We start from the raw sequence: 109008 nt of genomic DNA on the forward strand, positions 1-109008 counted from the left end.
CCAAGACTCCGCCCACCACACCGGCCTCCCCCATGGAGAGATTTCAGGTGATGGAAATGCTCACGATGCGGCCGTCCGACCGCCCCCACGGTGTGTCCTCTGCGACACGGTCGGATGCGATGCGGCGTTGGCGGCTCAAACGCCGACGAGCGACGAAGGTCGAGCTGAAAAGTCAAATTGACCTCGCCGCGCTGAGCTTGAAAATGTATCGGCCACCGACGTCTTTCGTGATGCGTTCCTCAATTTCGAAACGATTTCAATTTCTCGGCAGCTGTCGAAACAACGACTGACGCCGCGCAGCTGCGGGCAGCGGCAGCAGCCGACGGCCGATTTCCGACCGCTGTCAAATGTGAGCCAACGTCTGAATTTTGTTACGGGAATCAGTCAAGAGTGACTCCTTTCAGTCTTTGTACTGACGACACATTCCTTGAACAAGTTCACTGAAATGAAACGATCGCCCAACCACCCTGTCGTCCGGTGACTGAGCCCGGAGGCCAAAAGTCTTCTTCCTGTCCGATGTCAACGCATCTTAAGTCACCCATCGTGCCACCCGATACTTTCCACTTCTTACGCGAATCGGTATCACGAGTGCAGAGATGGAGATCCTTAGTATGATACTAACAGCCAGGTTAATGTCACATGGCGTCACCAAGCACCAAATTAAGGGATTTGGTGATACAGTACACTTGTCACATACGGTAAGTCTTGCCGGAACTGCATTATTTGGTTTTTTTTTTCACGGCGGGTAACCAACTTTGAACCACAAATGAATATGTTTCCGGAAACAACCGCGCGCACAAGAGCCCGGATAACCCGGAAAGTGCGTCGCCGCACGCTTGAGGGCGGGGGCGGGGTTAAAAGATAAGCATGAAGTAATATTTTGAAGAAAAAAAACTTTCCTACAAGATAAAATAACACTGTTCAATTTGCAATGTTGCAGTCAGTAGCAACAGTGGATAGAGGAAGCAATTCCCGTACGCCGCATAGATAGCATGCAAGAGAAGACGTGTACATTCCAGAGCACGGAAACCTTCTTCATACATACATTACATTACATTACATTACATTACATACGTTTCATTTCAATCAAACAGTGGACTCCACCTCTGTCGCAACATCGTGTTGCGTTGCAGAAGAATTCGGAACAGCTATCGCGACTCAAAAGGATTTCTGTGAGCCATAATCAGGCTAAAAGAAAGGCATAAAGTCCTTCGTTCCATGCATAACAGTACTTGTCCAAATCTGCCTCCCGACACTGTATGTGGAAAAGTTTTGGGCCGAAGAAAGCCATCAAGCTCGACACTGATGTAGCTGTTAGCGGTGCTCGTATTCAGACGTGCTGATCATCGTCATATCAAAGGTCGCAGGGCACGTGTCAACTTTCATCTCTGCCTCCAAGTGTCGCACTCTGATTGGAATGTGTTCCGTGCGAGCAAGCGCTATGAAATGTAATCTCCATCATGCGTACATTTGCCGGCTCGAGCCACAAACTCATCGAGGGCGCAATTTGGGTGTGAAACGCAAAGACAATGAATGCCGTTGCATATTATTTACATCACAATGCTGCGAGGAGATGGAAAGCCACCAGCGCTGGCAAATTAATCCGGGTCGGGAAACGACGCCAACAGGTGCGGGCGGACAAAAAAATGCAAATGTTGTTTGTGGAATCTTCCTCTCGGAGGCTCTTCTTGTTTGTGAAAATTGGGGGCTCAGGTGCAACAAATCTTGCAAATCTTACGTGGCCGTCGGCGCGGCTTGGGGTCCTCGGGGCCCAGAACCCTCCCGCCCCTGCCGAGCTGGCTTTCGGCTCTGCTGCTGAGGGCTCTCGCCGCCAGACAAAGTTCAAGTCCACTATTACAAATCCCAGTCTCTGATTATTGCACATTTCGCTCTGTGGGGTTAGCTTCGTCCCTCGGGATTTGAGTTTTGCTATGAGAGGCTCATGCTTGGAATCCTACTGCTCGATTGCTCGTCGTCATCCCCCCCCCCCCAACGCACTCAGCTCCACAAACCCCTTTGCGGTCCCATCAGTCTGGCATCTCTTCTTGTCTGTACAGCACAATGAACCCCCAAATTCTAAGGAAGCAACCTCGCAGGCCACCGCCGACAAGCATCTTCCTGACCAAAGCCAGATCCATCAATATGAATATTTTCATCACGGAGACGGCGGCTTCATTCACAAATCCCCAACGCTAGTCGACCGCTCGCCACACCGGCAGGATGGAACCAGCGGGATCGTCGACACCCGCTGCTCTCTCGCAGCCCTTTTTTATGTACCGAGGGAGCTCACCGTAGTCATTGTGATTGCTATTTACATGCTAACGTTAGCATAGCACTCAGCCGTCCGCTCGCGACTGTACACAAACGGCAGCTCACTTCAGCCAAGCGTGCTTAAAGACTGTTCTCCCCAAATTCGTCCAGTATGTGAAGTGTCCCACCAGAGAAGAAAAACCCCCGGATCATATCTACTCCAACATTCAACACGCATTCAGGGTTGCCCCCCCCCCCCCCCCCCCCCCATCTCGTTGGATCCCAACGGTTTGCATGTCCTTCACCCTCCGGAGGAAAAAAAAAAAAAAAAAAACATCTCCCGACTTAGACAAACAAAGCCGATTACAACACAGCCCGAGACATTTGAATCCCGTTCAACCAAAGTACAAATGAAGTCAATTCAAAGGACGTGATTTTCAGCGCATAAACTGCACGTCGTTTACATTCCACACTGTCTAAATGTGAAAACATATTCTGATATTTCTGACAGGAAGCAGCGGATGAGCCGAGGCTAGCGAACCTGCTGTGGAAATAGTCTCATTCTTCTCCTCAGCCGCCGTCGTGGGCGGCGTTCAATCGGAATCAATTGATCCGTTTCTTGTCCTCGTTCCTGTGTTTAACCTTCCTGCCGGAGATCATTGATTGCTTGTTGAACGCGACGACGCATTGTGGGTGCAATAAATTGTCCAAACGAACGCGCTTGTGTTTCGAACAGGTGAACGCGGCTCAATAAAACCGCCGCGGAAAGAAATGATAGCAAATTGGCTCACGGGAGCACTTCGCAGTCGCTCCCGAGTTTAGATTTTTTTTTTTTTTTTATTGTTCCAAGGCCGTCTTGGTCCCTGAGCGCCAATGAAGCGCACAAAAGAAGAATAATTTCCCGGTTTCCCCGCTCCTCCTCGACCTCGGATTATAATGAGCTGGAGGCGAGCCGCCGACAAGGAGCAAAAGCGGCGATGGGGATCGCATCGCCTTCAATGCCAGTCAACACGCTGGCCCGAGAATTCGGAATATTGCTGCAGCGGGTCTCCCGCCTTCACGTGCACGCTTTAAAAAGTCTTTCTTTTCACGCACAGAGGCGCCTTCGACCGGGTTTTCGTCATTTTAAACAGCCACACAAACCTCACTCGTGAATTTGACAGCTCGATCGGGCCTACCCGGGGAATCCATCATGTTAATTGTCTAGAACTAGAAATATGAAGCGTACCGATGAGCTGAAAGTGGAGCCAATGTACGGTCCGCCACAAGCGAGTCGTTCTTCGAACTTCGTGGTTGGCGATTCGCCGAGGAGAGACACACCGCGCAGCGACGGCGGGCGTAGATGAGGCGGCGTCCCCCGTCCTCGCCCGATCTGCGTCCTGCGGAAGATGGCGGGCGACGCGGCGGACTGGAGAAGCCTGGATGGAGGGAGGACAAGAGCTCATTCGGGGCGATCCGATGCGATCACATTTGAGCCAGAAAGAGTCACGCGAATCTTTTTCAATCGCAAACCCAATGATAACTTTTGTGTTTGCCTTTCAAAAATGAAGGAGAAGAATGAGGGAAAAAAACATTTGATATCAGTAGAAAGGAAAACTCTTTATCAGTCGGGATTTTCTTTGAGTCAGTAGAAAAACTGGCTAACATTAAAAGTAGGAATTGTATGTACTCATACAACTCTTGGAGGAAATCCTAAAAGACATTTCGGATTTGCACGTCCCTTTTATTCCAATTCCCCTTCAAGCCGTGCTGGTTGTGTTAAATGTTCAAAGTGCGGCAGGCAGGCAGGCAGGCTTTAGCGTAGCATGCTAGCAGGCTATCAAAGATGCGTTTTAAGCGCCTTTTAACTTGTTAAGTCAAATTACATTTGAAAGTTTCTCTTTTTTTTCGGGGCCATAACTTTAAAAAAAAAAAATCACCTCGCCGCCGTTATCCAACCGATCGTCTAAATTGTTCCTTTTCGAGTGAAGCGATTTAGACAAAAAGGAAATAAAATATCAGCACAAGACAAAAGCACCAACTCCTGCTAATAGCAAATGTTTGTGTGTAATTCCGTTTTTGCATCCTTGGAAAAATAAAATCATCGCATGGGAGAATTGCGTGGATTTGTTCGGCGAAGTTAGCTTGCGGGCATGCGTGAGGCCTTCGGGGACGCATTACAGCACATTACAAAACAGGAGGAGAAAACATCGCTTAATAAAACATTGAGCAAGGGGCCGCGAGAAGCTTTCTATGTTTCTAATGTTATAGCAGCATTGAGCGCAATTAATGACGGAAATAGTTTGTGCTAATCCGAAGATTTCTCTTTAAAACCGCAAGCGGGCAGACACGAAGAAGAGTGTAAGGGAAAGAGAGGACGAACGAACGAACGAACGAAGCCACGCGTGCTGGCGAGAGGGCCTCACTTGCTGAAATATTAATAACGTGACACTCGTCAGGCGGATTCACAGCGGCACGCCAACAAGTGACGACGCCGGGCGATGATGACATTCAGCCTGCCGGAGAAAGAAAGTGGAGGGGGGAGGGGGGGGGGACACACACACTTCCTGTGCACGACGGCCGTCATCTCGAATGAGCGGCCGCTTTCTGTCACGTCAACATTGGCGCTTTTCATTTTCATGGAAATTACCAGCTGCCTGCCGTCACCTCTGGAACGCAGAAACAAAACCGAACTCACGAGGTCCATAGAGTGTGCGTATGTGCCGTCGAGTTTGACGGGGCGAGCGGCGTGACTCCACTTGATGAGACGCATTTGTATGCGCGTCCCCGCGTACGTGGTTCCGTCGGTTTAGCCGCGTTAGCATTCATGAAGAATTGAGCACAATTGAAAGTGTCTCGTAATTTGCATCAAGTCCAACGCGTCTGCATTCACCTTCTGGTGGCTGAAATGAAATCGTGTCATCAAAGTGTAATGGCGGCGGGGCTCCTTCCCTTCGCAGGAGTGCGAATCCTTTTGCTCGCACCTCGATGAGAAATGAACCGGCGGCGGCGCAGCTGCAGAGCGTCGCTCTCACAGTTGTGAGGGCCGGGGTTCAAATCCCGACCCCGCTGGTGTGACGTTTGCATGTTCTCTCCGTGCCTGCGTGGCTTTTCTCCGGGTGGGCACTGCGGTTTCCTCCCACATCCCAAAAACATGCATTGATTGGAAACTCTGTGCGACTGTTGTCCGTCTCCGTCCGTGTGCCCTACGACCGGTTGAGGGTGCAGCCCGCCTTCCTGCCTGGTGACACCTGGGATTGGCTCCGGCACTCCCCCACCCCGCATGGGGATAAGCAGCTCGCGCCGCTGAATTGTCTCTGGCCCCGCCCCTTTTGTTTTGACGGGCAAATGAGATGCGCAGGCGAGCGGAACTCATTACTCACCGTCACGGCGTCAATGACGGGGGTCATTTATAAATAACAGCCGTAAGGAGCTCTCGCTTGACGTCCCATTTGCCGTCTTTTGCCACCGAGCTGCCTTCTCCCGTTCTGCCGCATTATCGCCACCTTTTGGCCTTCTTGGCTAAGAATAGAAGATACTGTACATACAGAGGGGAGCATCTGTCAGGCGCCGGCGTACGTGCTCCTCCCTCTCGGGAGATGCACATTTCCCATTTCTGCAATTTAATGGCTGGCAGCTTCCGCGCGGGTGGAACCGCAGACGGCGTCGTAGTTTGCCTTGGGAGTTGGGCGCTAAAAGCGACACGGTCCACCGAGAAGGGGTCACGTGCAACTGGGCACCGTGCGGGCGGGCATCACCCGGGAATTCCAGAACGCCCTCAGTCTGGTATGTCACCAAGCATTGAATTGAACGACGCCGTCTCTACTTGCGATATTATTCTTGATTTTCAGGAAAATGGATCAAATGTGCTGCTCCTCCGCATTGAGAGGAACCAGATGAAGTGGCTTGGGCATCTGATCGGGATCGCCGTTACTTTTGATTGTTTTCGGCGAGACGGTGCAGCAATTGCTTCACTCGTGAGCTTTGATTTACTTTCTGGATCTAATGAAAAATGGAAAGACAGATGGATAAAAAGATACGTTGGTCATCCCAAATCAACCCAATATTTACAATACGCAATTCTATTAATAATATAGGAACGGGCAACAAAGCAGCTTTTAGAATTAACTCAACTAAATAAACTAAAAGATTTGCTGATCTTTGCTTCGTGTAGTGGTTCCCTAACCCGACCACCAACCCGATTTGTGTCTGATATTGTCACAAAAAAAGATGGTGCCGTGGTACAACCGCCTGACTACGTTCAGTACCCACTCGGTGACTGAGTAAATCCCGAACTCAGTTGGGATTGGCTGCAACTCACCCGCCATTCTGAACGGCGTCAACGACGAGACAAAATGCCTGCAAAGATAGAATGACGGACAGACTTTGTGAAATATAATACACCGACTTGTACAGAATATGAAAAATGCAAGCGTTATATTGCACACTGAAAGTCATATTTCAACAATAAGCGAGTCCGCAAATTGAAAGGCAAAGATACGGACACTCTAACGGTATAAAAACTTTTTTCGAGTGTAAACATGTCAAATGTGTCCATGATTGCACATTGTCCAAAATTTATTTTCTCACAAACCATGAACAATTGTAAAACATAAAAGATGGATTGAGCCCGTAATCAACGCTCAGAAATGATTTTCTCCATTGAGCCGACAGAACCGCAGCCCAACGCGAGAGTGCGAAACGATCGTCGTTCGAACGAGTCCATTAAGGTGAAGCGCGGTCCAAAAACGGGCCGCCCGCCTGGCCGAATCCCGAGAAAAACAAGGAAATGAATGATGGCCGGGCTCCTCTTCAAGCTGGCGTTAATTATCCGCAGGCAGCCACATGGGAGAGAGCGATGGCTTGTTTTTTTTTTTGTTTTGTTTTTTCTCTGCAGGGAGGGGGGCAACCTGAACCTTGCCCTCAACCTCGCGGGCACGCGCGCACACATCGACAAGTGTGCTCGTTCATCATCATGATGTCAGTGCGGAGTCGGCAAAGAGGAGGGGGGAAAAAAATCCCCGCAAATCCCCAGATGGAGTCTTTGTGCGGGTGTGCAAGACGGAGAAACCCCCCCGCCCCCCGCCACTCGTTCGGGTTTAAACTGGTCCCAACAATTAAACTAGCGGCTGACGGGCATCAGCTGGTCAACTGTCGGCGAAGGAAACGCCATATGTCATCCCCCTCAACGAGCTCCTTTCGAATAGGAATTTTGGCGTTTGCGTGCACGGCGACGTCGTGCCGTCCCGCGAGGCCGGTAAAAGCCACGCGCGCCCAACGAGCTTGCGCTTTACCATGAAAAGATTTTGCGTTTCATTAGTGCGCTTTTATTAAACGGGAGGATTGCAGTCGCAATAACAGCCGATTTGGATTTCACCTTAATACGCTTTGGAACGCCGACAACGCTTCAGGTCGTTTGCACAGCCGGGCGAAGCATTTTGCGACATGTGCGCCAATCGACGTTTAAAAAGGACGGAAAAGTCGTGTGGATTAAATTATCGTTTTTGACACGTGGACGAGCGTGACGCATTTTGGACGACAGCAGAAGTCGCGGATCGGCCAACTTCGCCGAGGGCCTCCCGGCCCGTGTCGGGGACCCCCCCCCCCCGCGTACTATTCTGATATTCAAAGTTACTCATTTGAACTTTGGACGTCTCGTTTGGAGTCGGCAGCGAGCGCCAAGCCTTCCGTCTGCTCTCGTGCGTCAACTCATTGCTTCCCAGATTGTCGTCAAAGGCGCCTCCTCCGATCCGCTTTGACGGCAAAGGTGAGCCGACCGGGCCGGCCCGACGTCGCAATCGAGCAAGTCATCTTTGGCGGGTGTAATGAAAGTCTTTCATGTGGCAAAGATGCAGAAGGCCAACGAGGACCGCAGACTTCATTCCCGGACCAGCTTTTTTTTTTTTTTAATGAGTTCCCTTTTCCTTCTTTTTATCCCAACTTAAAAGTCGGCCAGACATGAAAACGCCATTTGCATTTGAATCCAAATCAATTTCACAAATTCAAAGGTGGAAAAGTTGTAGCGGGCGGTCCACGCGTCAAACATCGCTTATGAACATTTGCACGTGCGCCAAGACATTCAATATGCAGTGTAAAATCTTGGTGGGGGGGGGGGGGGGTGTGTGTCACGTGCGGGTCTGTAAACGAACCACAGAAGTCACGACAGGACCACACAAAGCTTTCCCGACGGCGTCTCAATCTCTGACGCACTGGCAAAGGTCAAAGGTCCCGGGCTTAAATCTCAGCTCGGTTGGGCTTTTGTCAAAGTAGCTGCAGACGCTCGTTTGTTATTTTTGGTGTCCTGCAATTGGCTGGCGACCAGTCTGGGGGTGGAGTACTTCATTCTTGACCATTTTGCAAAGCAACTGAGTGAGCTGCTAACGCGCTAACAAGCAGTAACTACAGTACGCTCGCTCCCGTATCATCGTATTCTGACGCAAATACTGCAGTACTTTTCAATCAATCAACCAAAGCAATCGATGCAAATCCACAGAGGCGGGCGGGCCAGGATTTGAACGGCGGTCCTCAGAACTGTCAGGCCGACGGTTCTGATCGGTTGCACACCGGGCCGCCGTTGTTAGCTAGCATGAGCTGCATTTAGCAATCAAATGGTCTCCTTCAGTCCACGTTATCGCGAGATAATTTGATCTTTTGCCAGTACTGATCAGAAATTTCCATTTGCAGCTCATCCATATTGCACGATTTTTTTTTTTTTTTTTAAATCCTTGCAAAATGTATCATCAATAAAAAGTATTCTCTTGTAATGGCACGTATTTTTTTTTAAATAGTTACAGGATATGCATCCGGCATATGTACGCACTGAAAATGACAAATAATTGACATTTTTTTTTCCCCCCTCCGTGTCCCACAGTTGCAATTTGGACGAGGTCCATTTCTAAAGTGTACTAGTTGCGCTTTGTGCAGAACTCGGGAGCACTTTTAAGGACAAACTTGTTGTCCCCCCCCCCCCTGTTGAAAGAAGCCAGTCCGATCTTTCTTTTGGTGTTTTTACGGAGTCGCAGTACACAATCTTGCGTGGGCCTCGAAAAATGAGGGATTCCTGTCGGTCCTGGGGGGTTGCCTGCCAGGGAACGGCTGGCGTGAATTGATCTTAAGCCCCACCCAGAGCGTTCTTTCAACATTGAACAATAAATTGTTCATCTGCAAACGATCGCGCGGCGTTGGATTAACTCCTCTGAGCTTTGGAGGCTCCGCCCGCCTTTGCAAGCGCACCCCTTCGGACCAGTCAACGCCATCTTCCTCCTCCTGCATTTTCGCAGGGCGAATTGCAAACAATACTTTGAACGGGAGAAGCGAGGAATTCCTGTGCGTACTGTCGAGCGGCATCATGAAAATCGAAAGACTCTCGGGCAGACGCTACTGCGTGTTTGCAGAACAAAATCATCCAATAATGTTGTTGACTTCACGATCCGTGTTTAGGGTTCGCCACTGCGTCTTCACGTAACTTTCTGGAAATAAAGATTCATGTCCCGCCACCCTTGTGAGGATGAGCGGCTCAGGAAATGGACGGACGGCTATTTCTGCGCGCGTGACACAGTTAGCAAAGGCGGTTCAGAGGGAAACGTTGACCTAAGTTGAGTTTCGCAAGTGTGCTCGCTCCAGTGGAATCGTTCCGTCGCCGGCCGCTTTGGACAAATCTGTTCTTTCAACAGCGGAAATCTTTATCGCCGCACGCCAGATGTCCTGACGAGCGGGAGCAAACGCGCCTGTTCAAGCACGATTACTAAATGCACTTATCAGACACAACGTTAGGTACAGACGCCCGAGAGATATTGCGGTCCGGATCAAATGGATAGTCATGTCCGCATTTGGCATCAGAGAAGCGTTCATTTCAAAAAATGTCTGCGTTCATTTCGGACTCAACCACAATCCAACCAAAAACGTCCATTTGCACCTTTTCCACCAGAGAGCACGATTAGGCCAAAAGCCGAGTGATTGATCCGATGAGTCCGTCAGTTTGCCACGTCTACCTTGTCCCGATTTCCATCCGAGCAATCTCAAGTCGGCTACGCTAAAACAAACGAGAAGCAATGTTTTAGAAAAACAAATGGCGCCCGGAGAGTTGCAACGGCGCACAACTGGGACATGATTTGACTCTTGTGTATCGAGTCATCCTGTGGACGCGCACCACCGACGGATCGGCGCCGGCCGACGCCAGATCCCGCGAGACCTTTGCCAAAAATAAATGCCATCGATTAAACCAATGCTGACGTCCTCAAAGGCTCGTTTTGATCAATTTACTTGAAACCAAAGTGAATTTTTCCATCTTTTTTCTTCTTCTGCCGTTTTATTTCTAAGGAGTGGGGGGATGAATAACTGGCTAAGTAGACTTCAAAAATAGGTCGACGCAGAATTGGCCAGAAGCAACGTTTCATCGTTACATTGTTGGGCCACTGATAAACTTTGCCAAAAATGACAGATGAGCGTCTCGAAGTGATTTTTGACAGTTCAAATCGATTTGTTATTTGGACCGAGTGAAATTCAGGCAACAGAACAAAAAGAAAAAAAAAAATGGAAGATTCTCAAGATATACAAGAACCGAGGTTCCTCCGTGTATGCAATGATAAGACGAGGCCGAAATGTTACGATTGTGCCAAACGACAAATAATCTCATTGTTCAGCATCCGCATCGATACGGTCCTGTCCTCATAACGGACCTCTGAGGCCCACCATAACCGCAACGCGTCTCTGGCCATGGCCAAAAATGACGATTGGGAACGCTTGCCTCGGTGTCTTGGTACGTGACGGGTTCCGATCCCGACCGCCGGTCCACAAGACCAAGACCGTAGAAGTTCTCGGGATTCCTCGAATTCCAACATCTTCAGCTTCGGAGCCGTCGTCCCGATTTATTCTTTGGCCCGACTCCTCTCGCGCTGCGACATTTGTGTTCTGGTCCTCCTTTTCATTGTTTGGGAAACGTACGTCACGCCATCGCCGATGCGTCCGCTCTCTTCCCGGGCGTATCATCAACTCGCGGCGTTCCTCTCGGGCCGTCTGGACCTGGAAATGGGACACCTACACAGATCCAAATGCAGCACTGCGTTATTCAGTGTTGCGGGGGGCATAACAGTGTTTGCCGTATGGATCAAACGTCATTTCCCAACTGCTCGCGTAAAGGCAACACTTGGGGGGGGGGGGGGCACCGCAGAGTACGATTTCTGAACGTCTGAAATTATGCCGCAAAATTGAGCCGTTGTGGGCTGTGGTCCAAACTAATTGTCAGCAGAATCACAAAGAATTGTCCATCCAGGACATTTAAGCGACTTTGAGTTCAACAAAAAGTCGTGGAAACAAGCACCTGCGATCATGCTCGCATACTTTTGCAGCTCATTTGAATAAAGAGTCCAAAGATCCTGAATGAAGTTTGGCCTCACGTCGGGATTTTCAGTCGTTGGGATCCAACTAAGTCGTTGGCTCTGCTGCTGTGGGCATCGCTTCCGGAACAATCCTTCCCACTTTAGTTGCCTTGTTTTTGGTTTTTTTTTTTTTTTAGATAGCTTTCAAAACGATTCAGGTTTTTTTTCCATTTTCCATGCTGTCCTTGAAGATGAAAAAATGTAACCTGGTCACGGCTGCTTTGCTGAACATTTCTAAGAGGGACATAAAAATAATAAGAGAGAGAGAGAGAGAGAAAAATGAAAGCCTCCCCATACACAGAGTTCGGTTCTCTGCCCGTGACTCGGCAGCACGTTTGGTCGCGTTCGCTAACGGCGTCAGCTCCCGAAAACGGCCACGGACTGAAATTTTCTTCACGCGGGAGGTGGACACTGCTTGTCGTTATTGTTGTTGATGACAAAACAATGAAGGAAAGCTGACCAAATTGGTCAAAAATGGAAAAATGAGATCGACGATGCGGTCGTCCCATTTTCGTGGAGGTTCGTGAAGTCCGTCCGCTTTGTGACAAACCGCAGAGAAAATGAAAGCATTTTCGCATTTTATGGGCTTTCATGTGGCAACCGGAGTTGTTGTTGGCAGGAAGCCGTTTCATTAGCGCGGGATCAGCTTTAATTAGCGCACCCGGTTTGAGGGCTCTCGAAGCTTCCGGAAGTCGACCGAATGAGGAAATTAACAACTTTCTCCGCCGGCTCAATAGAACAGCAGCGGATTGAACGCAACTGTTCGTTCCTCTTTGCCCGTTGAACGCAACCGATGCCTGTCGTCCGTCAGCCTTCAGTCATATTCGTATTCATTCCGCTGCGGTCCGGAACATTAGAAGTGCTTTTTGTTCTGGGTTATTGCTCCGGGCACATCCCGAAAAAGAAAACTCTAAATTGCCCATAGGTGTGATCGGGAGCGCGACTGGTTGTTTGTCTACGATGGGCTCGAGCGCTCCCGTGGCCCTTGTGAGGATAAGCAGCTAAGACGGAAACAAGGAAAACCTTACAGCTACAATAATGGAAAAAAAAAAAAAAGTACTAAATATAGTATACAATGTGATCAAGAAGTGATTGGATATATTTGGGAACGGACCCGACGATCTTGTCATGCTGCTGGTTTCCAATCCACCTGCACCGTGCTGAAGTTGATGACGCCCAGTAGAGACGTAGACGTGGGGGACGACTTGTCCTTCGCTCGATGGTCGTCCTTGATGCCTCGTTCCCGCACTCCCGTTTGCCTGACTTCCGCTCGCCTGTCCACCGACCGCCCTCGTATTACTTCTGCCCGATCTCAGAGACCTTCCTCTGTACTGTCGTGCATTTGGCTCCACCCTCGAGCTCCGTTTGGTGACGCAGCTCTGACCACCCAGGGTACGCGTGTGCCCCCCAACCAGCTTTGTTTACTGCTGCTTAATTCTCTTCGTCTCTTCTCATCTTAATCATGCAGTTTTGCCTTACCTCAACCCAGGTCCCCCCAACCCCCCCTTTTTTTTTTTTAATTTGTGCGGCCGATGATGTGGCCGGAAGCTGCGCCATTAGAATAAATATTTGTCACGGATTAGCCTGCTGACACCCGACAGCCGGCCGGCGAAGTCGCATCTGGCGACGTCACCCCAGGTTGCGAGCGTCCGTTTGCAAAGAAGTAAAACGCTGGCTCATTTTGCACATGTTTACATTAATTGCACGGGTCTAATCTGCTCTGGCCAAACTTTCAAACCGTCGCTAAATTTATCGTGTAAGACATATCAAACTTCAAGGTTTGTCCTCACAGAGTGGCAACTGAGGACATCTCAGTGATTTCTTTTTTTTTGAATTCAAATCTCCCCGCGCCTGCGTAGCTTTTCTCCGGGTACTGTGGATTCCTCCCACATTAAACAAACAAAAAAAAAAAAAACCCACACGAGAGGTGCGTTGAAGACTAAATTGATGCAAATTCAGATGTGAATGGCCGGCGAGCGGTTGAGGGCGTACGCCCCATCTCGCCCCAGAATCGGTCGGGGTGTACGCCCGAGACGCTGCTAAGAAAAAGTAAGCGTGTCGTCGATACGCATGATTGGCTCTCTTTATCGGGGACATCATAGATTGACGTCTTCAGATGAGGAAAGTTATTTATTGCTTTAGATTTAGAAAATCATGTCACTGTGATTTCACATCATTGGTGTAGTGGCGATAAATAAATGTGACCAAATACTCACAGTCGAGCCGCGGAACAAAAATTCATCAGTTTTCCGTAGGGCTTATCCTCAAGCTGGTCGCCTCTTCGAAGGGGGGGGGGGGGGTGGTGAACACCCCGAACTGGTCACCAGCCAATGGCGGGGCACATAGAAACGAGCAATCGAGTTTTCAAAGTTATTTACGAAGAGCAAGCCTCGTCGCTCATCCAGTTCTTCATCTGCTTTAGGGCGCGACGACACCTCAGGTGAACCGTACTCATCTGGAGACACCCCTCGATCCAACTGCGCCTCGGCTGCATAACTACGATCGCCAAAATGAAAGTTCTGATGAATCTGACCCAAGAGTGACTGAACGGGAAGTGAGAATGTTTGCAATATTGCAAGCGAAATGACGTGAAAGCGGATTTGTCCTCATTTTAAGCAAGACTTTCTTTGGAGTCCATTTGGGCAAATAATGCAGTTGGTCGAAATGAAAATTTGCGGCTTTGAGTGATTTTGACTTTTATGGAGGGGGATTTTTGGTCCCCCCTGTAAAACTTTGAAACCAACTGCATGTTTGGAACCATTTGTCAGCGAGAGAGGAAAATGGCGAACACGAGTTGCGATGAGACCAATTAGAGTCAGCGGTAAACTATTCCAGCGTTTAAAGTAGTCCAGATAGTAAGGTACAATTAAGACTAAATGGGTCGGAAACCCTGAGGGGAGATATTAATGCCAAGATATTTTGTATTGCCAGCGCAGATGGGGAGCGAGGGGGCCGTACTTTCGTCTGTCGCCGCTTTAATATTAGTTTTATTCTAAATCGTTAAATAGCTGAAGACTGCAGAGGAGCTTGAATTCGGTTTTCTTCTTCTATGTACATCCGTTGACGTACAAATGGATGGATGGATGGATCCGGGGGGACTCGGATGCACCAGACGTCGAATGGGCAACGATGCCGCCAGCGACGCAGTCGGGAAATTGCTCGGACGTCGGGACCAGGCCCGCTCCCTGGCATGGGACTTCGGGGGAAGTCCCACCCACCTCAGGTCCCGTCCCGGTTGCTCGGTGCGGAACCCTCACATTCCTTTGATGTCATCAAGTCTTCTCGCAAAGCAGGGGAGGAAACGGGACAAGCAGCGGGAAATCGGGTCCAAGAGTACAAGTCTTAAGTCACCACTGAAACATTTCGACAGGGGTTCGATCTCTCATATCCGCGGTTCGGCGTTGCAGTGGACGAGAGAAGGAATAGAAAAAAAGGGGCCTGCTGATTTCTTTCGGGCCGGAACATACGCCGCAACTGAGTCGGCAACCCCCGGGAATATTTTTGGGAGGATCGGGACCTTCAAAGCGCATCTCAAGTCGTGCAAGTTGGCCAAGTCTTGCTGCGGCGTTTCCTCCTAATTGCCGGATTTTGACTCTCGCCGTTGCTTGTGGGACAACATGGCGAGAGGGGCGTGTCAAGCCGGGGGGGGGGTGGAGACAACGCGGCTATCTGATTGGCTATTATCGTACGAGTGATTGACAGGTCGGAAAGGTCCGTTGGCTGAGATGGGGTCACATGAGGACAAGCGTCATAAAAAAATTTGATGTTTTTTTGTTGCTGGAATTCATTTAGAACCAAATGAGCTCACCGTTGTGCAGCAAACTTTTTTTTATTTTTTCGCCAAACCCTGCAAAATCTTCACCTTGCATTGATTTGTCCCCTGAAGAGATTTGCGGCACTTTCATCGCAACGACTTCGTGTGCTCATTCGCTGAAGAGCCAAGAAAGGAACTTAAAGGAGACCTAATGTGCCTCCCCCCCCCCCCCCGCCCTTTCTAACTGCTCCCAGGTGGCTTCATAAAAGAAACATCGATGCGCTTCTCAAAACGGCAGAAATTACAAAAATGCCTAAAAAAAGAAGCCCTGGCTCTCCTTTTCTTTTTATGAATTCCAATAACAGCAACACAAATTGAAAAAGTGAAGCACAAAAGCTTTTAGTAGCCAATTCTGCCGCGTCAAATGTTCAGCGGTTTGTTTCAAGCTGCTGTGATCCCCGCTTATTATAAATTCAACACCGTCAGGGATCATCAACTGTGCCGTTGACTCATTTTAATAACGAGTCGGATTTGCCGCTCAAATGTGGGATTTACCAAAAAAGCGATAATCGGGGGGGGGGGGGGGGGGTGGCGTGAGATCCCAATTAAGCAGCAAATTCATCTTCTGCAGAGATCAAAGATGAATCAGAGGAAGGAAATTGGGGGGGGGGGTGTTAGAAACTGTGAAAAAAGGGGGAAACTATGAATCCTTTCATTTAAAAAAAAAACAACTATACATTCATAAATTCAGCAGCATTGAAGCAAACTGGGGGGCAAATACATACGAGTTGAATTGCAACAGCATGTGTGTGTGTGTGGGGGGGGGGGGAGGGAGGAGAAAAGCTCCCCCAACAATTTAAAAGGCGTTTAAAAACACGCGCCACGAGGTTCCGTCACCTCCGTTTCGTCGCACCAGCTCGCCGAATGTGCGGCAGCACAACTTTTTCTTCTTCTTTGCAAAATGTCCACTGAACTTTTTGGCCATAAAACGCACCCCGAAGACGTCAACGTGCGCATTTCGCATTTCCCCGACAGGCAGCCTTATTTTTTGGTTTGTGTTTTGTTGACCGCGTGAAATTGAAGAGCTCCGAGGATTCGGGAATGTCTTTTATTTCCTTTTCTCTTTGAACAACAGGCCCGAATATTGGGCACGTCGGCCGAGTTTCATATTGATGACTCCTCTTTGAGGGATTGGATTGAAAAATAAATCTGAAGCCTTTCGGCATCTCCCTAAATAAACAGTAGGCGGAAAAAGTCCGCACACCCCTATACAAATGCCGTGAGACCAAGATGAAGCCTTTCAAAACTTTTTGCAGCGCAACTGGGATGAAGTTCTTGCACAAGTATGCACACCCTCTCCTCACTCAGGCTGCGTGGATGTTGAGAATGATTCCGTCTCGTGTCACAAAGGAGCGGATGCAGAACCTCGGAATACGTGAAGTTACCCGACTTGACTTTTTCTTTTGCTTACAAGAAGCCTTGAAGGTTCTGCAAAACACGCCGCTGTCCTCGGCATACTTTGCTTGTAGGCATTAAAGATGTTTTTTGTTTTTTAGACTAAAACCAGTGCATGTATTCACCCTTGAATACTTTTGACACTGAAAATTTCAATTAAAACAATAACCTGGGTGTGAACGGACATCTTTCTTTCTGACATTGACGTATTAAACCATCCGTGTCACGCCTACTACTTATTGTACTGGCCTGGTACGAATACTTGCCGATGAGCGCTGCTGTCGTATTTGCGCCCTGAGTACCTTCAGCGCAGGTTGCCTCAGGCACATGTTGCCACACGCGTTCGCGAGCTTTTGAGTGCGTTTTTGCATCTTGCCCATCGCCCGGCCACAGAACTTGCCCGAAATTCCTTCAGTGGTGTGTCTCATTTGTTGCGCTTCGTGGCAATTTCACTACTGCGTTGCATTTTCTCCACGCGATGACGACGAGCCTCGCTGGTGTTCGATGTCATATTCTTCTATATCCACAAATCCTTTTGCGCTTTTCTCCCGGCTGATATACCTTTTGAACGTCGACATTTTTCTGATCTTCTGTGGGTTGCGCTACGCGGCTACAAAAATGTCGGGAAAAGCCGACTGGAACAACCGAAAGATGATTTGGGATCGATCAGAGGCACTTTACATGCGTTTCGACTCCCACGTCGAATGCGAGTGGGTGTCCAAAACTCCCCCCCCCGGATGATTTGTCAGAGTTTCAGTTTTCAGCCTCTGGGCAAAGCGGAGTACTTTTTATCTGAAGTCGAGCGCAGCTGTGGCTGGGACCAATGAGAGGGCATAAAGTTGCCATTATTAGCTGCCACCGTATCGCTTGGTGTGCTCAGTTCCACCAAAAGCTTTCCAATGCGTTCGAGGTAAGAAGGGTCGTGCCAGCGATTCCCAGAGCAGTGCAGCTCTAAAAGTCTCCTCCTTTTGTTTTATTCCACTTTACTTTGCTGTGCACATGTTCGTAATGGTGCCCCCGGGCCGTTTTACAACACTAAGCATGCACAAATACTGCACGTATTTGACGACGGAGAGGTAAAGTTTGAGTCTTTGCAATTTGGGCCCGGGACCAAATTGCTCGTAAGTGCCGACGCAGATCCAGTGGAGGAGGTCGGCGTGTAAACGCACGCGAGCGCTCGCTTCAATTGAGACATAACAAATTGCACTTTTTGAAGACTTCTGGAAGGTGCTTCTGTGTATAAATCATGTCCAAGTCATCAGTTTGGAACAACGTGAAGAAAAGAGCAGAGGACGTCGCTCCAAAAATTGCAGCACTGAAAAGTGAATCTGACAAGTTGGCCGCGTGAGGGCCAACCCGTCATCATGTCTGCTGTGGACAAGTCTTAAAAATTCAGTTTCCTTCTTTTTTTCCCACGATGAGCTCATATTTTGTGCTACTTCAGGGCAGTCCAGAGGTGGGTTTTAAGACAGCCGCAGACGTTTCCCTGACAGCCTGCAAACGCGTAGCAGTTGGCAATTAGACTCGCGTTAGTGGAAATCGCGGCACCTTTAACCAAGACACTTTTGATACAGCAGAAACATTTTCAGATTTCTGTGCGACAGGTTTCGTCTGGCTTTAAAAACGTGTTTGACAATAAATAATACGCAACAATTGGCTTCACAAACTTTGACAGAATTTCATAATCCCCACTCGTCTTTATAACAAGCTTTCCTGCAGGTTAGGGCCCAAAATTTCAAAAGAAGAAAAATAAATGGAAGAGGAATTATGAAAAGAAGCCCGATTTAGGATGGTCTGAGCTGAGCGCTCCTTGTGATGACTGCGCACGTCTTACGAACGGGGGAACTCTGGGTATGAAGCAGACGCTAACTGGGAAATCCCCCAGTGTCATAATTCCCCTTCTTCTACTTAGAGGGAGCTAACATACACGATATCCTAACCTAACCTTAAAACAAAAGTTGATTAAAAAAAGACATACACGTATACGTCCGTTCGCTGTGTTCGTCTCCGAGTGGCACCTGTTGAAGCATGGATGGGGATGCTTCAGACTGGCTCAAAGTTTACAAAACGTACGCGCATGCACTTTGGTCGCACCGGCGAGGAAGTGACGTCTGCCCACGCTCGGCCACGCTCGGCCCTCCTTACCTTCTTCACCAGCCGCCCGTCACGGAGGTAGCCAGCTCCCGTGTCTGGGGGGATCGGAGCGCTGTAATTTTTCTCCTTCTGTGGCTGACGTTTGCCTGTGTGTGTGAGTTTGGAAACAACAACATGAGCAACAAGCGCCGTGCTGCAAAAAGGGAAAAATCGTCAAATGGCAGCACAATTTGTAGTTGCGGATGGCAAAATCTTCTCAAAAAAGGGACATTTCAAGGAATTACAAATTCCTGAAAGGAGGCCCAACGCTGGTGCTACTAAGAAAGCGCAGCGTTGCCCTCCAGGGTGGTCCGGCCACAAACAGACAAGGCCTGAGATGGTGCCAAAAGTGCCTTTTCGGGGCCATTTCCTCGCAAGTCTAATTATTGCCACATTAGTCTTGAGCAAATAGTCAACACGCGCGGCTCGCTAATCTTGCAATCAACAAAACGGGTGGTACCACGGTCGTATTGTGGGTCCAAAGTCGTCCAACATCCGCGTGCTGGCCAGCTGCAGGTTCCAGTCGCACGTCTCCAGCAGCGTTCGACACTCGGACTTGCTCCGCAGACCCAAACAAAACAACTGCTCCACCTACCATCAAATCGAGCCTTGATGAGAACTCGAGGCGGAAAGCGGAGGTAGGATGCTTTTTTTTATTGCACGATATAATAAAAGTCCCTTTTTTTTTTTTTTGCTCGCTGCAATGACAAGAACTTTTTAAAACCGCTCGCAGTCCAAATACACGGCCATTTCGATTGAAAGCCAAACCTCGGGATGGCCTTTCCCTTTATCTTCTAAACTTTCTGCCGGTTATTATTAGGAAACATTTAAGTGCCCCCCAGAGTCCTGTACTATCCACACACAGCGTTCGTGAAGTGCGCTGTAAGTAAAGCCGAACAGGAGGAGGAATATTTACAGCCCGCTCATCGCGGCGGGAATGGCCTGCGTTTCCCTGAAGGATCAACAAAGCTCGGTCGCAGCCTGAGAGGAAGCCGCTCGGAAAAAAAAGGGGAAACTGCCGAGCTTGGACGACTTCCCCTTTGCAGTTACAGTAGATGCCGCTCGTAAAAATGTTTTACGGCCCGGAAAAGCGCAAGAGTTGACCTGGAATGCACCCAATTGGGTCGCTGCGGAGTGTTTAGCAGCCGAGGAGCGAAGTTGCCTGGCGGTCTCGTATCGTGCGTGCGGCCTACGCGTTGATGGGAGTTGGGGTGGCTGCGACGTACTACTTGGGCTCGTCACAAAATAACCGTTGCCCGGTCGACGGACCGACCGAAGCGGTAAAAATCCAAACATCTCGTCTTTTGATGGATGTCAGATATGGAGAAAGGAAATTCTCAGAACTTTGCGCGGCGACGGGAAAATTCACATTTGTTCTCGTCGTGATTTGGATTATTTTGGGATCAGAGGATTACAAACAAAGTAATTGTCATAAGCAAAGGAAAAATAATTCTTGCCTTGAGGTAATGCACAGCTTTGTGAACATTCCAGTTGTGGTCGCGGAGGGCAGCGCGGCACTCCTCCGTCGTCACGCCGTGAACGGCCGCCTGCACCTGACGGACGCGACAATGACAAATGTACAACTTGACACTTTTTACATGCAGCATTTTGCCTTTGTTCACAATGAGTTACGTCCTCTCTTGCTCCGAGACCGCTGCGGCACCGTCATTTCCGGCCTACGAGCTGCGACTTTTTGGACACGCTTTCAACCCTGCAGTTTATGCAGTGATTCCACGCTAGCATGAGCGGGCCACCACCGTTAGCGAGGCGCTAGCGCACTTAGTGCGGCGCTAGCGTTCAACTTTCTGTGTACCGAGGCTTATAACCAGGCCGGGAATTACGGGAGTATATATTCTAGTTGAGTCAGAAGCATTAGTTCTAAGTCATTTGGCCTCCTCCCTGTCCAAACTAAAAACAAAATGTCATGGAGCATTGAAGAAAATCCCCATGGATGAAGGTATCCGGTTCACGCCGCTTCCTATTTGCCTTTCCTTCCTAACCGGTGTACCGTACACACAAATATTTGGAGTCGAGATTCCTCCAATCCTCAACAGCATTACCAATTTGACTCTGCCAGCCGAGTTCCCGAATCCGCCAGTGCCGGGACAGGAAGCGGCGCTCGCCGCCGCACAAGTAGCAGAGGGACGAAGCCACGTCTGCGGCGCGGGACCGCCGTTGTCGTCGGGGGACAAATTGGCCTTCGCCTCCCCCGGCGGGACGACCTCCTGCCCCTGCGAAGCGCTGAGCAACATGGGTCGAACCGTGGCAGTGTTGGCCTGCCGAAGGTGGCCGCCGGCGCTCTGGCTCTCGGCCTCCCTGAAGAAGCGGTCGTATGTGTCGAGGTAGGGCGGCCTCTCGGGCAGAAGGTAATAGTGCGTGTTGCTGACTTTTCGTCCGTCGCGGACTATGGGGAGGATGCAGGGGCCCTTGTTTGCAAACTCCTTGCCCGGCGCCTGGATCACTTTGGGTGCAGCGTATGTGGGATCAGCGGCAGAGCTGTGCGTCGTGGCCACGAATTGACCAGGAGAGCTGGAGAGGGAGGAGCCAAAGGTGTGCGCCGAGGGGCAGGTGGTAAGGGGGAGGGGCCGCGGGGACCCCGCCTCCGGGCCCTCGGGGCCGGGCCGCGACAAAGGCTCCCTCGGCGGGATCTGCGGGGGCCGGTGCCGCTCCGAGCCCCAAATGTCCTCCGTGACCTCGGGGGACAGCGCGAGGTCGGATGAGTGGTCGCCTCTTTTAGTTGGGCGAGGGGGGATGGGGACGCGAGGTGGGATCTGGGGTTGGAGGCCCGGCCACAGACGCGAGGCTGAACTCTGACCCGTCGCCACGTCGAGCCTCCTCATGCACTCTTGCTGCAGTTCCCGGAATATTTCCGCAGACTGGGAAAATGAGGTGGCGGGGCCCCGGTCGAGGTCGAGGTCGAGGTCGAGGGCCGGCGGCAAGCCCTCCTCCGCCTTGTGCGGGGACGGCAGCTCCTCCTCTGGAAAAGGGACTTCCTTCTGCTCCTCACCGCGCCGCATCTCCATGCCATTGATGGAACTCACCTGTGAGCGCCAAGAAGATGTACAGTATGTCATGAAAACTCATTTTTTATACTTTCGACGCATATTGCAGAGTGACTCCAGTAAACACCGCGTCGACAAATGCATAAAAGAGAGAGAGCATATTCATTGATTGATTTCTCGGGGGCACCTCAGCAGCGCTCAGGCAGCGGAGCGAGATTCCTCGGGCAGCCGAGCCGAGAAGGGCTGAGCTACTGACAATTGCCAAAAGGCCTTTGAATGTGCTGCCCCATTCACTTTTTTATGGGTTGCTGTCCAAACGGACCTGTCAAGGAATACGGCGACGGAACTGGCAAGTGTGGAAAAAGGGAATGGCTGACTGCTGGGATGGCGCTCTCGAGTCCATTATTTTCGACACCGCTCGCTAACAAAAGCGAACGTTCGCTGCTCGCAAAAAGTTCTGGCCGCTGGGCTTTCCAGTGAAACTTCTGCAGGTGAATTAAATTTGATTTTCTCAAAAACCTTTTGCCAAAGGGGCTCAATATTTCAGTAATTGTTTGCGCAATTTGCCAATCTCGCATGACTCAAGCAAGACATCTCCAAGGACGTCCACCTCTCTGCCTTTCTCGGATTACAGTCCGTGCAATTTGAAACTCGGTGGCAAGCGCTGTTGATCAATCGTTAGTTGTCGTCTTGCTCTCAAAACGTGGACAGCATGGCAACGACGGCTGTTGATACGTGAGCAAATTCTGACTGACGTCCGTCGGCTGACGAGTCAAACGCCTGCTGATGCTAATTTTACGCGCGTCGGAAAGTTCCACAAAAAGCACCGAAACATTGAAAATGTGCAGTCAAACGTGGAGAACGTGAAAAATAAAGATTGTCTGTAAAGGTTACAGCCCATCTTAAGATCATCCTGAAATTCCACACGACATACCAAAAATCATTTTTGGGGGAAGTGTGTGTGTGTGTGTGTGTGTGGGGGGGGGGGGGGGCTGACATGACATTTTGCCACCGCACCTCCATGTCGTCTTCGTCTTGGGCGACATCGTCGTACGCCGGGGGTCGGGGTAAGGGTCGCGCATCCCAGTCCACGACGGGCGTGGGGTGAAGGGGGCAGGGCAACGACCTGGAGGGACTCTGACCCGGTGTCCGGTCCAAGAGATTCTCCGCTCCCAAAGCCAGGTTTGCCAGACGGAGGATCGGGATTTCGGCCCCAGGTGACGGGGACGGTGTGGGCGGGGCAAACTCCTCCCCGAAGTCGATGAGGGGCACTTCTCTCCGGGGGTGAGGGTTTGACTCCAAAGTCTTGTCACTCCCCTGTTTTGAAGAAGGGAGCCGGGCCGCGGGTCGAAGTTTGAGGCCTTTGACAGAGCTCGTCTTCCCAAGCGCTGCAGATGTCGAGTCGTCGTCCTGATGCACCGGATCGTAGCGAGGCTCTAAGGAGAAAGGTGAAAAGCTGCTCATTACTTTTGTAGGTCCACGGGAAGGGCAACCGGATGGCTGGCTTCAATGTTGGGAAGAGACAGAAGAAACGACCAGACGAGACGAAGAAGAGGAAAAACATACATGAGGGAGGTGCACCTTGGAGAAGAGGAGCGAGAAGGGAACAGAGAGGGCTGAGAGAAAGCAGACTTACTCCGGATTGCCATCCTTGGTTGAGGAGGCCGACGGGGGGGCTCTTCTGGAAAGAAAATACAGTGCAAAGAAAGGACAGCGAGGGGACCGCAAAAGCTGCTCTCCAAGCAAGTCGCCCGGACGTGAATAGGAATAAACGGACACCGGAGAAGTAGTAGTAGCAGCGTTGAAAGACCCATTCCATCTTTTTGCTACATTTTTCCTTCTGACGGGCCACACGCACCCCGGCCGACTGCAGGGCACGTACAAGCATTCACAATCACACCTACGGACAATTTGGAATCGGCATGCGGAAGGAAAGCCGGCTACCCGGGGAAAAGCCGGCACAACTACGACCACTTATCCTATAGGTTTAGATCATTAGTGCAAAAAAGAAAAATTGTTCTCATTACAATTGTTGTGGTCAGTAAAACGGCATAATTGTTATCAGGAACTGTTGCCCGACTTCCTTTCATGAATTGAACAATGGGGAAAACAAACCCATTCAAAAAAAAGGAACAGAAAGGATCATTCAGAAACGTCGTCATGCGTACGACTATGACAAACTTGCATGACTCACTTTTGGCTCGCCCCTGTAGCCGAGTGGGCCGAGCCGCACCGAGGCCCAAACCGAGAACATCGGGAGGATCCATGGGATTCCCAAGATACAAGCTGAAATGGAAAGAGGGGGCGGGGCCTTAGCAACAAGCTTCCGTTGCAGGCGGCCGCTGCCATCTACTGGTAAAAGTGTCACAATGCGATTCTTATGCATCCATTTCTTGCTGTACAGCAAGCACACACAAGAGTGGCGTTCATCCACTTGCTCAGCAAAAAAGAAAAATGCAATCTTTACTCATCGATCCTGTCCGGGAAGCCCCAGCCGCGACGAGGGTTGGCATCTCCGTGACCCGTGTGGATGAAGCTGTTCTCGAGCGGTCGGCTGATGTCGTGAGCCGAAAGACCCGCCACCGAGGTCACCACGTGCCTGGGAAACGGGCCCACTTTCAGGGTACGCTTGTTTTGACCTCGCCACCAATAGTTCTCGGCTCTGAAGTAAATTGGAACCAAACAGAATAGACATTTGTTTGTTCTTCACAGTCCACAATTTCAAGGTTTCCTCTGTGCGATGACACAAGAACAACATTTGTTCATGACTAAGTGAAAGAAATACATTCGAATCGTACGATAATCGAGGGCACCGCCAGACTTGACCTCGGAAAAAAAATTTGCTCCTCGCACGCAACGCCTACCTGCGCATCGAACGAGATACGATGACTGCCGAGGCTGGTTTGAAACTCTCCAATGTGGCGCCTACCGTGTTTAATTCCACGTATAGAGCAAGTGGAACAACCTGCACGTACGCCAGGCGGCCCTCACCTGCCCTCGACGATCGTGATGACGTCATCGGTCCGGATCAGGAGCTTATCTTGCTCATCGAAGTCCTGAAGGGCGCACGTGTCCGTCGGCATGCTCTGAAACACGCAAGTGCCACAGTCACTCGTCGCCCGTCGCCCAATGGGAGCGTCACGCTGTAAAACACGGGTGGCCAATCCGTGGCTCTCCAGAAAAAAAATTTGATCGGGAAAATCCCGTCAATTCATTCAGAAGCGTCTCTAGATCAAATCTGTAATTTGTCCAGGTTTTTTTTTTTTTTTTTTCTCCCTTTCTTTTTAATATATAAGTGTATGCTGGCATTATTGCGTGTTCACCATTTCATGTGTTGTTGCCTGGAGAAATGTTCTTGGCAGCGGGTTTACGCCGTCTTGTCAATATTTTAAGCGACTTCAGGAAATGCCCACTAGATGTCACTAAATGGATGCAATCAGAGTCATCAAGATCGCAATCGACGTGACTCCTCTCAAGCACGCTTGATTGTATTGATCCGGCGAAGAATGTGAGCCACGTTTCTGCCATTTTACCTCCAGCAAGAACTCCCGTAGGGCAAGAAAAGTCGGCCTGTCATCCCATTTGGCTTCCCAGCACTGCAACATGACATTGTAAATATCCTGCGGGCACTCCTCTGGCTTGGGGAGACGTTCACTTTCGTTATCAATCTTGTGCAGGATCTGGAGGGAAAACAAAAACTCTGTTGAGGAGATACGCAAATGCCCCGCGATACTTCGGTAGTGGGCGCTTTTGATACACACTTGATTCATGGATATGTGGAGAATATATATTGTCATGATACTATTCAGTAGTTCACCCAGCTCGCTTGTCTACCTGGCTCCCGTTGAGGCCCAACCACGGCTCCTGGCCGTGCGTGAACATCTCCCACAGGGTCACCCCGAACATCCACGTGTCCGTCGCGTGAGAGAAGGTTCTGGTCTTCAGACTCTCAGGGGCGCACCTGCAGAACCGACAACAGCGCGGGTAAACGTGGATTCGGGAAAAAAACTCACCTGAAGAAAGTTGAATAAAGATCGGTCCGACTGTCAAACGTCACAAGCTCAGACCGTTGTCGTGCACTCACCACGCAAACGGGACCTTCCGGTGTTCCTGCGTGACGTAATGCTCGCGATTGTTCGGCAGTGCCCTCATCAGGCCAAAGTCGCCAATCTTCACCGTGTGAGCGGATGCCAACAGGATGTTTCTGAAGAGCCAAGTCACATGTTAACCCCACAACTCTGACTTTTAACTCAGGGAAAAAAGGCAAATATAAAGTGCGCCAGGGTTGGGGACTTGCTCAACGGTGCCTGTAACTGACAGCGTTAACGCCTGATCATGAGAACATAGCTATATATATGCTATCATGTACTGGACCAATATGAGCAAAATGATCATTTGTATGCGTAAATTAGTGTAGTGTAAAATGAGGCTGAATTTGGGCAAGACCGCTAAATATGCCGGCCAGAGAGCGACGCATTTAGTTACACAGGAATGGCCCGTAAAAGTCCGGGCGGAGAAAGTCCGCGCCCATAAACTAACCGAACACGTTAAAAAATTTTCCAATTTCATCATTGAATCTTTGCGGCGCCAACCTGGCGGCCAGATCCCGGTGGATGAAGCGCCTCTGCTCCAGATAGGCCATGCCGCAGGCCACCTGCACGGCCCACTGGCACAGAGCCACGATGGGCACGGGCGCCTGGGCACGCGCGCAGCGCAGCCGATCCAGCAGGGAGCCCAGCGGAGCCAGCTCCGTCACCTACGCCGAGAGAGCGAGAGAGAGAGAGCGAGAGAGAGAGAGAGAGAGAGAGGGGCGTGAATGGCCGGAGGGGGACAGGAAGGCCTGAAGCCACGACGTAGCTCGCCAAGTATTTGGCGCTGGGACGTAGCGCCGTGTTGAAAAGCCAGAAATGCACCCCCGAGTACACTTGCTCTCCTCCCTTCCTGCTTTTCTTCATCCTCCCATCACTCCCACGCAAAAGGCCTCGAGATGCCAAAGCTGATTAGAACAGACTGGAAGGTCGTGCGCGTATTCGGGGGGCCGTCTGCCACGTATGAAGTTCACACAAAGTAAACGTGTCGAAAGCGAACGCTGGTCTATTACAAGGGGAACGTTCCAGAAACCGCCCGCAATAAACGACATCCGCTCAGCAGTCGCGAACGATTCATTTCCGGACTGTGATGTAAATGTACAAGTTCCATATTTCCAATTTTATCCCAATATGTGACACTTCAGTATTTTGAGGGATATCCCAATCAAACTTTTTCACTTCCGACCAGAAGAAAGAAAAACTACATTGATTAAATATTTTATGAATTAACAAAATATTTATGTGATGCGTAATATATTGATTCATTATTAAATATTTAAATTGAAACAGAACCACAGCATAATTTAAAAAAATAATCATAACCTACATTTGAATAATCCATGAAAAATAACCTCAAATGATAAAATCTATTTTCCACTGCAAAATAATGAAAGTTCAATTCAGATTTTTTTTTTTTTTTTTTTTTGGGACAGCATTTGGCGGGAACATCATTTGTTTTCTCCACGTGTGGCGATACAATTTTGAATTTCTTGATGCAGACGAGCTTTTAGGTGCTGAAGAGTTTGTGCCTTGTTGTTCCTGCTGTGCACATATCAACCTCTTGGGGGCAGTGTGGTGTTGGAATAAGACACTCGCTGTAACAAAGAAAGAAGAAGAAGCCGCAATTGACTATTCTTGCGATCGTCGTTTTTGAATAATATATGTTAGAAAGTATTGTTATATTGCCAGTTTGTATGCATTTCCACAGAATTCTTGAAAGGATATTTATCATTTTGAGAGATAAGTGCCACAAGTTCAATGCTAATTTTGCTTAGCTTGTCATGTGTGTGTTCGCTTTGGGCTAACAATTTTTGTGAACAGAAATGGAAAAACTTGTGAAAAATTTGGTGATATATTTGAACATTCAAGGAGCGTTACTCTTTTTTCACGCAAGTTTAGTTTGCCAATGAACTTCAACTGGCGTGTCAAGCGACGTCGAGCTAACCGCATTCACTCCTCCTCCTTGCTACTACGTTAGCACCATCGCAACCAGAGCTCCACGAGTTGCTGGATAAGAGTGCTGTAGCAAAACTTGGATTGGACTGTTTGAGGTGAAAGCGGAGATTTTAGAGCCAATCTGATCTGATTTGATTCTCATATTTTTGCTGATAGTGGACATTGCTCATTTAAGGCAGACGTTCTCAGCTCGAGTGAACAGCAGCCGACACGACGGACCTGGCGCAAACGGGCCCATCTCCTGCCTGTTGTTATGGGTGAGTTCTTATCTGTAAATTTATTTCATAAAACGTTGACTGTGGCTTTGCGGTCATGTTTTTTACATCCTCGAGCAATTCGGCGACTTCCTAAATACACGACTGATTAGAATAGGGCCCCAAATGACCTTATGGGGAGTCACTGACGCCACTTTAAAAACCATTGAGCCGATCAAGCTAACTCTATCAGAGAACGACACGACACTGACCCGTACAAAAGATCTACGACGCAAAGAGCGAACGGGATTACTGCACAGGTTTGCCTGCTCTGCCCTTCTTTTTTGGGTGCCATCGTGTGTGCGCACTACCATCTTCATCGGGTGTGTGAGCACCACACCGTAGAGGCGAATGAGGTTCTGGTGATCCAGCGAGTGCATGGCGTTGACCTCACGGATGAAATCCTCCAGAGCGTCGGGCTGGCTGAGCGCATCCGTCTTCAAGCACTTCACGGCTACATTCATCTGCAAAGTACGACGGCAATGTGCAAACGGTACGTCCGTCCGTCCCCCCCCCCCCCCCCCCCCCCGACAAACAGCGAAGAAAGCAAAAAGGCTCCTCACCGGCTTTCCCGCGGGAGTCAGCCACTCTCCTCTCTTCACGACGCCAAAAGATCCGTCCCCGAGCTTCTCGAAGAGAGTCAGGTCCTTCTGTGCGATGAGGCAAGTCAGGGCCTGCTGTTGGCCGTGGAGAGGAACCTCTCCGACGGGCTGCGGGGCCGGGACCCCCTCCGCCAAGCCCGGGGGACGTGTGGGAGACACTTTGCGGAAGGAGGAAGTGGGCTGGCCCTGCGTGGGAAAGTCCAGCCCGTCTGGACGCTTACCGCTAAACACCTACCGTGAAATAAACACACAGAAGCGCCGAGTCAATCTGCTATTCTAAAAACAAAGAAATAAGCATAAGGCGGGGGGGGGGGGGGGGATTACACCATAATCAATCCGGTACATGCAAACGCGGGTTGTCAAAACAGGTTAAAGCGGCCCCAATTTTGGGGGAATGGCAAAGGGGGCTGTGACAGAGCCATGGCAAGTAAAGAATTCTTTCAGGCAGACAAGGTTCCTGACCGGTTAGCACATCTGCCTCACAGTTCTGAGGTTGCGGGTTCTAATCCGGCCTCACCTGTGTGACGTTTGCATGCCCCCCCCCCCAGCTGAGAGTGGGTTTTCTGTGGGTACGGCTTTCCTCGCACATTCCAAAAAACATGCACGGTAGGTTCGTTGTTCACGATTGTGCGAAAGGGGGGTGGATATAAATTTAAATGAACTCAGTTTTAATAATTCTGTTGGACAACAAAAGGATAAGCAATGTCTTGGTTTCACTTGGTAATTTTCCACAAATTATTACGGATGCCACTTTCAAGGGTTTTTTTTGGGGGGTGACAATTGAGGCTTTTTTCTTTCAAACAGTAAATAGTAGTACACGTGCTGAATACTGAATACATAACTGACATGTATCAAATTTAAACTCCCCGGCGCACACTTCAACCCGGAACCGCGTCAGATACGGCACAAACCGACGTCCTGCCCATTCCAAAGACAAATTTGACGGGATAACGACATGGCCAACAAATTTCACTCCACCCAAATGAGATCATTAGAAAGAGTTTGCCAAAGAATCACCGGTGCCTGCTACATGTTTGACTGCCCAAATATAAACAGTGGCCGGCGGTGTACGGTGTCACTTTCACACCGTAGCAGACATGACATAATGCCGGAAGCTTTTTCAAAACAACACGGTGATGATGTGTCATTTCTAACAGGAGGCTCAACGCCGCCGACTACAAGATGGCGATGAGCGAGCAGAACTTGAAAAGTACCAGAGAAAAAAAAAACCGGCAGCTCTTTTGACGTCTGTGTTCAATGTAAAGTCATGCAGGCAAAGTCATGTTGGACTTGGTACGGTCACCCTTTGGCAATTTGAAGATCACCGTCCGCCACATTTTTCTGGGGAATTTCGGTCATTTCCGGCCTAGAAGCCGCGACTTTTTTCACATGTTTTCAACCCTGCAGCTAATGCGGTGATGCGAATACTTTCTGCATTTTTTTTATAACGGCCGCAAGGGGGCACTCAAGCAGAAAAGGTAGGAGCGACACCAGTGGAATATATGTGCAGAGGAAGTGACTTTTACCAGTACGTTCTTTTTTTAACCGGCCCCGTTAGCACTGCGCTACTCCGTTGCTGCTGTGTTAGTGATGTCTCAGTGATTTAGGTATGTTTTTTTTTTTTGTTTGTTTGTTTTTAACCGGCCCTGTTAGTGCTGTCCTACCATGTTGCTGCTGTGTAGCTACCACAGCTGTTTTGTTTTTTTTTTGTTGTTTTTTTTTAAGCCAGCCCAGTTTGTGCTACCGTGATGTTGCTATGCAAAGCTAAACTAAGACATTCAAACTTTGAAAACTCTGTGTACCGTCTTTGTAAATATCTCGTGTTTCAATGCGGGCACTTGCGGCTTTTACAAAGGTGCGGCTTATCTATGTACCAAATGGTATTTCCTTTACAGGCGAGGCTTATAATCAGCTGCGCTCTGTAGGCTGGAAATGACGGTAGCTGAAAGACACCTATTTGTGTCCAGCTGCACGTTTCCCGCAGTTAACGGAGAAGCCACGTCAACAACGAACGGCAGAATGCTGGAAGTTTGCATTCGCGGCATCATGGGCCTGTGGGGCTGAAAGATTTGGGAAAATGGACCCCCCCCCCCCCCTCAACATTGCAAATAGAATCTTTTTGAAGGTGCTCTATGTTCAACAAGCACAAGCACTAAAGGTGAGGTGCGAGCGTGTCCACCTTGCTCATCCAGGACTTGCGCTTGCACATGGCTTTCCTCCTCTTTACAGCCTCCAACAGTCGGCGCTGCCCTTTTGTTTAAAGTAAGAGAATAAAATACATCAGACCAACGCTGAAAGGCAACAGCGAAACACAAAAGTGAACGTTACCAAAAACTGGAGTTAGAGTCGAACAAATGTTGGCAAAAAAAGTGCCAAGAGACTCCTTCAAATTACTTGAACAAGCCTTGAATGCTACCCGGGATTCAAGACTTGTTCAATATCATACCTGCACAAATGTTCCGCAGTTTCTCACCTGGTCGACCCATGCCAATCTTCTCCAGGTCTTCATTCTTGACATAGTCAAAATGGGAGAGGCGCGTGACATTGAGGTCATCTCTGATTCGCAGGAAGTACTGCTGCAACTGCACGTCCACCAGCAGCTCCAGCAGCCATTCTGTGCCTTCCTCACACTGCATATTATTGCACAGTTTCTGCAGGCAAACATAAACCGCACAGGAAAATGTCTGTAACTTTGTCAACGGGACGACGGTTCAAACCAAATGCACGCAGACGACATGGAACCAAACACGTAGTCTGCATCGTCGGAAACTGCTGAGCAGTGCCGGCGCGGACGACTGAAATACTCAACAGTATAACGTGAAGATTTCCTTGGAAGCGATTTGTGTTTTTACCGCTCGCTGATGAGAGAACGTTTTGACTAGACTAGAGAGATTGTCTGATTGATTCGTTAATGCCTTTTTTCTTATGACGTATGTAGAGCGAAAGACAAATTGCCCCAAGGTATGATTGTGAGTGCGACTGTTGTCCGTCTCCGTGTGCCCTGCGATTGGCTGGCGACCGGTTCAGGCTGTACCCCGCCTACTCCCCGATGACAGCTGGGACACTCCCGCCACCCTCGTGAGGATAAGCGGCGCTGATAATGCACGGATGGATAGGAAGAATCAATGTGATCACGTTTTCAAAAAATCTTCATCTGTTATCATGGTTGAAAAATACTTCAGCAGGTTTTGGGATCCAAAGTCAACCGCTGTAGTATGTTAGAAAGGATATTTCATACTAAATGTGGTCTACAACGTCTGCAGCAAACCATGTTCAACGTGCAAAAGCGCTTACAATGCGGTCAGATATTAGAATAGATTATAATTTGAGTTAAGTTAAGTTAAGTTAGATTGTTCTGGATTGAGATGACACGTTGGATACATACTGTATATTGTATCCATTATCTCAGATTTTTGTGAAAAAAAGTTTGTCTCGGGTAAGGATTTCCAAGCTGGTGGTTGTGCAGGCACGCATGAAATATTCCAGTGAAAAACATTGCGCACGAGTGTCCTTGCCGTCCTCCGTGGTCAACGTGAGCGCACGGCGAGGAAGTTGCAACTCTATTTCCTCTTTGGCCTCGTTGCACATCAGTGTCACATCTCAGCTCTTTACCTGGCATAATTCTGGCGATGCACCGAAGGACTTTTCCACCAAAATGAAACGGCCAAAACAAACGTGTTGAACAGTGTCAGCCAGCGGGCAAACGCGTACACATTGGGGGTGGCCATTGAACTATTGGTCCTTGGTCGACAAATTGCAGATATTTACAAATCAATCGATTTTATTATACCAATATTTTCACCAGCATATTTTGATCATAAAACGATGCCATAGAGGAGGAGGAGGACGTCTGGAGCTGGGCTTTCTCATCGTGCCGCCGAGGCGTCAATCCCTCGTTCGGGGACTCGAGGAGCTGAAATCCACCCCAGCTGACTTCTAGCGTAAGGTGGACTCCGCCCTGGAGTGCTTGCCAGTCAGTCGCAGGTCAAATTCAGAGACAGACAACCATTGACCAAACCTACACAGCCTGCGCGGAAGTCCAAAAACTGTACCATGAACTCATAAGTTCATTTATCTGCTCTCAAGCCTTTTACTCCCAGACACATTTAGAGATGTGCAGCAGGGAAAACAAATTTCAGTAACTTCCCAAAGATAACATGTTGAACCACAGCCCGGGATGTCCCAAAAAAATGTACAGAGGTCGCGTATCAAAGGCTCCGACATCCCGCTGCGCTCAATCTCCGGGAGGACAGCCGTGGTCAAGCTGCAACCACACGCAAAATCCTTTCGCATTACCGAAGCCCAGCAAACTTACTCGATAGACGTGAAAGCGGGCCAGGAAGGGAAACGCCGTTCTCAGCTTCTCAAAGCGTCGCATCCTGAATTCTTTCAAACTGAAGAGCGGAGGAGCCTAAAAATGTGCTCCGCGATAGCGGAACCACTCTGCCGCCATCCTGAGCGTCCCGGTGCGTGAAGGAACAGACTGGACCGACACCCTAGATCCAGATCTGGAGCTTTGAAGCCAGGAGGGGGCCCAAACGCCGTCTCAGGAGCCCGTGCGCAAGCCGTCCGCTCTTTAGCTTTGGCTCACCCACACCCTCCGTGTGCGAAAAAGCCGAACAGATAAAAGCGAAAGCGAGCAGTCCTGCCGTGTGTTCTCCCCGCACAGTCATCCAAGCTTTGCAGAACTTGACAAATGAATGACTCCTCCCTCTCCGAGTCTCACTCGCGGTCCGACTGCACGTGGACCCGGAGGTCTGTTTGCCATCCAGCGTGGGGCTAAAAATAGGCCAGACTTTTCCCTCGTTCAAGCGGCCTCAAGGAAGCCAGACGGCACAAACTGGAGATGTGCAGCCCGTCCACGGTCTGGTTTCGTCTTTCTTTCCCTTTCTCTTTTTTTTGTTTTTTTCCCCAGGAGTGCAACCAGATGAGTGACTGGCCAGTTTGAGAGGCAGCACGCCCTCGTTCCTGTGATGCAATAGGCCTGCTCATATTTGGCCCTTCTCACGTAGCTCCGGACATGTTCCACCAACATAGCACAACAACTCTCGTTCTCCAACCTCCTCCATATCCTAAAATAGAACGTGGAGCAGATTTCTTTGAGCGCAGACTGGATTGGACTTTATGCTTCTTTTGGACACTTGTTTTGTCTGTCTGGGACAAACATAGTCACCCCAAGACCGGAACTTTTCCTTTCACATGGATCATTTTGGCATTTAGTTAAATTCCATGGAGACCGGTTTTCCTACGCCTTGTCCTATCTCCCCCCCCCCCCCCGTCTCCTGCTCAGTAACGTTGACCCAACATGAGGCTGTTCTTGTTCTTTGAACAACCGGACTACTTCCACAAGGAGAATCAGCTTTATTGGTCAAGTATGTAACTGACGGGCGAACAGTTCAGGGTGTAGTTCGCCTTTTGCCCGAAGCTAGCTCTCCCGAGACCCTTATGAGGATAAACGGCATGGATAATGGATGGATGGATGGACGTAAACAACACACGAGCCACGGAGGATTGCGTTCTGACCCACCAAGGTCAATGAAGAATGGGAGGTGGTACGGACCGACTCACTCGCGAAAGATTCTATCCTGTGGTGCCTTTTCTCTCTTAAATGGACTCTTGAAGCTATGGCGTGCAGTCTTCTTATGCGAGCTTCTTGTATGATGCCTTGAGCCACCTCTTGCTTCAAAGACCTCTCAGAACCCGTCCCACAGTTGTTCCGCCCGCCCTCCTCCTATGCAGACTGTCAGCCGGTTTAGCGCTAAGCAGTGCGCGGTGCACAAGACAGAGCCCCAGAGGAACATTTGATCCAGGGCCAAAGGGTCACATTCAACTGCAGGATGGAGAGCTTATTTCCTGTAATACGTCGAACCACCCCCCACCCGCCACCCCCCTCTCGTCTTCCTCACACTTTCCTGAAAATTAAACATGGTGCAGATTCCATTGCGTTCAAACATACACTGGATTTTAGGGCGAGTGAGAACTACAATTACTATTATACGTGAACAGAAGAGACTTCAATCTACTGCATTCCAAAACAAATCATTTCAAATCTATAGGCAAGCGAAAGTACGAAAGAGCAGATATCTAACCTTTCAAAGTGGTAAACAACTGTGTTACATCAGCTTTTAACGACGCTCAATAAGTAAAGATACTAATTGTTGAAGCTTTATAGGTGGAATTTTTTTCCCCATTCAGAAATGTAAGTTTCTTTCGGCTCGTCCCTTTCGGGGTGTCATCTCAGATGAACGCACATATACGTTTGGCACAATTTTTATACTTGATGTAAAGCATGGAGTTGCTCAACAGTCCGGGGTCTACATTGTGGGATGTTGTGATTCATAAATTGCCTGAAGACATTTTCCATGGGAGACAGGTCTGGACTGCTGCCAGGCCAGTCGAATACTTGCACTCTTTCACTCCCAAGCCACACTGTGCAGAACCTGGTTTGGAAATGTCTTGCTCAATCAATATTGCTACATCTCTGAAATAAGGCCTTGCTTGGATGGCAGCACATGTTGGGCATGAATGGGGCCTTTACCATCGTCATGAGCAGTAACACACAACCATTTCTAGTCTCCAGTAACTCAGTACTTGAGTAGATTTTTCATGACGTACTAACTCCAGTGATTGTTTGAAGAGCTACTTTTGACATTTACTTGAGTCGTATCATTGTAAGGGAAAGTACAGTTTTTGGTTCTTGATCACTTTTTCACTCTACTCGAGTTCACTTATGTCAACGGGGTCTGACCGAGCTTCTTTATTTGGTGCCGCCTTTTATTTCCCCTCACTAATCCTCCAAATGTGTGTGTTCTCTCTCTCTCTCTCTCTCTCTCTGTTGCTCTTTCCCTTCCTCTCTCTTTCTCTCTCTCTCTCTCTCTCTCTCTCTCTCTCTCTCTGTTGCTCTTTCCCCCCCCACCTCGGCCAACCAAAAACAAACCCTGATTCCCTGCTTTTTGGACAGCAGCAAAACGTCTTTAAATATGCTTTTCAAAAGGCATTTTCTCACACGGTAACTTCACAGCGTATTCTCTCCGGTCGTCACGTTTCTCAGCGCCTCGTTGGATTTTACATCAGGTTCATTTTATTTTGTCTTTCTGCTCTCATTCCCTATTCCAGTTTTTATGGCGTCTATTTTCGGTGTAGTAGAGGAAGAATGAGAGGGAGTACAAAAAGAGGAAGATGAACGAGGAAACAACAGCAAAATGGGGGTTGTAAACAGTCATCATCAGGAACATCATCGAAGGTCATTACCCCACCACACATATTTCGGAGCCACATTGCTTTTGCTGCCTTAATGTACGCTTAACTCGGTTGCTTATTTTTGCTACAATATCATAATGTATTTGCTGGCAATCATTAAAAAAAAAAAAAAACATTGGCAGGTCACATAGTTGCTCATTAACCGATTACAACTTGTCAATTACATAGGATGTCACAGCACAAGAAGAAAATGGCTAAAACCTACGGCTTCATTTCTGTATGCTACCGTCACGTCTTCGTGTGAGCTGCTTCATTTAGTCGGCTTATTGGAGTGGAATGTATCACCGTCTAGCAAACTTCATGGCTATGACAAATAGGAAGACGTTTTGGACGGAGCGCAGTCAATGTCGAGATTGTGTGAGTGACCAAGTCTACGTATCAACAGGTTCATATCTGACAATATCAGAATCAGTTTTATTGGCCAACTCGGTTACAAGACACACAAGGAATTTGTACAACAACAAACAGCCACTATGAATGAGGACGTATACATTTCGGAGGTCTTTAAAAAAAACAAAAAACCGAGTGTGGGGAGTCATTGAGCAACGACAGTGCTGTCACTGTTAGTGGGGTGAGGACATAACAGACACCGTGCAAACAACGTCGAGTCCTCAAGCCATTTGCGACGATGAAAAGTGGCTAAAAGTAGAATGATCTTGTCCACAGCGGGTTGGAGCAACGCAAATAGCGCCGCATGATTAACAGTGACAATACGATGTAGAAGTGTCCCGACAGTTTGTATCTAGGCTGATGGTACTTTTCTGTTGCCATTCAAATGTAGTTCACCCATCAATGATGACGTCAATAATCATTAACTTGCTTGGGAGAGAAAGAGATGAGATCCCAAATGTTGCTAAAAGCTGTACTGTATGTTATGTTATGTTGTAATATTTGCATTCAAAAAGCCAAAGAAAAAAAACATTTTCAGATCTATTCTGTATAAAAGAAAAATGATATGCACTGTTGTTGTAGTGCTGAGGGGAAAACAAAACAAACAAAAAAAAAAAAAGAGTACGTACACTATATAAGGATCATAAATCTAATTTCCATTCACGAGCGCCATCTCGCACATCAGAACAAGGAATGCGTCACAGTGGTGTCGGCGGCCTCGCCGCCAAGGCGATCCGACCAATGGGATCGCTGCTAACGGTCAGTATGTCAACCTGCTGCTGCACACTAGCGGCACTAGGTGGCACCAAATCTAATGGGACCAGGGCGGGGGGCGGGGGGCGAGGGGCTCGCGGCTGGCTTGAATTTGTGCTGACAAAAACGGTCAAGAAGAGTTGAGCTGCCCCAAGATCCACGGCTGCGTTCTCATCACTTCAGCCCAGATTCTTTGCTTTTAATTCTTTCCTCACAAATGAGTGAAAGCGCAAAAGGCGAGGGGGGGGCTGGCCACGTACTTTGATCAGCCCTATTGCGCACTAGCTACAAATACATACTGGAGCTTCTTCCCGCCCGATTTCCTGAATCTTCCTTACGTTCCTCATTTTTCTCATCGCAGCCTGGCTCGAACAGAAATGGCTGAACGGCGTGGATCCCTGCCAGGGGCCGCTACTGCGCCTACGGCTAAAAATTGCAGGCGTCGGTCGGGCACATCCTCATTTGACGTCACTACCGACGGCGGAGCAATCATTTCCATCAGGAAGCAATCGAGGGCAGCCTGAGGGTTGGTCTTGCCTAATTCTCCAACCCTCAAAAGATTTTTTTTTTTTTTTAAACAAATGCAACAACCATTCACACACACACACACACACACACACATTTGGACACCTCAGAGGACTCAACCAACATAATATGCACGTTTTTTGATTGTGTGAGGAATTTGAAGCACCCTGAGAACATCCAAAGTCAAGAGATTCAAACCGTGAACCTTGAAAATCTGAGGCACAGGTGCTAACCGCTTGGTCCTTGTGCTTCCTGGTAAAAAAATAACGGCACGAAATGTCATGTATGTGCTGCCATAATTAATCAAATCGTTCATCCATCTTATAGTTACTATAAACATTTGCATGTTCGTCTTATCAAGAGCGAACACTATTTTTAACGTTCCTGACATTTCTTCAAATATTTCAACGATGGCACTTCATTGGCACCCGAGTCCGAGTCTTTGTGTGTGTCATGCACACTTTGCGCATCTTTCAAATCATTTGTTTGATCTAAAGTGAGGCTATTTCTGTTCCCCGTGGCAACATCTTTACCTTTTGACAATTGTGTCCCTGAATACGTCCCAAAACTTTTTCACCCAATCTTGGTCATCTGAAGATCCCGTGATCGACTCCGTGCTTTCCGATTACGCGATCGGTCGGATGGGGACAGCCCTGATTCGAAGCATGCAGTTTAAATGAGAAACAACAGGCGTACCTCTTCATCCTCACTGCTTCCGCAGCGGTAGTCAGACTCTGAAGCGTCCTGCAGCCTCTGATATTCTGCCGTCTCCCCCATTTGACAATATTGGCAGCTTACGTCAAGTCACCAGTCGAGGTTTATGTTGTTCTTAGACGGACCGTTCGAGCCTGCACAGCTTTTGCACAGCTTGGCGTTCATTTAAATCCCGAATTGCGACACCCCCACACTGATTGTGTCCTCATTTTGGCTGAATCCGCTTCGACAAAGAGTTCAGGGTTCAGCGGCGACGGCCGCGCTCGCTGCCCAGGTGCCGCCGGTCGATGGAACATTCCGGCGAGCTCTGGGAAACGTCACGTCGCCCAAGCCGCAGCACATCTGAAGGCTAACGGAAGGAAATCTCCCAGACACACGTACGAAATTCCCGGAGGCTTCGAAGCCGATCGTTCATCTGGCGGTCGTCGTCGTCGTCGTCAGGCCGGACGCGGAAATCACTTAGTTGGAACGAGGAGGCAACACGCGGCCCTGAAACTTACGCACCTACTAACGGCTCTGCTTCCATTGTCCGTTGTGACAAAAGCGAACGCGCCTCGTCTCCGCAATCGCCGTCCTTTGCGCCGCTTCGGTGCTCCACTTTCAAATCCAGCTAAGCCGGGCTCGGGCTCCCCGTTTCCATCTCCTCTCGCTGAACTTATCATCTGCGAACGGGGAGAGGGATTGAAGTTGTTTTCGTAGTTGATCCTCCTCCTTTTTCAGGAACAGATGTCCGGCATACCAGAAGGCCACAAAAATACTTTTAGGCAGTATTTAATGCCGCTTTGACTTAAAGCGACTTCCTGATTGCTCGGCTGATGCCTAATCTCAGGTTGTTGTTGTTGTTGTCGGCCCCTCCCCTCTCTGGTCTGAATGTGAACCCCTTTAGCCTGCTTTCAACACCCGCCCACCCCCGCCAGCTCGATCCCAGCACGGGATTCCATTACCGTGGCAACATCTGCCCACCCCTCCTTCTTGTTCATCCTCTGCGGGGATCCTGTTTACGGTGGTCCCAACAGAAGCAACTAATGGGGGCAAAGCAAGTCGGGCGTGAGGGAGAAGGGGGCGGGACGAGGATGAGAGGCGGGGGGGGGGGCGAGCTCGGAAGAATTAAATCAATCTGTGAGGGATGCCAAAAATATAGATCTTTTGAAGGAAAAACAAAAAAACAGCTTTGACGCTTTTGCTTGCGCACGTCCGTCAAAAGCGCCTCTCCCACTCCTGGGAAGGCATCCGGGCCATCCGGGTCCACGTGAGCGGACATCTGGACGCACGGAAAGGAAGAATGTGTGCGCGTTCATGGGGACGGTCCTGCCTCCGGGGCATTAAATGTCGTTCCAAGCCAAAGAAGGAAACTTGCAAAACACAAATGTCAACGGGAGCAGCTGAATGGACACAAAGTTGGGGGCAAAAGTCCTCAACACTGCAAGACGGTCTGGTTTGGTCACCTTCTGCTCCCTCACTCGTCTTAAAAAGGCTTGCAGGAATTGGGCCACAGAGACGAGTCCTCTTCAAATCCTCAGACAGCAACCTCGTGAATAAATCCAGGATGATTGTTACTGTTTGGAAACGAGCCAAACTGGTGTGTGCTCCCGCAAGTCGCGTGGCAGCCGCCGGACCACGACCGGACCAAACGCGTTGACACGGTGGGAAGTGCGCGCTTGAAAGAAATGCCGTTCACCTGGTTTAAGAGGAGGTGTCGGCATCGCGCGTCCCTCGAGGCCAAACAGGTGAGATTCAAGAGCGGCGTTAAAGCCCGCTTACTCGTGCAGGATTACGTGGGGGGCCCCCGCCGGTGCCTCAACAGTGTCGCAGCTTTGCGGGTCATCCGGAGATAAAGCTCGCGGCATTTCACCGCCATCTGCGCGCCCGGTCAACCGTGTCACGCATGATATCGCAATTATTGCTTTCAGCCATCAAATCACATTAGCAGACTTCCGTAACCAATTTGTCATGTGACGCGATTACATTTTATAACACGCGTATCTTTTGTCTAAAACCCATTCCGATGATTTCCAAGTATTAAATGTACCGATGCCACGATGGTAACCACTCACAATGCTAACAATGAAATATCGTTACTTGAAACGTGCACCAAATCCTCTTTTCAACGCTTCCAAATCGAGCGTTTCCACTTCGAGGCCAAATTCCACAAGACGTCTTGTGTGTCACTTGTGGAGGAGAATAAAGCAGCGCGCCGTGAGACCTCGTCGGGAAATTATCCGATTTCTCTTCATGGGTTTGAAAATGATTTATTTCTACCAAATGGTCTGCAGTGAGCGAGCATCGAGAAGAAAACACGGACAACACGTCGCGCTTGATTGTGCGCTCGTCGCTGAGCGTAGAGGAGTCAATTCATCATTTAAGAAGAGGAATAATTCATTACTTTCTCCTCACGGGGACGGGTGACTTTCAATAGTTCCCCCCCCCCCCCCCAGTAACTGAAATACCATATAAAGACCATTTGAAAATGACCTGCCTTTTATTTGTCTGATAATCCTAAACAAAGTGGGGGGGGGGGGGGGGGAGAACGACGACCTTATATGAGAAGTTGAGAAGGGAGCCAATACCGTACTGAATGCTCAGCGCTCAAATAACAACGTTGTCCTGCCTCTTTCGTTCCCACACACTTGGACTCCCGGAGGCGTCCTTTCCTTCTCGGTTTACGCTGTCACTTTGAGCCCCCCCCCCCCCCCGAGACCCTCAGAGCATTCACAGACCCTCTCCCCGAAAAGCTCACCGAGTGCAGCCGCTATTTTCGGAACTTTCTAACCGTCCTTGCATCCTCCTCTTTGTGTCTGTCCAGCCTTCTTTACTGCATAACATTTGTCACCTTAGTGATGACAAAGGAGGATTTTTAACAATTTATACACAAGATTGTGTTGAAGATTATTTTTACAATCGCTGTTGCTGGAACGCCAACATATTTCTATTACCTCAAAAAAAAAAAAAGTCAACGTCAAACATCAAAAATGTGGAAAGGTGCTCAATTCACATTTGTACTAGCAATGTTTCCCGTACATTCTTAACAACTATGCAAGTCCATCCATCCATTTCCTTAACTGCTTATCCTCACGAAGATCGCGGGAGTGCTGGAGCCAATCCCAGCTGTGAACAGGCAGGAGCCAGGGTCCACCCTGAACTGGTCGCCAGCCAATCGCAGGGCACATGGAGACAAACAGCCCCACTCGCAATCACACCTTGGGACAATTTAGAGGGTCCAATTAATATTGCACGTTTTTGGGAGAAAAGCCACGCAGGCACGGGGAGAACATGCAAACTCCACACAGGCGGGGCCGGGATCGAACACGGGTCCTCAGAATTGCGTTGCCCAATGCGTTACGGCGGTTTCGCCGTGCTACAAGTGTGTAAAAAATTTTTTAAAAACTTCAAAAATTGGTAGCATATTTCCTTTTTTTTTTTTTTGTTTGTTTTTACTAGAATTTCTGTTAGAACGTTACCAGTACAGTATCCTAAAATGTATTTGATTGAAAGAATATTAAATGTCACAAGAAAGTGTACTCGCGCTTATTACGCCACAACTTTTGGAGACGAGCACACGCGTGCTGCCAACTTAATAGTCGGTCGGCAGGCAGCAGCGTGGCGCCGTTTGTATGTCAAATCAGACTCACTCGTTTGCGCGTCCAACTATGATTATGATCGTAAACTCTCAACCTTCCTCTTTGAAGCGAGGCGTCCAAGCGTCTGGCCTGCCAACCGTCTCGTTCAAGCCGCAGGCCACGACTCATATTTCCTTCAGTAAATACGGCCGCCAATTTTATAGAAAGCACTGTGAACACGCGCGAGTCACAGACAACGTGCGAACAACCAAAAGGCCCCACATACGCGTCCGTTTCAACAGAAAAAGCACACAAATGCGACGTTCTCGTCGCACTCGTTCAGAAAACGTGATGAACTCGCGATTCCTACTCGTCGTTGGAGTGAAGGCCCAAGCGATGAGGTTCTGGACCGCCGGTGCCGTTGTCAGGACGGGAGGTCCTCGTTCCAGTCGTCGCGTGGTGACCTCCTTGCCGTTCACTGGGTCGAATTCATCCGTGTGCATTTCCTCAAAATAAAAACAACACTGAAAGAGTCGGAAAAATACAGAACTAGACCCCGAGTATCACGTTACTTTTATGATTGACATTTCCACATCCCGCTAAATTGATGAAACCAAGACAGTTGACAACCGCACACGCTGCTGGGGTCATGGACCCCCCCCACAAACCCACTTTCAGGTTCACCAGGAGCACTCAAGGACCAACGACAAAAGTGGACAGCCGAAAAAAAACACCATCGATAAATTCAACTTAAACAGATCACCGAGATAACAATAGATGAAGCCAAAGTAATACAAAAACAGCACGTTGGTCACTTAGTGGAGGACTAATTTCCCTCGAAATTTCCAAAAGGATACACCCAAATGTATGAAAGGCTTCCTTTTATGCCATAACCCCCAAGAGGTTAGTTCTATGCACAAAAATCCATCCTATTTCAAATGTGTTATCATGAAACATTTTTGCAGATCTTACGGTGCACTACGACGGGCGACAATCAAACGTTCAAGAGAATTTGCCTTTCAGAGAGACGTTAAAAATGATTCGCAAAATAAAGTGCAATTACTGTGCTCACAGAACCTTTTTGAAATGAATGTAGCATTTCTATGGAAAAAAAAAAAAAAGCATTTTCATCTGTGGTATGCCAGCCATGTTTGTGGCACCCGAGTTTTATTTTCAGTCCACACATGCAAAATGTTTGCTTCATGCAAGGAAGGATGCGCAACTCTTTTGCGGTCCACAACACTTTTGTCACTTCCTTCATGACAAAAACATTTTGCTTCGAGCATTTCCCTCCAAAAAAAAAAAAAAAAAAAAAAAATCCACACACCGAACAGGCACGGAGGGCAAGTGTGTCACTATTTTCTCGGCCAAAATCAAATCTGGCATTCAACACTGAAAATTGTGGCTCAATGGAATCAAATGTTTTAGCTCAGTAAAATGCATCCCTACTTTTGGCACACCGTGTCAAAACACGGGTGTAGACTTGACTGTTTCATCATCAAAGACTAATTGAGCTTTATTCTTCTTCATCCCTGCCAAAAATGTGCAACAAAATGTCGGCGCCATCCTGCGACGAGCAATTGAATGCGGACGCTGCGGGTCCCTAATCGAATCAACCCTCGGGGAGGAAATTGAGCCACTTTGAGCCAGCGATTGTGTTCAATGACGTCGACGTCCCGTGACGCTCGCTCAGCCTGCTCTCAGTCGAGAACTGGAACTGGAACGCAAAAAAAGCCGCGAACTGACCTCCGCAGATTGAGCGTCTGCCGGAGAGGGTCAGGCTTTGAAGATAAGCATGCGGTGATGCAATGTTCCGGAACCCTGCCAGAGGAGTCAGGAAATTGGTCCCATTTCGTTGTCGCTTGTCTTAATCCGTAATACGCGGAAGCGTAAGAACGCTGAAACCCGCACAAACTTGATCTGGAAGAACTCTAAGTCGTAGAGCGAAAGAGAAGCGGATTCTCAGAGCAGCGTCAGACATTTTCACGCTGATTGCGGCGTCAACAAAACCTCAATTAGTGGCAAGTGGAACGTGACTGGCTGCAGGTCGTGACCAAAAATGTCACACCGCGTTCCAACTAAGTCCGAGTTTGGGCCACGCTGTGGGGGGGGGGGGGGGGGCCTCTTCCACGTACGGCGTGGATGAAATAACGCCGACTAAGTAGGACACACGCAAGCATGATGACACCGGTGGTCGGTTTTCTCTGTCCTGTGCCAGTCTGCCTCATGACCTTTCTCTCTTGTGGCGCAATCTAACACTTCATCATTACTGATTCCCATTATTAATAAAGGATTTGTTGAAAAGGTTCAACACTTTTGAGCACAAAGAGCAGAACTTTTAAATTGGGACTTGTGTCATAATTTTGGACAATTATTTGTTTACATTTTTTTTTTTTTTTTTTTGGGGGGGGGGGGGGCTCTCTCAGATTGACAAAGACCCCAATCTATCCCCTCCACTTTTGCCATGTCAACAAAAAAATTAAAACTGAAGACTACTGATCAACTTACATTGGGGCAGGATTGTGTCATTTTATTGACAAAAGTACATGATTCTTTTTTCCTATTAAATGTGATGTTTTATTATTGTATGGTAAAATGAATGAAGCTAACGCAGTCACGGAGGGGGACACTATGGACCCGATACACTCATTTATTGTGCTAATATTATGTTTGAATATATAACAATATAAGTAGGCTATCATATCCAACGCGTGTAGTGTAGCTACTTTCACGATAATAAAATATTGGCACTAAAAAAAATGACGCAGAGAAATAATGGATGGCATTTGTGTAAAATGTGTAAATATAATTGTACAACTGCGTTTGAAAATTTGAATTTCATAAGCATTCATTTTTCCTGATGTAAATTAAGTTTTGTTTACCTTTATTGGGCCAAATTAGACGAAGCTCACGGCAAAAGAAGAAAGGATGGAAATTGATTTTTTTTTTTTTTTTAAATCTTCCTTCGATGTACATTTGCAAACTAACTGAATGCGTGTGCATTTGAAATGAACGAAAACAATTTGGATTTTATTATTGTGCTGTAAGAACGGCAGAAGGCGGCTCCACGGGTTTATCGCACCATTTCGCTCGTGAGCTCATTAATCAAAGACATATTTGTAATTTAAAAAAAAAAATGGAATTTTCTCATTTCCTCAGGCACACGTGAAAATGTCTGAATGATTTGATAAACTCGGTCCAAATGCCACCATTGCCACTGGTCACCACATGATGTAAACATGTGATGCAAGAAATAACATTTGAATACAATTTATGACCATATTTGTGTAGGGAACAAATATTTCCGTTGCATTTCCGACGGAGGTGCCGAGCGCGAAATCCAACCACCTGTCGCCTCCTTCCGGCCTTTAAGTCTCGCATAGGTGGGCTACAACCCCCCCCCCATAAAAAAGGGGTCAATGACACAAATTCATTGACCCTTGACCCCCCCCCATCATCATACAGCGCCTTTCTGGACTTCCCGACGGAACCTTCGGAAGACGTTTAGCGGACGTCGATTTTTTTTTTTTTTTTTTTTTTGCTTACGTACCTTCGGGTTGGGGCTCGTATCGCCCCTCGCGTTCAGCGCCGGTCCCGGACGGCGTGGCCGCCAGGGAGCCCGGTACCGGCACCGGCACCGGAACCGGCACCAGAAGCGTTTTACGTCAGCGGCAGCCAGAACGTCGTCTGGGCTCAAAATGTCGAATTGCGAGCCGCCAGTGGAGCTTCTGTGTCGCGCTCCAAGATCGTCTCTCCGGACACGAAGACGCGCCACTCCGTCACGGAGCACGATGTCCACATTTCAACACTTTTACGACTTTAAATGTGCCGTAACGACTGCAACGCACACCACTTTGGGTTTTCACTTTGGAATTGTTTCATTTATCGGCAAACAGCTTATCCTGTCTAAGGCGATCTTTGCAATCCGGACGACGTGGGACATCAATTTGATATCCATCCTCTTTAATGCGTATTTACATGTTGGTCCCACTCTTAAAGGGACATGCCACTTTTCCTGTACGGAATTGAACTCCACGTGCAGCAGATTTCTCGCGTTGAACATTTCCTTTTAAACTTTTGCTCACCTCTTTGAAATTGAGACTGCTTCTTGGGTGCTAATTCATGTGCTTGTCGACTCATAACAAGAGTTACTGGACGTAAAGCATAAATAAAATGTCAATTACAGCTTATTCACAAATTCAAATGACCACTGACATAAGAGATTCAATTAAATGTTATTATTTCCCAGCAGTTGCTTATGATTCAATATGTTTCTGGTTTTGCTCCGTAAAGGGAAATGTTGAGCATGAGTTTTGGTAAAAAACAAAATTTATTTTGTTCAAATACAAAAGATCGTAATTGAAGATGACGGGAAATATTTACTCATGTCAGGCTGAGGTCAGAGGAGCTAGGGATAGAAAGATGAATAATAACATTAGTTAGCTTTTTTTTTTTTTTTCATCGGGACAATAAAGGCATTTATTTGATTCTCTTCTATACGCGCACTGTGGAGGGGAAAAACTCAGACGGTGGATTATCTTTGCAGCTTTAGTCAACAATTTGAAAAGAAAGAAAATCACAACATTGGTGCTCAAAACAATGAATACATTCAAAAGGGATGAAGTCATCAAAACGTTTGTCGTCCCACAAGTGCTGCCATTGTTCGTGCCAACAAAGGTCTTGGCCTTCACTTTCATTGCTGTCATTTGTGTTCATCAAGTTAAGTTTCTGCGCGGCTCTCAGAGGACACACAGAGGAAATAATTCATCGGCACATCAACGAGGGGAAAAGGCAACAAACGCTTTTGGATGGCCTGCGCTCGACTCGAGCCGTCGGTTGTTGAGCCGGATGCCCTCGTTTTGTCAGAACCGACCTCAGCACGATGACGTCCCGAGAGCAGGAAGTCGCCGTCGCCGCTTTGTCCGTGACCACGACAACCTCGCGTCGGCTGGGTTTCCGTCGGCAACCCGACGTCTGCGTGATGCCTCGCTCGGTCGCCCGCTCAATGTTCGTCATCCATCTCGTACGCGATGTGGAAAGAGTCGGCGGGGTCTCTCGAACAAACAACGGGGCGCCGTGGCCAACAGCGAATGTACACTTTCTGGAGCACGCTTGGCGATGTATTACTAGAAGAGTGAAGTATTTTTTTAAAGGGGTGGATAAAAAGCTACAGCACTGTTGGAGAGGTACAGTTAGTGTCAAGTGGCAATGAGGCTGCATACACGTCGTGGTTCAAGTCACCTCCAAGTCTTGGTCACCTTGGTCCAAAGGGAAGTCTGTGTCCAGGTAGTTCGACCTCTTTGTCGGACTTCGCAGCGAACTGGCTGCGTGGAGACGATCCCGTTCCCGTCGGACGATCTGCCGCGGAGCTTTCGGCACGCCACGTTCCTCCGAACTCGTTCCGAGCGACGCCGGCGTGAACGGCCGCCGCGCAGATGTTTTGAGTCCTGCGCTCGCAGGAAGTCAATGGTCAAAGGCGAGAACTTCAAAGTTTCAAAGACTTTGGAGTGGGATTTGGTGCAGCCTGCCGGAGAGGAAAACGCAAAGAAGTGTTATGAGCGCTGACGATGGCGAAACAGCGGCTCGGGTATGACTGGCGTGGCTGGAAAATTTGAGGCTGTAGAAAAGGAGCGTCAACGTCATTTTTCTTGCGGGGTCACATTGTGACATTGGGGTCACATTGGCACCGTAGCTTGAATCCGATTGGCCGCTCCCACGGGTCGTGACCCCACGGGACCCACGTTACCTGTTTTTTTTTTTTTTTTTTTGGGGGGGGGGGGGGGGCTTCGGGGAAACGTCCTTCCATGTTGAGGACTTTCTTAGGGGCCCCCCAGCCAGGACCGCTCGTAAAAGACCTCACGCAAAAGCAGACTTGGAGCAATGTAATCTTTTATTGCAGAAGAGAAATGTAAAATAGAAGAGAAACGTGCATACATTGAGAAGATACTGCATGTTACTTGAAAAAAAAATACTTCCATATTTATTTATTTATTCTATGTGATCAATACGTTAAAAGGTTCAAGAGCAAAAAAAAAAAAAAAAAGTGTCGTGATATTTTGGGTCAGTTTGATTTTGGCACAACGGGAACGAAGCGACATCGGAGCGCACTTCTACGCGTGTGAATAAAACAAAAATAAAAACAACATTCTACAAGCTTGGAAAAAACACAAAACAAAAACAACTCTGCAACGCAGTCATGAAAGAAGATCGAACGTGGACAAAACTGCAGCAAACAGATCTGGAACACTTGTCTTCCTCAGTGGGGGGGTGGGGGGGGGCGGCGTAGGATATGCATCCATAATGAGAAATCAACATCGGTTTGATTTGAAACGTTGCCATGAAAAAAGCTCAGAACGCAATTAAGCCATGCACAACTTCATATATATGAAAAAAAAAAAATAAAGAAAAGCTTGAGAAGAATTGAACAGAAACTTGCAGGTGACGTTCGATTTGGGCCGAAAAGTACGCGGACAGTGAAAGAAAAGTTCTGGAGTGGAGCAAGAGGATGCGTTTGTGCTGTCCACGTCGTGTACTTCATATAAACAACAATTATGGGGAACGCTGCCCCCGATAATATCAACATCCACCCCTACGGTGAAATATGGAGGGCACTGCCTCCGATACGGACACACACAGGTAGGCAAAAACTACCTTCTTGCTCGGCCTCTTCCGTAACGGCGCCAGGACCGCAAGAGCCCGAGCCCGAGCCCGAGCCCGAGCCCGAGCCCGGGCGGTCCGTCGCCAGCTGTCACCGGCGGCCGCGTCAACGCTTTTTTCCTTTCGCTTGTAGTTAGCAGATGCTGCTTTATTTATTTCGACAGTATAACTGTCATAATTATGGAAGGCACTGCTCCCGATAATTATACATTTTCTAGAAAAGGCAATTACAAAAATATTTATAGCGAACCCTGTCACTGATAAATAACATAATAAATAGAGTTGAATTTCAGTGGCGCCCGGTACAATAGCCTCTCCTGTCTTTTGATCGTTTCTTCATTTCTTATTCCGAGTTGATTTTGTCTGATTTCTGCAATGTGTTTATTGTTAGTGATCCGTGGCAAATATATGCAAAGACGCCGTTGATGATTCTCCACTCGTGATCTTTAGCGTACGGACTGCAATTGGGAAAATTGTCTGCGCAGTCAGCGACAAAGCCAATCCGCTGGCGAGCGGCTTTGAGTCGGGCTACTCGTACGAGTTGCAGAACGCCCAAATTTGTTTGGCGGGTCGGAGATTGGATTCGTCGTCAATAGGTCAGGGCGCCGCGTACGATGAGCACCCGTAAAGCGGTTACAGTAGCACCAAAGTCATCGCACGGATTGAAAGAAGCACCAAACATCTGAAACGTCCTTTCACCAGAACCAGACTACTGTCGACAAAAATGGATTGAGGCTAAGTGGATGTGCGATGAAATGAAAGGCTGAGGGAGATGAGACGTGCTTTGTAGCCGTCAGAGGTTACGACTATCATTATTACCACTGCGATCATCTAAATCGGGACTGATTTTCAGACGGTGTTGTTGTTGGCCCAAACTGTGAGTGAGTGAGTGAGTGAGTGAGTGAGTGAGTGCGTCAGAGGAGAAGATGTTAGATTTCATTATCGAAGGACCACATGTCCCCGACTAACGCGTTGGCGCAACCCTGAATGGTCCAGGTCGCCAAGGCAAACTGGTTGCGGAACCGGTCCACGTCGGCCGCGGGGCCGCCGGACCCGAGGGCGTCCAGGTGGTCCGACAGACCTTTCAGCGTGTGCGGACCGGAGCCCAGCAGGACGTGGCGGAAAGGACTTTCTCGGGCGGACACGTACGCCGACAGCAAGTTCCTCTCCACCTGCGCGCGCGCGGCCGAGGCCAAGGGAGGCGTTTCCTTAGTGGCGCCTTCGTTTTCACCGGCGAGCGACGGGCCGGAGCGGCGACCAGTCTTACCGACATGATGCGGTCGTTGTAGATGCGGCACATCTCGATGTTGCTCAAGTCGCTGTTTTGGATGTCTTTCATCAGGTTCCGAGAGGCCCGACTGTACGAGCCGGAGGCCGAGATCAACCACTGCACCGACGTGGGCACCAGATTGGGCCGGTTCTGGACACACGGAGCTTAGCGTATTCGTTTCGAAGTCGACGCTCAAACGCGCACGGATCCTTACCTTCTCCTCGTGTTTTTGGTTCTCGTGCTGCGTCAAATTCTTAACTTTAGAAAGTACCGTAATTCCCGGCCTACAGAGCGCCGCGGTAGTTAGCCAGCTAGCTAGCTACCTAGTGCTAGCCCCACGCTAACGCTAGCGCTGTGAGAGTTTTAAACTTTTTCTGCGTACCGAGGCATATAACCAGGTGCGCTCTGTAGGCAGGGATTTACGGTAGTCGTTTGCCTTGAAATTTAGACCCTTCCAATAACACATTTGTGGATTCTCAGTACTGTACCGCATTTCTCTGATACTGTTTACTCTTGCTAATGACTAGTATTAGCAGAATTTGAATCCTTGCTTGAGAGCTCCCTACAGAGCGCACCTGGTTATAAGCCTCGGTACACAGAAAAAGCGCTAACGCGGGGCTAGCGTTAACGCGGGGATAGCATTAGCTAACCCTAGCGCTGCATCGCCGCATAAAAAGCAGGGTTGAAAGCATGTGAAAAAAGTCGTGGCTTGTCAGACGGAAATTACGGTAATCATTTGTTTTGAAATTTGGACCCTTCCGATGACATCTCTACGTATTCTCAGCACTGTACCACATTTCTCTGATACTGTTTAGTCTCACTAATGGCTAGTATTAGGAGAATTTGCATCCTGGTCCAAAAACTGGGAAATGATTGGAAAAAAAAATGTCTACAGTTTTTACAATTGCATGAGTCACTCCAGTCGAAAAAAAAAAAAAAGTCATTTTCATGAGTTTGAATTGGCCACAATAAATCCCAAGCGTACAATTGGATGGAAACAGTACATGACGGATTTCAAATCTGGCCAAAATCCAACCTTGGGAAGTTCATGTTTGCATTACCGGCCAAAAGGGTTGTAAAAAAATTGAAACTCAAGTGGCCAATAAAAATGGAAAAAATCAAGTGCATTATGTCTTCACACGAAAGCGTGAAGTGTGTACTGGGTCGGCAACGAGACAAAAGGCACACTCACCCTCTGTACAGTGATGACTTTCCTGTTGATCTGCGCCACGTGAGCCCGAATGATCTTGTCGTACTTGAGCAGGTCCATCTGCAGCAGGTGGTCGTGGACCAGCCTGAGCGCGATGTGACCCGCGAACTTGGCGGCGGCCTCGGCCAGCTGCAGGTGCTGGTTGGACGTGACGCCGATCAGCTTCTCCTGCGTGTCCAGCAAGGTGCCGAAGTAGGGATAGTCCTGGGGGGGGGGGGATTTGCGCCACGCCCGCCGTCAATAACGCCGACGGGGCATCGCGTTTCTGAAACGAGCTCACAAACGTGACGGCGTTCCCTCGCTAATTCGCGCTTCACCTGTTTCGGCTATCGCGAGGCGCTCCGGCTCCATAACTTCTGGGACAAGCGAGGGACTAACGTACACGTTTCGTGTACTTTAAATACGCTTACCATATTGCCAGAGGTGAACCGGAAGGAGAGGGACGGAATCCCAGAAAAGGCCATGAAAGGGTACGCGGCGTTCTCCAGCTTCAGAGGCTCCAAGCTGAAGAGACGTCAACATTTAGCAACGGGCACAACCGCCTGACCGGCCGGTGGGTAAACAAACGTACACGTTCGATTCCCAGTTGCCCTTCCCGAATTGAGAGAAGAGGGAGTCCTCAATGTTCTGGAGGCCCACCTGAGGAGGAATCACATTTGGGGTGACCTCACGATTCCCATCCTGATGTTAGATTGATTTCCGATAAGTAAAGTAAGTCACTATTTTTGTCCCGTTAGGGGTCGCCTCAGCGTGACATCTCGGATGAAACCCCCAAATTTGTCGGGCACAGTTTTTACGCCGGATGCCCTCGTGAGAGGCAAAAATAGCCAAATCATGCAGAGTACATTTGGACAAAGAAAAATGTTGTTTTGATTCAGCTGATTCATTGAATCGATAGTGAATCGCAGGAGGAAAAATGGCGACGCATCTCTTAAGTGATGGGGTTTTTTTTTTGTTTTTTTTTTTTTTACTTGTACAATGCCATGATCACGTAGTGCCACTTTACGATATACTGCAATTTAAGAGTTACCTCTTTGAGCGTGCGTTCAATCAAGCCGTACATCATCGGACTTGCCGCTACTTTAAAAGCGGTATGACCTGGAAAGGAGTTGATTTATCCATTCATTCAGAAAAATGTACAATTGCACGTAAAAAAAAAAAATCAAATGATGGTACCTGCTACAATGCCGTCAAGGTTGATGTAAGTGAAGGCTTTCGTACTCAGGGAAGAAAGATAACCCTGCAAACGAGACACGGAAGGTGGCGGACGCGCAAGCGGCTGCAAAAGTCAAAGTTTAGCCCGCGGCTCGTACCTCCAGCCACTCGGTGGCGCCGACGCTTCCATATTCGCCAGCACTCCAACTGGCAAACACCAGGCTCCTCCTTGGCTTGAATCCATCTACTCAGAGGAAGAAGAAGACGGGCGTCAGTTGGCCACTTTCAGAACATACCGGAATTTACGGCCTACAAGCCGCGACATTTTTCACGCGCTTCCACTCCTGCGGTTTATGCCGTCATGCGGCTAATTTGTGTATTTTTCATAACCGCCGCAAGGGGGCTTCCAAGCGGAAAAGCTTAGAGTGACACTCGTGGAATATATGTGCCGTAGAAGTGACTTTTACCCGTATGTTTTTTTTAAGTGGCCCTGTTAGCGCTGCGCTAGTGTGTGGCTGCTATTTTACTGCCGTGTCTCAATGATTTTTACCCGTATGGTTTTTTTAACGGGTCCTGATAGCGCCGCGCTAGTGTTAGCACCACGCTAGTGTGTTGGTGCTGTGTTGTTGCCATGTCTCAGTGATTTAGGTATGTTTTTTTGTTTTTTTTTTTTACCGGTATGTTTTTTTTCATTTGTTTGTTTTTTTTTTTTTTTTTACCAGCGCTGTTCATGCTACCGTGTTGTTGCTATGTTAAGCTAAGGTATTAAAACTTTCTGTGTAGCGTCTTTATTAATATCTCGTGTTTCAATGTGGGCACTTGCGGCTTTTACAGAGGTGCGGCTTATGTATGTACCAAATGGTATTTCCTTCACAAATGTGCTGGGTGAGGCTTATAATCAGGTGGGCTCTGTAGGCCGGAAATTACGGCACTCGGTTACAATTACAAGCTAGCTAGTTGAAAATGTCATCGCGGTGTGCCTATTTCAATTTCTCTAATATAAGCAATTACATATGGAAATATTGTGATTACTTTTGTACATGTTTGAGCCTACGTTAAATGGCACGCGACCAAGTGTGGGCTTCAGAAAGAGGTCATGATGTGACGCCTTCAAAAAAAAAAAAAAATTTAAAAAAACAACAGCAGCTACTGTGGCTACTTTCAAAGTGTAACTAAAACTGGAAATGATTGATTAAAATGAGAAATGTTTTGTCGTAAAACTGCAATCTGCTTCCGTGTAATTCGTTCCTCCCCGATACCGAGCGTCCCTCGTAGCGCAGGCGGCGGTCCATTTTCCGTACCTTTCTTGAGCATGTCGGAGATCGAACGGGCCATTTCCAAGAGAACGCCGGTGCCGACGGTCGACGAGGCAAAACCTGGACCCCACGCGTCCCTCTGGGCGCCGAGAACCAAATAGCGATCTGTAGGCAAGACGCGGGCAAAAAAGATACTCAAAGTTCACGCTCGACTTTCGACGCGTGAATCAGTTCCGTCCAGGATGTCTCCCTCCCGGAATCTTTACGCTGCCGAGTATGGAGGCGCACATCAACGTGGAGACAGTGAGAGAGAAAAAAAACCAGGATTGGCACGGACACCTGCATCCACAAAGCCTTCGATGACCCCAAAGACGTTGTTGATCTTTTTCTCGGTGAGAACGTTGTTGACCTCCACGGTGACGAGGTCATTCTCGCTCCCGAGTTTGTGGAAAACTCCCCAGTCCGGCTGTGCATTCGGGCCCTCCAGTCGCCTTGGGGGAGCAAATTGGGGAGACGCGTTCGTTACGCACATCGTACACCCGTCGCGTCCAAAGTACGGCCCGCGGGTGAACCCGAAACAGCCTCCGGGTCAGCACTGGAAATGAGAAACGGACGACGGAAATACATGCGAAAGATTACCGTAATTTCCGGCCTGCAGGCCGCCACTTTTTTCACACGCTTTCAACCGTGCGGTTTATGCGGCGACGCAGCTAATTTGCGCATTGCTTTCGAACGGCCGCAAGGGGGCACTTGAGCGCAAAAGGTAAGAGTAAGACCGGAATATGTGTGCCGGGGAAGTGACTTTTACCGGCCGTGTTCATGCTGCGCTAGCGTGTGTTACTGGCACATCTCAGTGATTTCTACCTGTAAGTTTTTTGTTTTTTAAACGGCCCTGTCAGCGCTGCGCTAGCGTTAACGCCGCGCTGGCGTCAGCGCCGGGCTAACATTAGTGGCATGCTTGTGTTGTGTACCATCCAGGTGCGCTCTGAAGGCCGGAAATTACGGTACATTTGACAAGACAACATCAAAGACAAACAAAGATATATAAAAAAAAAAATGGATGCAGAAAAAAAATGGTGTGAAAAAAATGCGAGCGTTGTTTGTGGCAATATTGCTAATCCAAATAAATTTGTCTGACGGTGGACCCCAACAAAGTTGTGGTCGAGCACCTGCAGATTGACTTTTTACACATTTGAAAACTTTTTTTTTCTCAAGGACCAATCAACTGTAAAACATAACAGGTGTAATAACACAGGCGACCAGCAGAGGGCCCTGTTTGGACCTGCTGCACGGTGCAGTCTTCAGAACGAGCGCAAGGTGCGTTCGGGGCAACCTCGTGAATGGGAGCGAATGAGTTCCTTTTGAAATACTGAACATAATACTGGGACATTTATTACTTGTATCAGGATGCTCTAGTTTAAACAAAGTAAATATTAAACATTGGGATATTATAGCATTTATTTTATTCTGTAATGTAATTGTTTTGGTGATCTAGTCAGCAATGCAAAGTTATCAGTCCTGTCATAATTATAGCTGTCTGCATGCTGCTTCTCTATTTTTTTTTTGCACGTGAAGGACAAAAAAAGTACTGATCTTGTTTGAATTCCTCTTTTCGAAATACTCCAGGTAACAAGGTTTCCTCATGTTTTTGAGCTTGTCGGGCAAAAACCGCAACACAATATAGATCGCTGGTTAGAAAACCAAAAAACAAAACACATGATGCCATCTTCTGCCAATATCGTGCAGTCTTACAACAAAATGAATGTTACAGTATCATTTCTTGTGGATTGGTTTGATCGTCTTCAATGAATTTAAATGAAGCCCTACTCATACGTATTTGTGTTGTTTTTTTTTGTGTGTGTGTGTTTGTATGCGGCCCACGGAGGAGAAAGTTTGGAGTTGTTTTTGTTAATCATCATTCAAGCGGATGAACCAGAGTAATGTTTAGCTGCTTCGATAATATTTTGTCAGCTGCTTTGTAAGCCTTACCCGAGAATGCCGCTGGCGGTGCGCGGTGTGATGGTTTGAGCCAAGATATTTGGCAGACCCGAAGACTCGGCAGGTGGAAACTGGGTGTGGTTGAACGAGGGGAAGCCAGGGGTGTAGGGGTCGCCAGAACCCAAATGGACCTGACGGAAAGAACCGGACACATGGCTTCAGATCCACTTTTGTCGGCTTGTCTTCGTCGTTTCGATTTCACAGACAGGCAGCATGACGGTCTGCACACGGGCGAGGCCCAGATTTGAACCCGCAACTCGAGACCGTCGGCTAAAAATGTTCCAAAGCGTCCAGAGTCCAGACTCACATGTCCAAAGAGCTGAGTGGCGTCTCCGGAAGGATAATCGATGGGATCCCGGTAGATCAACACAGCGGAGGCCTTCATTTTGGCAGCGTTGGCCACCTGCGCTCGCAAAAACAAAACAAAAAAACGATGGCTAACAACAACAAGACACGACTTGGGTCCTACTTTTGCAAGCTGCGACTCACCTTTTCAGCAAAACTGATCCTTCCAGCTCGGATCAACATAACTCTGCCGCTCATGTTGATGTTTCTGCTCTGCAGCGATCGAAAGTCACTTTCCTGTCCATAGTGGGCGTACAGGACTGCTCCCTGCAGGAAAAGACAAAAACAAAAAACAAAAAAAACAGTCCGTTCATGTCGCTTTGGAATAAAAGTTTTTGGGCTTTACCTCGACTTTTCCATTGGCGCTGTAGGAAAGAAACCCTTCCGGACGCTCTTCGCTGTCGTTGTTGAAAACCACTTTGTTGGACCCGCGAAGCGGAGAATCCTGAACTTTAATGAAGTGCTCGTCGGTCCAGGTTTTCAGACCGTACTCTTGAAACTTCTTGATCAATTTGTCCGCTAGAGCGTCATCGCTTGAGGAACCAGCCCGGTGACTGCCACTGGAAAAATCTCTAAGGAAAAAAAACATACAAACAAAAAAAACACCTCCAACTTTATTTTCAAAATCAAGTCAAAAATGGATTGCGTGTATTTTTTTACATACCGTGATTACCTGCCGACTCAGCGCACCTGCTCATAAGCCTCACCCAGTACATTTGTAAAGGAAATACCATTTGGTACAAACAGAAGCCGCACCCGTGTATAAGCTGCAAGTGCCCACATAGAAACACGAGATATTTACGGAGAAAGATGGTAGTTTAACGCTAGCGCAAGCGTACCGCGAATGGTAGTGTGGCGCTAACGCGAGCGCGGCGCTGACAGGTTAAAAAAAAAAAAACAAAACTTACCGGTATAAATCACTGAGACACGGCAGTAACACAGCAGCAACACGCTCGCACGGTGCTAACACGGCCGGTAAAAGTGACTTCCCCGGCACACATATTCCAGTGTCACTCTCACCTTTTCCGCTCGAGTGCGGCCGTTCGAAAAAAAATGCACAAATTAGCCGCATAAACTGCAGTGTTGAAAGCGGGTGGAAAAAACTCACGGCTTACAAGACGGAAATGACGCTACTGAGGTTAGGCACAAGTGGGTGGGCGGTGTCTAGAATTTTCCATTTGAATCACAAAGAAATGCAAATCAGACATATGTGGAAAAATTGAAAAGATTTGCCACTTTTTAGCGTTTGTTCTGCATCGACAGCGTCGCTCCGCCCACACGAACAAATAAACAACGAGAAGCTAAAAAGGAGTTGACGTCGAGGTGGGCTGCGACCGAAACGCAACGAACCGGACAAAGTTCGTCCAACGCAACGCGACGCATGACGAAAGGCCACTCGGTAGTAGAAAGGCGGCGGCTCGGTCCAGGGCGGAGAGGATTTGGGCCAGCGACGGGCACGAAACAGAAGCGGGCTTCGAGCCACGGAGAGGGATCCTGGTTCAACTTCAACGGAAAAGGAAAAACTTTCCACTTTCTCTTTCGTTCCAATTCGAAAGCTACTTTTCAAATTGCAACTTTCATCTGTTGGACTCTCACTTTGGAATCGTACAAAGAGTAACGATTCAATTGTGATTCATAAGTGTCAACGCAGCGGTGGATATAAATGTGTGCGCTTGTATGTATTGTAATTCTACGTGTGGGAGAGAGCGTGACGGGGTTTTCACTTCACCTGAAGACTTTTTGGAAGTTGGACGCGCTCAATTTGCGCGCAAACGCGTTCTTGACGTCGTTCCAGGCCATGAGGGGGGCGGCGGCCCCCGTCTGCTGCTCGACTCGCTCGTCCGACGACTTCACGGAAGCTTCGCAGCTGGGAGCCAAATCTCTTTTGCGATGGACCAAGTAGCCAATCAAGTACCCTGCAAGTAGCAGTAGCGTTAAATGACAAAACCAATACATCGAGTGTGGATTTTGAAACTGCGTCGTGGGATCCTCCGCCGGCCTGGATCGGCTAATTTTGTCGCCAACTTGCCATTTTCTGCACCACACAAAACTTACACTCAGGCGCTTGGAAAGGGCTGCTGTCAATCGGACAAATATCTCATTGTCAAACCAATTAGCGTACATAATCGACGAGGAGTTTTTCCCCATCCAAATTGAATAATAATACTAATAAAAAATAAAAAAAACCCCCACCCAAGGACCGCCCACCCCAACTTACCGATGATAAGGATGAGGAGGACGGTACCGAGCACCACGCAAAGGTTCTTGGGCGTGCGTCCAAATTTGGACGTCACGTAGGATCTGCGGTTGGAGTTGTGATTGAGCTGGGCCCCGAGTCGGTTGCCGCCGGCTTCTTCGTCGGCGTCGGACGAAAGCCTCATCTCCACGTGACTGTTGTCACCTTCCATGTTTTGGGTCAGGTTGAAACGCGTATAAGAATGCGGTTCTCCATTAAACTGCAGCAGAACGTACAGCAAAAACGGAGGGGATTAGCCAACCGCTACAATCAAAGGTAACGGCAGATTCTTTCGAGACGAGCCGTTGGTCTTCCTGCGCTCCAACCAATCGCCTCCAGGGTCAGCGACGCGCTTCACAGCATAAAACGATTCATTTTCCGGCTGATTTTGAGCCGCGCGAAAAGAAAAATTCTTGTTCGATTCGATCTGATGAGCACCGAAACGAATCGTTAGCCTAAGAGCGCGATTGCTCCGGCATTGTGATCTTACTTTGCTAACGTCAAAACAGAAGACCGAGGTTTTTGCTAAAAAGGACGTCGCGAAAACGTCATCTCTGATTATCGCTTCTTCGGGTGACGGCAATCAGCAAACGTTCCACGGCGGCAACTGCTGGATTCCTCCTTTTGTCTCGGCTCCTGTAAACGTTCAACAATGACCCCATCCAATTATGCTGTTAGCTTAACGATACGCAGATTTGCGTTTGAAATCATTTGGTCCACGGGTGTCAAACTCAAGGCTCGGGGGCCGCATCCGGAATGTCAGTTTCCATGATTCTTGTAAAAATCTGGACCAAAATTTCAAATTGTCATACAAATGGTAAAGTTGAGATGTGACGAGCATTTTTGTGTTACCAAACGTGAATAGTCGAAAAACCCTTGATTTCTGATTCCAAAACTAGTTCATAAATTGATGCAAACATGATGAGATGATGACATATTTTTGCTCCACAGTCAACAAGGATGCGGCCCGCGAGAAGAATGAGTTCGACACCCCTGATTTAGCTGCAGCCGCCGAAATCCAACAGAGGAACAGAAATACATTCAAGCGCGCAATTATTCATAACCTGTCTGATTATTTTCTTTGTTTTGATGTGTATTTTTCCGTCACGTTCTCACAGTTCTACCAATTCATTCAAAGTACTCTAGTTCCTTTTTTTTTTTATATGATTCGATTTTGTCGGCAACCAAAACGGCAGCCAAATTTGTAACAATGAATGTCAAAAATACTCACAATTTTCGTGATTGTCGACCGTGCCTGGTCCATTGCGGCTTGAGGGAAATCTAAATCATAAAGCAGACAATGAAACACGTTAGTTGATACAGTTTTAATAAAAAAGAGAATTCCAGCAAAAGTGTTTCAGACTGTTGACAGCAAATGGGAAAGCAAATACGGCGCGTTTGTGCAGAACGGGGGTTGGGGGGGGGGGCTTCAATGGCGCGAGATGCGAGTCCGTGTTTTATCAGAACACAACGCAAGTGTTTGAATCTTGGTTCCTAAAAAAAGACACAGAAGAGTCCAAACTCCTGAAGTCGTCACGGGTTTCGTGAGTCCGATTGTTCCGAGGAACTTGAGTTGTCACGGTTGCCGAGGCAACAGGAGGATGGCTCAAAATGTGGCTTAACATGTCAAGTCCGAGATATTCCGCGCGACGTGCAAGTGACTGACGCGGCATCCCGCTTCTTGTACAAACAAGCTTTCTGCTTACTAAAAAAAGGGGCGAGCGACTACACGGGTTCGGAACGCCGTTCGCCACAGGATCCCTGGGAACTCCGGCGCCGACGCCATCCAAGAAGCGGCTTCCCGCTCGCTTCGGATGACACGGAGAAAGGCTCAAATTTAAAAAAACACAGAGGGCTGAAATGCAACTCTTAAGTATATTTATATTTGTTTTCCCCTTTCAACAGTAATGTCAGAGATCACCTGAGGGGAGAGAGAGAGAGAGAGAGAGAGAGCGTCTTCAGGTCGAGTCTTTCTCCCATGGAAACGTTCTCTCCAGGAACTGCTGGAAAACTATTTCGAAGCCAGCCAGCTAACCGTCAACTACAAACTGCGCCAGCTGGACCACGATCCGTTTTGGCTGAGCCCGGTCGCGCAACGTACGACAAAATTTACCGACGAGCTCCGTCGTATTTGAAAGAATTCATCCCGCGGTCCAAAACGGTCCCAATCTACAAAAGCTTTTTTACAGGCAAAGTTTCAAGTAACATTTGAACTTGACTTGTCATCAAAAAAAAAAAAAAAGTACAAATGCTCTCACATCACAAGTCCGTCGAAAACACTTTTCATTGAGCGTCCGAGCGTTGAACGTGTGAACGGTCTAAAAAAAAAAAAAAAAAAATACAAATGCTCTCACATCACAAGTCCGTCGAAAACACTTTTCATTGAGCGTCCGAGCGTTGAACGTGTGAACGGTCTAAAAAAAAAAACAAAAAATACAAATGCTCTCACATCACAAGTCCGTCGAAAACACTTTTCATTGAGCGTCCGAGCGTTGAACGTGTGAACGGTCTAAAAAAAAAAAAAAAAAAAACTACAAATGCTCTCACATCACAAGTCCGTCGAAAACACTTTTCATTGAGCGTCCGAGCGTTGAACGTGTGAACGGTCTAAAAAACAAAACAAAAACAACAAAAAAAATCACTTCTGCAAGGTAAAAGATGAATGCCCCAACAGACGTCAGTCGTCGGCAGCGGGAGAGTCTTCGTGACTTGAAGCCTCCAAATTGTTGACGGTAGGTGTGAACGCGAGTGGCAATTTGTTCCTATGGGCCCTGCCATTGGCCGGCGACCGGTTGCCGGCGTACCCCGCCCAGCCTCTCACCCCGAGATAGCCGGGACGGGCTCCAGCACGCGCGCCACCCGCCTGAGGAGAAGCGATGAACATTTGAATTGACCGACGCGCCAAAGACGGCACATTAAATATTTTGTCATCCTGGCACTTTGTATTTATGACGGGATTCTCCGGTCCTCCTGAATGAAAGAACAGAGCGAACCACTTGTGGCCCACGGGCCATACCTTGCAAGCAGAACTTTGGCCTGGACTTCCCGTGAGTAGGATCAGACAAACCTTAGGCAGGCCGGGTCGGGCCTTGAGGAAAAAGTAAAACCCGGCCAACAGCCTCGACCGTATCAACACAAACGGAAGAGTTTGGTGGTAATCTTTGGCCGTGAGAAGCGAACAGTGTGAACTTTGGTCCAGACAAACAGGCACAGCTGAACGAAAACTGCCCCCCCCCCCCCCCCCCCCCCACATGGAATGACCTTTCGTTCGTGCGGCGACTTGGGAGCTGGACATCGCGTGAGGCGCGCCAGCGTGGGCACTTGCCAAGGGGCCTCGGATAGCCGTGCCAACTTCTGCTCGTATTTACTGCACAAAGAACGGCCCGGCCGAGTCCGACGGGGCCTTTCCAGGTCAGAACATGGGCATGTGCTCGGCTGCAAAAAATAAGAGCGCCAGTCAATGTTGCACACGCAATTGAGACCGTTTGGACCCGCTGTGACATTTAGATCAGAACCGCCCAAGTCCCTTGACCCGAGTAACCTCGACTTTTGATTACAAATACACGACGTACTTTGGGCTGCGGTGCGCAGTTGAAGCAAAAACGACCTGCTTTCTAAAACTCAGTGGTCCGCTCGCTTAGGTGGGCAGAGAAATGTCTTTAATCTTACGTGCCAAACATACCGCGCTTAAAGCAAGATAATACTTTAATCAGATTATTTGCTCTTTCACTTTCAGTTGACAGGCCCGCCGCCAATCGACGTTCTCCTTCGTAGAACAAAGACGCCGGAACGACGTTCCGACCGCGGCTAGTCACGTGGTGACCAGCTGGCCGCTTCGGTCTAGCTGTGTATCTATGTTGAGTGAATTTTCAAGTCTTGCGTGTGCGAGGCAAAGATAGTAAGCTAGGCAGCGTCACGCCCTCGCGGGACCGCCGCTTGTTGGTTACGCGCAACTCAGCGGGCTCGCTGGGTCCGTGTAGAAAACTGGGGCCAGAAGCACGGCCAACCCGCCTGTTTGCGACGCTCGGGTCGCTGTGATGTTTCGAGCGCGACCCCGACGAGAAACAAAAGTCTCGAGGAAACGCAAAACCTCCTTTGCGCCGTTTTAGTTCAAAAGAAATCGATGAAAACAAACCTAAATGCGATGAAATCATTTGAAAAGCAGACGCGTGACGTTTCTTCAGTCTCGCACTTGAAACGGTCGCCACATCAGCCGCCTCCACCTTGATAGATTTTGCCCAACAAAACTGCATCCAGTTCAGAAACACTTTGCACGTTTGGCTATTTTTTTTTTTTTTTTTTGAATGATACCTTTAGAATTGGGAAGAACACGTACGTACGTTGGATTTAAGCGAAAAGCATCGTTTGCGAATTGCGGTGCTACTGTATATTAAAAAAAGAAATTACAAAAAAAAAAAAAAAAAACCAGAGAGCAGAGAGGGGAGCGTCAGAGTCGCTGTGCACAACTCCATCATGTGACAGTCACATTGGAGGAAAGCATGAGAAAGTCAGGCAAGAAGTAGCAGTAAGTGGTCCAAATCCAGCTAACCCGAGGCCCGGCGAACACTCTGACCTTGGAGCCAGTTCACACCGTTGGGACAAAGGAACCAATCACCACGGATTCAACTGGAGTCGGCCGCTTTGGGTCGGCGCCGCTCGTGACACGCAGCCCGGGCCCGGCGTCCGTATTTTCCCACAACGACTTGTCAAGTTCACCTGCCGCTTGCCGCGGCAACGCGACCTCCGACCGAAGGCCCCCCCCCCGGCCACCTTCCTCACAAAACCGACGTCTTTTCTGTCCGGAAGGTCAGCGGACCCACGGGACCCAAAGGAACGTCTGCCTGAAGCCGGAAGGTCACGCCGAGGGTCGCCGGTCGGCGTGCGCGTCGGCGGGCTTCCCCTTTGTTGCTTTGGCAACGTGACGCCGAGACTCCGGCACCAAAAGTTCCGCTTTACATCTCAAACTTGAAGCGTTCACAAAGCGTCGCAATTTTCAACGCCTCATTTTACAAACACGCGCAGCAAATCATTACTAGCACATCCTTCAAATGTTTTGAACTATAACAACAAACGTACACACATATCGATACATATATCATTACGCGCCAAAGTAATACATTTTGGGCCTCATATCTTTGCCTAAAGTGCAATTCTCAAGTCCTACCTTGTCTTTAACAGGGCGCAAACCTTCAACGCTACTTTGAGGGCACGGGTGGGGGTGGGTGGGTGGGTGGGTGGGTGGGGGGGTCCACTTTTAGCCGCTTTCTACCGACGCTTCGCGTTAGCCGGACGGCTCTCTGCCCTTCAGCCGCCTGGACGCCGCATATATCTGGTTACGGTGGGAGGGGGGACGGACGGACAGAGACAGAGACAGAAACAGAGAGAGAGAGAGAGAGAGAGAGAGAGAGAGAGAGAGAGAGAGAGAGAGAGAAACCGAGAATGCTTGCATTTTGGAAACAAATATATATATATATATATACATATGTCGTGTATGAACTTTAGAGGTGAAAGTAAGCATATGTGCATCCAACCAATAGTTGTGCATATTTGAACTTTAACCTTTAACCTCAAATCATTTCAGGAATTGAAGAAAAAAAAGAGACAAGAGAAGAATTGTGGTAGAGGAAACACAGAGGATCCTTTTTATTCCTATTATTATTTCTAAAAATGTAGGAGTAAGTTTAATTAACCGGAGCGGAACAGTTTTTGGGTCGTAATGACGCCGTTCACCGCCGGATCTTGTCCGTCAAAGAAGAAGAGTGCCGACGCCGTGTTGAAAATCCGCAGGAACGGCCGGGCCGTCGAAATTCATCACGTCAAGCGTGTATCAACTCCGATGAATCCCATTGATTTGATTGGACTTTATCGTCCCCGTAAGGTCGCCGATCACGTCAACGTGAAGATAAGTCAGGAGACTTCGACTGCTCTTATCTGTGCTACATTTGGCACCTGGCACCAGATTTGTTTTGTTTGAATTTAAAACATGAAATCGACTCGCAAACTGAATGAAACCTGCTTCTGTGCATATACGGCCCGTTTAAACTTTTGTTATTAAACTACTATTATTTTCACATTATACAGTACTTTTTTTTTTTTTTTTTTTTGCAGTACACTTTACATTTACCATAATGTCTGGCCTACGGGCCGAGACTTTTTTTCCACACGCTTTCAACCCTGCGGTTTATGCGGCGCTAGCGTTAGCGCACCTGGTTATGAGCCTCGGTACACAGAAAGACTAGAAAGGTACACTCTTTCTGTGTACCGAGGCTCATAACCAGGTGCGCCGGGTAGGTCGGGAATTACGGTAAATATTTATCGTCAAACATTTGTCCTAGCACGTCCGCGATCTGAATGTTTCTTAATGGCTCCGAAAGCAGTCTTCTCGATTAAATCAGAATTAAAATTAGTTTTAATGTCGGACCAGCTGTCGGTAAGGTAAAGTTGAGTAAAGTAAACATAGTTGAAGTGTCTTTGGAGGTTTTATAACGACCGATAATGTTCGACGTCGTCGTGGTGTTTATATCGTTGCGGTATAAATCTTGCCTAGGGGCCCATTCTCTTTTTCCAAAATTTCATTAACAGCGTATCAATCCCACAATCCAAATGTGGTAATCTTCAGATGATATTTGCTTCACACATTTATGAAGTGACCTCTGCACTCCGTAATGTGCTCCTACTAAGTTTGCAGTAACTCCATAAAAAAAAAAAAAAACTTCTTTCAAAAACAGAACATGTTTACAGACTACCTTGAAAAAGCAGACTTTCTAATGTAAACAGACAAGTTATCAATGTCACAATTGGATTTTCGTGGCGTTGGTGTGAAGGACCAAAGTGCAGGGAGGGAAGATGGGAGCGCACAAGTAAAAATTAAAAATGAAAAAAAAGCCATATAAGTCACATAGAGTGTTAAAAAAATAAGAACGACGAACAAAGTAAGTCGCAAACAGACAATTACATGGTAACTAACAAAGTCCCAACAAAAACCAAGATTGAAAGTGACAAACGGAGGCGCGGAAAGCGAGATGACGCGACATCGGACCGCAACGCGCCAACGCAGACTGCGAGAGAGCAGGGAACAAAATACAACGAGGCACACAAGACGCGAGTAGCTGGAGGGAACCCGTCGGGAGACAAAAGAGAGGCGGAGCTGGTGGGGACACGTGGGAACGAAAACCTCGTGAGCGAGACGTGGACGAGGGAAAAACGCGACAAAACATAAACAAAATCGAGTCGACCAAAACCAAAACGGTGGCTTGAATGTCGCACACTTCAGGTCCAGACTCAGTCTCATCATTCAACTCATCCACGAGCAAGCGGCAAGTCCTAAAATTAGCAAGTCTGATGTGACTCGATTTCCCGCCTCCTTTCGACTACGCGTCACGCTCACAAGTTGCGCTCACAGCTACGCATCACGCTCACGGCGACGTGTTGCGCTCACAGCTACGCGTCACGCTCACGGCTACACGTCGCACTCACAACAACGTGACGCGTTCACGAAATGCGCTCACAGTTACACGTCGCGCTCACAATTACGCGTCACACTCACAACTACGCGTCGCGTTCACGAATTGCGCTCACGGCTACCCGTCGCGCTCACGACTACAAGTTGCGCTCACAGCTACGCATCACGCTCACGGCTACGTGTCGCGCTCACAGCTACGCGTCTCGCTCACGGCTACGCGTCACGCTCACGGCTACACGTCGCACTCACAACAACGTGACGCGTTCACGAAATGCGCTCACAGTTACATGTTGCACCCACGGCTACGCATCGCGCCCACGGCTACACGTCGCGCTCACGGCTACACGTCGCGCTCACAGCTACACGTTGCGCTCACGGCTACACGTCGCGCTCACGGCTACACGTCGCGCTCACAATTACACGTCACACTCACAACTACGCGTCGCGTTCACGAATTGCGCTCACAGCTACGCGTCTCGCTCACGGCTTCGCGTCACGCTCACGGCTACCCGTCGCGCTCACGGCTACACGTCGCGCTCACGGCTACACGTCGCGCTCACGGCTACACGTCGCGCTCACAATTACGCGTCACACTCACAACTACGCGTCGCGTTCACGAATTGCGCTCACAGCTACGCGTCTCGCTCACGGCTTCGCGTCACGCTCACGGCTACCCGTCACGCTCACGGCTAGACGTCGCGCTCACGGCTACACGTCGCGCTCACGGCTACACGTCGCGCTCACAATTACGCGTCACACTCACAACTACGCGTCGCGTTCACGAATTGCGCTCACAGCTACGCGTCTCGCTCACGGCTTCGCGTCACGCTCACGGCTACCCGTCGCGCTCACGACTACACGTCGCGCTCACAACTACGCATCACGCTCACGGCTACCTGTCGCGCTCACAAATGTGTGTCGCGCTCACGACTACGCGCCGCGCTCACAATTACGCGCCACGCTCACGAGTTGCGCTCACAGCTACATATTGCGCTCACGAGTTGCGCTGACGGGTATGTGCTGCGCTCACGACTCACTTGGCTTCCTGAGCGCACTCAAAGCAGGCAGGCAGCCTCCTCATAGCGATCAGATCTTTTAATTAGCAATTACGTACGTTATCCCAAAAGTGATCGCCAGAATGCAGCTCGGATAGTTGACCAGTCAGAACTTTCTTCACACGAGCGCTTGAATGTGGCACGACGGGGGAATTCCTCGCAACGGCCCTACGACCCGAATGTTTTTCTCTGGCAGTTGGAGGCGCCCGTCTGCTCGGTACCTGTCGGGGCTGCCGCGGCCGTGTTTTGCGTGCGTGTTGCCACGGTGACGCGTCCACATGACTTAGTGGCTTGCGGCCGAAATCTTTTTCACTTTCCGCCAGATGCTAGCTCGCGCTTTGGAGCTTTGGCGCTCTGGAACGTCCGCACACGTACAAAGTGGTGAGTTTTCGGGCACGTTTGAGCTCTTCAAATGGTAAATGATTTGCTTGAAGATGAATATGAGTCAAATTGTGCTAAAGTGACCGATGACCATTCCAAACATTGGGAACATGCAACATACGCCTGCAAAACGTTCCGGGGTTGATTTGAACGAAAGCACGTGAAAGTGTCGAAATGGGCCGAGCGCCGCATTCACCTTGAAGCGCGAGTCAAAATCATACACGCCAGCCAGAATCCACACAAGAGTTGAGTCTCGCTGCAGCTGTGAAAATATCTTTTTTTTTTTAGAAGGAAGAAGAGGAAGTGTACATAAAATTTGAACGCGGTCTTCGGCTTGCTGACTAAGTCAGGGGTGTCGACTTTTTTTTTTTTTTTTTTTTTCCAGCGAGGTTGTGCCCTCCCTCGTCTTTTGACTAAAGAGCCTTCATGTCGCACCTTTCGCTGAGGATGTTTATTGTCACGGCGTAACTTGAAGGATAATATTTGGAAATCAGCCGCCTCCGTTGTGGTGACCTCGCGCGATGGCGGCGGAAAAACAACCGAACAAACACACAAAGAGTGAAGAAAAGGGCCAATATTGAGTCAGGCGTGCGTTTCCGCAGACAGGGATGGCAAATCAGTCGCCGCTACGATTGGATACGTTTGGTGGGGAGTGGCAAAGCAGACGCCGCACGTTGTCAATTATTAATTCACCTTTGTCAACACTTTTCTCACACACGCCAGGTATTTGTTTGCAATCTCCAGATTTTCGGCTTTCGCCAAAACACTCGGGAGGCAAAGCGAAGCTCCGGGACCGCACGGCCATTGTGGCTGTTTGCACAAGTTTTCATTTGTGTAACCCGGCCGAGGTGTGAAGCCCGTCAAATCCAGTTTGGTCCCAAAGGTTTTGGACGGCGGAAGAAATGGGCGGCGTTGGCGACGCTGTTCTCGGAGCGGCTTCACCCCCCCGGTGAGATCTCCCAGGCACGTCTCGCCGGGAGGAGGCCTCGGGTACGACCCGGGACGGGCCGAGGGGGACTCGTTTTCTGCTTCGGGCTTTCCCGTTCTTGGATGACGGGCTCGGGTTAGGTCTAACCGTCGGTTTGCACCTTGTTGTAACGTAAACCCTCCACATTTATAAGAACAAAGGTTTCGTTTTTTTTTTTTTTTTTTGTAGATTACGAAAATCCTCGGAGTCCAACCACTTCTGGAGCCAACCGTAAACCTTCGACGGCGGTTGAGATTTATTTCCATTCTCTGGTTTGAATCCCGAGTTTCCTCCCTCCACCCCCGGAGTCTCGATTTACTGACGCAAAAGTTCACCCGCATTCTTAAATGAGGCGTCGTTATAGTTTTAAACACCGACGGCCCGGAATGCGAAGCCGCCGTCGAGCTGTCGGCGACGATTGGCGCGTCTTGTGCGCGAGCTTCGCTTTGGGCTCGGAGGTGCTCCTGCTTGTAACATAAAACATTTCAAACATTCCCAAATCAGTGACTACAATTACTTGATCGTAATAACAGTAACAATAATTCCATTTTGATCGAGCCCTGTGAACTCGATCAGAGAAATTCTGTTCATCGATATTGCAACGTCTGCTAGCCGATCATACAGTTTTATTTAGTTATTGGGATTTCTCATGAATCATAGATTATGAATTGTTTCTGGGGGATTGAACAACTTTCTACTGATATTTACATGAAAAAAAGCCCAGAGTATTTTTATAGCTAAAGAGCTAAAACACAGCTTATTATGAATCACCGATGTGTATTTTTAACATGTACATAGTAGTGACTGCTGACTTGATGTTGAACCCGAGTTTGAACGCGGCCACACGGCCCATTTACAGGGTGTCCACACTTATGCAACCAGGCTATTTAGTTCTTTATTTGTACGTACGAGTTTATTTTTACATTAATGGTGGAAAGGTTTTGAATTCATCTGTCATTTTTTTTTTTTAATGGCAGGCCTTTAAACGGGTGTGTAGACTTTTCCATCACAATAACTCTTTTGAAAAATGACATGAACTCTTCTGCAGGACCGGATGTGCGTTTGCCGAATACACGAACCGAAGTGACGATGTCAAAAACAGAGCTCAGGCTCGGCATATTTTGTCCTTCTCCCATGATTATAAATCTCGATCAAGGACAAGATTTTGCGGCGACGGACGAGGCCTCGCTTTTAATGACGCCTCTTTTGTCGCTGGGCTGGATGTGAACCGGCAACGGCATTTGAGCTGCTCGTGTGTCATTTTCCACCGAGGAAGTGAAAATACACAAAAGCACTGAAAACAAACAAAAAAACGCTGGGTTTTTTTTTTCGGTTTCAAAAAGAGTCCAAAAAAGCCACTTTAACCGTCACACACTCCCCAAAATGATCAGAGAGCCTTCAAGCCCGCCTTTTTCATTTGAAGAGTATCTTTTGGGCTCACCTCCCCCCCGAGTGCACGATTATCCCACAGAGCATCTCCTTATCACGTCCACGCCCTCCAGTCGCTCAGAACAATCTAACGGCGTGTGACAGTTGAGAAAAGATCCAAAAAGGTGACACGTGAAAAAATACTTTGATGCGCAAAGTCTGTAGGAGGCTACGACAGATCCGACAAGAAAATTCGCCGTGAAAAATATTGATTCGCTTGACGCACGTCATGACTTATTTTGTCCGCATTTGATGGTCACAGCTAACAGCTAATGAAACGTTCACAAAATGAGAAGATGATTCAAAAATGAATCAACTGCGTTGAATGCCTCCAGACCAGTTTGGCCGGTTTCAAATGAAAGTACTCAAATAAAGCAAATTTCCTACAATACGATACGGTATTTTGACAGACGGCAGGTCAGCGGTAGGGCGCATGATTACCTTTGAAGAAGGCGAACGGCTGATGCAACTGCGGCCGGGCGAGGTGGGCCGGGCTCCTCCTTCCGGGCGGCGCTGAAGGCCGCCGATTAGCTATCTGTCGCAAAACAGAAGCCAAACACATGCGAGTGGCGCAGCTCCGAGATACTTCTGACACATTTGCCGATGTCGTCACTCGTCACTGATGAAGGGCCGAACTGCTACCGTCACATCTTGTGCCTTACTAAACACTTTTGGACAATAAATGCAGACAATCATAATTTGCAAAATTCTCTCTTTTTCTCGTTAGCTTGATTTGTTCAAGGTGACAAGAAATGACCTCTTCTTCGTCGCATCGGAGATCAAACGCATCTCAAAACCACCCGACCCTTTATGTACGGCAGATTTGCACAATCACACGAAAAAAAAAAAAGGTACTTTTACTCTGATGAAGGTCTGTGAGAAAAATGGGCAAGTCACCGCAAAAATTGGTCGACACAAACATTTCTGCCTCTAGGCAAAAAAAAAAAAAAAAAAATGTATCTATATTTGCGCTGCCTCCAACCTTTTGGCCACCCGTTCACGTGTACCGCACAGACTTTTGTTGCAGATGGCTGGACAGTTGGGCCAGTGAAAAACATTGGCAAAAAATGAGTCTTAGGACAGCATCAAAATGTGGAAAGCACATCCGGTAGGAAGCGGGACCGTTCTGAAGCAAAGAATCGCTTTGAGCCTAACATGAGGGACTTCTTTCAAGTTTCATTTGACGCTTAAAATCAGGCCCATCGCTTGATGAAAATTGTGTTTTGCTTCGCAGATTGAGAGCTGAGCGCGAGTCCACCGCGCGCCAAGCTTTTTACACAATGCCACTCACGACAAGTCCGACGTTTTAACGCTACGGCTCCGTGCTCGTATCTCCGTTTAAAAAATGCATATACACCGTCATTTCCGGCATATAAGCTGCGACTTTTTTCACCCGCTTTCGACCCTGCGGCTTATGCGGTGAAGCGGCTAATTTGTGCGTTTTTTTCTAACGGCCCCGGGGGGGCACTCGAGCAGAAAAGGGAAGAGTGAGACCGGCGGAATACGTGTGACGAGGAAGTGACTTTTACCGGGTTAGGGTTTTTTTTTTTTTTTTTTTTAAACCGCCCCTGTTAGCGCCGTGCTAGCGTATTTCTGCTGCGTTACCGCCACGTCTCAGTGATTTTGGTATGTTTATTTTTTTAAGCGGCTCTGTTTGTGCTGTCCTATCGTGTTGCTACTGTGTAGTTGCCGCGGCTGTTTATTTTTTTACCGGTATGTTTTTTTTTTTTTTTTTAAAACCAGCCCTGTTCGTGCTACCGTGTTGTTGCTATGTTAAACTGAGCTAAAGTTTTAAACCTTTAAAAACTCCTTCCGTGTACTGTCTTTCTTTGTAAATCTCTCGTGTTTCAATGTGGGCACTTGCGGTTTTACACAGCTGCGGGTTTATGTATCTACCAAATGGAATTTCCTTTACAAATGTACCGTGTGAGGTTTATAATCCGGTGCACTCTGTAGGCCGGAAATTACGGTATTTATCTTTTCCCCCCCTCCATGTCTAGCTTTTTGAAAATGAGAGGGATTCATACTGTATCAATAAGTCGACAGCCATCAAAAATGCCACCGTTTGGCGAGCGATTGTGACGCATTGGAAGGCGTTTGGTGCCAACTATTGACACGTCGACACCGCTGTGACCTCCGAGGCCTCGTTCGCAGCGCTCGCGTGATTTTCAGCATCTTTCAAGCATGTGTCGAAACACTGCGTCGCCGCTTGAATCAGTTTGGAGCAAAACTTGGCCAACATATAACATGATGAGCTGAATGGTGATCAGCGGTGGTGAACGTGATTCATTTATTGAACCAGCTGTTGTTCAGGTATGTGTTGATTCCCAAAGAAAAATGATTGCAAGCGAGGAGTCGAGGCGCTGCAAAAAGTTTGGGAACCGCCGCACAAGGCCAACAAGTTACGTTATTGTAAACAGGAGTTGGGAGCCCATTTTTGGGGATGCTGAAGCACCCCGAGAAGAACTCTGTACCCCTGCAATTTGAGATATTTTTACTGTACTGGACTGAAAGGCGACAAAAGTACAATTTCCCCCCCCCCCATCCCCCTCCAAAAATGGTTCGCTCCTCCCTTCCTTAACTTCAGCCAGTTTCATTGCCAGTCCGTGTTTTCTGTGGCTCAAAATCAAACAATTTGCATTCAAATATAGAAAATGGTCACATTTATCTTGCCCGGCCGGGAGCTCAACAGCCCAAATTTTGGACCCTGTAAGCCACCAAACTGAGCATTTGTTTGGAGCGCTTGAATTACATCTCAAGAGACCGCGCAGGCATACCTAATGCAGTAGCCCGGTAAGTGTACTGCACGGTCAGGCTGAACAAGATGAAGCTTTCCAGCTAGAAATAAAACAATAGTGACCACCGGTGGCTAAAGTGAAGCACAACGGCTAAAATGGATTCAAAGTTTAAAAAAATATTTATTGGAGCAACACGTTAGCCACAAAGACTACCAACAGTCAATGTGCTAATTAATGCTACAATACTTTACACACTGTACAAGAAGTCAATCATTCACACAAACACGTGTTTTATGCACAAGTATAGACAAAAATGAGGGAACTCACAGAAGATGACTTTCGTTTTGGGGTCGGGGGGGGGGGGGTGGTCTTCAGTGGGCGGGTCGGAAAGGAAACGGTATCCCCGTCACGAAGGGCTGGGCCGAGTACTGAGGGTGGGAGGCGGGATGGGGCGACGGATGGGGGGCCAGCGGCGTGTGCGGCGCGTGCATGGGGTGCGCGGCCATGGGCGGGTGGGACGCGTGCGGGCTGAAGGCCAGAGGGGGGGGCGTGTGGATGTTGTTGTAGTACATCACGGGACCCGACAGCACCAGCTGGAGCAAACTGACGCACAGAACCACAACAGAGTGAACAGCGTTACGTGACAAATGCTCATCTGGATTTTATCATTGCAGATATGAAGGTGCTCAAGTTGATTGTATTGATTTCATTCCGCCCTTTTGGGGTTTTTATTTTTTTTTCCCCCCTTTGTTTGGTGGGGAACAAACCCCCAAAGAGGCTGAATTTTTTATCCCCGCTTATTCAAGAATTTGGGGGTGTTGCAATTCAATTATTTGCAAATTTTCCCAACTGGCGATGCAGTCCGGTCCCTCCCTGCCAAAAAAAAAAGGGTCAGGCTGCTCACTGCAGCCACCGTGATAGAAAACATCTCTCCATCTATTTTCCATTGCTCCGGTGATTCATCCAGCCACCCATTTTCTTTTGCCGCTCGTCCTCACGAGGGTCGCGGGAGTGCTGGAGCCTAACCCGGCTGTCAACGTGCTGGAGGCGGGGTAGACCCTGAACCGGTTGCCAGCCAATCGCAGGCCACAGAGAGAGACAAAGAGCCGCACTCACGATCACACCTTGGGGCAATTTAGATTCTTCAATTAATGTTGCATGTTTTTGGGATGTGGGAGTGCCCGGGAAGAACATGCAAACTCCACACAGGCGGGTCCGGGATTGAACCCGAGGACCTCACAACTGGGAGGCCAATGCTTTACCAGCTGAGCCACTGTGCCGCCTTAATTTATTTCTACATTTTGATGATCTCTTTAGGGGGAAGTTCCAACTCCAAACCGTACAAAAGCAGTAATAATTTGTCCTCCACATAGGAGCATGGATGACCGGATGAAAAATGTAAAGGCAAACATGAATAAAATTGCACGTTGACTTACTTGTTGTGCGGGAGGCGTGCACAGATGGCTCTCAGGTCCTCTGCGAGAACAAGACGACATCATGAACATGTGGCAGGACAATACAGCAAAATTTCATTTGATTCTCAAGCGCAACGCTGCAATCTGCGCAAAATTTCGTCAAAAGACGTTTGGTTTTTTTTTTTTTGCTTTTGCTGCTGTGCAGTTCCTCGGATGATTGACACGCACCTCTGGAACAAAGCAAGGCTCCATTGGCCATGGCGACCTGCAGGGCCTGAGCCAGCCTGTCCAGAGCGAGCTGCGTCAGCGCGTGCGCGTCGGCGGCCGACGCGCGAGCGTGCTTGTCGGCCTGGTCCAGTTGCCGGGACAGGTCGGAGGTCAGCGAGGCCACAGAGTCCATCTGGAGCAGCGCCAGACGACCGAAAATGCCTTTCTCGTTCAGAATGTTCGGTAGGAGCATGAAGACCTGTCAAAAAAAGAATGAAAATTATAGACAACGACAGGCATGCGGAAGATGAATTTACAAAAAAAAAAAACAAATCAATACAGCGTTCAGCTAACTGTGGTGCATTTACAATTATTGGAGTGTCAGACGGTCCCTTTTCAAAAATAAACTCATCTGCACTTTGAATCCAACGACACCGACCTGCAGGACACTCAAATGGAGCGCCGAGAAGAGACCCGCCACTTGCTGCTCGCCCTCCGGGCTGCCGTTTGCGGGCGCCTGCTTCGTGTCCCTCCCGTAGCCCAGCGGGGCTTTGACGCACCAGCGCGCCAGCCCCCCGAGAGGTGTGACGTCGAGCGAGCTGATTGGCTGGCTGCCGGAAAGGGGCGTGTTCAGGAAGGTGACCAGGACCAGGCGAGGGTCGTCTTCGATCCACGACACGATCATCTGGAGCAGCTCCGCGGGAGGGATTAGTTCCTCTGCGGGGGGGTGGGAGAAGAAGAAAGCTGACTTGTATCGGTTTGAAGTACTTGACCTTCATCCGTCCATTTTCTTCTGCTTCGCGTTAAAAGCAGAGAAGCTCGAACTTTCCACTGCCCGGCCACTTTCACCGACTCTGACCGAGGGTCGCTTGTCTCTCCGGCGGGACCCCGAGACCTCCGCTTGGGGGAGGATCTCCTCCGCAGCCCATTGGGGCCACTAAACCCTTTTCCGACCGAGCTCGCTAAAGTACTTTACGTTATTAAAGTATTTTAATTGTGCGTTACTACAATGCAACCATTTGCATAAAAACAGTTATTAAAAACAAATTTTATCTTAACCCATTCTAACCTAAATTCACTAATCTGTTCCCGATAGATAAAAAAAAAAAAAAAAAAAAATCCCACAAATGCCTTATTCTAATAGGTCCCAGGTACCTGCTAGTTTGTTTTTTTTTTTGTTTTTTTTGTTTTTTGCAGAAAATAATTGCCCCCGACCACGATAGCAGGAAATGCAGGAAATATCTTGCAAGATCATAAGCATTTTCCAAAACCTGAGGAGAAGTCGTAGAGGGTGGTGACAGCAGTGATGAACTGGCAGCAGAAGCGCGGACTGGCGCTGTGAATGTTCTGTAAGGTGGGCACCGAGCCTGGCATCATGCCGCAGTAGTCGTCCACCAGCACCTGCGCCAGCCGCACGCAGTACGCCCGGTGGGTCCTCTGGCGGGCAAGCGCAGAATCGTTTGATCGGGACGTTCAACCAAACACAATGGTGTTACAGTTCATTGGACTTGCTGGGCTTTCAACTTTTACTGTCAAAATTACAAAGTCTTTATGATGTGACCCACCACATAAACTAAAGAGATTTACATTCCATTTACCACAGATTAAAAAGTTCACTGCGAGAACGAACAGAAAGGCTGAAGAAGCGGGCGCCACCCCTCACCAAAAGAAAAAAAAAAAAAAAATTGATTCTAAAAATATTCGCTCGTTCCAAGCTTACGCGAGGACTGGCAAAAGTGAGTCGGTGTTGCAAAACGCCCACCTGCAGCCAGGTGGCGGCACATTCCAAGATGGGAGCTCTGCCGACGGCAACGGCCATGGAAACCAGTTTGCCCAGCAGCGCCATGCGACTCTCGTCCGCCTGGTTCCCTTGGAGGCTGAAGAGGGTGGAGAACATGAGCTGCCGAACGCTATCCCGGCTCTGCTCCTGGAAACAGCTGCACATGATCTCCAGAAGTTGAAGCTCCTGAAGTGCGCTCATCCTCTGAGAGAGAAACGGCGATGACGGATGATGGGAACATTGCAACGTTGGGCCGTCACGCCGGACTTACCCTGGTCAATGCGCTTCTGTCCTTGGGTGCGTGCATGATGAACTCCTCGACCAGCTCCAAGGTTTTGGTGTCCACCTGGGGCGGTTGCCTCCCCGATTGGACCAGGTTACTGATGTAGATGTCCAAGTGGTACAGCAGCTCCTTGGCGGCGCTCAGCACATCGCGAGGCAACAAGGACTGACGGATGTCCCCCATCGCTACCTGATGGACGCACCAATTCAATTCCCAACGTCAATGTCACATTTTTAGTAGGATCGACTTGGACTTGACGCTCACAACGTTCACGTCAGAGAGATTTGAGGATTATGAACGACATGAAATGAGGTCGATTGCGGTTGACATTTCAAGTTAAATAAGAGTGTCTTCTTTAGCCGTATATATCTTGGACGATTAACAGTTAAAGCCCACCTATCCACGCATTTCCCAAGCCGCTTATCCTCATAGGGGTCGCCCACATCACTTCGAACGACCCTGAACCGGTCGCCAGGGCACAGAATAACACTCACACAGACTTGGAGGTCGTATTCTTCCGAGTATGAAATTTCCCCAGAGTTTTCCGATTTAGAATTAAAGTTCGGCAATTGCCAAGTACTGAGTCACACTTTCGCAGGGACCCCCTACGAGTCGCTCATGCTAATGTTAGCAAGTCAAGCTAACGTCACCGTTTCACGCTACACAGAAACAACCTGCGCAGTAATTGCTGGCATAGCAGTGAAACAAATATTAAGTGCACTGATATGAGGTCTTACCTCGGATGGGACTCGCAAAATTTGTGAAATAAACGAATGATGGGAAGAAAAGTAACCGTTGCCGGTGGCTACTTCCGGGTACTACGGAAGCCTCAGTGGGTCCAAAGTTACGAGTTTGCCTGCCCTCGGCGGTAATGTCTACCATCGGGACATATAAACACCAACAAATGCTGTTTGAGTTGTCGTATCGTGTAATAATTCATCCCACTAACATTCACAAGAGTAAATTAACCACAATATTTCAGAATGGTGGGAAATATGAAAGTGTTTTGCATACTTTTTAGTAGCGTGGATGAACACATGCTGCCCCCGGCACACGACTGAATTTCGGTCCCATCCTCCAATAAATGAACGACGCACTCGCACTCTTCTTGCCACCTGGGCGCGCGCGATGTCAGAGGGAAGCGTGCCCGCCGCCGTGCGCGTCCCCGCATCCACTTCACATCCACTGAGCGGTGCCATCCCAGGCGGATCGCAACATGACCATCAACGCCCTGGCTCGAGGAGGCTGCCACCGGGAACAAATGTCATGCTTTCGGAAGGTAATTGATTTATTTTACTCTTGAGTGAGAGTCCTCCGACCTGCAAAATCATGATCACTAGATCCAGATGCGTGCGAAAGAATTTTGTCCCCAGACGAGGTTTGAGGTAGCGGTCGGAACTTTTCAATCGTAAATATTCACTGAAGCTGCAGCAGGCCTACCTCAAGATCACTTCTGGATGAAAAGCTTTCTTTTCATTTGCCAGAAATCGTATATTTTGCTGTATTTTGTTGGGAAAAAAAAGTTGCAAAATATAACGTAATGTGAAAGCAAAAAAAAAAAAAACGTTACCATGTCAAAACTATTGTTTCACGCACAACACCAAACAGGGCATCGGTTGGGCTGTCATCAATGAAAACAATCCACTTTACTTCTTTCAGATATGCACGTTTATATTTGAAGACGACAAAACAAATATAAAATGAGCGTGAGCGAAGAGAGAACGCAAGCGTTCGTTTGAATGTGCTGATTTAAGCTCGCTGAGGTCCGAGGAGGTCACCAGATGGCGAAAAGGGAAAGTGGATGGGAATCATTTCCACAGACGGGATGAATTTGCCCGTTATGAATGCAACCGACAGCCGCAAAGATCCAGCGGTCATCTCTGATGCGTCCTGCAGGCCAAACGTGATTATTTGCAGTCCGTAGACACGAGTAGGTCTCGACTGTACACGTCACAAGACCGTCATCGTCGAGCCGGATAATCGGAACGCAAGCCACATCGCCGTTATTCTCATGATTTTCTTGCTTCTTCTTCTGCACCTGCATGTTGCGGCGCTGGATTTAGGGAGCGAGGACGCGACATGACCCCTGGAACGATACTGGACTGTACTGACCTTGGCTGACCCCAATGCCGTTAAAACCTTGTTCCGTTCAAAACGAGTCATAAAAGGGGTGCAACATTTTGCCTGTGTACCTCTTGATGGACATTGCCCCCCCCCCCATGATGAAAAGGGTTTATAATGGGAGTGGGCACAGTGGAGCAACTGGTAAGAGAATCAGCCTTGCAGTTCTGGGGACCCGGGTTGAAATCCCCGTGCCTGCGTGGCTTTTCTCCGGGCACGCCGCTTTCCTCCCACATCCCCAAAATATGCATTCATCGGACGCCGGGATAGGCTCAAGCCCTCCAACCACCCTAGTGAGGATAAGCGGCTCATTGATGGATGGATAGTTACAAAGAAAAAGAGTCAAATGACACATTCCCGTCATGCGCAACCGAAAAGGAAGTCATTATTTCTCAGCGTAGTGTCGTCAAGTGTGCGTGCGCGTGTGCCTTGGCTTCCAGATGGAGAAAGTCATCGTTGCCATGCAGGACCCGGACATGGGCGTGAAGATGCGGAACCAGAGGCTGCTCATCACCGTCATCCCGCACGCCATGACAGGTGCGCTCGTGCGTTTTGGAGACGGCGAATCGGCCGCGTGCCTCACAAAGCGCTTTTCCGTCCGCAGGCCGCGACGTCATCGAGTGGCTCGTTCACAAATACAACGTGTGCCAAGACGGTGAGGACTCACAGTTGCGCTGCGCATTCATCGTTCACCATTTGCCAAGTTGGCTACCCGCAGATTTTTGGGGCAACGTAAACTTCAACGTAAACAAACAAACAAAAAAGCTCACCTATTTGCTGTTTTTGTGTTCAGCACTGTCTAATATACCAAATCTTCTCGGTGTCAAACGACGACTGCATACTGAACGGAGCTTCATTCAGTCGGGAATTACAGTAGTCTTGTCTAGTAGGGGGAAAATCTTTATAGACATATTAACAACATTGTTGTTGTTACGGGTGTCAATGACTTTTCGGAACCCCCTAAAAATAGCACAAATTCACAGTATTGTCGTCCGCGGCGCTCACGTTTGCGTGTCGTGCGCTTGCGTTTGCAGTAAACAGGAAGGCCGACCCCAGAGGACGCAAGTTTGATTAACTCGACTTGATCAAGATTCCCGGCGGAGATTTGACGCTTCCTGAACTCAATTAGAGGCAGGCAGGAGCGCAGAACAAACAACAACAACAACAAGAACAACAAAATGATCGTCGAGACAAACGAGGCATCAGGGACACGGACCGATTCAATTATTTTTATTTGTAGTCATAGTAAGCACGTAAAAATAGAACAGGGGCTTCAGAATATATGACGTGAAAACATAACAGGCAGGATGACAGGGCCGATCCTGAGTCGTGCGCGCAACACTTTGTTCAGGCAGGAGTGGTCAGTTCCTCTTCTTCCAGATGTTGTTGAGCACGTAGGATGAAGATTGCGCCGTTTTGTGACTCCCCCGCAGAGGCTTTGCACCTCGGCGCCATGCTGGTGGGCTTCGGCTACGTTTACCCTCTCAAGGAGCCCCGCCTGTTGGTGCTGCGTCCCGATGACTCCGCCTACCGCTTCCAGGTATCCAAAAACTCTCCACGCTTTGCTCCGCCCAAAACCGGAATTGGATGAACCTCCAATCAAGACTTGGGACATCTTGTCATCTGCAGACCCCTTACTTCTGGACCAGCACCCGGTGGCCTGCCTCGGAGCTGGACTACGGTGAGCCCAAACTCAAATCTAGACGGTGGCCAGGGCTGATGACCCTGACTCGATATTAAATGATATAAAGATATAAATAAGTTGAAATCTCAAAAGATTTGTTGATATCTTTCATGACAAGCGTTTTTGCAACGACAGTGGCCGACTCAAATTTGATATTTTTTCAGGAGTTCATTACCCCTCTACGGAAATTGCAGGCTAACAATATTTGCTATTAAGCTGTGCGGGGGGGGGGGGGGGGGGGGGGGGGGACACACACACGGTGGCTCAGATGGCCTCACAGTTCTGAGGACCCGGGTTGGATCCCGGCCCCGCCTGTGTCGATGTTCTCCCCCGTGCCTGCGAGTGTGGCTTTTCTCCAGGTGGGCGCTCCCGGTTTCCTCCCACACCCCAAAAACATGCAACATTAATTGGAGACTCTAAATTGCCCGTAGGTGTGATCGCGAGTGCGGCTTTTTGTCTCAATGTGCCCTGCGATTGGCCGGCGACCGGTTCAGGGCGTAACCCCGCCTCCTGCCCGTTGACAGCCGGGATAGGCCGCGGCGCTCCCCGCCACCCTCGTGAGGATAAGCGGCGAAAGAAAATGGACGGATGGATATTAAGCCGCGACAACTTTGACGAGGCGCATTTGAATCTTGTCACATTTGTATCATTTTCTGCCATCAGCGATCTACTTGGCCAAAAAGAACATCAGAAAACAAGGACAGCTGATGGAATACGAAAAGGTAACACGGAAACGCTTTGTGGGATTATCGGCGGAAAAGAATCGCGGCGGCGGTGAATTTGGGGGATTCAGCGGTTGCGTCGGCCTTTTCAGGAGCGCTACGCTCTGCTGCACAAGCGGATCAACCACACTTGGGACTTTGTGGTCATGCAAGCCAGGGAGCAACTCAGGTGCACGCACACACAATCGTCAAAACATATGCACGCACGCACGCGCAAGACCTCACAAATGTACGTCGTTGTTTAGGGCGTCCAAACAGCGGCGCAAGGCTGACCGCATCGTTCTGGAGTGTCAGGAGCAGGCTTACTGGCTCGTCAACAGACCCCCGGTATGTTGGCTGCGGACCCCCTATCCCTGATAATTGATCATCATAATAATCATAGCCCCATTGAAATAAAACCCACACAATTCTTTCTGGGATGCGCTAAAGCGACCCTCAAATCCCGCCTTTGCAAAGATTGCAAGGTCGATCGTGGAAATATTGATCATACTTTAACATTCATAACTGCATTACAAGTGTAAAACAAAGTTAACCACTGTACAGTAGATTAAAAACAAAAACACATCGTTGTGTCACCTTTGATAAAAGACGACGGTAACTGCACGTGAGGTGAGTGACGTCAAAAAGAGGTTCACCACAACTTGATTCCGTTTCTGTTCGACGTTTTGTACGAAGCAGCCAGGACGGAAAGTACAGTGTGAGTTGCGTGATTCCGTCTGCCACCGCGAATAGAAATGCGTAAGAAGCCAAAGAAAAAGCCAAGTACATTAAAGTCTTTCGTCACGAACCTCTGGTACCGGGGGCGGACCCAAATGGAGGACTTCGAGGCGGAGGCATAATGTTCAATGCGGATTATTCCGGAAACTGGGTTATACACGGTGTAGCGGTCCAGAAACGCTCGGCTGGGCGGGATCCAAAAGACATGCAACACGACAGGAACAAACAAAAGGGCACAAAAATCGCTGTGACTAGGGTTACTCCAACTCACACGTAGAGCAGAGAGTCCCACAGGCAGTGAAAGCAACTCACTAACGCAAGGCAACGAACTGGCAAAAGTGACAAAAACTCCAAGTTAAACGGGCGTCCAATTACAGTCCCAATGTGAAACGGCTGACAGGCGTCACCGCCCAGAGGAGTGGCCGTCTTTTTTTTTTGGTAATTCTGAGCCAAACTCTTCAAGTACAACTTGTTCGATTTCTCCAGGGTCATTCGAGTCTCACGTGGAAATGAAACAGACGTGCATGCGTACCACGGAACATTTTGAAAAATCGTTTTTGGAGTTTTCCCTCACGCTACGTTGTGAGCCGCCGCCGCCAACCTTATGCGGCGAATAGTCTGCGGACGCCGCAGTGTTCGGCTCCGATGCCTGCCGCCTGCCGCATGAAATATTCAACCCGTCCCATAAAAGCTTCCGCTGACAGCCGCAGAGGAGCGCGCGCGCGCGGGGGGGGGGGGGGGGGGGGGTACCCAAAAGCAAACAAAATGCATCACGACGGACGTCATATTCGGCTTTGTCATTTGATTTCGAGGAATTCAAAAGGGGGGGGGGGGGGAAACGCGGCACGTGGCGACGGCGACTTCCTGCAAATGTGGAAAAAGAAAAGGAAGCTGAGGGAGGACGGGCGCCTCCATCTTGTCTTGCCTTTATGAATTAGACACGAGTACACGGGCAGGATGAAAAGGCAAACTCGGGAAGAAGAAGTCCGAGCCGGTGGCGTGGAAAAAGCTCCCAGCGCCGAGCGGCCTAAGTGCTCGCTCTCACGCCATCAAATCTGCTTGCTTGCTTGCTTGCTTTCTTTCTTTCAGCCCGGGGTGCTTAACGTGCTCGACGCGGGCCCGGAAAGGCCCAACGACTGCAATCCACGAGTCCCGCTGGTCAGTGAAGGCCTCACGGAATATTTTCACGCACATTGTTGAATACGTGTGTCTCAAATGTAACAATCTTTTTGGTTTTTTTCTTTTTGGGCTGCGGGCATCCTTTCAAAGTAAGTTTTCAAATGAATTGCATGACACTTTCATTCGCATTCAACTTTTCAGACGGGATTTAAATTCAACTACCTGTTTCAAATTGATATTTTTGTAAATATAGATATACATTTCAATGTGTTGGGAAGTAAATGCTGTTTATAAGATGACATCACGAGGAGAAAATATAATGAAATGACAGATGCTTCCACGACCTTCCAATGTTAGTCACATTTGAAGAATAATAAAAGTTCACTTCCTTCTGGTAAAGCAGACGCTTGCGATTGGCTCTCGATGGTCACGTGTCATTCAACTTTCATCTCAATTGTGGCATATTTTTATGACCTTGAAGCAGCAGATTAAGATTTTGGGGGGAAAAAAAAAAACAAAAACCAAAAAAAAAAAAAAAAAACGCTCTTATACTTCCATTTTTGAAGATAAAAGAGCAACAACTTGAACAATGCTGTCTTTTATAATTTTGGACATTTTATGGAATATTCACTTATCCGGGTCATCATATAATGTCAAAATTGATGTTTTTTGTCATTAGGTCAACATTGTATGCCAATCCTGATTTTCCCATGTGCTCAACACAGAATGCAACAATCACATTTGATTTTGTTTTGTATAAAAAGAGCTTGCGGTTCACTCCAAAATGATGATTTATGGTTTGAATCCACTTTTTTTTTTTTTGCATGCAAAGGTACTGTTGATGCATCCATTCAAAATTAATTCATCCAAGTGTAACTCGTTCCATAACTTTGAGAAAATAATTCAAATAGTTTCACTAAGAATACATTTTCATAATGGTAACATAATTGTCACCAAATTTACATCTCTGAAGTCATCTTCCCAAGGATATGAACAATTTCACTTAAATACAAGAAAATGCATTTATAGCATTAATTGTTTTCCGCACTGTCACTTGTATTTTGTCTTGAACAGATCTAGAACAGCGACTACTACAAAAGAGAGGTAAACAGCGTTTCCGCAGTCTTGCCGAAGAGTATTTAAAAAAGGTACATAGTTATGTATTTTTTCCCGATACGCTTCATGTTTGTGTTTGGGACAGATCGAAACGTGCAAAAGGGCTTTGGGGAGAAACCGCGTCAAGTCGTCCATCTGCCTGGAAGGGTGTGTATTGACACGTAATGATAATTTATTTAAAAAAAAAAATAAAATAAAATAAAGTAGGAGGCAGACCCAAATCCCGACGTGGCGGAATGGACGTCCGAACGCAACGTGGCTCCTTCGCCTCCACACAAATAGACACGAGGCTTAACGCGCTCGCAGGAAGAGCCACTAATGGCCGCTTCCTGGGGCGAGTTGGAATTAGTGGCCATTAACTCCCGTCATCTCAAGCACTAATACTGCAATACCGCGTGTGTGCGTGTCTGTCTATGAGCAGTTTTTTGAAATTCAGTGAGCAGTACCAGAACCACGATCCCATTATGCGAGGTTGTCTTCCCAGTAATCCGTGGATCTCCGACGACGTCGCGCTTTGGACCATGAATGCAGATATGTGAGACAACGCACGCACACACTCCACACACGATGTGGCTCAACGTACGACAATCAAAAGGCTGCTTATCCTCACAAGGGTCACGGGGAGCGCTGGAGTCTATCCCAGCTGTCGACGGGGCACACCCTGAACCGGTCGCCGGCCAATCGCAGGGCACATAGAGCTAACCGACAGCCGCGCACACAATCACACCTACGGGCAATTTCGAGGGTCCAATTAATGTTGCAAGTTTTTGGAACCTGGGATTAAAACCGGGTTGCCTGGAGAAACCCCCCACGGGCATGGGGAGAACGTGAAAACTCCAGACAGGCGGGTCGAGGATTGAACCCAGAACCGCAGAACTGTGAACGCTTTCCCGCTGAGCCACCGTGCCGCCCCTAAACAAATCCAAATCGCATCTGCAGGTAATCAGATTGGCTCCAGTTAGCCACGCTGGCGACTTTGGCCGGCGGGCTGCGCTCACCCTGGACTGGCCAACAGTCAATTCCGGGGCGCACGTAAAACTGACGGATGAGATCCAGCAGCCGTATCAAACAGGACCAAGACCAGCTTTGTCGGGGGAATCATCAGGCACTCTGCTTTATTTGCGCCGTTTCGTCTCGAAATCTGAATCAGCGTTACTGGCCTTGTACTGAATTTAAACAAGGTACAAGTTGGAGCCACCTTAGTAACGACACGTTGAGTAGGAAGAACAGACAACATTTTTTTTTTTTTTTTTTCCGAATGTCTCAGAGCAATAGTCCAGTGCAAAGAGCATCAAGACTCCCGAGGAGTATTTGAAGCTAAAAATGACGTTTTACGCTTCATGAACCAGCGGAACGGGGGCGGACCCAAATGCGGGACTCCGAAACGAGGGCATGGTATCGAGCGTGGTTTTATTCCAAGCCAGGGTCATACACGGTGTAGCAGTCCAACAAGGCAAAGGCACAAAAACATTTGACTAAAAGGAGCGATACAAACAACAAACTAAGAAACTTAACAAGACGTGGACAAACTAAAAGGGCACAGAGCTGCTGTGACAAGGATAGCTCGACACGAGACTCACGCACAATAGTGGAGCATCCGACGCAACGACCTGGCAAATCCAGACCTAAATGCGAAACAGCTGTGACTGGGCCCAGAGGTGGCATCCGCCCAGAGCAGTGGCCCGGCCACGCCCCGCTCATGACAATTTTCTCACAACATGAAAAATTACTAACGCAAACTTTCAGGTCCACGAAGACTCAAACGGTCGAATTTTGACTCTTTTTTTAAGCAGTCGTTGACGAAAGCCATTCAGGCAGGTCCCAAATGAAGCCACGATCGTCAGAACACTGAATCGCTCATTCTCACCGTGGTATCAAGTACATTAAATGAGCAAAAATTGTAGCATACATCTTTGGCGTCGGTCGCACACAATAGAAGCCGAGCGCGCTCATTAACAACGGATGTTTTGTCCCTGCGAGGAGAGCGCCCACCCCAACGCGCCTCCGAGTGGAACGTTGGGGCTTCAGCTTCATGGCGCTTCTCGTCGACACCATGGGCAGGCGCGAATTCATGACCTACCTGGAAAAAGAATTCAGTGGTACGATCCCACACTTGAAGCGCGTTTGCCGTCGCCTCCTTTCGCTCCTGACAATTTCTCTCTCGCGCCAGCGGAGAATTTGTGTTTCTGGGAGGCCTGTGAAGACGTCAGACACGGAGAAAGTTCCAAGATCGTCGAGAAGGTGGAGGAAATCTACAAGTAAGAGCAGACGCACGTCGGCGGCCACACTAAACCCCACCGTCACGCTTACCTTTTTTGTACCGACCGAACGTGCAACAGAAACTTCTTGGCGCCGGGCGCCGCACGCTGGGTGAATGTTGACAGCAAGACCATGAGCAAGACCTTGGAGGGAATCCGGCGTCCGCATCGCTTCGTCATGGACGACGCGCAAATGCACATCTACTTCCTCATGAAGAAGGTTTTGATGGCCTGTTCGATCTCCTCTTATATTACCGCACATTTTTGTTAAATTGATAGGGAAGTAAACTATGAAAACCAATATGTATTTAAAAAAGCAAAAAAATACATAGTTTTTTTTTTAAATCATTCCTGTCCTGTGAAGATACATGTAAGCACAAAATGATCCAGACTTTGATTTTTTTTTTTTTTTATTCCGTCACGAACCTCCGGTACGGGGGCGGCCCCAAATGCAGGACTTTGAGGCAGAGACATAATGTTCAATGTAGTTTAGGTACAGAAACGCTCGGCGAGGCGGGATCCAAAAGACGTGCAGCAAGGTCCCATGACTATGGTGCTAACTAACAACGCAACAGGACAGGAACAAGCCAAAGGGCGCACAATCACTGTGACACGAGAGTTACGCGTAGAAGCGGCGAATCCCACGGGCAGCGAACTGGCAAGTTAAATGCCGGTGTAATTGCAGTCCCAATGTGAAACAGCTGTGAGCGCTGATTAGGCGTCACCGCCCAGAGCAGCGGCCTGGCCACGCCCCTCTTGGCAGCAGGCCAAGCCTTCCTTACGACATTTTCAACAGAAATGTTGGTTTCATTTTTTTTTTTTTTTTTTGTTAATTGCTTTTCACTTTAGAAAAGTATTCAGATCGCACATCTCATCTTAGATTGTTTTGCACTCTGTTGAGTTCTTGCAACTTCAGCAGAGTTCAAATAAATCGCAGCATAAAGTTAGAAGACCGCACAGTGAAAGAGTCTGAATAATTTTACACGTCACATTTTCAGTCAACAAGTAACTAAATAATGAAAACGGTGGTTGTTTCTATAGATATATCTTTAAACTCCACTCTGTCACAAAAGTAGGCGGAGTCTTTTGCCACTTAACCGCGTCGCCTGCGGCTCCAACAAGTTTATTTCACTCGTTTCATCATTTCAATGAAAAATTGGACAGCGTATGAATATTTTGGGATTAACATCAGCCAGCCCCGTTATGCCGCAAAGGACTTCTTAATCTTCCTTCTTATGTGCTATAAATTGAGCACAAGAGGAGTGGACCTCCAACGGAACCCTGATGGACACCACTCTGAATCTTAAACGTGTATAATCAGAAATCTTGACATTTTTAGCTGAGATTTTTATGGTTTTGCCTAAGTGTGTGTGTGTGTGTGTCTAGGACTCTTATCCCAGATATCTTAAATCTGACCTTTACAAGAACATGCTGGCCCGGGCTGTTATTCCACAGGAGACGAAGAAAAGGTGAAACCTCGCACGCGTCTCCCCATTTTTTTTTTTTGTTGTTAATTGCTTTTCACTTTAGAAAAGTATTCAGATCGCACATCTCATCTTAGATTGTTTTGCACTCTGTTGAGTTCTTGCAACTTCAGCAGAGTTCAAATAAATCGCAGCATAAAGTTAGAAGACCGCACAGTGAAAGAGTCTGAATAATTTTACACGTCACATTTTCAGTCAACAAGTAACTAAATAATGAAAACGGTGGTTGTTTCTATAGATATATCTTTAAACTCCACTCTGTCACAAAAGTAGGCGGAGTCTTTTGCCACTTAACCGCGTCGCCTGCGGCTCCAACAAGTTTATTTCACTCGTTTCATCATTTCAATGAAAAATTGGACAGCGTATGAATATTTTGGGATTAACATCAGCCAGCCCCGTTATGCCGCAAAGGACTTCTTAATCTTCCTTCTTATGTGCTATAAATTGAGCACAAGAGGAGTGGACCTCCAACGGAACCCTGATGGACACCACTCTGAATCTTAAACGTGTATAATCAGAAATCTTGACATTTTTAGCTGAGATTTTTATGGTTTTGCCTAAGTGTGTGTGTGTGTGTGTGTGTCTAGGACTCTTATCCCAGATATCTTAAATCTGACCTTTACAAGAACATGCTGGCCCGGGCTGTTATTCCACAGGAGACGAAGAAAAGGTGAAACCTCGCACGCGTCTCCCCATTTTTTTTTTTGCACATTTATTGATTGCCTTCTCGCGTCTTCCCCTCTTCAGCGTGTTCCCCTTCATGAGGAGACAACGGCACTCGAGCCCTTCGCCCGCCAAGGCCGCCGCCCAGGAAGGAAAACTCCTTAAAGGGTCCGAGCAGCCAGGAACCAGTTCTGGGGCCGTCTGATGCCAGACGAAAACAACGATAACATCGCACGCCGTTCAACTTTCTCAGTTCTGACCGCCGCTTCCGGTTTTATCCCGCACTTCTTTTTCGACTCCTCAACTTTCCCTCGTGATCTGCGGTCGCTTTTCGTGTGGGAGTCCGCATTTGTTGCACGATCCAAATGTTAAATAAAACAGGAACGTATGCGGAGCTGAAATGAAGCATCGTAAGGAAAAGGTTTGATTGCCTGCGGATGCCGCAAGATGGCAGCAAAGCACTACTTTTGTCAAAGGGCCGTGGGCCACACGTCAATAACGGTCTTCATACGCCACAAGATGGCGCCAAAGCAATACTTTTACATTTAACAAGGCTATGGCCTGAGTGGATTGCAGCTTCTTCTGTCAGCCTTGAAAAATGTCTTCACCATCTTCCAAAATGTCGACGTTGTGAGGTCTAAATATCCTGCGCCTGCACTTAAAACCCAAGCTTTCCGCTCTATGAGAACAGAACACGCACAGTAGAACTGTGACACGTAGCCGGCCGCTTTCTGGCCCACGTAGCTGTTGATGCGCACACCCGAGTAGCCTCAAATATTGCTTTAATACAATAAATGAACATAACCAGCTTTCAGCGCCATGGCAACATCCTGCTGCTGTTTTAGTGACTATATTCTTTCCATGTTGATTTTGTTCTTGAGATCCAACTCCGGATTCACAAAGTTTCCTCCTTAAAAAATAAAAATCAGCAATAGAGATAATACAATCAGTTTGTCCCGTGTATTTTTGATCATTAAGTTTGGTATTTTTTTCTTTCCGCACGGAAACTGGCGATTGCGTCCAATTTTAACTTTGCTTGAGCATGTTTGAATCCCAATTTTTTGTTTAAAAACTGCATGTGCTGGATCGTGTTCTGCATTCCTTGATTATGCGATTAAATCTGTAACAAGTTAAAAGTTAAAGCATGCTAACTAATGGTTCCGTGCTCTTCTTGTTTCTCATTATTTTGCCCAAATGTTAGGTTTTGGCTTCTTTTTATATTCCGACAACATGCACGTTAGACAGTTGAAGACACTCAATCGGCGTTTAGTGAAAAGTGACTTGCCGGGGACCAATCCAGGGTGTTTGGTCGTCTCTGTCTGACAACGACTGGCGGTCATCGGGCGAGATAAACCATACACGCTTTGTTGAAGCCTCTACTTTAATACGCGCCCAATCTTTCCCATCAAAATGAACAGTTTGATCACAGATCGATCGATTCTATTCATGGCAAAAAAAAAATAAAATAAATAAATACATTTAAATGGCTGCGTGTGTCTGGCGTCGGAAAGTGAGCGACGCCCTTTGTGCACCCTTTCAACCGACGACAACAGCAGCAAAGCGTTCCGTCGATGACGTTTTGCACTCGGCTTTGCAGAGCTGACGACGGGATCAATTTTACTAATGGACTCCAGCAACTGCTCGCCCTCGGGCTGAGTCGATACACTTCGAAGGATTAGGATAATCTTCTATTTCCCGTTTCGACACATGAATGTGCGTGTTCAAGAATTAAAAAAAAAAAACAACCACCGCGGCACATGAAATGCAAATCCCCTACGCACAAAATTTGTTACAAATTTTAGTTTATATGTATCAACAAAACAATAGAAAAAAGGACATTGCTCTTCAGAGATTTGCTTTTGAGTCTGTCAAACATTCATTTAGCAACCGCGGAGGGAGGTAGCGACCCGTTGGTCAGACAGGCGCAGGCACGGGTGTCAAACACAAAGGGCGGGGGCCACGCGGGTTCCGCAAAAAACAAATCAGGTCTTTCAATGGCCGCGATTCTTGCTAAAATCTCATTTTAAATTCTTATATGTAATCAACACTAACGTTGCGATGCTTTTTGTCATCCGAGCTCATTTTACAGTAACTGGAACAACGATTACACCAACTATGGCTGACTTCCGATCTCAAAAGTAGTTATCCACTTCTTTTGCGTATATGTAATAACATAATGAGGCATTTCCATGCTTTCAGTTATAACAGCCCTCTGCGGGAAACTAGAAGGCGGCCCGCGGCAAAAATTAACTTGACACGTCTGCTGTATGCAAGGTGAGGAAAAAAATGAAGATGTTGAAACTCGCCAAAATATGGAGTGCATTAAATCTGGTATAATTGAGGCAAGACAAAGAAACAAAAAAAGGGAGGCACGCATACATTCCAGTTCCCATTTAAAAACAGACAAACCACCCAAACTCCCATAAATCATAAAAGTGCTTCAGCATGAGAACGGCACGAACACACAAGGCAGGAACGCTATCATTCAGCTCACTTGTGAACGTCACAAACTGGCTAGACGACTTCCTCCATTTTCCAAAGGGCCCGTCCCGTTCGGGATCGGGAGGAGCCGGAACCGCCCGACTTCCTCCCGGCAGAAGCAAGACTGCACCCTGAACCGCAGGCCGCATCGACCTTCACGGTACTCGAAAGTGACAAACAGCATTTAGAAATATTTGGAGCATAGCGTGTATCATCGACGATAGCGTATGTACAAACCTCCGGTCGGGCTCCCTGGACACATCTTTTGTAGCTAAACTGCTTCAAAGGATCGGGAGGTCGTGAAATGTGTAAATGGAATTTTCAAGAGCTTTGCAAAATGTGAGGACAGTAGTTAACGATTTTTTTTTTAAAGACAGCAGGCATCGTTGAGGCTCAGGTGAGAAGGACCACGTGACGATCGAGGAGGTCTGAAAAATGAAATGAGCGTCGACCTGTGCGCCAGCTCGCCGGCGTCATCACGTGACAGTGTAGAGTTCGTCTTTGCTGCTCGGGCACAGCGTCGTCCTACAAACGCAGCGCCGCATCCAATTCCAGTCGGGCCGCCAACCTTGGGCGGCCAGGCTCCTTTCGCGGGGCGGCAGCAGGAACACCACGCAGGTGGCCACCAGGATGTGCCAAATCGAATGCGTGTACAAGTAGTTGTCCTCCGTCTCCGCAAAAACGTACAAGCAGACCCCGACGAGGGCGCAGAGTCCTCCGGGGATGAGGTAGAAGACCCACCTCTGCCAGGGCGGGAAGTAACAACGGCGACGCCTGATTCCTCGGTACGCCTGGCGACACAAAAACCAGGACCAGACTGACTGACAGTGGTTCATTCGGTCCCATTGCCCCGACCCCTTCCCCGAGAGAGAAAAAAAAAAAAAAAATATTTTGTCATTTTTAAAAATCTATATGCAGCAAATGTGAATAAGTAAGATGCTTTTATAGACGCAATTCCCGTACATTCTTTGACATGCAAGGAAATAAGTGCCACCGGCATTTGAATTTGAAATGTAAAGTCATCATCGCATTTTCAATAGTTGCTACAATTCGCCGTCTGAAATTCACCGGCTGTGCCACCAGCCGGGGTTACTTCAGATCAGAGGTGAACAGCCAGCCAATCGCAGTTGGGCTTTCTTAGCCACGTGACGTCACATACGAACAAAGCGTCACCGGATTGGCCGGCGGTTCGCTTCGGACCTCAAGTAACCCTGCCCGGTGACACAGACGGTGAATTTCAGACGGCGAATTGTAGCCGGTTGAATTCACTTCGAAAAGTTACACCGAAATATAACAATTGAAAATGTGATCGCTTTACATTTCAAATTCAAATCCCGGTGGCACGTATTTACTTCCATCCGGGTGTCAGTTGTGGCCTACGACAGCTCCACGCAAGTGTATTTGTGTGGGCCACAGTCTCGCAAATGTTTCATTCGTCAAATCGAGTTGGGGAGCTCCGTCGAGAACTAATCTTCCCATGTCTGCCGTGAGACGGAACGGCGCGCCTCCCTTACCCAAACGGCCAGCAATAAGACGACGGCAGCGAGGATGGGGGCCAGCAGGTTCCACAGACCTTTGCGGTCCAGCTGCAGCGACATGGCGATCAGCAGAGTCCCCAGCACGAACAAAGTCTACGTACACGGAAGCAGAGTCGCCAACCGCGTAAATAAATCAGAAAAAGCACGACGGCGGCCGCTCGGTTGTCTCTTACATATTTCACGGTGTTCCTGAGGCAAGCCATGCACAAAACGGTGACCCATACGGAACAAACGGAGCCCAGGAAGTCGCAGTACTGGAGGGCGTCGTAGCTCATGATGCACAGGACGGCAATGCCCGGCTGGTCACAGGCGTGGTAGAACTGCGCCACAAACAAACAAAATGAAAACGCTGCCATTCTTCCCCCCGCCCGCTGATCGCTTTCGGCACGTTACCGTGGAAAAGAACATGGTGAAGAGGTAAACGCACGCCTCCGCGACGTAGCCGCGTTTGACGGCCACCGCGACCGCCGGGAGGAAGGCCGCGTTGCTGAGCGTCAGCAGCAGCGTGGCCGCCAGCTGGCGGGCCGGCGACTGAGCCGCCGAACCGTCCGTGCAGGCCCAACCCCTCCAACCTGCGCAAACGTGGTGGAAATACTAGTTTTACATTTTTGCTATACAATCCAATTATTGCCATCAGTACAGCGAGGCCTCCTCTTACCGGCGGTGCGGTGCAAGCTGAGGAGCGAAGGATTTATTATTTTCATTTGTACAATTCTTCATCTATTCCCTTTTTTATCGACGGCTTCTAAGTCGTAATCGGGGTTTCAATGACTGCTTTCCCCGAAACAAAGTAAGGTATGCAAGTTGCTGCATTGGAAACGCAAACTGTGTGCGTGGGACGCGTGTTCATCTGCCCCCCCCCCGAGCTGATTGTTGACACCCCGGTTGGAATTTATTGGAACATTAAAAGGCGCGACCAAAATAGCTGCACGTGTACTACAGTATAAATTCAATGGCAGACATTGCCAGCATCGCGAAAAAAACCATTCGCAAGGTAGCTAACATTAGCATTCGACCACTGCACGTTTGACTTACAAATAACAAATATTTCACTCACAAATGCCGTAGCAACACGTACAGACGGGAAATACAACGATACTCAAAAGGCATATATTCTTCCTAACGTGTGAAAAGGGAGTTTAATAAGGTTTTATTGAAATTTTTCTTCGTGGGGGGGGGGGACTGTCTTTGAGCTTGGTGTAAATATGTAGCTCCATCCATACATGGAACCACACCGCCCCCAAGAGGCCGAGGCGCACACAGCACGAATAATAAATAAGCATGGCTGTACCTCTCATGATTTGACGTGAATGAAATCAGAGCGGGAAGATGAGACAACTTCCCATTTTCAAATATGGCGGCGATGAGTGATGGACAGTAAATGAAAAAATATTGCTTACGCTTGAAGAACGGCGTGTTTTGTCAAAGTAAAAGCAAAAAAATTAACCTGCAGTTGGGCAGACTTTGGACATTCCTACTTTAGGCAAGTTTATTTGTGGCACAATTCAACAACAAGATGATTCAGAACATAAATAGAAAGATGATTTAAGACTGTAGCTGCGCACTGGACTGAAGTCTCACGAGATCGACCGATTGGTCACCATCAAGCAGCGTAAGCATTTCAACGCTGGGGTTTTGGTGCAAATTCAGAGTTGTGTTCATCTTGCAAATTTGGGTCAAACTCCAAATTGTTAGGGTAGGCTAACCTCAACTCGAGAGTTACCGCTTGATTGCAGTTTTGCGGGTTAAGGACGGCAAAAGCGAGGTTCCGGCACACACCAGAGGTACGTACACGTATGCGTACTGTATATGTTCGTGTGTGTCGTACCGGCTTTGCACGCACAGGCGCCGTACAGGTAGTTGTAGGACCTGAGCAGTCGACATTCCCCAAACGCGCCACAGTCGTCGACGCAGGCGCTGACGAAAAGCTCCGGTTCCACCCACACCGCTGACTCACTGCCGCAGTCGCTGCTGCAAACGCACACGACACGCGTTCGATAAAAGCCGCCCGTTGGGTCACGGTCGAGACGAAAATGAAGGGAGCAGTCCAGGAATCTCCCAAAAAAAAAATATATATATATATATATATATATATATATTAGAAAGTAAATGGAGTCTGGGAACCAAACCCAGAAACTCAAACACAAAGAAGACCTAAAACCACTTTGACAGGATCGGGACAAGGAGGTGGACTTGGACCGACGTGACGACGAGAACCAACGGCAAGAACGGAACGAAAGCCGTCAGGTAAATACGAGACAACGGGGAACACCTGGACGGGATGTGAGTGGCTGGAAGGGAGCCGATTGGTCAACACGGGAAACGTCAAACAGAACCAACCTGATACCTACGTTTGCTGAGGAGCCGCAATTTGACTGATTGAATGTTTGGGTCAACATGTTCTCAGAATCGGAATCAGAATCGGAATCGGCTTTATTGGCCAAGTGTGTCAAAACACGCAAGGAATATTTCACCAGCAGTCCCACATCGGAGAACGGGAAAGTCAATTTGCTTCAGAACACAAAGCAGCATGGGAACGCCTGGAATATTTCAACCTCATTAATCATGCAAAAGTTATATGATGAACGTTTCCTCCACTTGGCAACATGAAAGATCTTAGAAAGCTCACTTAAAAATCAACTGCAATACGCTGACAATTTTTTGTCACATTCCGCCAGCCCAATTATTATGATGATGATTATTAGACATTTTACCCATGCAGTCACTGTTCTGTTGTGACCCAATACGAGCCCCTCGCACTCGAGCGGCATCTGCGCCTCTCGCGCAATCCGCATCGTCTCAGATTATCGCACCACCTGCATCCGTTCCTTGAAGTACGACGCCCCTTGCTCGACGGTCATCGCACGGGACTATCGCTCTGCTCGGCACTCCAACGGCTCTAAATGCTCGGCGGACTCTGCATCTTCCAAAAAACAACTTCCACATTGGCACATTACCGTAATTTCCGGCCTATAAACCGCAACTTTTTCCACACGCTTCCACTCCTGCGGTTTATGCGGCGATTTTTTTCCTAACGGCCGCAAGAGGGCACTTGAACGGAAAAGGTAAGAGTGAGACCAGTGGAACATAAGTGCCGAGGAAGTGACTTTTACCGGTATGTTGTTGTTGTTTTTTTGTAAACCAGCCCTGCTAGCGCAGCGCTACCGTTAGTACTGTGCTAGCGTGTTGCTACTGTGTAGCTACCGTGGCTGTTTTTTTTTTTTTTTTTTTTAAACCAGCCCTGCTAGCGCAGCGCTACCGTTAGCACTGTGCTAGCGTGTTGCTAGTGTGTAGCTGCCGTGGCTTTTTTTTTTTTTTTTAAACCAGCTCTGCTAGCGCAGCGCTACCGTTAGCACTGTGCTAGCGTGTTGCGACTGTGTAGCTACCGTGGCTGTTTTTTTTTTTTTTTTTTTTTAAACTAGTCCTGTTCGTGCTACCTTGTTGTTGCATTAAAACTTTGAAAACTCTTTCCGCGCACCGTCTTTCTTTGTAAATATCCCGTGTTTCATTGTGGGTTTTAATGTGGGCACTTGCGGCTTTTACACAGGTGCGGCTTACGTATGTACCAAATGGTATTTCCTTTCCAAATGTACTGCGTGAGGCTTATAATCATGCTACTTGTAGCCCTTTTTGCCCCGTGACCGTCAGCGCAACCGACTCCCCGTTGTCGTCACATGCGTCGTACTAGAGACAAATTCCTTGTTACGCTTCCGACATACTCGTCAAGTAAAGATGATTCTGATATTTGAACCCATTCCAAATATATTCTGTTGGATGCAGAACTTCTTCTTCTTTTCCTTTCGGCTTGTCCCGTTAGGGGGGTCGCCACAGCGTGTCATCTTTTGCCATCTTGGTCTTATCTCCTGCATCTTCCTCTCTCAACACCCCAACTGCCCTCATGTCTTCCCTCACCACATCCATAAACCTTCTCTTTGGTCTTCCTCTCGCCCTTTTGCCTGGGAGCTCCATCCTCAGCATCCTTCTACCAATATACTCACTCTCTCGCCTCTGAACATGTCCAAACCATCGAAGTCTGCTCTCTCGAATCTTGTCTCCAAAACATCCAGCTTTGGCCGTCCCTCGAATGAGCTCATTTCTAATCCTATCCAACCTGGTCACTCCGAGCGAGAACCTCAACATCTTCATTTCTGCCACCTCCAGTTCAGCTTCCTGTCGTTTCTTCAGTGCCACCTCTCGTCTCTAATCCGTACATCATGGCCGGCCTCACCGCTGTTTTGTAAACTTTGCCGTTCTTCATCCTAGCGGCGACTCTTCTGTCACATAACACACCAGACACCTTTCGCCAGCTGTTCCAACCTGCTTGGACCCGTTTCTTCACTTCCTGACCACACTCTCCATTGCTCCGTATTGTTGACCCCAAGTATTTGAAGTCGTCCACCCTCGCTATCTCTTCTCCCTGTAGCCTCACTCTTCCCCCTCCACTTTTCTCATTCACGCACATATATTCTGTTTTACTTCGGCTAATCTTCATTCCTCTCCTTTCCAGTGCATGTCTCCATCTTTCCAATTGTTCCTCTGCGTGCTCCCTGCTTTCACTGCATATGACAATATCATCTGCGAACATCGTGGTCCAAGGGGATTCCAGTCTAACCTCATCTGTCAGCCTATCCATTACCACTGCAAACAGGAAGGGGCTCAGAGCTGATCCCTGATGCAGTCCCACCTCCACCTTAAATTCCTCTGTCACACCTAAGGCGCACCTCACCATTGTTCTGCTGCCATCATACATGTCCTGTACTATTTTAACATACTTCTCTGCCACACCAGACTTACGCATGCAGTACCACAGTTCCTCTCTTGGTACTCTGTCATAGGCTTTCTCTAGATCCACAAAGACACAATGTAGCTCCTGCTGACCTTCTCTGTACTTTTCCACGAGCATCCTCAAGGCAAATAATGCATCTGTGGTACTCTTTCTCGGCATGAAACCATACTGTTGCTCGCAGATACTTACTTCTGTCCTGAGTCTAGCCTCCACTACTCTTTCCCATAACTTCATTGTGTGGCTCATCAACTTTATTCCTCTATAGTTCCCACAGCTCTGAACATCCCCTTTGTTCTTAAAAATGGGAACTAGAACACTTTTCCTCCATTCTTCAGGCATCTTTTCGCCCGCTAGTATTCTGTTGAATAAGTTGGTCAAAAACTCCACAGCCATCTCTCCAAATTGCTTCCATACCTCTACCGGTATGTCATCAGGACCAACTGCCTTCCCATTTTTCATCCTTTGTAGTGCCTTTCTGACTTCCCCCTTAGTAATCATTTCCACTTCCTGGTCCTTCACTCTTGCCTCTTCAACTCTTCCTTCTCTCTCATTTTCTTCATTCATCAACTTCTCAAAGTATTCTTTCCATCTACTTAGTACACTACCGGCACCAGTCAACACATTTCCATCTCTATCCTTAATCACCCTGACCTGCTGCACATCCTTCCCATCTCTATCCCTCTGTCTGGCCAACCTGTAGAGATCCTTTTCTCCTTCTTTCGTGTCCAACCTGGTGTACATGTCTTCATATGCCTCTTGTTTAGCCTTTGCCACCTCTACCTTTGCCCTACGTCGCATCTCGATGTACTCCTTTCGCCTCTCCTCAGTCCTCTCAGTATCCCACTTCTTCTTCGCTAATCTCTTTCCTTGTATGGCTCCCTGTATTTTGGGGTTCCACCACCAAGTCTCCTTCTCCCCTTTCCTACCAGATGACACACCAAGTACTCTCCTGCCTGTCTCTCTGATCACCTTGGCTGTCGTCGTCCAGTCTTCCGGGAGCTTCGATTGTCCCTCGAGAGCCTGTCTCACCTCTTTCCGGAAGGCCGCACGACATTCTTCCTTTCTCAGCTTCCACCACATGGTTCTCTGCTCTACCTTTGTCTTCTTAATCTTCCTACCCACCACCAGAATCATCCTACATACTACCATCCTATGCTGTCGAGCTACACTCTCCCCTACCACTACTTTACAGTCAGTAACCTCCTTCAGATTACATCGTCTGCACAAAATATAATCTACCTGCGTGGTTCTACCTCCGCTCTTGTAGGTCACTATATGTTCCTCCCTCTTCTGGAAATAAGTGTTCACTACAGCCATCTCCATCCTTTTTGCAAAGTCCACCACCATCTGCCCTTCAAAGTTCCTTTCATGGATGCCGTACTTACCCATCACTTCTTCATCGCCCCTGTTTCCTTTACCAATATCTCCATTACAATCTGCACCAATCACAACTCTCTCGCTGTCTGGGATGCTCAGAACTACTTCATCTAGTTCCTTCCAGAATTTCTCTTTCAACTCTAGGTCACATCCTACCTGTGGTGCATAGCCGCTAACCACATTGTACATAACACCCTCAATTTCAAATTTTAGTCTCATCACTCGATCTGATCCTCTTTTCACCTCCAAGACATTCTTAGCCAGCTCTTCCTTTAAAATAACCCCTACTCCATTTCTCTTCCCATCTACTCCGTGGTAGAATAATTTAAACCCTGCTCCCAGACTTCTAGCCTTACTACCTTTCCACCTGCTCTCTTGGATGCACAGAATATCAACCTTTCTCCTAATCATCATGTCAACCAACTCCTGTGCTTTTCCTGTCATAGTCCCAACATCCAAAGTCCCTGCACTCAGTTGTAGGCTCTGTGCATTCCTCTTTTTCTTCTGACGCTGGATCCGGTTTCCTCCTCTTCTTTGTCTTCGACCCACAGTAGCTGAATTTCCACCGACGCCCTGCAGGTTAGCAGTGCCGGGGGCGGGCGTTGTTAACCCGGGCCACGACCGATCCGGTATGGGATTCTTTAGATGAACGCTCATATTTGTTTGGCACAGTTTTTACGCCGGATGCCCTTCCTGACGCAACCCTCTGCATTTATCCGGGCTTGGGACCGGCCTACAGATTGCACTGGTTTGTGCCCCCCATAGGGCTGCATTTGTTGGATGCAGAACGATGACTGAATATACCCAGGGAAATATGTTTTGAATGCTGTCGAGCACAAGGTATCATTTTTCCGTGTGTGCAAAAAGACGGGAGCTATTTATTTACCCGTCGCACGTGAGCTGCAGAGTGAGGTACCACATGGTGGAGGCGGGGAAGGGCAGCCGGAGCGCAGATTTGGGAAAACTGCTGTTCACCTTCACGCCGTAACCTTCAAAAAAAGCTTCAGAAACAAAAAGACAAACAGTCAAGATGAAGTCAAAATCAAACTTGAATCTGTCGCCGTTGCGTGGAGGTCTGCGGTCTTCCCCACAGGCTTGTTGAGAGGCGATGAGCAAGCCTCGAGACAACCTCGGTGCCGCAAAGCACGCTGGGAGCGCCTCCGGCCACCCGGCGACGCTACACTATGATATTGCATGATATCGTGGCACTCGCGGCATGCTTTGCGGAACCGACGAGGTAAATGTCGTTTCAAAGCGCACGCTTTCTGTCCGTTATTTCTTCAGTCATTGTTTTAGTTAACGACACACAAAATCCAAACTACAAAAAAAACGACCTTTAGATATGCTATTAAAAGTTTTTCCTCTCATTAAACAAGTTAAAGGGGTCAGTGGTGTAATGCGGAGTTCACCCTCTTGAAGTCATCCCTTCTCAATGCCATTTAATAACACCATAATATTGGATACGCCTCTTATTTACTTAGTTCCATTTTGTCAAGTTATTTTCGTGTAACGGGAACATCTGCTCATGAAAATGGTTTCATGTGTCCCGTGAACGTAAACAAACAAAAACCGATTGTGCACTACGGCTGCAAATCCAGCGCGACGGAGACTTGCAGCGCGAGCAAAACGTGTTCCAGATGCCGTTCGAAGCCAGCCGAGTCACGTGGGCGTTACCCGTGCGGCACGTGACGTCGGCGCCGAGTCTGAGGATCGGCGCTCGCGGGGAGAGGCACGCCGCCACTGCGCTGCTGCTGTTCCCCGGCGTTACGTTGGTCTGCACGCACAAAGCAAAACGAGACTTCACTCGCGCGCCCGCCGACGTTTGTGCAAACCTGAAGCCGACGCGAGCGTCTGCATCGTCGGGGGTCGGGTCGGGACCGGCCCGCAGTCCGCGCTGGCTTTGCGCCCCCGCCCCGGGCCTGCGTTCCCGACATGTGCTTTGCGCAATTCACTTACAGTGTTGAGCGTGAGCTGCAGGTTGAGCGTGGCGCCGGTGGCCTGGGCGGGCAGCGGGTACGTCAGGAGGGCGGGCCGGGTCCTCCTGACGCCGACGCCGGGTCCGTTGACCGGAGTGCATCGGAGCGAGAGAAAATCGTCCTCCTCGCAGCCAACCGGGACGCTCCCGACGCACGCCGAAGCCGATTCGACCTCCGTCGCGGCGGAGCCCTTGGTGTTGCTGCTGTTGCTATGGAGACCGCTGACGTTATCGGCTGCGAGACCTTCGCTCTTTGGCTTGCACCCCTCTGAAACGGAGCAAGTATGAATTTATGTAAAAGGCGAGCGTTTGGGCCCATTTTGGGCAGTAATTACAGCAGTCAGAAGGTCACCAGCTAAACGGATGCTGCCACTTTTTGGGGGGGAATTACTGCTGGGGTACAAACAGCACTTGAAGGGTTCCTGAAGGATGGTGTTCATTGATTAACTGATTAGTTAAGTGACTTAACAGGCAAAGAAAAAAACAATGGATTGGCTCTTCTGTACTTTAGACGAGCTGATTCAGTTTCTGTTTTCAAACTTTTCCCATTCTGACTGCGAGCTCGTTGTCGATGTCGCTTTTACTTTTGGTTTCACTTTGCGAAATATTTTTGAAATCACTGTCACTGATGGCTTTTGAAGTCAAATATCGATGCGGAGTCACGAGCGTCCGTGTTATTTGACCCATCGACACGTATTGTTCTCTGCTGTGTTTTGCTTTCTTGGTTTAATGGATGCCGTGCAAAGCATTTTGTCGACTGTGATCTTGACTAACGCTGGGTTGGATCGTGATCACGAGCACATCGAGTCTTCCGTCTAAATGACGTCTTTCCTTTGTGTTCTTTGGCTGGTGACACGCTGCAGTTTCCTTTTGAGCTCACACAACCGTCACCGTCCTGCCGACGCACCCGCGAGTAGGAACGCAAGCCAAACGACGGTTTCGAATTTCAAAGCACACGACAGCGAGCTAAAGTGAACTTTGCCACTTGGCCGACGGGGCTCTCGGGTGTGTTTTGCGTCCGTTACCGGTGTAGTTGGACGCGATGCTGAACGTCACCGTTCGGTTGTCTTCGCTGCTCTCCACGACAACACGTAACCAAGTGTCCCACGGCGGGTCGGCGACGGACGCGGAGCAAAGGGTCCCCGAGCATTTCACTCTGACTGGACCGTCCAGCAGAGAGTCTGAGCCCAGGCTGAGGACCAGAGAACACGACGCGCTCCCTGCGACCTCTGCGGAGGAACAATCGGCCACAGACACGGAAAGCGACGAGGCAAACTGCGGGACGTACAACCTGAACGCACAAACGCGCCACACGGTCATCGTAGTTCAGCGGCGGGACGCGATCGCACGCCGACGTCATACTTGAGGCGCGCGGGCTCGTCCGAGCGAGCCGTCTGTCGGAGGGACGCCCCCGTTTGCAGAACGGGGGTGTCGATCGCCCTCCTGACCGACAGCTGAGGCTGGAAAAAGTAGGAACACGATGGGAAACCCTAAAAAAGATGAAGACGCGCCCAAAAAAAAAAAAAAAGTCAGAATATGTTGCAATGTGCACCAACTTTCATTTAGTTCAGGACAGAGTAAAGACAAACAAGTGCGGTTATTTGACGATAATGTCGACCAACCGGTCCACAAACGGCTCGGTCTGGAGGAACAGGTTGGATTAAAAAAAAAAAAAAAAAAAATCCTCTTTGATACTTCACAGTGGTAAAAGCAAAACAACATGTCGGGCCATCTACATCACTGCAAATTACAAACATCCATCCATCCATTTCCTTTTGCTGCTTATCCTCACGAGGGTCGCGGAGAGTACCGGGCGGAGCCTATCCCAGGTGTCAACGGGCACCCTGAACTGGTCGCCAGCCAATCGCAAGGCACACAGAGACAGACAAAAGTCGCACTCACAATCACACCGACGGGGCAATTTAAAAGTCTCCAATTAATTTTGCGCGTTTTTGGGATGCGGGAGGAAACCGCAGTGCACAGCCGCAGGAAACCCACGCAGGCACGGGGAGAACATGCAAACTCCACATAGGCGGGGCCGGGATTGAACCCGGGACCTCAGAACTGTGAGGCCAACGCTTAATCAGCTGAGCCGCCGTGCCACCCAAATTACAAACAGAAAAACAGAATTATGACTAAATTAATAAGGTTAACCAATAAAGAGAATTTCTCAGGTCTCATGAAATTGCACCCATGTACACTTTTTTTTTTTTTTTTTTTTTGGGGGCGGGGGGGTGCAAAGTTGTAAGCGCGCTGACCTTCTGCTCGATCCGGCCGTCATCTTCAGGCAGGTGGGCGGCAACAAACCAGTCGCCGGGGGCCGGGTCGGAGACGTTGAAGGTCGCCACGCTGAGCGAGGTCACGGGCAGAATCAGAGAGTGGGGGGGCCTCCAGAGCGTCACGTTTGGAAACGCCGTGCCGGTCGGGTTTACGACTGGAGGGGCGCTCTGCCGGACGTGGCTATAAAAATTTCAAAAAGAAAGAGAGAGAGAGAGAGAGAGAGAGGAGAGAGAGAGAGAGAGAGAGAGAGAGAGAAGAGAGAGAGAGAATGAAACGGAAATCGAGCAGCGGGCAGACGAAGAAGAAGAAGAAGAATCTCACATGGTGACGTTACGCTCTGCGCAGTCAAAGCTGTGGCCCTTGGTTACGGTGAAGATCCAGCGGGCCACGGCCGTCTCCTCCGGGATGTGAAACCTTTGCAGCCTCGCGTTTCCATACCAACCGTACTTGGACAACTTCTGAGCCGCCTTGGACGAGAGTTCTGATACGAACGTCACCTCCCCGTCTGCGCCATGTGGAAAATTGGGCCGGTTTGAAATCCTCGGAGGACGCTTCGAAACAAAGATCGCTAAAATCTGTGTGACTTATGTCCCACTTCCACCTCCAAAAAAATTTCATAATATAGCCTCAATACTGTATTGTGGATTTGATGGCGGCTCAGCAGATTCCTTATTAATTATTATTCTTTCACGTGAAGCTTTTCCCGGATGCAGCTTCCATTTCGGGAAATTGGAAGAAATGTGTTTTGTAAGCTAGTTCGAGTCAAAAAGTGAAACTCGGGGACAACAATCAATTTACATGATTTTTGAAATGGAAAAATTAGAGAGATCAGTCCAATGTATGAGCACTACCGAAATAAATGGAAATATGCAAATTTATTGTGAAGTACCTAATTTGTGGGCAACTGTGGAGAGTGATTCCCGTAAATGAGCAAAAAAAAAAAAAAACATTGGTGCGATCGTCGGGACACCGAAGTGGGGAAAAGTAGGGATACCCAACACGTACCTTTTGATGACAATTTCTTCCTGACATCAAACAACATTTTTTTTTTTTTTAGGTGAAGTGTTTTAGATCATACCGCGAAAGGCAAGATTTTATGTATAATGTAGAGTCAAATGAATGTATTTCTGAAATAACTGTGTTGATTCTGTGGACATGTTCGTAACTATACTGTACTAAGAGAGCCGTGCAGGACGTCAACGTTACTAGCAATCGACGTGTGATAATGAAATTCAACTGTGTTGGGAAAATAGGAAGAAATGTTTCTGAGGATCTGGTGTCGGTCACCGGTCATCGGTTGTGCACTTGTCGCGTGGAACCGAGCCAAGCAAGTGGCTGACGCGGCGCCCTCCCCCCCAAAAAAATAAAAATCTTCTTTATCGCTTACCGTCTCCAAATGTTGCCTTTGCAAAGGCGAAGACGAGGACGAAATAAAGTGACATGTTCTCCTCCGTGGGGAGCGAGCGCGTGTGAAAGGCTACATGGTGCCCTGGCAGCCTCGCCAGGCTACACTTCCGGGTTCCGGGTTCCGACTGTCAACACGTGACGTCACCACATTTCCCAAGGCGCGTATCCTCACAAGGGTCCCGGCTAACGAAAGGTGAAAGGCGGACATTGGCAGTCTTTATATTGTATTAGGACAATTTCACATAATATCAGGGTTAGTCCTCTCCACTGCCGTTGTGAAAAAGTTCAGTTTAAAAAAAAAAAAAAAAAGAAGACCTCAAAGGTCAAAGGTCACACTGAGATGACCGAATTTCAAGGCAACTCAAGTAAAAAAAACAACCAAAAAAAAAACTCAATTGACTTTTGCAAAAGGACTGAGAACGGGAAAATGTCCCAGATTATAATTTTATCTTTCTTCTGTACTCTAAAAATATTATGAAATACTTTCATGAAGTTCGAAATATGGAGACTCCTTTTTGAATGATGCATGAATCGGTGTTAACGCTTTATTTGATATTACTTTTGACAAACCACAGACAAACCCCAAAACAACGACGACAACCCATACGGATACAGTATATGAAGCATATTCAGAGCATACTGTATGAAATCCATTTATGGGACTCCAAATATTTTTGAAGACATAATCTCTTCTCGGCTTTGTGCAATTGTATTGCAGAAAGGAAACGCGTTAATTATTTCTGAATTTTTTTCCACACTTTTTCCTTTAGCATTATGCAAGAAATGTATTCCAAACGGCAATTTTAACTGACTTTACTTTGGAGACGTAGAATTTCAAATCACCAAAAGGGACTGTGTTTTTCCACCGTGGGAGGGATTTCATACCATGCATCCATGATTATTTATCAAACTGCAGGAAAATGAGTTTTTTGGTTTTTTTTTTTTTATAAAAACGTGACATCGTCGCGTGACTCGATCCAGCACCAGCGAGCGTCGTAGTCGAACAAAAGCGCCGCCGTCTCCTCGTCCTCTTCTGCGTTTTGGCGCTCGGCCTTGACGCTGTCGGATCCGAGGCGGAGGTCCCGCGAAGCTTCCCGGTGCTGACTTCGAGAATCTCGGAAGTCTTCGTGGAGCAAACGGTTTGCGGGGCGGCTCGAAGGTTCCACGCAGCTCCTCGGACCCAAGATGGCGGACAAATCTTCCGGGTACGTTAATCTCGGAACGTCCCTGTAGCGGACGTAGTGCAGCATGAGCGCCAAACACCGGGTCGGGTCGGCCTACGCCGAGTTGAGGCATGTGGAGAGCACCGGTGTCAAACTCAAGGCCCGGGGGCCAGATCCGGCCCATCGCCTGATTTTAGCCAAACCTAGTATCAAATTCCAGGAATTTTCTGAAAATGTGCTCCAAAATTTCAAATTGTCAGACATCATAAACGACAACGTTGAGTTTATTGAGCAAGCATTTTTTGTTACCAAACAAGAACAATAGTTTGAAAAAGCCATTTCCCTTGATTACTGCGTCCAAAACTAGTTCATAATTTCATGTGTAAAAACGTTTTTACGAATGTCGGAGTCATCATAACGGCCCTCTGAGGGAAACCGGAACTACACACCCCTGACGTCGAGCAAAAATGTGCATGCACGTGCGCACTTGCTTGGAAAGGGAAACGCCGGGCTCGCGTGCTCTTCCGCTCGCCGTCGGGCCGCCGTCCAAGGCGCTCGATTCCGACAGGAACCAGCGCGCGGACTCGATGCCCTCGTGCACGGCAGCCAGCTGGCGAAGAATCCTCACGTCGGCGCTGCGCACCCACCTCTGGGTGGAGATGAAAGAAAGGAATGGAAAAATGACAACAACTTAGCAAAAAAGAAAAAAAAAAGAAGGAAGGAAACGCTTTTTACCACGTCTTGTTTGAGGTTGCGTAACCTGTCGGTAAAACTCTGGCCGAAATGCGAGTTGTGGTCGTCGGCCTCCACGTCGTCCCTCATCCAAAGCAGAAAACTTTCAGGTGTTTTGCGGCCAACTTTCTTTTCCAGCTCCTTCAGATATGGGAAGGAAACACCGAGCCAAGTCTCCCGGTTCATGTGCCGAGGAAATTAAAAACCGAATTATTCAAGTTGAACGTGGCAGCTGTCGGCGTAGCGTTTAGCGCCTCGGCGACATCCTGCCAGACGTGCACCGATGAACGTTTGAACGGACTGGAAAAGAAATAAAGTACAGCACTGGAGGGAAAGTCGACGCGCGTCGACGCCAGAGAGGTTGCCGGTTTTGTGGCGGTGGTCCTGTTGGGGGGGTGTGGGGGGGGGGGGCAAGTTCACCTCTTTTGTGTGCCAGCCAAACAACGGCGGCCGTTTCATCGGGCGGAAGAAGCTTCGTGACTCCACAATGCAAATGTACGGCCGCACCCCGGCCGGCTCCAAACGTCAACTAGAAGCTCTCATTATTGACACTCGCGTAGTTTGCCGCTCGAGACCTTCGAGCAACGCGCGGCCCGCGGGTCGCATCCGTCGTGTTCTGTTTTGTAACGCCGGGCCGCTTTTCTACATCAGCGAAAGTTGCCGCGTTCATTTGTCCCTTTCTGGAACATCATGATTGCTTTTTCAAATGTCATCATTTTTTATCAATTTTTCCTCAGTCAATAACAGTTGTCAACATGTGCCCTGGGACTGACCGGCGACCAGTTCAAGGTGTAGTCCACCTTTCGCCCGAAGTGGGCTGGCGGAACCTTGTGCGAACCCGCGACCCCAACTGGAGAGAAGCGCTCTTGGAAAGGGATGGATACAACTATTTTAAAACCGAACATATGAATTAAGAGTTAAAAATCATTCTAAATAGTTAAATAAAAAAAAAAAGAACATTCTTGATCATTATTTTCTTCTTAAAATAAACTGTGTGACAGATTTGGACATTTGCCTTTTTTAAATTTTATTTCATTTATTTTTACTTCATTCACTGAATGTCCCGGACGAGCCCGTCTGTTGGTTTTAAAAATCAGAAGTGGCTCGAGAACACAAAAGCTGGTGCTTGAGGATGAAACAGTAAAAAAGGGAATTCAAAAAGAGAAGAAGAAGTAGTATATATATATATATATATATATATATATATATATATATATATATATATACACACACACACACACGTGATGCTCTCCAATTATGGTCTGCAATCCAGTACGATTAAAGATTGTTGAAGTAAAGTGTATGGACCGCCAGAGGGCGACAAACATCCAAGTCAAGCTTCCACTTTTACGCAGCGAATCTTTTTTTTTTTTTTTTTTTTTTTCAATAAACTGAGCACCTTTTTTGATTCTGATTGCTACGTTCGATTTAAATTTAGGGAACAACACATTTGATCTGATTATCATATGTTCTTAGGAATAATTATGTTTACAAAGGCACCCACTGTCTTGAACTTTTCTCACCCAAAAATGGCCACCAATGATTAAACCTGGTAGGAAACGATGAAATATTAATATGCAAGTCTTTAATTCAAGTCAAGTCGCAGAGGATGAGAGAACAATGGGCATAACGACAACTGGATCAAAAACAGTACACTAAGAGCACCATTAAAAAAAAAAAAAAAAAAAAAATCGCATCTACCGCATTCCTTGAAAAGACGTAGCCGTATTTCTGCAATTTGGGGAAAAACTGCACGGGCAGAACGTCCAAACTCAACGTGGGAAAGTCAGGGCCCAGATTCAAACCCTCAACCTCAGAAGCGCTGGATGTTTCCGACCCACGGAAACAATTTTGCAGGAAACCCTTGAGTAGCTTTTGAAACCGCTTTCTATCAACGAGAAGACAAGAAACGCATTCATTGGCTTTTGTGTTGTTCTACAGAATTTCTCTTGAGCCATCACAATCACTATCAGCACCGGTGCACCCCAAGGTTTTGTCCTCTCCCCTCTGCTCTTCTCGCTCTACATGAACGACTCCACCTCGTGGCATCCCACTGTCAAACTCCTGAAGTGTGCATATGACAACATGGTAATCGGGCTCATCAAAGATGGCAACGAGTCTGCGTATCGACAGGAAGTGGCGAGACTGGAGCTTTGGCGTGGTCAACACAACCTGCCGTTGAATGCTCGAAAAACCGTAGAGATGATTGTGGACTTCAGGAGGCAACCTTCACCACAGCTGCCCCTGACCCTGTCCAACTGTCTCGTGTCCTACAGTCAAGACCTTCCAGTTCTCGGGACCTGAGGTGGGAGACGAACATCAACTCCATCCTCAAAAAAAAAAAAAGCCCAGCAAAGGATGAACTTCTTGCGGCTTCTGAGGAAGGACGGCCTGTCACAAGAGCTGCTGGGACAGTTCTACACTGCGGTCACCCAATCAGTACTGTGAACCAAATCAGTCTGGTTTGGTTTTTCTGAATGTCGTACCAGGGCAGCTCCAACTGCTAAAGTTGCTCTTAGTCCTGTTAATGAAGTAAACGTGTCGTCTGCAGGACACGATTTCCAGAACCCAGCAGACCCTGTGGGGGGGGGGGGGGGGTGCCCTCTGGACGATCTCCTGTAATTGACGACCGTGACGTGATTCCCATCGAAAGCGGTGGTCTGCCAACCAACCAGATGAGGGGCACCAAATCAGCAGACTTTTACGTGCGCAGGTGTGAGGCCACGCTCAGGTTTTGAACGGTCGGGCCTGATTGTTTCACCTCTGGGATTCGATTTATGGGCTCCAGCGGAGATTAAGTTGCACGCTCGTGAGCAACCCTGAAAACTGAGCTTGGGTCAACACAATGACTCACGGCAAAAAAACGGGACGGACTGAATTATCCGTCCCACTTTTTGTTTTGTTTTTTTTTGGACCGCTTTGCTTGATTGCAGTCGAGAGGCGCCGCAATATAACCAGAAAGCAAATTTGTTCTCCCTGACAGAATTGTGTCATTTCCTCGGAGGCCCGACGGACCGGGCGGGAAGGCAACGACGCTGAGCTCATTCTCGCACGAGAAAGGAGGTCATCGTCAAAAATGTGGCGCGCGCGCGCACACACACACACAGGCAGAATTATGTCTTTAACGAGCCACTGTGCCGAACGTCCAGTCCGACCTGAGCAAACGTTCCAAATTCTTTTCCAAAAAAAAAACGTGCACGTTGTGGAAAGGCCTTCATTAGGAACATAAAATATTTTACTGCATCCGTCTGTGGAGTTCCAAATGATTTACGGGTCGCCGCTTATTTGGGCAGCTGTTTGGCCCGATTCCAGGTGCCAAACTCCCAGACTTGCAAACAGCACGCAGGTATACATGGGGGGAAAAAAAAAAAGCCATCCATCCATTTTTGCACTCGGGATTTGCGGGAGGGGAACCGGAGCGCCCAGACAAAAAGCCACACGGGACGGCCGCTAAAATGCGGTACAAATTTCAAAGCTTCGTTTTGGAATGACT

The 109008-nt window shown here is 48.3% G+C and overlaps 6 protein-coding genes and 1 long non-coding RNA gene across 28 annotated transcripts; 1 reads left to right on the forward strand and 6 right to left on the reverse strand.

Moving 5' to 3' along the window:
• Positions 1–3100: 3100 nt before the first annotated feature.
• On the reverse strand, positions 3101–46185 carry LOC133511366 (activated CDC42 kinase 1-like). 14 transcript variants are annotated; one of them, XR_009797885.1, is made up of 20 exons: positions 38475–39345; positions 31324–31501; positions 31030–31100; positions 28812–29081; positions 28560–28712; positions 26543–26706; positions 26035–26154; positions 25785–25911; positions 25484–25630; positions 24942–25036; positions 24418–24612; positions 24145–24236; positions 23587–23631; positions 22968–23386; positions 21009–21989; positions 20406–20501; positions 19409–19539; positions 18961–19055; positions 6551–6588; positions 5267–6231 (listed from the first exon to the last, which is right to left on the reverse strand). XR_009797885.1 is itself a non-coding variant. In XM_061840221.1 (20 exons), the coding sequence occupies exons 3-19, from the start codon at positions 31484–31486 to the stop codon at positions 18980–18982; spliced, it is 3345 nt and encodes a 1114-aa protein (XP_061696205.1). In that variant the 5' UTR covers positions 31487–31501; positions 42420–42555; positions 45600–46183; the 3' UTR covers positions 16130–18309; positions 18961–18979. The 14 variants fall into 14 exon arrangements, 13 of the variants coding, with proteins under 13 accessions (XP_061696199.1, XP_061696200.1, XP_061696201.1 ...); XM_061840221.1 differs by lacking the exons at positions 5267–6231; positions 6551–6588; positions 38475–39345 and adding exons at positions 16130–18309; positions 42420–42555; positions 45600–46183; XM_061840215.1 differs by lacking the exons at positions 5267–6231; positions 6551–6588 and adding an exon at positions 3101–3668.
• A 1637-nt stretch (positions 46186–47822) lies between these two features.
• Positions 47823–70566, reverse strand: tfr1a (transferrin receptor 1a). 4 transcript variants are annotated; one of them, XM_061840227.1, is made up of 18 exons: positions 69911–70566; positions 59408–59457; positions 58159–58396; positions 57670–57856; positions 56287–56512; positions 56085–56207; positions 55903–55998; positions 55587–55726; positions 53937–54088; positions 53643–53762; positions 52500–52585; positions 52363–52426; positions 52217–52284; positions 51758–51825; positions 51597–51690; positions 51169–51451; positions 49974–50126; positions 47823–49878 (listed from the first exon to the last, which is right to left on the reverse strand). In XM_061840227.1, the coding sequence occupies exons 1-18, from the start codon at positions 70029–70031 to the stop codon at positions 49646–49648; spliced, it is 2502 nt and encodes an 833-aa protein (XP_061696211.1). In that variant the 5' UTR covers positions 70032–70566; the 3' UTR covers positions 47823–49645. The 4 variants fall into 4 exon arrangements, with proteins under 4 accessions (XP_061696211.1, XP_061696212.1, XP_061696214.1 ...); XM_061840228.1 differs by having other exon boundaries at positions 51169–51390; positions 69911–70565; XM_061840230.1 differs by lacking the exon at positions 69911–70566 and adding an exon at positions 63341–63404.
• A 1801-nt stretch (positions 70567–72367) lies between these two features.
• Positions 72368–77034, reverse strand: ints15 (integrator complex subunit 15). Of its 4 annotated transcripts, none has more exons than XM_061839809.1 (8): positions 76907–77034; positions 75881–76081; positions 75592–75813; positions 75101–75266; positions 74269–74546; positions 73851–74088; positions 73644–73683; positions 72368–72810 (listed from the first exon to the last, which is right to left on the reverse strand). In XM_061839809.1, exons 2-8 carry the CDS (start codon positions 76073–76075, stop codon positions 72579–72581), a joined length of 1371 nt encoding a protein of 456 aa, XP_061695793.1. In that variant the 5' UTR covers positions 76076–76081; positions 76907–77034; the 3' UTR covers positions 72368–72578. The 4 variants fall into 4 exon arrangements, with proteins under 4 accessions (XP_061695793.1, XP_061695791.1, XP_061695794.1 ...); XM_061839807.1 differs by lacking the exon at positions 76907–77034 and adding an exon at positions 76630–76749; XM_061839810.1 differs by lacking the exon at positions 76907–77034 and adding an exon at positions 76387–76621.
• Positions 76922–89031, forward strand: rgs11 (regulator of G protein signaling 11). Of its 2 annotated transcripts, XM_061839812.1 has the most exons (17): positions 77032–77171; positions 78454–78550; positions 78618–78668; positions 79447–79553; positions 79643–79694; positions 80361–80419; positions 80512–80588; positions 80665–80746; positions 82226–82294; positions 83336–83359; positions 83457–83518; positions 83793–83906; positions 85355–85470; positions 85542–85629; positions 85711–85849; positions 87016–87098; positions 87861–89031. In XM_061839812.1, the coding sequence occupies exons 1-17, from the start codon at positions 77109–77111 to the stop codon at positions 87979–87981; spliced, it is 1404 nt and encodes a 467-aa protein (XP_061695796.1). In that variant the 5' UTR covers positions 77032–77108; the 3' UTR covers positions 87982–89031. The 2 variants fall into 2 exon arrangements, with proteins under 2 accessions (XP_061695795.1, XP_061695796.1); XM_061839811.1 differs by lacking the exons at positions 78454–78550; positions 78618–78668; positions 87016–87098; positions 87861–89031 and having other exon boundaries at positions 76922–77171; positions 85352–85470; positions 85711–86260.
• On the reverse strand, positions 79546–85821 carry LOC133511147 (uncharacterized). Its single transcript, XR_009797806.1, has 3 exons — positions 85682–85821; positions 85452–85566; positions 79546–79742 (listed from the first exon to the last, which is right to left on the reverse strand). It is a non-coding gene; the product is annotated as an uncharacterized LOC133511147 (long non-coding RNA).
• Positions 89032–89156: 125 nt separating the features above from the next.
• Positions 89157–103820, reverse strand: pgap6 (post-glycosylphosphatidylinositol attachment to proteins 6). The gene is made up of 13 exons (XM_061839888.1): positions 103601–103820; positions 102535–102718; positions 102192–102393; positions 101296–101423; positions 100959–101224; positions 99915–100201; positions 99633–99732; positions 98845–98959; positions 93624–93766; positions 92189–92367; positions 91969–92115; positions 91772–91888; positions 89157–91048 (listed from the first exon to the last, which is right to left on the reverse strand). Exons 1-13 carry the CDS (start codon positions 103653–103655, stop codon positions 90734–90736), a joined length of 2238 nt encoding a protein of 745 aa, XP_061695872.1. The 5' UTR covers positions 103656–103820; the 3' UTR covers positions 89157–90733.
• A 226-nt stretch (positions 103821–104046) lies between these two features.
• LOC133511455 (leucine rich adaptor protein 1-like) lies at positions 104047–106599 on the reverse strand. Of its 2 annotated transcripts, none has more exons than XM_061840391.1 (3): positions 105519–106599; positions 105275–105432; positions 104047–104847 (listed from the first exon to the last, which is right to left on the reverse strand). In XM_061840391.1, the coding sequence occupies exons 1-3, from the start codon at positions 105699–105701 to the stop codon at positions 104565–104567; spliced, it is 624 nt and encodes a 207-aa protein (XP_061696375.1). In that variant the 5' UTR covers positions 105702–106599; the 3' UTR covers positions 104047–104564. The 2 variants fall into 2 exon arrangements, with proteins under 2 accessions (XP_061696375.1, XP_061696374.1); XM_061840390.1 differs by having other exon boundaries at positions 105271–105432.
• Between the last annotated feature and the right edge of the window lie 2409 nt (positions 106600–109008).

This window comes from Syngnathoides biaculeatus, chromosome 13 (genome assembly GCF_019802595.1).
Source record: "Syngnathoides biaculeatus isolate LvHL_M chromosome 13, ASM1980259v1, whole genome shotgun sequence".
NCBI classification, from domain to species: domain Eukaryota; kingdom Metazoa; phylum Chordata; class Actinopteri; order Syngnathiformes; family Syngnathidae; genus Syngnathoides; species Syngnathoides biaculeatus.

Excerpts from the sequence above, each read along its gene's own strand:
- LOC133511366 (XM_061840215.1), bottom strand. The coding sequence starts at position 38,555 with ATGGGGGAGACGGCAGAATATCAGAGGCTGCAGGACGCTTCAGAGTCT. Across the intron at positions 28,713-28,811 it reads TGACTCCCGCGGGAAAGCCG|ATGAATGTAGCCGTGAAGTG; the intron begins GTGAGGAGCCTT and ends CGTACTTTGCAG. Across the intron at positions 24,613-24,941 it reads ATCACGATCGTCGAGGGCAG|AGCCGAGAACTATTGGTGGC; the intron begins GTGAGGGCCGCC and ends AATTTACTTCAG.
- tfr1a (XM_061840227.1), bottom strand. The coding sequence starts at position 70,031 with ATGTGTTTGGCTTCTGTTTTGCGACAGATAGCTAATCGGCGGCCTTCA. Across the intron at positions 55,999-56,084 it reads GGATCAGTTTTGCTGAAAAG|GTGGCCAACGCTGCCAAAAT; the intron begins GTGAGTCGCAGC and ends TTGCGAGCGCAG. Across the intron at positions 52,285-52,362 it reads CCTTGACGGCATTGTAGCAG|GTCATACCGCTTTTAAAGTA; the intron begins GTACCATCATTT and ends ACTCCTTTCCAG.
- ints15 (XM_061839809.1), bottom strand. The coding sequence starts at position 76,075 with ATGGGGGACATCCGTCAGTCCTTGTTGCCTCGCGATGTGCTGAGCGCC. Across the intron at positions 74,089-74,268 it reads TCCATTTGAGTGTCCTGCAG|GTCTTCATGCTCCTACCGAA; the intron begins GTCGGTGTCGTT and ends TTTTTTTGACAG. Across the intron at positions 73,684-73,850 it reads AGCCTTGCTTTGTTCCAGAG|AGGACCTGAGAGCCATCTGT; the intron begins GTGCGTGTCAAT and ends TTGTTCTCGCAG.
- rgs11 (XM_061839812.1), top strand. The coding sequence starts at position 77,109 with ATGACCATCAACGCCCTGGCTCGAGGAGGCTGCCACCGGGAACAAATG. Across the intron at positions 80,589-80,664 it reads CAAGCCAGGGAGCAACTCAG|GGCGTCCAAACAGCGGCGCA; the intron begins GTGCACGCACAC and ends GTCGTTGTTTAG. Across the intron at positions 85,471-85,541 it reads CCTGGAAAAAGAATTCAGTG|CGGAGAATTTGTGTTTCTGG; the intron begins GTACGATCCCAC and ends CTCTCGCGCCAG.
- pgap6 (XM_061839888.1), bottom strand. The coding sequence starts at position 103,655 with ATGTCACTTTATTTCGTCCTCGTCTTCGCCTTTGCAAAGGCAACATTT. Across the intron at positions 92,116-92,188 it reads TCACCATGTTCTTTTCCACG|TTCTACCACGCCTGTGACCA; the intron begins GTAACGTGCCGA and ends TTTGTGGCGCAG. Across the intron at positions 91,049-91,771 it reads TCTTATTGCTGGCCGTTTGG|GCGTACCGAGGAATCAGGCG; the intron begins GTAAGGGAGGCG and ends TTGTGTCGCCAG.
- LOC133511455 (XM_061840390.1), bottom strand. The coding sequence starts at position 105,701 with ATGAACCGGGAGACTTGGCTCGGTGTTTCCTTCCCATATCTGAAGGAG. Across the intron at positions 105,433-105,518 it reads GCAACCTCAAACAAGACGTG|AGGTGGGTGCGCAGCGCCGA; the intron begins GTAAAAAGCGTT and ends ATCTCCACCCAG. Across the intron at positions 104,848-105,270 it reads GCGTTTCCCTTTCCAAGCAA|GGACGTTCCGAGATTAACGT; the intron begins GTGCGCACGTGC and ends CGTCCGCTACAG.